We start from the raw sequence: 106,386 nt of genomic DNA on the forward strand, positions 1-106,386 counted from the left end.
GTTTGTGTAGCTTTAAGATAGCCCACTTAGCACTGGCCTATACAGAGTTACTGTTGTTTGTGTATATTTACTATAGACCACTTAGCACTGGCCTATGAGAATTACTGTTGTTTGTGTACCATTAAGATAGCCCATTACTGGCCTATACCGAATTACTGTACTTTAACGATAACCCACTCAGCACTGGCCTATACAGAGTTACTGTTGTCTGTGTACCTTTACTATAGACCACTTAGCACTGGCCTATGAGAATTACTGTTGTTTGTGTACCATTAAGATAGCCCATTACTGGCCTGTACCGAATTACTGTACTTTAACGATGACCCACTCAGCACTGGCCTATGAGAATTACTGTTGTTTGTGTACCTTTACGATAACCCACTCAGCACAGCCTTTACATAATTACTGTTGTTTGTGTACTTTTACGATAGCCCACTCAGCACTGGTCTACACAGAATTACTGTTGTTTGTGTAGTTTTAAGATAGCTCACTTAGCACTCGCCTATACAGAGTTACTGTTGTTGGTGTACCTTTACGTTAGCCCACTCAGCTCAGGCCTTTACAGAATTACTGTTGTATGTGTACTTTTACGATTGCCCACTCATCACTGGCCTATACGGAATTACTGCTGTTCCTGTACCTTTAAGATAGCCCATTACTGGCCTTTACAAAATTGCTGTTGTTTGTGTACCTTTAAGATAGCCCATTACTGGCCTATACCGAATTACTGTTGTTTGTGTACCTTTACGATTGCCCGCTCAGCACTGGCCTATACAGAGTCACTGTTCTGTGTGTACCTTTACGATAGCCCACTTAGCACTGGCCTATACAGAATTACTGTTGTTTGTGTACCTTTACGATAGTCCACTTAGCACTGGCCTATACAGAATTACTGTTGTTTGTGTACCTTTACGATTGCCCGCTCAACACTGGCCTATACAGAGTCACTGTTCTGTGTGTACCTTTACGATAGCCCACATAGCACTGGCCTATACACAATTAATGTTGTTTGTGTACCTTTATGATAGCCCACTTAGCACTGGGCTATATGTATACAGAATTACTGTTGTTTGTGTACCTTTACGATAGCCCACTCAGCACTGGTCTATACAGAATCACTGTTGTTTTTGTATCTCACAATAACCCAATTACCGCTGGCCTATACAGAATTACTGTTGTTTGTGTACCTTTACGATAGCCCACTTAGCACTGGCCTATACAGAATTACTGTTGTTTGTGTACCTTTACGATAGTCCACTTAGCACTGGCCTATACAGAATTACTGTTGTTTGTGTACCTTTACGATTGCCCGCTCAACACTGGCCTATACAGAGTCACTGTTCTGTGTGTACCTTTACGATAGCCCACTTAGCACTGGCCTATACAGAATTAATGTGTGTTTGAGTACCTTTGCGATAGCCCACTCAGCACTGGCCTATACAGAATTGCTGTTGTTTGTGTACCTTTACGATAGCCCACATAGCGCTGGCCTATACACAATTAATGTTGTTTGTATAGCTTTACGATAGCCCACTTAGCACTGGTCTATACAGAATTACTGTTGTTTGTGTACTTTTACGATAGCCCACTTAGCACTGGCCTATACAGAATTACTGTTGTTTGTGTACCTTTACGATTGCCCGCTCAACACTGGCCTATACAGAGTCACTGTTCTGTGTGTACCTTTACGATAGCCCACTTAGCACTGGCCTATACAGAATTAATGTGTGTTTGAGTACCTTTGCGATAGCCCACTTAGCACTGGCCTATACAGAATTAATGTGTGTTTGAGTACCTTTACGATAGCCCACTCAGCACTGGCCTATACAGAATTAATGTGTGTTTGAGTACCTTTACGATAGCCCACTCAGCACTGGCCTATACAGAATTAATGTGTGTTTGAGTACCTTTACGATAGCCCACTCAGCACTGGCCTATACAGAATTAATGTGTGTTTGTGTACCTTTACGATAGCCCACTCAGCACTGGCCTATACAGAATTGCTGTTGTTTGTGTACCTTTACGATAGCCCACATAGCGCTGGCCTATACACAATTAATGTTGTTTGTATAGCTTTACGATCGCCCACTCTGCACTGGTCTACACAGAATTAATGTGTGTTTGTGTACCTTTACGATAGCCCACTCAGCACTGGCCTATACAGAATTGCTGTTGTTTGTGTACCTTTACGATAGCCCACATAGCGCTGGCCTATACACAATTAATGTTGTTTGTATAGCTTTACGATCGCCCACTCTGCACTGGTCTACACAGAATTAATGTGTGTTTGTGTACCTTTACGATAGCCCACTCAGCACTGGCCTATACAGAATTGCTGTTGTCTGTGTACCTTTATGATAGCCCACTTAGCACTGGGCTATATGTATACAGAATTACTGTTGTTTGTGTACCTTTACGATAGCCCACTCAGCACTGGTCTATACAGAATCACTGTTGTTTTTGTATCTCACAATAACCCAATTACCGCTGGCCTATACAGAATTACTGCTGTTTGTGTACCTTTACGATAGCCCACTTAGCACTGGCCTATACAGAATTACTGTTGTTTGTGTACCTTTACGATAGTCCACTTAGCACTGGCCTATACAGAATTACTGTTGTTTGTGTACCTTTACGATTGCCCGCTCAACACTGGCCTATACAGAGTCACTGTTCTGTGTGTACCTTTACGATAGCCCACTTAGCACTGGCCTATACAGAATTAATGTGTGTTTGAGTACCTTTGCGATAGCCCACTCAGCACTGGCCTATACAGAGTCACTGTTCTGTGTGTACCTTTACGATAGCCCACATAGCGCTGGCCTATACACAATTAATGTTGTTTGTATAGCTTTACGATAGCCCACTCAGCACTGGTCTATACAGAATTACTGTTGTTTGTGTACTTTTACGATAGCCCACTTAGCACTGGCCTATACAGAATTACTGTTGTTTGTGTACCTTTACGATTGCCCGCTCAACACTGGCCTATACAGAGTCACTGTTCTGTGTGTACCTTTACGATAGCCCACTTAGCACTGGCCTATACAGAATTAATGTGTGTTTGTGTACCTTTACGATAGCCCACTCAGCACTGGCCTATACATAGTTACTATTGTTTGTGTACATTAACGATAGCCCACTCAGCACTGGTAAACACAGAATTACTGTTGTTTGTGTACCTTTACGATAGCCCACTTAGCACTGGCCTATGAGAATTACTGTTGTTTGTGTACCATTAAGATAGCCCATTACTGGCCTATACCGAATTACTGTACTTTAACGATAGCCCACTTAGCACTGGCCTATACAGAGTTACTTTTGTTTGTGTACCTTTACGATAGCCCACATAGCACTGGCCTATACACAATTAATGTTGATTGTGTACCTTTATGATAGCCCACTTAGCACTGGGCTACATGTATACAGAATTACTGTTGTTTGTGTACCTTTACGATAGCCCACTTTGCACTGGCCCATACAGAATTAATGTTGTTTGTGTGCCTTTACGATAGCCCACTCAGCACTGGTCTATACAGAATCACTGGTGTTTTTGTATCTCACAATAACCCAATTACCGCTGGCCTATACAGAATTACTGCTGTTTGTGTACCTTTACGATAGCCCTCTCAGCACTGGCCTGTACAGAATTAATGTTGTTTGTGTACCTTTACGATTGCACACTCAGCACTGGGCTATACAGATTTACTGTTGTTTGTGTACCTTTATGATATCCCACTCATCACTGACCAGGTCTGAATTACTGTTTTTTGTGTACCTTTAAGATAACCCACTTAGCACTGGCCTATACAGAGTTACTGTTGTTTGTGTACTTTTACGATAGCCCACTCAGCACTGGCCTATACAGAGTTACTGTTGTTTGTGTATCTTTACGATACCCGACTCAGCACTGGCCTATACAGAATTACTATTGTTTTTGTACCTTCACGATATCCAAATTACCACTAGCATATACAGAATTACTGTTGTTTGTGTGCCTTTAAGATAGCTCATTACTGGCCTATACCGAATTACTGTTGTTTGTGTATCTTTACGATTGCCCGCTCAGCACTGGCCTATACAGAATTACTGTTGTTTGTGTACCTTTACGATAGTCCACTTAGCACTGACCTATACAGAGTTACTGTTGTTTGTGTACCTTTACGATTGCCCGCTCAGCACTGGCCTATACAAAGTCACTGTTCTGTGTGTACCTTTACGATAGCCCACTCAGCACTGGCCTATAAGAATTACTGTTGTTTGTGTACCTTTACGATAGCCCACTTAGCACTGGTCTATACAGATTTACTGTTTGTGTACCTTTGCGATAGCCCACTTAGCACTGGCCTATACAGAATTAATGTTGTTTGTGTACCTTTACGATAGTTCGCTTAGCACTGGCCTATACAGAGTTACTGTTGTTTGTGTACCTTTACGATTGCCCGCTCAGCACTGGCCTGTACAGAGTTACTGTTGTTTGTGTACCTTTACGATAGCCCACTCAGCACTGGGTTATACAGAGTTACTGTTGTTTGTGTATCTTTACGATATCCCACTTAGCACTGGCCTATACTGAATTATTGTTTTTTGTGTACCTTTAAGATAGCCCACTTAGCACTGGCTATACGGAATTACTGTTGTTTGTGTACATTTACGAAAGCCCACTCTGTACTGGGCTATATATTACGTAAAACATCTCATTTCGTGGCTTGTAGTGTTGAGTTTTTTTCGAAGCAAAATTAGAATTCTTCGCTATCCGTTGAGTTGCTACAAAGCATTTATAGTGAACACCATAATTACTGTCTTCGTTTCATGGCACAATTTACTACATTTGTTTATTTATGAATTTTCATTCCTATTTTAGGTTAGTGTTATTGTTGATTGTTCCTAACTATCGATCATATTTCTAATTTCGTGTTACATAAGAGCTTCGTTATATATAGTGACACAATCAATCCTTTTAATGCGATATTAAGGTAATCATGGTGGAGTATAAATCGTGGCTTATTTACATATTATATATATATGTGTAAATATAAATCTACAGCAGTTCTTGAATTAATGTAATTCATTTACTCACATATATTCGACCACATTTTATAAAATATCACTTTATGCTGAAACCCAATGTAAATTTATTCACATGGAGGCAATGAAATTATTGTTATTTGTATATTATGTAATAAATAGCCTATGGTTACCTCGGTCCAACAAACACTCGGATTATCGAACCCTTAGATCAACGAACCAACAGACTATCAAACGCTTGGGCAAACGACCCTTCGGTCCAATGAACTCTCGGACTATCGAAACATGGACTATCAAAACCTTTGGTCAACAAACCCATAGACTATCAAACCATCAAACAATCAAACCCTTGGACTATCGAACCTTCAGACTATCAAGCCCTCAGACCAACAAACCCTCAGACTATCGAGCCCTCGGCCTATCAAACCCTCGGACTATCAAACCATAGGGCCAATGATCCCGTGTACCAACAAACCTTCTGACTATCGAGCCCTTGAACTATCAAGTCGTTGGCCTATCAAACCCTCGGACTATCGAACCATAGGGCCAATGATCCTGTGTACCAACGAACTTTCTGACTATCGAGCCCTCGAACTATCAAGTCGTTGGCCTATCAAACCCTCGGACTATCGAACCATAGGGCCAATGATCCTGTGTACCAACGAACTTTCTGACTATCGAGCCCTCGAACTATCAAGTCGTTGGCCTATCAAACCCTCGGACTATCGAACCATAGGGCCAATGATCCTGTGTACCAACGAACTTTCTGACTATCGAGCCCTCGAACTATCAAGTCGTTGGCCTATCAAACCCTTGGACTATCGAACCATAGGGCCAATGATCCTGTGTACCAACAAACCTTCTGACTATCGACCCTCGAACATTCAAATCTTTGGCCTATCAAACCCTTGGACTATCAAAGTTTGGAGTCTTTGGACTTCCAACACCCATAAATGTTATTCTCCGAGAAATTATAGTTCTGGTTAGTGATTTACAGTTTTATTATTTCGTCCTAAGATAATGGGCTTTAAAAAAGTGCTGTTCAGCACATCGCCCCTTTCATCTCTGACCACACTAGAAGATTTTTCATAAATACCTCAAATTCAAGCTATAACACCCATAAAAATGTATTTGTATCGCTCCAAATATTATAATTAGTTAAATCTAATATAAAAACCAGCCCAGATACCGACCTGCTATATATGCTATATATACAAACGAGCCCTTAGACTATCGAAACCTTGGGCCATCAGACTATCAAACCTGTTGGTCAAAAACTCTCAGACTATAGAACCCTCAGACTATTTATAAGTTTTTGGTTAACAAACCCTTGGACTATCCAACCCTTGGGTCAACGTATCCTCGGGCCATCGAACCCAACGTCAGTTTACACGTCCTCATACAAAAACACTGAATAATATTAAGTATACAATCGCATTGACTAATTGTCAGTGTCGACATTTATTGTACTTTATAACACATAATGTAACTACTTCTAAATCTAAGCCATATTAAAGTATGGCTATCGTCGTAAACCACTAGACAACCATGGCTACCAGGTTCCAGTTTGGATTATAGCCGAGCATATGATTGACATTTGTTGTAATCTTGCTGAATACCAGTATAGTGACCGGATATAAGAGTCACATGCATATAATTATCAGACACGTAGATTAATTTGAATAATTATTACTACTCCCTATCAATGCAATGATTGTAACTAAGTGAAACAATCAAAATCAGGTATACACAATGACAATCTCCAATATGTAGAATCAATATTATTGAATGTACACTCACTAGTCCAAAGCACGCGTGTGATGGGTTTACGCTTTGGCTACATGATAGACTGCTGCCCACCCTCTCCCGAAAATTCCAAAGATTTCAAATCTTCATCGTTGAAAGCTGAAAATTTAACTGACAGAACCTCTTTTTCGTGGAATGTGTCAAGTATGGTAATTTATATGGCTTACGTAATTGCGCTTGAGATAACAACACCATATATATATATATATATATATATATATATATAGGAAGGTAGTATATTATTCCAGGTGAGAGTGCTCGATACTAAACGATAAGTTTGTAGAGCAGATTTACATACGTGGACAGAGAAATTAAGACACGACTACATGAGTAAAGTTCACTCTACAGTACTGTTTCGTAAGGTACATGGAGTACCTCACTCATCAGGAGTTAAGACTTTATTAAATAAACCACCGAAACAGACTACGTTATAAGCGCTACAGATTTGCATAACAATGGAGTGTGTTTACGATATTAAAACTAGTTGTTGCATAGCAACGATTTGGCTCTGTGTCTACAAGAAGAAAAAAGCTCATTTCTTTTATTTAAACTACAGTAATGTGGTTTACAATACTTCAAGCAAACGTTGCAACTTATGTATTAGAGAGAAATATATTATAATTTTCCAACCACATTACTGTAGTTTAAATAAAAGAAATGAGCTTTTTTTCTTCCTGTAGACACAGAGCCAAATCGTTGCTATGCAACAACTAGTTTTAATATCGTAAACACACTCCATTGTTATGCAAATCTGTAGCGCTTATAACGTAGTCTGTTTCGGTGGTTTATTTAATAAAGTCTTAACTCCTGATGAGTGAGGTACTCCATGTACCTTACGAAACAGTACTGTAGAGTGAACTTTACTCATGTAGTCGTGTCTTAATTTCTCTGTCCACGTATATATATATATATATATATATATATATATATATATATATATATATATATATATATATGTATGAGATATGCAACATGCATAATGGAACATTTGGTAGATATTTTTTGTATAGTTATATATATATGCCGATCATTCATTGACATTACAGATGATCAGTGTTTACAGTGCGTTAAATTTATTTCGTCTTGTTGCTGTATTCAATTTTGCCAATGCGCATGACATTAGCAAACAAGACGTCATGACGCTCTACATCCATGACCTTGGTAAACACATGAGACCGACACGTTGTAAAGCACTGGGATAGTGGCATTGATAAACAAAATAACAACATGCTCACTTATCCACATTGTATCTACAAGTAAATTTCATTTTATGAAAATTAAAAAATAAAATCTATATATGCATTGATGAACAAATTTAAGTCTGACTTCATAATTTGAAATTTCTAAACAAGACATGATATGTGATGAAAATGATGAACATAAAAATGATCTATTTTTACTCTGCCAATTCCTAAACAACAAAAACAAACACGTGACGACAATTGTACACTTCAGCGGTCACTCAAATCTGTACTCTTCTATTTAACAAAAACTTCAATATAAAAATAAATTGTTTTCTCCGCATATTTCCAGTTCCGGTTATTTGGAGGTCACACTGCATTGTTTCAAGGTGATTGAGATTGGTGGCACTAATCTTTGGTCTGTTGAGATACATTATCTGGTACGTGATATCAGTAAAGGCACTGCAAGTAGAGATAAATAACTCGGTGAGCAATTTACACAAATGCAGACAACTAAGGTAGCAACAGCACAGTTAAACATTGATATATGATTCCGATTTTTTTCAAAATGTCACTAAGCGTGCTACTGTAACACCCTACACATCACCTGAAAGCTTAATATAAGTGAAAACTAGTACGTTAGTGCATATGCCTGTTAATGTTTGTCTACACGATTACCAAATCTATCAAATCAATCTAAATGTTACGTTTTGCGAGATTTCATTTTCATACCTTTCTCAAGCCGTGTCAATTTTGGAAAATGTGGCTTTGCCCAGAAAACAACGACACAGCGCATGCGTACCTTTATTATGCTTTCGCTTGAAAGCCTCCACGTAACCTTTCTCTGAGAATCTAGTTTTCAATAAATCCACAAGACATTTTCCAAGGTGTTTTAGTCGCACACTCTGTTTTTTCTTTAAATCGCAAAACGTCCTATATGTGTTGTCGTCTGAGCCACATAGAAAAGAATCTTCGTTGTCAGCACACTGCAACATTTGTGTGCACTCCGCTTGCCCGGTAATCGTGGAAACACGACATATTTCGTCATCCTCACATTTAAAGTTGGAACACAAATCTATAAATAGAGAATATAAATATTAAACTTGTCTCATTGGCTAATTTGGGATTCAGATGAACTGATTTTGGAACGTTCCCTTTTCTTAATTTCCATTGTTTTGGAAAGATTTGTTTCGAACTCAAGTTTAGTGAACTAAGTTTATATTATTTTGGTTTACATATAGTAAATCTGAATTCAATGGACTGATTTGGTATCGCGATAATAAACTGAAATTCACTGGTCGTACGAACAACAACAAACAGCACAATCTGTGACAGTTGATACATCTAAATGTGTGCATTTAATATCGATATATTTTGAAGCCATACCACTAATATTCAGATACGTTCGAATTCATGAATATACTAGATCGTAGCTTAGTAAGTTGTAGATATTAGCTTACTCACTCAGGGATAACATTTAGATAAATGCATGTATGTGTGTGTCAAACAGGTTAACATTTACAAATTGATTTGAAATAATTCAATATTCATCTCCTCTGCATTCAAACAAACATACATGTGTGGGTATCCATGACATCACGTACGGATCATTAATCACCAGTAATGGTATAAAAGTAGTGGGAAACACTCACGTGTTCTTTGTGCTCCTTTGTCTATTTCACCAATTGTGACATCCGTATCTCTTTTTACACGAACCATGTTCTGAGTACCAGTCGTGAAAACATTTGTAACTACAGTGACAGCAGCAGACGGAACAGCCGGTAGGCATCTATTGCCACCAACGGTCGGACAACATTTCTCACTATGTGGGCACACGTGATCGTGTCTACATAAATGCCTTACATATACAGCTTGCAAGTGTTGAGTATTGTGTGGACATTCACCAGGCTTAGGGGGCGCTGTTGGAGAAAAATATAATACAACATTTTAGTGCAACATTTTGCTTGTTTTTATGTATATTTTTATTTTTTTTATAATTTTGGGTCAATAACCTCAATTTGACTAAAAAATTCATATAAATAATTATAAATAATTATAAATTAAAATTTGAGAATAGTGATAAAAGTTCACTTTAGTGCTCAAAGAATTTAGTTTATTTGTATGAAAAACAATAAAGAAACAGTTAGAATAGAATAGAATAGAATAGAATAGAATAGAATAGAATAGAATAGAATAGAATAGAATAGAATATTTGTGTCAATCTATATCCCTTGGCTTCAGCATGTTGATAATGCATCATTTTGTGTCTGCCTTTCTTGTATATAACGTTTACATTCTGTGATGTATTCTATTGTATCAATATAGAGTTATGGCAACTTTGTATATCTCCTTGTATCAATATGGAGTTATGGGAACTTTGTATATCTCCTTGTATCAATATGGAGTTATGGGAACTTTGTATATCTCCTTGTATCAATATAGAGTTATGGGAACTTTGTATATCTCCTTGTATCAATATAGAGTTATGGCAACTTTGTATATCTCCTTGTATCAATATAGAGTTATGGGAACTTTGAATATCTCCTTGTATCAATATGGAGTTATGGCAACTTTGTATATCTCCTTGTATCAATATGGAGTTATGGGAACTTTGTATATCTCCTTGTATCAATATAGAGTTATGGGAACTTTGTATATCTCCTTGTATCAATATAGAGTTATGGGAACTTTGTATATCTCCTTGTATCAATATAGAGTTATGTGAACTTTGTATATCTGCTTGTATCAATATAGAGTTGTGGGAACTTTGTATATCTCCTTGTATCAATATGGAGTTATGGGAACTTTGTATATCTCCTTGTATCAATATAGAGTTATGGGAACTTTGTATATCTCCTTGTATCAATATAGAGTTATGGGAACTTTGTATATCTGCTTGTATAAATATAGAGTTATGGGAACTTTGTATATCTCCTTGTATCAATATAGAGTTATGGGAACTTTGTATATCTCCTTGTATCAATATAGAGTTATGGGAACTTTGTATATCTCCTTGTATCAATATAGAGTTATGGGAACTTTGTATATCTCCTTGTATCAATATAGAGTTATGGGAACTTTGTATATCTGCTTGTATCAATATAGAGTTGTGAGAACTTTGTATATCTCCTTGTATCAATATGGAGTTATGGCAACTTTGTATATTTCCTTGTATCAATATAGAGTTATGGGAACTTTGTATATCTTCTTGTATCAATATAGAGTTATGGCAACTTTGTATATCTCCTTGTATCAATATGGAGTTATGGCAACTTTGTATATCTTCTTGTATCAATATAGAGTTATGGGAACTTTGTATATCTCCTTGTATCAATATGGAGTTATGGGAACTTTGTATATATACCTTGTATAAATTTGGAGTTATGGCAACTTAGTATATCTCCTTGTATCAATATAGAGTTATGGCAACTTTGTATATTGCCTTGTATCAATATAGAGTTATGGCAACTTTGTATATATATCTTGTATACATTTGGAGTTATGGGAACTTTGTATATCTCCTTGTATCAATATAGAGTTATGGGAACTTTGTATATCTCCTTGTATCAATATGGAGTTATGGGAACTTTGTATATATATCTTGTATAAATTTGGAGTTATGGGAACTTTGTATATCTCCTTGTATCAATATAGAGTTATGTGAACTTTGTATATCTGCTTGTATCAATATAGAGTTGTGGGAACTTTGTATATCTCCTTGTATCAATATGGAGTTGTGGGAACTTTGTATATCTCCTTGTATCAATATAGAGTTATGGCAACTTTGTATATCTCCTTGTATCAATATAGAGTTGTGGGAACTTTGTATATCTCCTTGTATCAATATAGAGTTATGGCAACTTTGTATATCTCCTTGTATCAATATAGTGTTATGGGAACTTTGTATATCTCCTTGTATCAATTTTGAGTTATGGGAACTTTGTATATCTCCTTGTATCAATATAGAGTTATGTGAACTTTGTATATCTGCTTGTATCAATATAGAGTTGTGGGAACTTTGTATATCTCCTTGTATCAATATGGAGTTATGGGAACTTTGTATATCTCCTTGTATCAATATAGAGTTATGGGAACTTTGTATATCTCCTTGTATCAATATAGAGTTATGGGAACTTTGTATATCTCCTTGTATCAATATAGAGTTGTGGGAACTTTGTATATCTCCTTGTATCAATATAGAGTTATGGCAACTTTGTATATCTCCTTGTATCAATATAGAGTTGTGGGAACTTTGTATATCTCCTTGTATCAATATAGAGTTATGGCAACTTTGTATATCTCCTTGTATCAATATAGTGTTATGGGAACTTTGTATATCTCCTTGTATCAATTTTGAGTTATGGGAACTTTGTATATCTCCTTGTATCAATATAGAGTTATGTGAACTTTGTATATCTGCTTGTATCAATATAGAGTTGTGGGAACTTTGTATATCTCCTTGTATCAATATGGAGTTATGGGAACTTTGTATATCTCCTTGTATCAATATAGAGTTATGGGAACTTTGTATATCTCCTTGTATCAATATAGAGTTATGGGAACTTTGTATATCTGCTTGTATAAATATAGAGTTATGGGAACTTTGTATATCTCCTTGTATCAATATAGAGTTATGGGAACTTTGTATATCTCCTTGTATCAATATAGAGTTATGGGAACTTTGTATATCTGCTTGTATCAATATAGAGTTATGGGAACTTTGTATATCTCCTTGTATCAATATAGAGTTATGGGAACTTTGTATATCTGCTTGTATCAATATAGAGTTGTGAGAACTTTGTATATCTCCTTGTATCAATATGCAGTTATGGCAACTTTGTATATCTCCTTGTATCAATATAGAGTTATGGGAACTTTGTATATCTTCTTGTATCAATATAGAGTTATGGCAACTTTGTATATCTCCTTGTATCAATATGGAGTTATGGCAACTTTGTATATCTTCTTGTATCAATATAGAGTTATGGGAACTTTGTATATCTCCTTGTATCAATATGGAGTTATGGGAACTTTGTATATATATCTTGTATAAATTTGGAGTTATGGCAACTTAGTATATCTCCTTGTATCAATATAGAGTTATGGCAACTTTGTATATTGCCTTGTATCAATATATAGTTATGGGAACTTTGTATATCTCCTTGTATCAATATGGAGTTATGGGAACTTTGTATATCTCCTTGTATCGATATGAAGTTATGGCAACTTTGTATATCTCCCTGTATCGATATGAAGTTATGGGAACTTTGTATATCTCCTTGTATCGATATGAAGTTTTGGGAACTTTGTATATCTCCTTGTATCAATATAGAGTTGTGGGAACTTTGTATATCTCCTTGTATCAATATAGAGTTATGGGAACTTTGTATATCTCCTTGTATCAATATAGAGTTATGGGAACTTTGTATATCTCCTTGTATCAATATAGAGTTATGGGAACTTTGTATATCTCCTTGTATCGATATGAAGTTTTGGGAACTTTGTATATCTCCTTGTATCAATATGGAGTTATGGCAACTTTGTATATCTCCCTGTATCGATATGAAGTTATGGGAACTTTGTATATCTCCTTGTATCGATATGAAGTTTTGGGAACTTTGTATATCTCCTTGTATCAATATGGAGTTATGGGAACTTTGTATATCTCCTTGTATCGATATGAAGTTTTGGGAACTTTGTATATCTCCTTGTATCAATATGGAGTTATGGCAACTTTGTATATCTCCTTGTATCAATATAGTGTTATGGGAACTTTGTATATCTCCTTGTATCAATTTTGAGTTATGGGAACTTTGTATATCTCCTTGTATCAATATAGAGTTATGTGAACTTTGTATATCTGCTTGTATCAATATAGAGTTGTGGGAACTTTGTATATCTCCTTGTATCAATATGGAGTTATGGGAACTTTGTATATCTCCTTGTATCAATATAGAGTTATGGGAACTTTGTATATCTCCTTGTATCAATATAGAGTTATGGGAACTTTGTATATCTGCTTGTATAAATATAGAGTTATGGGAACTTTGTATATCTCCTTGTATCAATATAGAGTTATGGGAACTTTGTATATCTCCTTGTATCAATATAGAGTTATGGGAACTTTGTATATCTGCTTGTATCAATATAGAGTTATGGGAACTTTGTATATCTCCTTGTATCAATATAGAGTTATGGGAACTTTGTATATCTGCTTGTATCAATATAGAGTTGTGAGAACTTTGTATATCTCCTTGTATCAATATGGAGTTATGGCAACTTTGTATATCTCCTTGTATCAATATAGAGTTATGGGAACTTTGTATATCTTCTTGTATCAATATAGAGTTATGGCAACTTTGTATATCTCCTTGTATCAATATGGAGTTATGGCAACTTTGTATATCTTCTTGTATCAATATAGAGTTATGGGAACTTTGTATATCTCCTTGTATCAATATGGAGTTATGGGAACTTTGTATATATATCTTGTATAAATTTGGAGTTATGGCAACTTAGTATATCTCCTTGTATCAATATAGAGTTATGGCAACTTTGTATATTGCCTTGTATCAATATATAGTTATGGGAACTTTGTATATCTCCTTGTATCAATATGGAGTTATGGGAACTTTGTATATCTCCTTGTATCGATATGAAGTTATGGCAACTTTGTATATCTCCCTGTATCGATATGAAGTTATGGGAACTTTGTATATCTCCTTGTATCGATATGAAGTTTTGGGAACTTTGTATATCTCCTTGTATCAATATAGAGTTGTGGGAACTTTGTATATCTCCTTGTATCAATATAGAGTTATGGGAACTTTGTATATCTCCTTGTATCAATATAGAGTTATGGGAACTTTGTATATCTCCTTGTATCAATATAGAGTTATGGGAACTTTGTATATCTTCTTGTATCAATATAGAGTTATGGCAACTTTGTATATCTCCTTGTATCAATATGGAGTTATGGCAACTTTGTATATCTTCTTGTATCAATATAGAGTTATGGGAACTTTGTATATCTCCTTGTATCAATATGGAGTTATGGGAACTTTGTATATATATCTTGTATAAATTTGGAGTTATGGCAACTTAGTATATCTCCTTGTATCAATATAGAGTTATGGGAACTTTGTATATTGCCTTGTATCAATATATAGTTATGGGAACTTTGTATATCTCCTTGTATCAATATGGAGTTATGGGAACTTTGTATATCTCCTTGTATCGATATGAAGTTTTGGGAACTTTGTATATCTCCTTGTATCAATATGGAGTTATGGCAACTTTGTATATCTCCTTGTATCAATATAGTGTTATGGGAACTTTGTATATCTCCTTGTATCAATTTTGAGTTATGGGAACTTTGTATATCTCCTTGTATCAATATAGAGTTATGTGAACTTTGTATATCTGCTTGTATCAATATAGAGTTGTGGGAACTTTGTATATCTCCTTGTATCAATATGGAGTTATGGGAACTTTGTATATCTCCTTGTATCAATATAGAGTTATGGGAACTTTGTATATCTCCTTGTATCAATATAGAGTTATGGGAACTTTGTATATCTGCTTGTATAAATATAGAGTTATGGGAACTTTGTATATCTCCTTGTATCAATATAGAGTTATGGGAACTTTGTATATCTCCTTGTATCAATATAGAGTTATGGGAACTTTGTATATCTGCTTGTATCAATATAGAGTTATGGGAACTTTGTATATCTCCTTGTATCAATATAGAGTTATGGGAACTTTGTATATCTGCTTGTATCAATATAGAGTTGTGAGAACTTTGTATATCTCCTTGTATCAATATGGAGTTATGGCAACTTTGTATATCTCCTTGTATCAATATAGAGTTATGGGAACTTTGTATATCTTCTTGTATCAATATAGAGTTATGGCAACTTTGTATATCTCCTTGTATCAATATGGAGTTATGGCAACTTTGTATATCTTCTTGTATCAATATAGAGTTATGGGAACTTTGTATATCTCCTTGTATCAATATGGAGTTATGGGAACTTTGTATATATATCTTGTATAAATTTGGAGTTATGGCAACTTAGTATATCTCCTTGTATCAATATAGAGTTATGGCAACTTTGTATATTGCCTTGTATCAATATATAGTTATGGGAACTTTGTATATCTCCTTGTATCAATATGGAGTTATGGGAACTTTGTATATCTCCTTGTATCGATATGAAGTTATGGCAACTTTGTATATCTCCCTGTATCGATATGAAGTTATGGGAACTTTGTATATCTCCTTGTATCGATATGAAGTTTTGGGAACTTTGTATATCTCCTTGTATCAATATAGAGTTGTGGGAACTTTGTATATCTCCTTGTATCAATATAGAGTTATGGGAACTTTGTATATCTCCTTGTATCAATATAGAGTTATGGGAACTTTGTATATCTCCTTGTATCAATATAGAGTTATGGGAACTTTGTATATCTTCTTGTATCAATATAGAGTTATGGCAACTTTGTATATCTCCTTGTATCAATATGGAGTTATGGCAACTTTGTATATCTTCTTGTATCAATATAGAGTTATGGGAACTTTGTATATCTCCTTGTATCAATATGGAGTTATGGGAACTTTGTATATATATCTTGTATAAATTTGGAGTTATGGCAACTTAGTATATCTCCTTGTATCAATATAGAGTTATGGCAACTTTGTATATTGCCTTGTATCAATATATAGTTATGGGAACTTTGTATATCTCCTTGTATCAATATGGAGTTATGGGAACTTTGTATATCTCCTTGTATCGATATGAAGTTATGGCAACTTTGTATATCTCCCTGTATCGATATGAAGTTATGGGAACTTTGTATATCTCCTTGTATCGATATGAAGTTTTGGGAACTTTGTATATCTCCTTGTATCAATATATAGTTGTGGGAACTTTGTATATCTCCTTGTATCAATATAGAGTTATGGGAACTTTGTATATCTCCTTGTATCAATATAGAGTTATGGGAACTTTGTATATCTCCTTGTATCAATATAGAGTTATGGGAACTTTGTATATCTCCTTTTATCGATATGAAGTTTTGGGAACTTTGTATATCTCCTTGTATCAATATGGAGTTATGGCAACTTTGTATATCTCCCTGTATCGATATGAAGTTATGGGAACTTTGTATATCTCCTTGTATCGATATGAAGTTTTGGGAACTTTGTATATCTCCTTGTATCAATATGGAGTTATGGCAACTTTGTATATCTCCTTGTATCGATATGAAGTTTTGGGAACTTTGTATATCTCCTTGTATCAATATGGAGTTATGGCAACTTTGTATATCTCCTTGTATCAATATAGTGTTATGGGAACTTTGTATATCTCCTTGTATCAATTTTGAGTTATGGGAACTTTGTATATCTCCTTGTATCAATATAGAGTTATGTGAACTTTGTATATCTGCTTGTATCAATATAGAGTTGTGGGAACTTTGTATATCTCCTTGTATCAATATGGAGTTATGGGAACTTTGTATATCTCCTTGTATCAATATAGAGTTATGGGAACTTTGTATATCTCCTTGTATCAATATAGAGTTATGGGAACTTTGTATATCTGCTTGTATAAATATAGAGTTATGGGAACTTTGTATATCTCCTTGTATCAATATAGAGTTATGGGAACTTTGTATATCTCCTTGTATCAATATAGAGTTATGGGAACTTTGTATATCTGCTTGTATCAATATAGAGTTATGGGAACTTTGTATATCTCCTTGTATCAATATAGAGTTATGGGAACTTTGTATATCTGCTTGTATCAATATAGAGTTGTGAGAACTTTGTATATCTCCTTGTATCAATATGGAGTTATGGCAACTTTGTATATCTCCTTGTATCAATATAGAGTTATGGGAACTTTGTATATCTTCTTGTATCAATATAGAGTTATGGCAACTTTGTATATCTCCTTGTATCAATATGGAGTTATGGCAACTTTGTATATCTTCTTGTATCAATATAGAGTTATGGGAACTTTGTATATCTCCTTGTATCAATATGGAGTTATGGGAACTTTGTATATATATCTTGTATAAATTTGGAGTTATGGCAACTTAGTATATCTCCTTGTATCAATATAGAGTTATGGCAACTTTGTATATTGCCTTGTATCAATATATAGTTATGGGAACTTTGTATATCTCCTTGTATCAATATGGAGTTATGGCAACTTTGTATATCTCCCTGTATCGATATGAAGTTATGGGAACTTTGTATATCTCCTTGTATCGATATGAAGTTTTGGGAACTTTGTATATCTCCTTGTATCGATATGAAGTTATGGCAACTTTGTATATCTCCCTGTATCGATATGAAGTTATGGGAACTTTGTATATCTCCTTGTATCGATATGAAGTTTTGGGAACTTTGTATATCTCCTTGTATCAATATAGAGTTGTGGGAACTTTGTATATCTCCTTGTATCAATATAGAGTTATGGGAACTTTGTATATCTCCTTGTATCAATATAGAGTTATGGGAACTTTGTATATCTCCTTGTATCAATATAGAGTTATGGGAACTTTGTATATCTCCTTGTATCGATATGAAGTTTTGGGAACTTTGTATATCTCCTTGTATCAATATGGAGTTATGGCAACTTTGTATATCTCCCTGTATCGATATGAAGTTATGGGAACTTTGTATATCTCCTTGTATCGATATGAAGTTTTGGGAACTTTGTATATCTCCTTGTATCAATATGGAGTTATGGCAACTTTGTATATCTCCTTGTATCGATATGAAGTTTTGGGAACTTTGTATATCTCCTTGTATCAATATGGAGTTATGGCAACTTTGTATATCTCCTTGTATCGATATGAAGTTATGGGAACTTTGTATATCTCCTTGTATCGATATGAAGTTTTGGGAACTTTGTATATCTCCTTGTATCAATATGGAGTTATGGCAACTTTGTATATCTCCTTGTATCGATATGAAGTTATGGGAACTTTGTATATCTCCCTGTATCGATATGAAGTTATGGGAACTTTGTATATCTCCTTGTATCGATATGAAGTTTTGGGAACTTTGTATATCTCCTTGTATCAATATGGAGTTATGGCAACTTTGTATATCTCCCTGTATCGATATGAAATTATGGGAACTTTGTATATCTCCTTGTATCGATATGAAGTTTTGGGAACTTTGTATATCTCCTTGTATCAATATGGAGTTATGGCAACTTTGTATATCTCCCTGTATCGATATGAAGTTATGGGAACTTTGTATATCTCCTTGTATCGATATGAAGTTTTGGGAACTTTGTATATTTCCTTGTATCAATATGGAGTTATGGCAACTTTGTATATCTCCCTGTATCGATATGAAGTTTTGGGAACTTTGTATATCTCCTTTCCACTTATTTTGGTAGTGTTTTGTAGTTTTTATCATGTCATGTCTGGTAATTTTTGAATTACTGTGATACTCCCTCTTAAGCCAAAATAAACAGTGATCATTTTGTGGATGTTGTTTCCCATCTCATTTAATACATGATAGGCTATATGATTATCTTAAAAGAAAAATAAATTTAAAAAAATTGAAATGAAGCATATATTGTAGTGGTTAATACCATGTGTTCATTTGTACTGCGATATTAGTTGTATTGTTATTGGCAGTAGTCAAGTATCTATTTAGACATATGTACATAAACATATGTTTGACAAAGGTGTCGTTATGGTGATTATTTTCAACTGTTTTCGCGATTGTAAACCACACGTAATGATGTGGAGAGTTGAAATGGTATCAACACCATTTATACGGTGCATGCATACAACATGTATATTGCATCAGCTGTCCTATATATGAATCACGTGAACATCTAGGCTAATCAAGTTCATACGAGAAGTCGGTCAGCTACCAATTTCACCATCCGTTGAAACAATGACACACTGCCACATGGTTTATCTGGTGTTGGGTTACTGAATAAGTAATGTGTATTGATAGCTACAATGTATATTTTCACTAATATAACTATGCTACATACTAATTTAAAGTATAACAAATAGTCGTATAATATTTTAACGTTATACTAATTCAGACTTTGAGTGTAATTTCATGCATTGGCTTGATTTATTTGGCTTCAGAAAAGAGTAACCTCCTATTCTGCTGTGTGAAGCGTAACCAGTGTTTCATGGCGTGGCTAATACAACTAATATTCTTCTAACCACATCATGAATAATGTGACAATTTCATCCATGACCCAAGTCCTATGTTATGGGATCATTATATGTGCAATCAATGAGAATACTTAGAGATGACATACCAGAATGCTTAGAGGTGACATACTAGAATGCTTAAAAGTTACATAATAGGATGCTTAGAGATGACATACTAGAATGCTTAGAGGTGACATACTAGAATGCTTAGAGATGACATACTAAAATGCTTAGAAGTGACGTACTAGGATGCTTAGAAGTGACATACTAGAATGCTTAGAAGTGACATACTAGATTGCCTAGAGGTGACATACTATAATGCTTAGAGGTGACATACTAGAATGCCTAGAGGTGACATACTAGAATGCTTAGAAGTGACATACTAGAATGCCTAGAGGTGACATACTAGAATGCTTAGAAGTGTCATACTATAATGCTTAGAGGTAACATACTAGAATGCTTAGAGGTGACATACTAGAATGCTTAGAAGTGACATACTAGAATGCTTAGAGGTGACATGCTAGAATGCTTAGAGGTGACATACTAGAATGCTTAAAGGTGACATACTAGAATGCTCAGAGGTGACATACTAGAATGCTCAGAGGTGACGTACTAGAATGCTTAGAGGTGACATACTAGTATGCTTGGAGGTGACATGCTAGAATGCTGAGAGGTGACATGCTAGAATGCTGGGAAGTGGCATACTAGAATGCTTAGAGGTGACATACTAAAATGCTTAAAGGTGACATACTAGAATGCTTAAAGGCGACATACCAGAATGCTTAGAAGTGACATACTAGAATGCTTTGAGGTGACATACTAGAATGCTGAGAGGTGACATGCTAGAATGCTGAGAGGTGACATGCTAGAATGCTGAGAGGTAGCATACTAGAATGCTTAGAGGTGGCATACTAGAATGCTTAGAGGTGACATACTAGAATGCTTAGAGGTGACATACCAGAAAGCTTAGAAGTGACATACTAGAATGCTTAGAGGTGACATACTAGAATGCTTAGAAGTGACATACTAGAATGCTTAGAGGTGACATACTAGAATGCTTAGAGGTGACATACTAGAATGCTTAAAGGTGACATACTAGAATGCTCAGAGGTGACATACTAGAATGCTCAGAAGTGACGTACTAGAATGCTTAGAGGTGACATACTAGAATGCTCAGAGGTGACATACTAGAATGCTTAAAGGTGACATACTAGAATGCTTAGAGGTGACATACTAGAATGCTGAGAGGTGACATACTAGAATGCTTAGAGGTGACATGCTAGAATGCTGAGAGGTGGCATACTAGAATGCTTAGAGGTGACATAATAGAATGAACGGAGGTGCCATACTAGAATGCTTAGAGGTGACATACCAGAATGCTTAGAGGTGGCGTACTAGAATGCTCACAGGTGACATACTAGAATGTTCAGACATGACATACTAGAATGCATAGAGGTGACATACTAGAATGCTTAGAGGTGAAATACGAGAATACTCAGTGGTGACATACTAGATTCCTTAGAGGTGACATACTAGAATGCTTAGAGGTGACATAATAGAATACTTAACGGAGACATACTAGAATGCTTAGAGGTGACATACTAGAATGCTTAGAGGTGACATAATAGAATGCTTAACGGTGACATACTAGAATGCTTAGAGGTGACATGCTAGAATGCATAATGTGTTACTTTATTATTGAATAGCACTAAAGATATTCAGTGGCAATCATACAGATCATTAAGGTCATGCATATCATGTAGAGTTCATAGTTCGGCGGTGTCTTGAGGGTCAAGCTCCCTGCATCGATTAGATAGCGTATGGGACGATTAATACGTTACGTTGTAATGACTAGGCTCCGAGTAGAGGTCGAGTTGTTTGTGTACATGTATTGTATATGCTATCTAATATTAATTTATTGTGCCACTTAAAAACGCGGCGAGTCAACAGTATCGTACGAACAACTAATAGTTTTTCATTGACAGTGTACGCCAGATTAGTTCAATTAGCTATAAATGGTCACCGTACTAGCAATTCAAACGAAGCTCTATCGAATTTTTGATATCGCCTGATTTTACTTCATCTCACAAAAAGACATTAGTATATCATTTTCACGGCGGTCAGACTACTTGTCGGGTTTCGTGGATAGAACCGCATGATCCCGGGACACAAGCGGAAATAGGGATGAGACTATTTCAGTATTTCTCTCCATATAGCGGACAACACAATTAGGTCTGCGATTTTAATTACAGGTATGTAAATTTAATTCCAAATTCATGAACCAAACATTTCGCTTAATTCCGCCAATCGTACTTTGGGATTTTTTTGTATGATAACTTATGTCACAGCGAGGGTATTTAAATATGAAAGATGAAAAATGACAAAATAAAATAATATTTTAAACATGGTGACTTACATAGCGTTGGCGTAGGTCTTATAGCACACACTTTTCCGCATGATGTGGTGCATTTACAATATTCAAGCTCTCCACATTGATCATCAGACGTACAGACGTATGTCTCCTTGATATTGCATAGTTGATCGATATAACTAAGTTGTAAAAGCACCAATCGCCTTCGTGGAATAGGACAGTCATCTAAAACAGCTACAATACAGAATAAAACATTATGAATAACGTACACCTTGATGGAATAGGGTAGTCATTCAAATAAGCTACAATACAGAATAGAACATTATGAACAACGTACACCTTTATGGAATAGGGTAGTCATTCAAATGAGCTACAATTTAGAATAGAACATTATGAACAACTTACACCTTGATGGAATAGGGTAGTCATTCAAATGAGCTACAATACAGAATAGGACATTATAAACAACGTACATCTTGATGGAATAGGGTTGTCATTCAAATGCGCTACATTACAGAATAAAACATTATGAACAACGTACACCTTGATGGAATAGGGTAGTCATTCAAATAAGCTACAATACAGAATAGAACATTATGAACAACGTACACCTTGATGGAATAGGATAGTCATTCAAATAAGCTACAATACAGAATAGAACATTATGAACAACGTACACCTTGATGGAAGAGGGTAGTCATTCAAATAAGCTACAATACAGAATAGAACATTATAAACAACGTACATCTTAATGGAATAGGCTAGTCATTCAAATCAGCTACAATACTACAGAAGAGCTACAGACTAGAACATTATAAACAACGTACACCTTGATGGAATAGGGTAGTCATTCAAATGAGCTATAATACAGAATAGAACATAATGAACAACGTACACCTTGATGGAATAGGGTAGTCATTCAATAAGCTACAATACAGAATAGAACATTATGCACAACGTACACCTTGATGGAATAGGGTAGTCATTCAAAGAAGCTACAATACAGAATAGGACATTATAAACAACGTACATCTTAATGGAACAGGGTAGTCATTCAAATCAGCTACAATACAGAATAGGACATTATGAACAACGTACACCTTGGTGAAATAAGGTAGTCATTCAAATGATCTACAGTACAGAATAGAACTGTATAAACAACGTACACCTTGATGGAATAGGGTAGTCATTCAAATGAGTTACAATACAGAATAGAACATTATGAATAACGTACACCAGATGGAATAAGGTAGTCATTCAAATGAACTACAGTACAGAATAGGACATTATGAACAACGTACACCTTGATGGAATAGAGTAGTCATTCAAATGAGCTACAATACAGAATAGAACATTATGAACAACGTACACCTTGATGAAATAGGGTAGTTATTCGAATGAGCTACAATACAGAAAAGGACATTATGAACAACGTACACCTTGATGGAATATGCTAGTCATTCGAATGAGCTACAATACAGAATAGAACATTATGAACAACATACACCTTGATGGAATAGGATAGTCATTCAAATGAGCTACAGTACAGATAGAACATAATGAACAACATTCACCTTGATGGAATAGGGTCGTCATTCAAATGAGCTACAGTACAGATAGAACATTATGAACAACGTACACCTTGATGGAATAGGATATTCATTCAAATGAGCTACAGTACAGCGTAGGACATTCTAAACAACGTACACCTTGATGGAATAGGGTAGTCATTCAAATGAGCTACAATACAGAATAGAACATTATGAACAACGTACATCTTGGTGGAATAGGCTTGTCATTCAAATGAGCTATAATACAGAATAGAACATTATGAACAACGTACACCTTGATGGAATAGGGTAGTCATTCAATAAGCTACAATACAGAATAGAATATTATGAACAACGTACACCTTGATGGAATAGGGTAGACATTCAAATGAGCTACAATACAGAATAGAACATTATGAACAACGTACACCTTGCTGCAATAGGGTAGTATTTCAAATAAGCTACAATACAGAATAGAACATTATGACAACGTACATCTTGGTGGAATAGGATAGTCATTCAAATAAGCTACAATACAGAATAGAACATTATGAACAACGTACACATTATTGGAATAGGGTAGTCATTCAAATAAGCTACAATACAGAATAGGACATTATGAACAACGTACACCTTGATGGAATAGGGTAGTCATTCAAATGAGCTACAATACAGAATAGAACAGTATGAAAAACGTACACCTTGATGGAATAGGGTAGTCGTTCAAATAAGCTACAATACAGAATAGAACACTATGAACAACGTACACCATGATGGAATAGGGTAGTCATTCAAATAAGCTACAATACAGAATAGAACATTATGAACAACGTACACCTTGATGGAATAGGGTAGTCATTCAAATGAGCTACAATACAGAATATAACATTATGAACAACGTACACCTTGATGGAATATGATAGTCATTCAAATGAGCTACAATACAGAATAGAACATTTTGAACAACGTACACCAGATGGAATAAGGTAGTCATTCAAAAGAACTACAGTACAGAATAGGACATTATGAACAATGTACACCTTGATGGAATAGGGTAGTCATTCAAATAAGCTACAATACAGAATAGGACATTATGAACAACGTGCATCACAGAATAGAACATTATGAACAACGTACACCATACTGGAATAGGGTAGTCATTCAAATAAGCTACAAAACATAATAGAACATTATGAGCATAGTACACCTTGGTGGAATAGGGTAGTCAGTCAAATAAGCTACAATACAGAATAGAACATTATGAACAACGAACACCTTGATGGAATACGGTAGTCATTCAAATAAGCTACAATACAGAATAAGAAATTATGAACAACTTACACCTTGATGGAATAGGGTAGTCATTCAAATAAGCTACAATACAGAATAGAACATTATGAACAACGTACACCTTGATGGAATAGGGTAGTCATTCAAATAAGTTACAATGCAGAATAGGACATTTTGAACAACGTACACCTTGATGGAATAGGGTAGTCATTCAAATGAGCTACAATACAGAATAGAACATTATGAACAACGTACACCTTGATGGAATTGGGTAGTCATTCAAATAAGCTACAATACAGAATAAGAAATTATGAACAACTTACACCTTGATGGAATAGGGTAGTCATTCAAATAAGCTACAATACAGAATAGAACATTATGAACAACGTACACCTTGATGGAATTGGGTAGTCATTCAAATAAGCTACAATACAGAATAGAACATTATGAACAATGTACACCTTGATAGAATAGGGTAGTCATTCAAATAAGCTACAATACAGAATAAGAAATTATGAACAACTTACACCTTGATGGAATAGGGTAGTCATTCAAATAAGCTACAATACAGAATAGAACATTATGAACAACGTACACCTTGATGGAATTGGGTAGTCATTCAAATAAGCTACAATACAGAATAGAACATTATGAACAACGTACACCTTGATGGAATAGGGTAGTCATTCAATAAGCTGCAATACAGAATAGAACATTATGAACAACGTACACCTTGATGGAATAGGGTAGTCATTCAAATAAGCTACAATACAGAATAGAACATTATAAACAACGTACATCTTAATGGAATAGGCTAGTCATTCAAATCAGCTACAAAACTACAGAAGAGCTACAGACTAGAACATTATAAACAACGTACACCTTGATGGAATAGGGTAGTCATTCAAATGAGCTATAATACAGAATAGAACATTATGAACAACGTACACCTTGATGGAATAGGGTAGTCATTCAATAAGCTACAATATAGAATAGAACATGATGAACAACGTACACGTTGATGGAATAGGGTAGTCATTCAAAGAAGCTACAATACAGAATAGGACATTATAAACAACGTACATCTTAATGGAACAGGCTAGTCATTCAAATCAGCTACAATACAGAATAGGACATTATGAACAACGTACACCTTGGTGAAACAAGGTAGTCATTCAAATGATCTACAGTACAGAATAGAACTGCATACACAACGTACACCTTGATGGAATAGGGTAGTCATTCAAATGAGTTACAATACAGAATAGAACATTATGAATAACGTACACCAGATGGAATAAGGTAGTCATTCAAATGAACTACAGTACAGAATAGGACATTATGAACAACGTACACCTTGATGGAATAGAGTAGTCATTCAAATGAGCTACAATACAGAATAGAACATTATGAACAACGTACACCTTGATGAAATAGGGTAGTTATTCGAATGAGCTACAATACAGAAAAGGACATTATGAACAACGTACACCTTGATGGAATATGCTACTCATTCGAATGAGCTACAATACAGAATAGAACATTATGAACAACATACACCTTGATGGAATAGGATAGTCATTCAAATGAGCTACAGTACAGATAGAACATTATGAACAACATTCACCTTGATGGAATAGGGTCGTCATTCAAATGAGCTACAGTACAGATAGAACATTATGAACAATGTACACCTTGATGGAATAGGGTAGTCATTCAAATGAGCTACAATACAGAATAGAACATTATGAACAACGTACACCTTGATGGAATAGGATAGTCATTCAAATGAGCTACAGTACAGCGTAGGACATTCTAAACAACGTACACCTTGATGGAATAGGGTAGTCATTCAAATGAGCTACAATACAGAATAGAACATTATGAACAACGTACATCTTGGTGGAATAGGCTTGTCATTCAAATGAGCTACAATACAGAATAGAACATTATGAAAAACGTACACCTTGAGGGAATAGGGTAGTCATTCAAATGAGCTACATTACAGAATAGGACATTATAAACAACGTACACCTTGATGGAATAGGGTAGTCATTCAAATGAGCTACAATACAGAATAGGACATTATGTACACCGTACACCTTGATGGAATAGGGTAGTAATTCAAATGAGCTACAATACAGAATAGGACATTATAAACAACGTACACCTTGATGGAATAGGGTAGTCATTCAAATGAGCTACAATACAGAATAGGACATTATAAACAACGTAAACCTTGATGGAATACGGTAGTCATTCAAATGAGCTACAATACAGAATAGGACATTATGAACAACGTACACCTTGAAGGAATAGGGTAGTCATTCAAATGAGCTACAGTACAGAATAGAACATTATAAACAACGTACACCTTGATGGAATAGGGTAGTCATTCAAATGAGCTACAATACAAAATAGAACATAGCGAACAACGTACATCTTGGTGGAATAGGCTTGTCATTCAAATGAGCTACAATACAGAATAGAACATTATGAACAACGTACACATTATTGGAATAGGGTAGTCATTCAAAGAAGCTACAATACAGAATAGGACATTATGAACAACGTACACCTTGATGGAAAAGGGTAGTCATTCAAATGAGCTACAATACAGAATAGAACATTATGAACAACGTACACCTTGATGGAATAGGGTAGTCGTTCAAATAAGCTACAATACAGAATAAAACATTATGAACAACGTACACCATGATGGAATAGGGTAGTCATTCAAATAAGCTACAATACAGAATAGAACATTATGAACAACGTACACCTTATTGGAATAGGGTAGTCATTCAAATAAGCTAAAATACAGAATATAACATTATGAACAACGTACACCTTGATGGAATAGGGTAGTATTTCAAATAAGCTACAATACAGAATAGAACATTATGACAACGTACATCTTGGTGGAATAGGGTAGTCATTCAAATAAGCTACAATACAGAATAGAACATTATGAACAACGTACACATTATTGGAATAGGGTAGTCATTCAAATAAGCTACAATACAGAATAGGACATTATGAACAACGTACACCTTGATGGAATAGGGTAGTCATTCAAATGAGCTACAATACAGAATAGAACAGTATGAACAACGTACACCTTGATGGAATAGGATGGTCATTCAAAAGAGCTACAATACAGAATAGGGCATTATGAACAACGTACACCTTATTGGAATAGGGTAGTCAATCAAATAAGCTACAATACAGAAAAGAACTTTATGAACAACGTACACCTTGGTGGAATAGGGTAGTCATTCAAATAAGCTACAATACAGAATAGAACATTATGAACAACGTACACCTTGATCGAATAGGGTAGTCATTTGAATGCGCGACAGTACAGAATAGAACATTATGAACAACGTACACCTTGATGGAATAGGGTAGTCATTCAAATGAGCTACAATACAGAATAGGACATTATAAACAACGTACACATTGATGGAATAGGGTAGTCATTCAAATGAGCTACAATACAGAATAGGACATTATAAACAACGTACACCTTGATGGAATACGGTAGTCATTCAAATGAGCTACAATACAGAATAGGACATTATGAACAACGTACACCTTGAAGGAATAGGGTAGTCATTCAAATGAGCTACAGTACAGAATAGAACATTATAAACAACGTACACCTTGATGGAATAGGGTAGTCATTCAAATGAGCTACAATACAAAATAGAACATAGCGAACAACGTACATCTTGGTGGAATAGGCTTGTCATTCAAATGAGCTACAATACAGAATAGAACATTATGAACAACGTACACCTTGATGGAATACGGTAGTCATTCAAATGAGCTACAATACAGAATAGGACTTTATAAACAACGTACACTTTGATGGAATAGGGTAGTCATTCAAATGAGCTACAATACAGAATAGGACATTATAAACAACGTACACCTTGATGGAACAGCGTAGTCATTCAAATGAGCTACAATACAGAATAGGACATTATGAACAACGTACACCTTGATGGAATAGGGTAGTCATTCAAATGAGCTACAATACAGAATAGGACATTATGAGCAACGTACACCTTGATGGAATAGGGTAGTCATTCAAATGAGCTACAGTACAGAATAGAACATTATAAACAACGTACACCTTGGTGGATAGGGTAGTCATTCAAATAATCTACGATACAGAATAGAACATTATGAACAACGTACACCTTGATGGAATATGCTAGTCATTCAAATGAGCTACAATGCAGAATAGGACATTATAAACAACGTACACCTTGATGGAATAGGGTAGTCATTCAAATGAGCTACAATACAGAATAGAACATTATGAACAACGTACACCTTGATGGAATAGGGTAGTCATTCAATTAAGGTACAATACAGAATTGAACATTATGAATAACGTACACCTTGGTGGAATAGGGTAGTTATTCAAATAAGCTACAATACAGAATTGAACATTATGAACAACGTACACCATGATGGAATAGGGTAGTCATTCAAATAAGCTACAATACAGAATAGAACATTATGAACAACGTACACATTATTGAAATAGGGTAGTCATTCAAAGAAGCTACAATACAGAATAGGACATTATGAACAACGTACACCTTGATGGAATAGGGTAGTCATTCAAATAAGCTACAATACAGAATAGAACATTATGAACAACGTACACCTTGATCGAATAGGGTAGTCATTCGAATGCGCGACAGTACAGAACAGAACATGATGAACAACGTACACCTTGATGGAATAGGGTAGTCATTCAAAACAGCTATAATACAGAATAGAACATTACGAACAACGTACACCTTGATGGAATAGGGTAGTCATTCAAAACAGCTATAACACAGAATAGAACATTATGAACAACGTATACCTTGATGGAATAGGGCAGTCATTCAAATGAGCTACAATACAGAATAGAGCATTATGAACAACGTATACCTTGATGGAATAAGGTAGTCATTCAAATGAGCTACAATACACAATAGAACATTATGAACAACGTACACCTTGATGGAATAGGCTAGTCATTCAATTGAGCTACAATACAGAATAGAACATTATGAACAACGTACACCTTGATGGAATAGGGTAGTCATTCAAAACAGCTACAATACAGAATAGAACATTATGAACAACGTATACCTTGATGGAATAGGGTAGTCATTCACATGAGCTACAATACAGAATAGAACATTATGAACAACGTACACCTTGCTGGAATAGGGTAGTTATTCAATTAAGGTACAATACAGAATTGAACATTATGAACAACGTACACATTATTGGAATAGGGTAGTCATTCAAATAAGCTACAATACAGAATAGAACATTATGAACAACGTACACCTTGATGGAATAGGGTAGTCATTCAAATGAGCTACAATACAGAATAGAACATTATGAACAACGTACACCTTGATGGAATAGGGTAGTCGTTCAAATAAGCTACAATACAGAATAAAACATTATGAACAACGTACACCATGATGTAATAGGGTAGTCATTCAAATAAGCTACAATACAGAATAGAACAATATGAACAACGTACACCTTATTGGAATAGGGTAGTCATTCAATTAAGGTACAATACAGAATTGAACATTATGAATAACGTACACCTTGGTGGAATAGGGTAGTTATTCAAATAAGCTACAATACAGAATTGAACATTATGAACAACGTACACCATGATGGAATAGGGTAGTCATTCAAATAAGCTACAATACAGAATAGAACATTATGAACAACGTACACATTATTGAAATAGGGTAGTCATTCAAAGAAGCTACAATACAGAATAGGACATTATGAACAACGTACACCTTGATGGAATAGGGTAGTCATTCAAATAAGCTACAATACAGAATAGAACATTATGAACAACGTACACCTTGATCGAATAGGGTAGTCATTCGAATGCGCGACAGTACAGAACAGAACATGATGAACAACGTACACCTTGATGGAATAGGGTAGTCATTCAAAACAGCTATAATACAGAATAGAACATTACGAACAACGTACACCTTGATGGAATAGGGTAGTCATTCAAAACAGCTATAACACAGAATAGAACATTATGAACAACGTATACCTTGATGGAATAGGGCAGTCATTCAAATGAGCTACAATACAGAATAGAGCATTATGAACAACGTATACCTTGATGGAATAAGGTAGTCATTCAAATGAGCTACAATACACAATAGAACATTATGAACAACGTACACCTTGATGGAATAGGCTAGTCATTCAATTGAGCTACAATACAGAATAGAACATTATGAACAACGTACACCTTGATGGAATAGGGTAGTCATTCAAAACAGCTACAATACAGAATAGAACATTATGAACAACGTATACCTTGATGGAATAGGGTAGTCATTCACATGAGCTACAATACAGAATAGAACATTATGAACAACGTACACCTTGCTGGAATAGGGTAGTTATTCAATTAAGGTACAATACAGAATTGAACATTATGAACAACGTACACATTATTGGAATAGGGTAGTCATTCAAATAAGCTACAATACAGAATAGAACATTATGAACAACGTACACCTTGATGGAATAGGGTAGTCATTCAAATGAGCTACAATACAGAATAGAACATTATGAACAACGTACACCTTGATGGAATAGGGTAGTCGTTCAAATAAGCTACATTACAGAATAAAACATTATGAACAACGTACACCATGATGTAATAGGGTAGTCATTCAAATAAGCTACAATACAGAATAGAACAATATGAACAACGTACACCTTATTGGAATAGGGTAGTCATTCAAATAAGCTAAAATACAGAATATAACATTATGAACAACGTACACCTTGATGGAATAGGTTAGTCATTCAAATGAGCTACAATACAGAATAGAACATTATGAACAACGTACACCTTGCTGGAATAGGGTAGTATTTCAAATAAGCTACAATACAGAATAGAACATTATGAACAACGTACACATTATTGGAATAGGGTAGTCATTCAAATAAGCTACAATACAGAATAGAACATTATGAACAACGTACACATTATTGGAATAGGGTAGTCATTCAAATAAGCTACAATACAGAATAGGACATTATGACAACGTATATCTTGGTGGAATAGGGTAGTCATTCAAATAAGCTACAATACAGAATAGAACATTATGAACAACGTACACATTATTGGAATAGGGTAGTCATTCAAATAAGCTACAATACAGAATAGGACATTATGAACAACGTACACCTTGATGGAATAGGGTAGTCATTCAAATGAGCTACAATACAGAATAGAACAGTATGAACAACGTACACCTTGATGGAATAGGATGGTCATTCAAAAGAGCTACAATACAGAATAGGACATTATAAACAACGTACACCTTATTGGAATAGGGTAGTCAATCAAATAAGCTACAATACAGAAAAGAACTTTATGAACAACATACACCTTGGTGGAATAGGGTAGTCATTCAAATAAGCTACAATACAGAATAGAACATTATGAACAACGTACACCTTGATCGAATAGGGTAGTCATTCGAATGCGCGACAGTACAGAATAGAACATTATGAACAACGTACACCTTGATGGAATAGGGTAGTCATTCAAAACAGCTATAATACAGAATAGAACATTACGAACAACGTATACCTTGATGGAATAGGGTAGTCATTCAAAACAGCTATAATACAGAATAGAACATTATGAACAACGTATACCTTGATGGAATAGGGCAGTCATTCAAATGAGCTACAATACAGAATGGAGCATTATGAACAACGTATACCTTGATGGAATAGGGTAGTCATTCAAATGAGCTACAATACACAATAGAACATTATGAACAACGTACACCTTGATGGAATAGGCTAGTCATTCAATTGAGCTACAATACAGAATAGAACATTATGAACAACGTACACCTTGATGGAATAGGGTAGTCATTCAAAACAGCTACAATACAGAATAGAACATTATGAACAACGTATACCTTGATGGAATAGGGTAGTCATTCAAATGAGCTACAATACAGAATAGAACATTATGAACAACGTATACCTTGATGGAATAGGTTAGTCATTCAATTGAGCTGCAATACAGAATAGAACATTATGAACAACGTACACCTTATTGGAATAGGGTAATCATTCAAATGAGCTACAATACAGAATAGGACATTGTGAACAACGTACACCTTGGTGGATAGGGTAATCATGCAAATAAGCTAAAATACAGAATAGAACATTATGAACAACGTACACCTTGATGGAATAGGGTAGTCATTCAATTGAGATACAATACAGAATAGAACATTATGAACAACGTACATCTTGGTGGAATAGGGTAGTCATTCAAATAAGCTACAATACAGAATAGGACATTATGAACAACGTACACCTTGGTGGATAGGGTAGTCATGCAAATAAGCTACGATACAGAATAGGACATTATAAACAACGTACACCTTGATGGAATAGGGTAGTCATTCAAATGAGCTACAATACAGAATAGAACATTATGAACAACGTACACCTTGATGGAATAGGGTAGTCATTCAAATGAGCTAAAATACAGAATAGAACATTATGAACAACGTACACCTTGATGGAATAGGGTAGTCATTCAAATGAGCTACAATACAGAATAGAACATTATGAACAACGTATACCTTGATGGAATAGGGTAGTCATTCAAATGAGCTACAATACAGAATAGGACATTATAAACAACGTACACCTTGATGGAATACGGTAGTCATTCAAATGAGCTACAATACAGAATAGGACATTATGAACAACGTACACCTTGATGGAATAGGGTAGTCGTTCAAATAAGCTACAATACAGAATAAAACATTATGAACAACGTACGCCATGATGGAATAGGGTAGTCATTCAATTAAGCTACAATACAGAATAGGACATTATGAACAACGTACACCTTGATGGAATAGGGTAGTCATTCAAATGAGCTACAGTACAGAATAGAACATTATAAACAACGTACACCTTGGTGGATAGGGTAGTCATGCAAATAAGCTACGATACAGAATAGAACATTATGAACAACGTACACCTTGATGGAATATGCTAGTCATTCAAATGAGCTACAATGAAGAATAGGACATTATAAACAACGTACACCTTGATGGAATAGGGTAGTCATTCAAATGAGCTACAATACAGAATAGAACATTATGAACAACGTACACCTTGATGGAATAGGGTAGTCATTCAAATGAGCTACAATACAGAATAGAACATTATGAACAACGTACACCTTGCTGGAATAGGGTAGTTATTCAATTAAGGTACAATACAGAATTGAACATTATGAATAACGTACACCTTGGTGGAATAGGGTAGTCATTCAAGTAAGCTACAATACAGAATAGAACATTATGAACAACGTACACATTATTGGAATACGGTAGTCATTCAAAGAAGCTACAATACAGAATAGGACATTATAAACAACGTACATCTTAATGGAACAGGCTAGTCATTCAAATCAGCTAAATACAGAATAGGACATTATGAACAACGTACACCTTGGTGAAACAAGGTAGTCATTCAAATGATCTACAGTACAGAATAGAACTGTATAAACAACGTACACCTTGATGGAATAGGGTAGTCATTCAAATGAGTTACAATACAGAATAGAACATTATGAATAACGTACACCAGATGGAATAAGGTAGTCATTCAAATGAACTACAGTACAGAATACGACATTATGAACAACGTACACCTTGATGGAATAGAGTAGTCATTCAAATGAGCTACAATACAGAATAGAACATTATGAACAACGTACACCTTGATGAAATAGGGTAGTTATTCGAATGAGCTACAATACAGAAAAGGACATTATGAACAACGTACACCTTAATGGAATATGCTAGTCATTCGAATGAGCTACAATACAGAATAGAACATTATGAACAACATACACCTTGATGGAATAGGATAGTCATTCAAATGAGCTACAGTACAGATAGAACATTATGAACAACATTCACCTTGATGGAATAGGGTCGTCATTCAAATGAGCTACAGTACAGATAGAACATTATGAACAACGTACACCTTGATGGAATAGGATAGTCATTCAAATGAGCTACAGTACAGCGTAGGACATTCTAAACAACGTACACCATGATGGAATAGGGTAGTCATTCAAATGAGCTACAATACAGAATAGAACATTATGAACAACGTACATCTTGGTGGAATAGGCTTGTCATTCAAATGAGCTACAATACAGAATAGAACATTATGAAAAACGTACACCTTGAGGGAATAGGGTAGTCATTCAAATGAGCTACATTACAGAATAGGACATTATAAACAACGTACACCTTGATGGAATAGGGTAGTCATTCAAATGAGCTACAATACAGAATAGGACATTATGTACACCGTACACCTTGATGGAATAGGGTAGTAATTCAAATGAGCTACAATACAGAATAGGACATTATAAACAACGTACACCTTGATGGAATAGGGTAGTCATTCAAATGAGCTACAATACAGAATAGGACATTATAAACAACGTACACCTTGATGGAATACGGTAGTCATTCAAACGAGCTACAATACAGAATAGGACATTATGAACAACGTACACCTTGAAGGAATAGGGTAGTCATTCAAATGAGCTACAGTACAGAATAGAACATTATAAACAACGTACACCTTGATGGAATAGGATAGTCATTCAAATGAGCTACAATACAAAATAGAACATAGCGAACAACGTACATCTTGGTGGAATAGGCTTGTCATTCAAATGAGCTACAATACAGAATAGAACATTATGAACAACGTACACATTATTGGAATAGGGTAGTCATTCAAAGAAGCTACAATACAGAATAGGACATTATGAACAACGTACACCTTGATGGAAAAGGGTAGTCATTCAAATGAGCTACAATACAGAATAGAACATTATGAACAACGTACACCTTGATGGAATAGGGTAGTCGTTCAAATAAGCTACAATACAGAATAAAACATTATGAACAACGTACACCATGATGGAATAGGGTAGTCATTCAAATAAGCTACAATACAGAATAGAACATTATGAACAACGTACACCTTATTGGAATAGGGTAGTCATTCAAATAAGCTAAAATACAGAATATAACATTATGAACAACGTACACCTTGATGGAATAGGGTAGTATTTCAAATAAGCTACAATACAGAATAGAACATTATGACAACGTACATCTTGGTGGAATAGGGTAGTCATTCAAATAAGCTACAATACAGAATAGAACATTATGAACAACGTACACATTATTGGAATAGGGTAGTCATTCAAATAAGCTACAATACAGAATAGGACATTATGAACAACGTACACCTTGATGGAATAGGGTAGTCATTCAAATGAGCTACAATACAGAATAGAACAGTATGAACAACGTACACCTTGATGGAATAGGATGGTCATTTAAAAGAGCTACAATACAGAATAGGGCATTATGAACAACGTACACCTTATTGGAATAGGGTAGTCAATCAAATAAGCTACAATACAGAAAAGAACTTTATGAACAACGTACCCCTTGGTGGAATAGGGTAGTCATTCAAATAAGCTACAATACAGAATAGAACATTATGAACAACGTACACCTTGATCGAATAGGGTAGTCATTTGAATGCGCGACAGTACAGAATAGAACATTATGAACAACGTACACCTTGATGGAATAGGGTAGTCATTCAAATGAGCTACAATACAGAATAGGACATTATAAACAACGTACACATTGATGGAATAGGGTAGTCATTCAAATGAGCTACAATACAGAATAGGACATTATAAACAACGTACACCTTGATGGAATACGGTAGTCATTCAAATGAGCTACAATACAGAATAGGACATTATGAACAACGTACACCTTGAAGGAATAGGGTAGTCATTCAAATGAGCTACAGTACAGAATAGAACATTATAAACAACGTACACCTTGATGGAATAGGGTAGTCATTCAAATGAGCTACAATACAAAATAGAACATAGCGAACAACGTACATCTTGGTGGAATAGGCTTGTCATTCAAATGAGCTACAGTACAGAATAGAACATTATAAACAACGTACACCTTGATGGAATACGGTAGTCATTCAAATGAGCTACAATACAGAATAGGACATTATAAACAACGTACACTTTGATGGAATAGGGTAGTCATTCAAATGAGCTACAATACAGAATAGGACATTATAAACAACGTACACCTTGATGGAACAGCGTAGTCATTCAAATAAGCTACAATACAGAATAGAACATTATGAACAACGTACACCTTATTGGAATAGGGTAGTCATTCAAATAAGCTAAAATACAGAATATAACATTATGAACAACGTACACCTTGATGGAATAGGGTAGTATTTCAAATAAGCTACAATACAGAATAGAACATTATGACAACGTACATCTTGGTGGAATAGGGTAGTCATTCAAATAAGCTACAATACAGAATAGAACATTATGAACAACGTACACATTATTGGAATAGGGTAGTCATTCAAATAAGCTACAATACAGAATAGGACATTATGAACAACGTACACCTTGATGGAATAGGGTAGTCATTCAAATGAGCTACAATACAGAATAGAACAGTATGAACAACGTACACCTTGATGGAATAGGATGGTCATTTAAAAGAGCTACAATACAGAATAGGGCATTATGAACAACGTACACCTTATTGGAATAGGGTAGTCAATCAAATAAGCTACAATACAGAAAAGAACTTTATGAACAACGTACCCCTTGGTGGAATAGGGTAGTCATTCAAATAAGCTACAATACAGAATAGAACATTATGAACAACGTACACCTTGATCGAATAGGGTAGTCATTTGAATGCGCGACAGTACAGAATAGAACATTATGAACAACGTACACCTTGATGGAATAGGGTAGTCATTCAAATGAGCTACAATACAGAATAGGACATTATAAACAACGTACACATTGATGGAATAGGGTAGTCATTCAAATGAGCTACAATACAGAATAGGACATTATAAACAACGTACACCTTGATGGAATACGGTAGTCATTCAAATGAGCTACAATACAGAATAGGACATTATGAACAACGTACACCTTGAAGGAATAGGGTAGTCATTCAAATGAGCTACAGTACAGAATAGAACATTATAAACAACGTACACCTTGATGGAATAGGGTAGTCATTCAAATGAGCTACAATACAAAATAGAACATAGCGAACAACGTACATCTTGGTGGAATAGGCTTGTCATTCAAATGAGCTACAGTACAGAATAGAACATTATAAACAACGTACACCTTGATGGAATACGGTAGTCATTCAAATGAGCTACAATACAGAATAGGACATTATAAACAACGTACACTTTGATGGAATAGGGTAGTCATTCAAATGAGCTACAATACAGAATAGGACATTATAAACAACGTACACCTTGATGGAACAGCGTAGTCATTCAAATGAGCTACAATACAGAATAGGACTTTATAAACAACGTACACCTTGATGGAACAGCGTAGTCATTCAAATGAGCTACAATACAGAATAGGACATTATGAACAACGTACACCTTGATGGAATAGGGTAGTCATTCAAATGAGCTACAATACAGAATAGGACATTATGAGCAACGTACACCTTGATGGAATAGGGTAGTCATTCAAATGAGCTACAGTACAGAATAGAACATTATAAACAACGTACACCTTGGTGGATAGGGTAGTCATTCAAATAATCTACGATACAGAATAGAACATTATGAACAACGTACACCTTGATGGAATATGCTAGTCATTCAAATGAGCTACAATGCAGAATAGGACATTATAAACAACGTACACCTTGATGGAATAGGGTAGTCATTCAAATGAGCTACAATACAGAATAGAACATTATGAACAACGTACACCTTGATGGAATAGGGTAGTCATACAATTAAGGTACAATACAGAATTGAACATTATGAATAACGTACACCTTGGTGGAATAGGGTAGTTATTCAAATAAGCTACAATACAGAATTGAACATTATGAACAACGTACCCCATGATGGAATAGGGTAGTCATTCAAATAAGCTACAATACAGAATAGAACATTATGAACAACGTACACATTATTGGAATAGGGTAGTCATTCAAAGAAGCTACAATACAGAATAGGACATTATGAACAACGTACACCTTGATGGAATAGGGTAGTCATTCAAATAAGCTACAATACAGAATAGAACATTATGAACAACGTACACCTTGATCGAATAGGGTAGTCATTCGAATGCGCGACAGTACAGAACAGAACATGATGAACAACGTACACCTTGATGGAATAGGGTAGTCATTCAAAACAGCTATAATACAGAATAGAACATTACGAACAACGTATACCTTGATGGAATAGGGTAGTCATTCAAAACAGCTATAACACAGAATAGAACATTATGAACAACGTATACCTTGATGGAATAGGGCAGTCATTCAAATGAGCTACAATACAGAATAGAGCATTATGAACAACGTATACCTTGATGGAATAAGGTAGTCATTCAAATGAGCTACAATACACAATAGAACATTATGAACAACGTACACCTTGATGGAATAGGCTAGTCATTCAATTGAGCTACAATACAGAATAGAACATTATGAACAACGTACACCTTGATGGAATAGGGTAGTCATTCAAAACAGCTACAATACAGAATAGAACATTATGAACAACGTATACCTTGATGGAATAGGGTAGTCATTCACATGAGCTACAATACAGAATAGAACATTATGAACAACGTACACCTTGCTGGAAAAGGGTAGTTATTCAATTAAGGTACAATACATAATTGAACATTATGAACAACGTACACATTATTGGAATAGGGTAGTCATTCAAATAAGCTACAATACAGAATAGAACATTATGAACAACGTACACCTTGATGGAATAGGGTAGTCATTCAAATGAGCTACAATACAGAATAGAACATTATGAACAACGTACACCTTGATGGAATAGGGTAGTCGTTCAAATAAGCTACAATACAGAATAAAACATTATGAAAAACGTACACCATGATGTAATAGGGTAGTCATTCAAATAAGCTACAATACAGAATAGAACATTATGAACAACGTACACCTTATTGGAATAGGGTAGTCATTCAAATAAGCTAAAATACAGAATATAACATTATGAACAACGTACACCTTGATGGAATAGGGTAGTCTATCAAATGAGCTACAATACAGAATAGAACATTATGAACAACGTACACCTTGCTGGAATAGGGTAGTATTTCAAATAAGCTACAATACAGAATAGAACATTATGAACAACGTACACCTTATTGGAATAGGGTAGTCATTCAAATAAGCTAAAATACAGAATATAACATTATGAACAACGTACACCTTGATGGAATAGGGTAGTCTATCAAATGAGCTACAATACAGAATAGAACATTATGAACAACGTACACCTTGCTGGAATAGGGTAGTATTTCAAATAAGCTACAATACAGAATAGGACATTATGAACAACGTACACATTGATGGAATAGGGTAGTCATTCAAATGAGCTACAGTACAGAATAGAACATTATAAACAACGTACACCTTGGTGGATAGGGTAGTCATGCAAATAAGCTACGATACAGAATAGAACATTATGAACAACGTACACCTTGATGGAATATGCTAGTCATTCAAATGAGCTACAATGAAGAATAGGACATTATAAACAACGTACACCTTGATGGAATAGGGTAGTCATTCAAATGAGCTACAATACAGAATAGAACATTATGAACAACGTACACCTTGATGGAATAGGGTAGTCATTCAAATGAGCTACAATACAGAATAGAACATTATGAACAACGTACACCTTGCTGGAATAGGGTAGTTATTCAATTAAGGTACAATACAGAATTGAACATTATGAATAACGTACACCTTGGTGGAATAGGGTAGTCATTCAAATAAGCTACAATACAGAATAGAACATTATGAACAACGTACACATTATTGGAATACGGTAGTCATTCAAAGAAGCTACAATACAGAATAGGACATTATAAACAACGTACATCTTAATGGAACAGGCTAGTCATTCAAATCAGCTAAATACAGAATAGGACATTATGAACAACGTACACCTTGGTGAAACAAGGTAGTCATTCAAATGATCTACAGTACAGAATAGAACTGTATAAACAACGTACACCTTGATGGAATAGGGTAGTCATTCAAATGAGTTACAATACAGAATAGAACATTATGAATAACGTACACCAGATGGAATAAGGTAGTCATTCAAATGAACTACAGTACAGAATAGGACATTATGAACAACGTACACCTTGATGGAATAGAGTAGTCATTCAAATGAGCTACAATACAGAATAGAACATTATGAACAACGTACACCTTGATGAAATAGGGTAGTTATTCGAATGAGCTACAATACAGAAAAGGACATTATGAACAACGTACACCTTAATGGAATATGCTAGTCATTCGAATGAGCTACAATACAGAATAGAACATTATGAACAACATACACCTTGATGGAATAGGATAGTCATTCAAATGAGCTACAGTACAGATAGAACATTATGAACAACATTCACCTTGATGGAATAGGGTCGTCATTCAAATGAACTACAGTACAGATAGAACATTATGAACAACGTACACCTTGATGGAATAGGATAGTCATTCAAATGAGCTACAGTACAGCGTAGGACATTCTAAACAACGTACACCTTGATGGAATAGGGTAGTCATTCAAATGAGCTACAATACAGAATAGAACATTATGAACAACGTACATCTTGGTGGAATAGGCTTGTCATTCAAATGAGCTACAATACAGAATAGAACATTATGAAAAACGTACACCTTGAGGGAATAGGGTAGTCATTCAAATGAGCTACATTACAGAATAGGACATTATAAACAACGTACACCTTGATGGAATAGGGTAGTCATTCAAATGAGCTACAATACAGAATAGGACATTATGTACACCGTACACCTTGATGGAATAGGGTAGTAATTCAAATGAGCTACAATACAGAATAGGACATTATAAACAACGTACACCTTGATGGAATAGGGTAGTCATTCAAATGAGCTACAATACAGAATAGGACATTATAAACAACGTACACCTTGATGGAATACGGTAGTCATTCAAACGAGCTACAATACAGAATAGGACATTATGAACAACGTACACCTTGAAGGAATAGGGTAGTCATTCAAATGAGCTACAGTACAGAATAGAACATTATAAACAACGTACACCTTGATGGAATAGGGTAGTCATTCAAATGAGCTACAATACAAAATAGAACATAGCGAACAACGTACATCTTGGTGGAATAGGCTTGTCATTCAAATGAGCTACAATACAGAATAGAACATTATGAACAACGTACACATTATTGGAATAGGGTAGTCATTCAAAGAAGCTACAATACAGAATAGGACATTATGAACAACGTACACCTTGATGGAAAAGGGTAGTCATTCAAATGAGCTACAATACAGAATAGAACATTATGAACAACGTACACCTTGATGGAATAGGGTAGTCGTTCAAATAAGCTACAATACAGAATAAAACATTATGAACAACGTACACCATGATGGAATAGGGTAGTCATTCAAATAAGCTACAATACAGAATAGAACATTATGACAACGTACATCTTGGTGGAATAGGGTAGTCATTCAAATAAGCTACAATACAGAATAGAACATTATGAACAACGTACACATTATTGGAATAGGGTAGTCATTCAAATAAGCTACAATACAGAATAGGACATTATGAACAACGTACACCTTGATGGAATAGGGTAGTCATTCAAATGAGCTACAATACAGAATAGAACAGTATGAACAACGTACACCTTGATGGAATAGGATGGTCATTCAAAAGAGCTACAATACAGAATAGGGCATTATGAACAACGTACACCTTATTGGAATAGGGTAGTCAATCAAATAAGCTACAATACAGAAAAGAACTTTATGAACAACGTACACCTTGGTGGAATAGGGTAGTCATTCAAATAAGCTACAATACAGAATAGAACATTATGAACAACGTACACCTTGATCGAATAGGGTAGTCATTTGAATGCGCGACAGTACAGAATAGAACATTATGAACAACGTACACCTTGATGGAATAGGGTAGTCATTCAAATGAGCTACAATACAGAATAGGACATTATAAACAACGTACACATTGATGGAATAGGGTAGTCATTCAAATGAGCTACAATACAGAATAGGACATTATAAACAACGTACACCTTGATGGAATACGGTAGTCATTCAAATGAGCTACAATACAGAATAGGACATTATGAACAACGTACACCTTGAAGGAATAGGGTAGTCATTCAAATGAGCTACAGTACAGAATAGAACATTATAAACAACGTACACCTTGATGGAATAGGGTAGTCATTCAAATGAGCTACAATACAAAATAGAACATAGCGAACAACGTACATCTTGGTGGAATAGGCTTGTCATTCAAATGAGCTACAGTACAGAATAGAACATTATGAACAACGTACACCTTGATGGAATACGGTAGTCATTCAAATGAGCTACAATACAGAATAGGACTTTATAAACAACGTACACTTTGATGGAATAGGGTAGTCATTCAAATGAGCTACAATACAGAATAGGACATTATAAACAACGTACACCTTGATGGAACAGCGTAGTCATTCAAATGAGCTACAATACAGAATAGGACTTTATAAACAACGTACACCTTGATGGAACAGCGTAGTCATTCAAATGAGCTACAATACAGAATAGGACATTATGAACAACGTACACCTTGATGGAATAGGGTAGTCATTCAAATGAGCTACAATACAGAATAGGACATTATGAGCAACGTACACCTTGATGGAATAGGGTAGTCATTCAAATGAGCTACAGTACAGAATAGAACATTATAAACAACGTACACCTTGGTGGATAGGGTAGTCATTCAAATAATCTACGATACAGAATAGAACATTATGAACAACGTACACCTTGATGGAATATGCTAGTCATTCAAATGAGCTACAATGCAGAATAGGACATTATAAACAACGTACACCTTGATGGAATAGGGTAGTCATTCAAATGAGCTACAATACAGAATAGAACATTATGAACAACGTACACCTTGATGGAATAGGGTAGTCATACAATTAAGGTACAATACAGAATTGAACATTATGAATAACGTACACCTTGGTGGAATAGGGTAGTTATTCAAATAAGCTACAATACAGAATTGAACATTATGAACAACGTACACCATGATGGAATAGGGTAGTCATTCAAATAAGCTACAATACAGAATAGAACATTATGAACAACGTACACATTATTGGAATAGGGTAGTCATTCAAAGAAGCTACAATACAGAATAGGACATTATGAACAACGTACACCTTGATGGAATAGGGTAGTCATTCAAATAAGCTACAATACAGAATAGAACATTATGAACAACGTACACCTTGATCGAATAGGGTAGTCATTCGAATGCGCGACAGTACAGAACAGAACATGATGAACAACGTACACCTTGATGGAATAGGGTAGTCATTCAAAACAGCTATAATACAGAATAGAACATTACGAACAACGTATACCTTGATGGAATAGGGTAGTCATTCAAAACAGCTATAACACAGAATAGAACATTATGAACAACGTATACCTTGATGGAATAGGGCAGTCATTCAAATGAGCTACAATACAGAATAGAGCATTATGAACAACGTATACCTTGATGGAATAAGGTAGTCATTCAAATGAGCTACAATACACAATAGAACATTATGAACAACGTACACCTTGATGGAATAGGCTAGTCATTCAATTGAGCTACAATACAGAATAGAACATTATGAACAACGTACACCTTGATGGAATAGGGTAGTCATTCAAAACAGCTACAATACAGAATAGAACATTATGAACAACGTATACCTTGATGGAATAGGGTAGTCATTCACATGAGCTACAATACAGAATAGAACATTATGAACAACGTACACCTTGCTGGAATAGGGTAGTTATTCAATTAAGGTACAATACATAATTGAACATTATGAACAACGTACACATTATTGGAATAGGGTAGTCATTCAAATAAGCTACAATACAGAATAGAACATTATGAACAACGTACACCTTGATGGAATAGGGTAGTCATTCAAATGAGCTACAATACAGAATAGAACATTATGAACAACGTACACCTTGATGGAATAGGGTAGTCGTTCAAATAAGCTACAATACAGAATAAAACATTATGAACAACGTACACCATGATGTAATAGGGTAGTCATTCAAATAAGCTACAATACAGAATAGAACATTATGAACAACGTACACCTTATTGGAATAGGGTAGTCATTCAAATAAGCTAAAATACAGAATATAACATTATGAACAACGTACACCTTGATGGAATAGGGTAGTCTATCAAATGAGCTACAATACAGAATAGAACATTATGAACAACGTACACCTTGCTGGAATAGGGTAGTATTTCAAATAAGCTACAATACAGAATAGAACATTATGAACAACGTACACATTATTGGAATAGGGTAGTCATTCAAATAAGCTACAATACAGAATAGAACATTATGAACAACGTACACATTATTGGAATAGGGTAGTCATTCAAATAAGCTACAATACAGAATAGGACATTATGACAACGTACATCTTGGTGGAATAGGGTAGTCATTCAAATAAGCTACAATACAGAATAGAACATTATGAACAACGTACACATTATTGGAATAGGGTAGTCATTCAAATAAGCTACAATACAGAATAGGACATTATGAGCAACGTACACCTTGATGGAATAGGGTAGTCATTCAAATGAGCTACAATACAGAATAGAACAGTATGAACAACGTACACCTTGATGGAATAGGATGGTCATTCAAAAGAGCTACAATACAGAATAGGACATTATATACAACGTACACCTTATTGGAATAGGGTAGACAATCAAATAAGCTACAATACAGAAAAGAACTTTATGAACAACGTACACCTTGGTGGAATAGGGTAGTCATTCAAATAAGCTACAATACAGAATAGAACATTATGAACAACGTACACCTTGATCGAATAGGGTAGTCATTCGAATGCGCGACAGTACAGAATAGAACATTATGAACAACGTACACCTTGATGGAATAGGGTAGTCATTCAAAACAGCTATAATACAGAATAGAACATTACGAACAACGTATACCTTGATGGAATAGGGTAGTCATTCAAAACAGCTATAATACAGAATAGAACATTATGAACAACGTATACCTTGATGGAATAGGGCAGTCATTCAAATGAGCTACAATACAGAATGGAGCATTATGAACAACGTATACCTTGATGGAATAGGGTAGTCATTCAAATGAGCTACAATACACAATAGAACATTATGAACAACGTACACCTTGATGGAATAGGCTAGTCATTCAATTGAGCTACAATACAGAATAGAATATTATGAACAACGTACACCTTGATGGAATAGGGTAGTCATTCAAAACAGCTACAATACAGAATAGAACATTATGAACAACGTATACCTTGATGGAATAGGGTAGTCATTCAAATGAGCTACAATACAGAATAGAACATTATGAACAACGTATACCTTGATGGAATAGGGTAGTCATTCAATTGAGCTGCAATACAGAATAGAACATTATGAACAACGTACACCTTATTGGAATAGGGTAATCATTCAAATGAGCTACAATACAGAATAGGACATTGTGAACAACGTACACCTTGGTGGATAGGGTAATCATGCAAATAAGCTAAAATACAGAATAGAACATTATGAACAACGTACACCTTGATGGAATAGGGTAGTCATTCAATTGAGCTACAATACAGAATAGAACATTATGAACAACGTACACCTTGATGGAATAGGGTAGTCATTCAAATTAGCTACAATACATAATAGAACATTATGAACAACGTACACATTATTGGAATAGGGTAGTCATTCAAATGAGCTACAATACAGAATAGGACATTATGAACAACGTACACCTTGATGGAATAGGGTAGTCATTCAAATGAGCTACAATACAGAATAGAACATTATGAACAACGTACACCTTGATGGAATAGGGTAGTCATTCAAATGAGCTACAATACAGAATAGAACATTATGAACAACGTACACCTTGGTGGAATAGGGTAGTCATTCAAATAAGCTACAATACAGAATAGAACATTATGAACAACGTACACATTATTGGAATAGGGTAGTCATTCAAATGAGCTACAATACAGAATAGGACATTATGAACAACGTACACCTTGATGGAATAGGGTAGTCATTCAAATGAGCTACAATACAGAATAGAACATTATGAACAACGTACACCTTGATGGAATAGGGTAGTCGTTCAAATAAGCTACAATACAGAATAAAACATTATGAACAACGTACACCATGATGGAATAGGGTAGTCATTCAAATAAGCTACAATACAGAATAGAACATTATGAACAACGTACACCTTATTGGAATAGGGTAGTCATTCAAATAAGCTAAAATACAGAATATAACATTATGAACAACGTACACCTTGATGGAATAGGGTAGTCATTCAAATGAGCTACAATACAGAATAGAACATTATGAACAACGTACACCTTGCTGGAATAGGTTAGTTATTCAATTAAAGTACAATACAGAATTGAACATTATGAACAACGTACACCTTGCTGCAATAGGGTAGTATTTCAAATAAGCTACAATACAGAATAGAACATTATGACAACGTACATCTTGGTGGAATAGGGTAGTCATTCAAATAAGCTACAATACAGAATAGAATATTATGAACAACGTACACATTATTGGAATAGGGTAGTCATTCAAATAAGCTACAATACAGAATAGGACATTATGAACAACGTACACCTTGATGGAATAGGGTAGTCATTCAAATGAGCTACAATACAGAATAGAACAGTATGAACAACGTACACCTTGATGGAATAGGATGGTCATTCAAAAGAGCTACAATACAGAATAGGACATTATGAACAACGTACACCTTATTGGAATAGGGTAGTCAATCAAATAAGCTACAATACAGAAAAGAACTTTATGAACAACGTACACCTTGGTGGAATAGGGTAGTCATTCAAATAAGCTACAATACAGAATAGAACATTATGAACAACGTACACCTTGATCGAATAGGGTAGTCATTCGAATGCGCGACAGTACAGAATAGAACATTATGAACAACGTACACCTTGATGGAATAGGGTAGTCATTCAAAACAGCTATAATACAGAATAGAACATTACGAACAACGTATACCTTGATGGAATAGGGTAGTCATTCAAAACAGCTATAATACAGAATAGAACATTATGAACAACGTATACCTTGATGGAATAGGGCAGTCATTCAAATGAGCTACAATACAGAATAGAGCATTATGAACAACGTATACTTTGATGGAATAGGGTAGTCATTCAAATGAGCTACAATACACAATAGAACATTATGAACAACGTACACCTTGATGGAATAGGCTAGTCATTCAATTGAGCTACAATACAGAATAGAACATTATGAACAACGTACACCTTGATGGAATAGGGTAGTCATTCAAAACAGCTACAATACAGAATAGAACATTATGAACAACGTATACCTTGATGGAATAGGGTAGTCATTCAAATGAGCTACAATACAGAATAGAACATTATGAACAACGTATACCTTGATGGAATAGGGTAGTCATTCAATTAAGCTGCAATACAGAATAGAACATTATGAACAACGTACACCTTATTGGAATAGGGTAATCATTCAAATGAGCTACAATACAGAATAGGACATTGTGAACAACGTACACCTTGGTGGATAGGGTAATCATGCAAATAAGCTAAAATACAGAATAGAACATTATGAACAACGTACACCTTGATGGAATAGGGTAGTCATTCAATTAAGCTACAATACAGAATAGAACATTATGAACAACGTACATCTTGGTGGAATATGGTAGTCATTCAAATAAGTTACAATACAGAATAGTAGAACATTATGAACAACGTACATCTTGGTGGAATAGGGTAGTCATTCAAATAAGCTACAATACAGAATAGGACATTATGAACAACTTACACCTTGGTGGATAGGGTAGTCATGCAAATAAGCTACGATACAGAATAGAACATTATGAACAACGTACACCTTGATGGAATATGCTAGTCATTCAAATGAGCTACAATACAGAATAGGACATTATAAACAACGTACACCTTGATGGAATAGGGTAGTCATTCAAATGAGCTACAATACAGAATAGAACATTATGAACAACATACACCTTGATGGAATAGGGTAGTCATTCAAATGAGCTAAATACAGAATAGAACATTATGAACAACGTACACCTTGATGGAATAGGGTAGTCATTCAAATGAGCTACAATACAGAATAGAACATTATGAACAACGTATACCTTGATGGAATAGGGTAGTCATTCAAATGAGCTACAATACAGAATAGGACATTATAAACAACGTACACCTTGATGGAATACGGTAGTCATTCAAATGAGCTACAATACAGAATAGGACATTATGAACAACGTACACCTTGATGGAATAGGGTAGTCGTTCAAATAAGCTACAATACAGAATAAAACATTATGAACAACGTACGCCATGATGGAATAGGGTAGTCATTCAATTAAGCTACAATACAGAATAGGACATTATGAACAACGTACACCTTGATGGAATAGGGTAGTCATTCAAATGAGCTACAGTACAGAATAGAACATTATAAACAACGTACACCTTGGTGTATAGGGTAGTCATGCAAATAAGCTACGATACAGAATAGAACATTATGAACAACGTACACCTTGATGGAATATGCTAGTCATTCAAATGAGCTACAATGCAGAATAGGACATTATAAACAACGTACACCTTGATGGAATAGGGTAGTCATTCAAATGAGCTACAATACAGAATAGAACATTATGAACAACGTACACCTTGATGGAATAGGGTAGTCATTCAAATGAGCTACAATACAGAATAGAACATTATGAACAACGTACACCTTGCTGGAATAGGGTAGTTATTCAATTAAGGTACAATACAGAATTGAACATTATGAATAACGTACACCTTTGGTGGAATAGGGTAGTCATTCAAATAAGATACAATACAGAATAGAACATTATGAACAACGTACACATTATTGGAATACGGTAGTCATTCAAAGAAGCTACAATACAGAATAGGACATTATGAACAACGTACACCTTGATGGAATAGGGTAGTCATTCAAATGAGCTACAATACAGAATAGAACATTATGAACAACGTACACCTTGATGGAATAGGGTAGTCGTTCAAATAAGCTACAATACAGAATAAAACATTATGAACAACGTACACCATGATGGAATAGGGTAGTCATTCAAATAAGCTACAATACAGAATAGAACATTATGAACAACGTACACCTTGATGGAATAGGGTAGTCATTCAAATGAGCTACAATACAGAATAGAACATTATGAACAACGTACACCTTGATGGAATAGGGTAGTCAATCAAATAAGCTACAATACAGAAAAGAACTTTATGAACAACGTACACCTTGGTGGAATAGGGTAGTCATTCAAATAAGCTACAATACAGAATAGAACATTATGAACAACGTACACCTTGATCGAATAGGGTAGTCATTCGAATGCGCGACAGTACAGAATAGAACATTATGAACAACGTACACCTTGATGGAATATGCTAGTCATTCAAATGAGCTACAATGCAGAATAGGACATTATAAACAACGTACACCTTGATGGAATAGGGTAGTCATTCAAATGAGCTACAATACAGAATAGAACATTATGAACAACGTACACCTTGATGGAATAGGGTAGTCATTCAAATGAGCTACAATACAGAATAGAACATTATGAACAACGTACACCTTGCTGGAATAGGGTAGTTATTCAATTAAGGTACAATACAGAATTGAACATTATGAATAACGTACACCTTGGTGGAATAGGGTAGTCATTCAAATAAGCTACAATACAGAATAGAACATTATGAACAACGTACACATTATTGGAATACGGTAGTCATTCAAAGAAGCTACAATACAGAATAGGACATTATGAACAACGTACACCTTGATGGAATAGGGTAGTCATTCAAATGAGCTACAATACAGAATAGAACATTATGAACAACGTACACCTTGATGGAATAGGGTAGTCGTTCAAATAAGCTACAATACAGAATAAAACATTATGAACAACGTACACCATGATGGAATAGGGTAGTCATTCAAATAAGCTACAATACAGAATAGAACATTATGAACAACGTACACCTTGATGGAATAGGGTAGTCATTCAAATGAGCTACAATACAGAATAGAACATTATGAACAACGTACACCTTGATGGAATAGGGTAGTCAATCAAATAAGCTACAATACAGAAAAGAACTTTATGAACAACGTACACCTTGGTGGAATAGGGTAGTCATTCAAATAAGCTACAATACAGAATAGAACATTATGAACAACGTACACCTTGATCGAATAGGGTAGTCATTCGAATGCGCGACAGTACAGAATAGAACATTATGAACAACGTACACCTTGATGGAATAGGGTAGTCATTCAAAACAGCTATAATACAGAATAGAACATTACGAACAACGTATACCTTGATGGAATAGGGTAGTCATTCAAAACAGCTATAATACAGAATAGAACATTATGAACAACGTATACCTTGATGGAATAGGGCAGTCATTCAAATGAGCTACAATACAGAATAGAGCATTATGAACAACGTATACTTTGATGGAATAGGGTAGTCATTCAAATGAGCTACAATACACAATAGAACATTATGAACAACGTACACCTTGATGGAATAGGCTAGTCATTCAATTGAGCTACAATACAGAATAGAACATTATGAACAACGTACACCTTGATGGAATAGGGTAGTCATTCAAAACAGCTACAATACAGAATAGAACATTATGAACAACGTATACCTTGATGGAATAGGGTAGTCATTCAAATGAGCTACAATACAGAATAGAACATTATGAACAACGTATACCTTGATGGAATAGGGTAGTCATTCAATTAAGCTGCAATACAGAATAGAACATTATGAACAACGTACACCTTATTGGAATAGGGTAATCATTCAAATGAGCTACAATACAGAATAGGACATTGTGAACAACGTACACCTTGATGGATAGGGTAATCATGCAAATAAGCTAAAATACAGAATAGAACATTATGAACAACGTACACCTTGATGGAATAGGGTAGTCATTCAATTAAGCTACAATACAGAATAGAACATTATGAACAACGTACATCTTGGTGGAATATGGTAGTCATTCAAATAAGTTACAATACAGAATAGTAGAACATTATGAACAACGTACATCTTGGTGGAATAGGGTAGTCATTCAAATAAGCTACAATACAGAATAGGACATTATGAACAACGTACACCTTGGTGGATAGGGTAGTCATGCAAATAAGCTACGATACAGAATAGAACATTATGAACAACGTACACCTTGATGGAATATGCTAGTCATTCAAATGAGCTACAATACAGAATAGGACATTATAAACAACGTACACCTTGATGGAATAGGGTAGTCATTCAAATGAGCTAAAATACAGAATAGAACATTATGAACAACGTACACCTTGATGGAATAGGGTAGTCATTCAAATGAGCTACAATACAGAATAGAACATTATGAACAACATATACCTTGATGGAATAGGGTAGTCATTCAAATGAGCTACAATACAGAATAGGACATTATAAACAACGTACACCTTGATGGAATACGGTAGTCATTCAAATGAGCTACAATACAGAATAGGACATTATGAACAACGTAGGCCATGATGGAATAGGGTAGTCATTCAATTAAGCTACAATACAGAATAGGACATTATGAACAACGTACACCTTGATGGAATAGGGTAGTCATTCAAATGAGCTACAGTACAGAATAGAACATTATAAACAACGTACACCTTGGTGGATAGGGTAGTCATGCAAATAAGCTACGATACAGAATAGAACATTATGAACAACGTACACCTTGATGGAATATGCTAGTCATTCAAATGAGCTACAATGCAGAATAGGACATTATAAACAACGTACACCTTGATGGAATAGGGTAGTCATTCAAATGAGCTACAATACAGAATAGAACATTATGAACAACGTACACCTTGATGGAATAGGGTAGTCATTCAAATGAGCTACAATACAGAATAGAACATTATGAACAACGTACACCTTGCTGGAATAGGGTAGTTATTCAATTAAGGTACAATACAGAATTGAACATTATGAATAACGTACACCTTGGTGGAATAGGGTAGTCATTCAAATAAGCTACAATACAGAATAGAACATTATGAACAACGTACACATTATTGGAATACGGTAGTCATTCAAAGTAGCTACAATACAGAATAGGACATTATGAACAACGTACACCTTGATGGAATAGGGTAGTCATTCAAATGAGCTACAATACAGAATAGAACATTATGAACAACGTACACCTTGATGGAATAGGGTAGTCGTTCAAATAAGCTACAATACAGAATAAAACATTATGAACAACGTACACCATGATGGAATAGGGTAGTCATTCAAATAAGCTACAATACAGAATAGAACATTATGAACAACGTACACCTTGATGGAATAGGGTAGTCATTCAAATGAGCTACAATACAGAATAGAACATTATGAACAACGTACACCTTGATGGAATAGGGTAGTCATTCAAATGAGCTACAATACAGAATAGAACATTATGAACAACGTACACCTTGATGGAATAGGGTAGTCATTCAAATAAGCTACAATACAGAATAGAACATTATGAACAACGTACACCTTGATGGAATAGGGTAGTCATTCAAATGAGCTACATTACAGAATAGGACATTATAAACAACGTACACCTTGATGGAATAGGGTAGTCATTCAAATGAGCTACAATACAGAATAGGGCATTATAAACAACGTACACCTTGATGGAATACGGTAGTCATTCAAATGAGCTACAATACAGAATAGGACATTATGAACAACGTACACCTTGATGGAATAGGGTAGTCGTTCAAATAAGCTACAATACAGAATAAAACATTATGAACAACGTACACCATGATGGAATAGGGTAGTCATTCAAATAAGCTACAATACAGAATAGGACATTATGAACAACGTACACCTTGATGGAATAGGGTAGTCATTCAAATGAGCTACAGTAGAGAATAGAACATTATAAACAACGTACACCTTGGTGGATAGGGTAGTCATGCAAATAAGCTACGATACAGAATAGAACATTATGAACAACGTACACCTTGATGGAATATGCTAGTCATTCAAATGAGCTACAATGCAGAATAGGACATTATAAACAACGTACACCTTGATGGAATAGGGTAGTCATTCAAATGAGCTACAATAAAGAATAGAACATTATGAACAACGTACACCTTGGTGGATAGGGTAGTCATGCAAATAAGCTACGATACAGAATAGAACATTATGAACAACGTACACCTTGATGGAATATGCTAGTCATTCAAATGAGCTACAATACAGAATAGGACATTATAAACAACGTACACCTTGATGGAATAGGGTAGTCATTCAAATGAGCTACAATACAGAATAGAACATTATGAACAACGTACACCTTGATGGAATAGGGTAGTCATTCAAATGAGCTAAAATACAGAATAGAACATTATGAACAACGTACACCTTGATGGAATAGGGTAGTCATTCAAATGAGCTACAATACAGAATAGAACATTATGAACAACGTATACCTTGATGGAATAGGGTAGTCATTCAAATGAGCTACAATACAGAATAGGACATTATAAACAACGTACACCTTGATGGAATAGGGTAGTCATTCAAATGAGCTACAATACAGAATAGAACATTATGAACAACGTACACCTTGATGGAATAGGGTAGTCATTCAAAACAGCTACAATACAGAATAGAACATTATGAACAACGTATACCTTGATGGAATAGGGTAGTCATTCAAATGAGCTACAATACAGAATAGAACATTATGAACAACGTATACCTTGATGGAATAGGGTAGTCATTCAATTAAGCTGCAATACAGAATAGAACATTATGAACAACGTACACCTTATTGGAATAGGGTAATCATTCAAATGAGCTACAATACAGAATAGGACATTGTGAACAACGTACACCTTGGTGGATAGGGTAATCATGCAAATAAGCTAAAATACAGAATAGAACATTATGAACAACGTACACCTTGATGGAATAGGGTAGTCATTCAATTAAGCTACAATACAGAATAGAACATTATGAACAACGTACATCTTGGTGGAATATGGTAGTCATTCAAATAAGTTACAATACAGAATAGTAGAACATTATGAACAACGTACATCTTGGTGGAATAGGGTAGTCATTCAAATAAGCTACAATACAGAATAGGACATTATGAACAACTTACACCTTGGTGGATAGGGTAGTCATGCAAATAAGCTACGATACAGAATAGAACATTATGAACAACGTACACCTTGATGGAATATGCTAGTCATTCAAATGAGCTACAATACAGAATAGGACATTATAAACAACGTACACCTTGATGGAATAGGGTAGTCATTCAAATGAGCTACAATACAGAATAGAACATTATGAACAACATACACCTTGATGGAATAGGGTAGTCATTCAAATGAGCTAAATACAGAATAGAACATTATGAACAACGTACACCTTGATGGAATAGGGTAGTCATTCAAATGAGCTACAATACAGAATAGAACATTATGAACAACGTATACCTTGATGGAATAGGGTAGTCATTCAAATGAGCTACAATACAGAATAGGACATTATAAACAACGTACACCTTGATGGAATACGGTAGTCATTCAAATGAGCTACAATACAGAATAGGACATTATGAACAACGTACACCTTGATGGAATAGGGTAGTCGTTCAAATAAGCTACAATACAGAATAAAACATTATGAACAACGTACGCCATGATGGAATAGGGTAGTCATTCAATTAAGCTACAATACAGAATAGGACATTATGAACAACGTACACCTTGATGGAATAGGGTAGTCATTCAAATGAGCTACAGTACAGAATAGAACATTATAAACAACGTACACCTTGGTGTATAGGGTAGTCATGCAAATAAGCTACGATACAGAATAGAACATTATGAACAACGTACACCTTGATGGAATATGCTAGTCATTCAAATGAGCTACAATGCAGAATAGGACATTATAAACAACGTACACCTTGATGGAATAGGGTAGTCATTCAAATGAGCTACAATACAGAATAGAACATTATGAACAACGTACACCTTGATGGAATAGGGTAGTCATTCAAATGAGCTACAATACAGAATAGAACATTATGAACAACGTACACCTTGCTGGAATAGGGTAGTTATTCAATTAAGGTACAATACAGAATTGAACATTATGAATAACGTACACCTTTGGTGGAATAGGGTAGTCATTCAAATAAGATACAATACAGAATAGAACATTATGAACAACGTACACATTATTGGAATACGGTAGTCATTCAAAGAAGCTACAATACAGAATAGGACATTATGAACAACGTACACCTTGATGGAATAGGGTAGTCATTCAAATGAGCTACAATACAGAATAGAACATTATGAACAACGTACACCTTGATGGAATAGGGTAGTCGTTCAAATAAGCTACAATACAGAATAAAACATTATGAACAACGTACACCATGATGGAATAGGGTAGTCATTCAAATAAGCTACAATACAGAATAGAACATTATGAACAACGTACACCTTGATGGAATAGGGTAGTCATTCAAATGAGCTACAATACAGAATAGAACATTATGAACAACGTACACCTTGATGGAATAGGGTAGTCAATCAAATAAGCTACAATACAGAAAAGAACTTTATGAACAACGTACACCTTGGTGGAATAGGGTAGTCATTCAAATAAGCTACAATACAGAATAGAACATTATGAACAACGTACACCTTGATCGAATAGGGTAGTCATTCGAATGCGCGACAGTACAGAATAGAACATTATGAACAACGTACACCTTGATGGAATATGCTAGTCATTCAAATGAGCTACAATGCAGAATAGGACATTATAAACAACGTACACCTTGATGGAATAGGGTAGTCATTCAAATGAGCTACAATACAGAATAGAACATTATGAACAACGTACACCTTGATGGAATAGGGTAGTCATTCAAATGAGCTACAATACAGAATAGAACATTATGAACAACGTACACCTTGCTGGAATAGGGTAGTTATTCAATTAAGGTACAATACAGAATTGAACATTATGAATAACGTACACCTTGGTGGAATAGGGTAGTCATTCAAATAAGCTACAATACAGAATAGAACATTATGAACAACGTACACATTATTGGAATACGGTAGTCATTCAAAGAAGCTACAATACAGAATAGGACATTATGAACAACGTACACCTTGATGGAATAGGGTAGTCATTCAAATGAGCTACAATACAGAATAGAACATTATGAACAACGTACACCTTGATGGAATAGGGTAGTCGTTCAAATAAGCTACAATACAGAATAAAACATTATGAACAACGTACACCATGATGGAATAGGGTAGTCATTCAAATAAGCTACAATACAGAATAGAACATTATGAACAACGTACACCTTGATGGAATAGGGTAGTCATTCAAATGAGCTACAATACAGAATAGAACATTATGAACAACGTACACCTTGATGGAATAGGGTAGTCAATCAAATAAGCTACAATACAGAAAAGAACTTTATGAACAACGTACACCTTGGTGGAATAGGGTAGTCATTCAAATAAGCTACAATACAGAATAGAACATTATGAACAACGTACACCTTGATCGAATAGGGTAGTCATTCGAATGCGCGACAGTACAGAATAGAACATTATGAACAACGTACACCTTGATGGAATAGGGTAGTCATTCAAAACAGCTATAATACAGAATAGAACATTACGAACAACGTATACCTTGATGGAATAGGGTAGTCATTCAAAACAGCTATAATACAGAATAGAACATTATGAACAACGTATACCTTGATGGAATAGGGCAGTCATTCAAATGAGCTACAATACAGAATAGAGCATTATGAACAACGTATACTTTGATGGAATAGGGTAGTCATTCAAATGAGCTACAATACACAATAGAACATTATGAACAACGTACACCTTGATGGAATAGGCTAGTCATTCAATTGAGCTACAATACAGAATAGAACATTATGAACAACGTACACCTTGATGGAATAGGGTAGTCATTCAAAACAGCTACAATACAGAATAGAACATTATGAACAACGTATACCTTGATGGAATAGGGTAGTCATTCAAATGAGCTACAATACAGAATAGAACATTATGAACAACGTATACCTTGATGGAATAGGGTAGTCATTCAATTAAGCTGCAATACAGAATAGAACATTATGAACAACGTACACCTTATTGGAATAGGGTAATCATTCAAATGAGCTACAATACAGAATAGGACATTGTGAACAACGTACACCTTGATGGATAGGGTAATCATGCAAATAAGCTAAAATACAGAATAGAACATTATGAACAACGTACACCTTGATGGAATAGGGTAGTCATTCAATTAAGCTACAATACAGAATAGAACATTATGAACAACGTACATCTTGGTGGAATATGGTAGTCATTCAAATAAGTTACAATACAGAATAGTAGAACATTATGAACAACGTACATCTTGGTGGAATAGGGTAGTCATTCAAATAAGCTACAATACAGAATAGGACATTATGAACAACGTACACCTTGGTGGATAGGGTAGTCATGCAAATAAGCTACGATACAGAATAGAACATTATGAACAACGTACACCTTGATGGAATATGCTAGTCATTCAAATGAGCTACAATACAGAATAGGACATTATAAACAACGTACACCTTGATGGAATAGGGTAGTCATTCAAATGAGCTAAAATACAGAATAGAACATTATGAACAACGTACACCTTGATGGAATAGGGTAGTCATTCAAATGAGCTACAATACAGAATAGAACATTATGAACAACATATACCTTGATGGAATAGGGTAGTCATTCAAATGAGCTACAATACAGAATAGGACATTATAAACAACGTACACCTTGATGGAATACGGTAGTCATTCAAATGAGCTACAATACAGAATAGGACATTATGAACAACGTAGGCCATGATGGAATAGGGTAGTCATTCAATTAAGCTACAATACAGAATAGGACATTATGAACAACGTACACCTTGATGGAATAGGGTAGTCATTCAAATGAGCTACAGTACAGAATAGAACATTATAAACAACGTACACCTTGGTGGATAGGGTAGTCATGCAAATAAGCTACGATACAGAATAGAACATTATGAACAACGTACACCTTGATGGAATATGCTAGTCATTCAAATGAGCTACAATGCAGAATAGGACATTATAAACAACGTACACCTTGATGGAATAGGGTAGTCATTCAAATGAGCTACAATACAGAATAGAACATTATGAACAACGTACACCTTGATGGAATAGGGTAGTCATTCAAATGAGCTACAATACAGAATAGAACATTATGAACAACGTACACCTTGCTGGAATAGGGTAGTTATTCAATTAAGGTACAATACAGAATTGAACATTATGAATAACGTACACCTTGGTGGAATAGGGTAGTCATTCAAATAAGCTACAATACAGAATAGAACATTATGAACAACGTACACATTATTGGAATACGGTAGTCATTCAAAGTAGCTACAATACAGAATAGGACATTATGAACAACGTACACCTTGATGGAATAGGGTAGTCATTCAAATGAGCTACAATTCAGAATAGAACATTATGAACAACGTACACCTTGATGGAATAGGGTAGTCGTTCAAATAAGCTACAATACAGAATAAAACATTATGAACAACGTACACCATGATGGAATAGGGTAGTCATTCAAATAAGCTACAATACAGAATAGAACATTATGAACAACGTACACCTTGATGGAATAGGGTAGTCATTCAAATGAGCTACAATACAGAATAGAACATTATGAACAACGTACACCTTGATGGAATAGGGTAGTCATTCAAATGAGCTACAATACAGAATAGAACATTATGAACAACGTACACCTTGATGGAATAGGGTAGTCATTCAAATAAGCTACAATACAGAATAGAACATTATGAACAACGTACACCTTGATGGAATAGGGTAGTCATTCAAATGAGCTACATTACAGAATAGGACATTATAAACAACGTACACCTTGATGGAATAGGGTAGTCATTCAAATGAGCTACAATACAGAATAGGGCATTATAAACAACGTACACCTTGATGGAATACGGTAGTCATTCAAATGAGCTACAATACAGAATAGGACATTATGAACAACGTACACCTTGATGGAATAGGGTAGTCGTTCAAATAAGCTACAATACAGAATAAAACATTATGAACAACGTACACCATGATGGAATAGGGTAGTCATTCAAATAAGCTACAATACAGAATAGGACATTATGAACAACGTACACCTTGATGGAATAGGGTAGTCATTCAAATGAGCTACAGTAGAGAATAGAACATTATAAACAACGTACACCTTGGTGGATAGGGTAGTCATGCAAATAAGCTACGATACAGAATAGAACATTATGAACAACGTACACCTTGATGGAATATGCTAGTCATTCAAATGAGCTACAATGCAGAATAGGACATTATAAACAACGTACACCTTGATGGAATAGGGTAGTCATTCAAATGAGCTACAATAAAGAATAGAACATTATGAACAACGTACACCTTGGTGGATAGGGTAGTCATGCAAATAAGCTACGATACAGAATAGAACATTATGAACAACGTACACCTTGATGGAATATGCTAGTCATTCAAATGAGCTACAATACAGAATAGGACATTATAAACAACGTACACCTTGATGGAATAGGGTAGTCATTCAAATGAGCTACAATACAGAATAGAACATTATGAACAACGTACACCTTGATGGAATAGGGTAGTCATTCAAATGAGCTAAAATACAGAATAGAACATTATGAACAACGTACACCTTGATGGAATAGGGTAGTCATTCAAATGAGCTACAATACAGAATAGAACATTATGAACAACATATACCTTGATGGAATAGGGTAGTCATTCAAATGAGCTACAATACAGAATAGGACATTATAAACAACGTACACCTTGATGGAATACGGTAGTCATTCAAATGAGCTACAATACAGAATAGGACATTATGAACAACGTAGGCCATGATGGAATAGGGTAGTCATTCAATTAAGCTACAATACAGAATAGGACATTATGAACAACGTACACCTTGATGGAATAGGGTAGTCATTCAAATGAGCTACAGTACAGAATAGAACATTATAAACAACGTACACCTTGGTGGATAGGGTAGTCATGCAAATAAGCTACGATACAGAATAGAACATTATGAACAACGTACACCTTGATGGAATATGCTAGTCATTCAAATGAGCTACAATGCAGAATAGGACATTATAAACAACGTACACCTTGATGGAATAGGGTAGTCATTCAAATGAGCTACAATACAGAATAGAACATTATGAACAACGTACACCTTGATGGAATAGGGTAGTCATTCAAATGAGCTACAATACAGAATAGAACATTATGAACAACGTACACCTTGCTGGAATAGGGTAGTTATTCAATTAAGGTACAATACAGAATTGAACATTATGAATAACGTACACCTTGGTGGAATAGGGTAGTCATTCAAATAAGCTACAATACAGAATAGAACATTATGAACAACGTACACATTATTGGAATACGGTAGTCATTCAAAGAAGCTACAATACAGAATAGGACATTATGAACAACGTACACCTTGATGGAATAGGGTAGTCATTCAAATGAGCTACAATACAGAATAGAACATTATGAACAACGTACACCTTGATGGAATAGGGTAGTCGTTCAAATAAGCTACAATACAGAATAAAACATTATGAACAACGTACACCATGATGGAATAGGGTAGTCATTCAAATAAGCTACAATACAGAATAGAACATTATGAACAACGTACACCTTGATGGAATAGGGTAGTCATTCAAATGAGCTACAATACAGAATAGAACATTATGAACAACGTACACCTTGATGGAATAGGGTAGTCATTCAAATGAGCTACAATACAGAATAGAACATTATGAACAACGTACACCTTGATGGAATAGGGTAGTCATTCAAATAAGCTACAATACAGAATAGAACATTATGAACAACGTACACCTTGATGGAATAGGGTAGTCATTCAAATGAGCTACAATACAGAATAGAACATTATGAACAACGTATAACTTGATGGAATAGGGTAGTCATTCAAATGAGCTACAATACAGAATAGGGCATTATAAACAACGTACACCTTGATGGAATACGGTAGTCATTCAAATGAGCTACAATACAGAATAGAACATTATGAACAACGTACACCTTGATGGAATAGGGTAGTCATTCAAATGAGCTAAAATACAGAATAGAACATTATGAACAACGTACACCTTGATGGAATAGGGTAGTCATTCAAATGAGCTACAATACAGAATAGAACATTATGAACAACATATACCTTGATGGAATAGGGTAGTAATTCAAATGAGCTACAATACAGAATAGGACATTATAAACAACGTACACCTTGATGGAATACGGTAGTCATTCAAATGAGCTACAATACAGAATAGGACATTATGAACAACGTAGGCCATGATGGAATAGGGTAGTCATTCAATTAAGCTACAATACAGAATAGGACATTATGAACAACGTACACCTTGATGGAATAGGGTAGTCATTCAAATGAGCTACAGTACAGAATAGAACATTATAAACAACGTACACCTTGGTGGATAGGGTAGTCATGCAAATAAGCTACGATACAGAATAGAACATTATGAACAACGTACACCTTGATGGAATATGCTAGTCATTCAAATGAGCTACAATGCAGAATAGGACATTATGAACAACGTACACCTTGATGGAATAGGGTAGTCATTCAAATGAGCTACAGTACAGAATAGAACATTATGAACAACGTACACCTTGATGGAATAGGGTAGTCATTCAAATGAGCTACAATACAGAATAGAACATTATGAACAACGTACACCTTGCTGGAATAGGGTAGTTATTCAATTAAGGTACAATACAGAATTGAACATTATGAATAACGTACACCTTGGTGGAATAGGGTAGTCATTCAAATAAGCTACAATACAGAATAGAACATTATGAACAACGTACACATTATTGGAATACGGTAGTCATTCAAAGAAGCTACAATACAGAATAGGACATTATGAACAACGTACACCTTGATGGAATAGGGTAGTCATTCAAATGAGCTACAATACAGAATAGAACATTATGAACAACGTACACCTTGATGGAATAGGGTAGTCGTTCAAATAAGCTACAATACAGAATAAAACATTATGAACAACGTACACCATGATGGAATAGGGTAGTCATTCAAATAAGCTACAATACAGAATAGAACATTATGAACAACGTACACCTTGATGGAATAGGGTAGTCATTCAAATGAGCTACAATACAGAATAGAACATTATGAACAACGTACACCTTGATGGAATAGGGTAGTCATTCAAATGAGCTACAATACAGAATAGAACATTATGAACAACGTACACCTTGATGGAATAGGGTAGTCATTCAAATAAGCTACAATACAGAATAGAACATTATGAACAACGTACACCTTGATGGAATAGGGTAGTCATTCAAATGAGCTACAATACAGAATAGAACATTATGAACAACGTATAACTTGATGGAATAGGGTAGTCATTCAAATGAGCTACAATACAGAATAGGGCATTATAAACAACGTACACCTTGATGGAATACGGTAGTCATTCAAATGAGCTACAATACAGAATAGGACATTATGAACAACGTACACCTTGATGGAATAGGGTAGTCGTTCAAATAAGCTACAATACAGAATAAAACATTATGAACAACGTACACCATGATGGAATAGGGTAGTCATTCAAATAAGCTACAATACAGAATAGGACATTATGAACAACGTACACCTTGATGGAATAGGGTAGTCATTCAAATGAGCTACAGTAGAGAATAGAACATTATAAACAACGTACACCTTGGTGGATAGGGTAGTCATGCAAATAAGCTACGATACAGAATAGAACATTATGAACAACGAACACCTTGATGGAATATGCTAGTCATTCAATTGAGCTACAATGCAGAATAGGACATTATAAACAACGTACACCTTGATGGAATAGGGTAGTCATTCAAATGAGCTACAATACAGAATAGAACATTATGAACAACGTACACCTTGCTGGAATAGGGTAGTTATTCAATTAAGGTACAATACAGAATTGAACATTATGAATAACGTACACCTTGGTGGAATAGGGTAGTCATTCAAATAAGCTACAATACAGAATAGAACATTATGAACAACGTACACATTATTGGAATAGGGTAGTCATTCAAAGAAGCTACAATACAGAATAGGACATTATGAACAACGTACACCTTGATGGAATAGGGTAGTCATTCAAATGAGCTACAATACAGAATAGAACATTATGAACAACGTACACCTTGATGGAATAGGGTAGTCGTTCAAATAAGCTACAATACAGAATAAAACATTATGAACAACGTACACCATGATGGAATAGGGTAGTCATTCAAATAAGCTACAATACAGAATAGAACATTATGAACAACGTACACCTTGATGGAATAGGGTAGTCATTCAAATGAGCTACAATACAGAATAGAACATTATGAACAACGTACACCTTGATGGAATAGGGTAGTCATTCAAATGAGCTACAATACAGAATAGAACATTATGAACAACGTATACCTTGATGGAATAGGATAGTCATTCAATTGAGCTACAATACAGAATAGAACATTATGAACAACGTACACCTTATTGGAATAGGGTAGTCATTCAAATAAGCTAAAATACAGAATAGAACATTATGAACAACGTACACCTTGATGGAATAGGGTAGTCATTCAATTGAGCTACAATATAGAATAGAACATTATGAACAACGTACATCTTGGTGGAATAGGGTAGTCATTCAAATAAGCTACAATAGAGAATAGAACATTATGAACAACGTACACCTTGATGGAATATGCTAGTCATTCAAATGAGCTACAATACAGAATAGAACATTATGAACAACGTACACCTTGATGGAATAGGGTAGTCATTCAAATAAGCTACAATACAGAATAGAACATTATGAACAACGTACACCTTGATGGAATAGGGTAGTCATTCAAATAAGCTACAATACAGAATAGAACATTATGAACAACGTACACCTTGATGGAATAGGGTAGTCATTCAAATGAGCTACAATACAGAATAGAACATTATGAACAACGTACACCTTGATGGAATAGGGTAGTCATTCAAATGAGCTACAATACATAATAGAACATTATGAACAACGTACACCTTGATGGAATAGGGTAGTCATTCAAATGAGCTACAGTACAGAATAGAACATTATAAACAACGTACACCTTGGTGGATAGGGTAGTCATGCAAATAAGCTACGATACAGAATAGAACATTATGAACAACGTACACCTTGATGGAATATGCTAGTCATTCAAATGAGCTACAATACAGAATAGGACATTATAAACAACGTACACCTTGATGGAATAGGGTAGTCATTCAAATGAGCTACAATACAGAATAGTACATTATGAACAACGTACACCTTGATGGAATAGGGTAGTCATTCAAATGAGCTACAATACAGAATAGAACATTATGAACAACGTACACCTTGCTGGAATAGGGTAGTTATTCAATTAAGGTACAATACAGAATTGAACATTATGTATAACGTACACCTTGGTGGAATAGGGTAGTCATTCAAATAAGCTACAATACAGAATAGAACATTATGAACAACGTACACATTATTGGAATAGGGTAGTCATTCAAAGAAGCTACAATACAGAATAGGACATTATGAACAACGTACACCTTGATGGAATAGGGTAGTCATTCAAATGAGCTACAATACAGAATAGAACATTATGAACAACGTACACCTTGATGGAATAGGGTAGTCATTCAAATGAGCTACAGTACAGAATAGAACATTATAAACAACGTACACCTTGGTGGATAGGGTAGTCATGCAAATAAGCTACGATACAGAATAGAACATTATGAACAACGTACACCTTGATGGAATATGCTAGTCATTCAAATGAGCTACAATACAGAATAGGACATTATAAACAACGTACACCTTGATGGAATAGGGTAGTCATTCAAATGAGCTACAATACAGAATAGTACATTATGAACAACGTACACCTTGATGGAATAGGGTAGTCATTCAAATGAGCTACAATACAGAATAGAACATTATGAACAACGTACACCTTGCTGGAATAGGGTAGTTATTCAATTAAGGTACAATACAGAATTGAACATTATGTATAACGTACACCTTGGTGGAATAGGGTAGTCATTCAAATAAGCTACAATACAGAATAGAACATTATGAACAACGTACACATTATTGGAATAGGGTAGTCATTCAAAGAAGCTACAATACAGAATAGGACATTATGAACAACGTACACCTTGATGGAATAGGGTAGTCATTCAAATGAGCTACAATACAGAATAGAACATTATGAACAACGTACACCTTGATGGAATAGGGTAGTCGTTCAAATAAGCTACAATACAGAATAAAACATTATGAACAACGTACACCATGATGGAATAGGGTAGTCATTCAAATAAGCTACAATACAGAATAGAACATTATGAACAACGTACACCTTGATGGAATAGGGTAGTCATTCAAATGAGCTACAATACAGAATAGAACATTATGAACAACGTACACCTTGATGGAATAGGGTAGTCATTCAAATGTGCTACAATACAGAATAGAACATTATGAACAACGTATACCTTGATGGAATAGGATAGTCATTCAATTGAGCTACAATACAGAATAGAACATTATGAACAACGTACACCTTATTGGAATAGGGTAGTCATTCAAATAAGCTACAATACAGAATAGAACATTATGAACAACGTACACCTTGATGGAATAGGGTAGTCATTCAATTGAGCTACAATATAGAATAGAACATTATGAACAACGTACATCTTGGTGGAATAATGTAGTCATTTAATTGAGCTACAATACAGAATAGAACATTATGAACAACGTACATCTTGGTGGAATAGGGTAGTCATTGAAGTAAGCTACAATACAGAATAGAACACAATGAACAACGTACACCTTATTGGAATAGGATAATCATTCAATTGAGCTAAAATACAGAATAGTAGAACATTATGAACAACGTACATCTTGGTGGAATAGTGTAGTCATTCAAATAGGCTACAATACAGAATAGGACATTATGAACAACGTACACCTTGGTGGATAGGGTAGTCATGCAAAGAAGCTATGTACAGAATAGAACATTATGAACAACGTACACCTTGATGGAATATGCTAGTCATTCAAATGAGCTACAATACAGAATAGGACATTATAAACAACGTACACCTTGATGGAATAGGGTAGTCATTCAAATAAGCTACAATACAGAATAGAACATTATGAACAACGTACACCTTGATGGAATAGGGTAGTCATTCAAATGAGCTACAATACAGAATAGAACATTATGAACAACGTACACCTTGATGGAATAGGGTAGTCATTCAAATGAGCTACAATACAGAATAGAACATTATGAACAACGTACAACTTGATGGAATAGGGTAGTCATTCAAATGAGCTACAATACAGAATAGGACATTATGAACAACCTACACCTTGAATGATCACAAATCACATTATTCTTACCTGCTGACGTTATTACTTTAGGATGACATGTGTTTTGTCCAGTTTCTGAACATTTGCAGTATTCAGTTGTTTTACAGTCTTTGTCACTCATGCAAGACTCAACAGTATAAGTTGACAAAGGGTAATGACCAATTGTACTGTATTTCGGTGTACAATTTCCACTATTAACACCTGTAATTGAATAAAAACAAACGTCAACCTATCAGAGGTCGCCATAAAACTCCTTACGAAATCACTTTGTCTCTCTGGCTACTTTTGGTCACGTAGGTGTCTCGTGGGAAATGGGAACCCAAATTCGTTGCTGCAATCGCTGTCGGCTTTTAATAATTTGAAAATGGAATAAGTAATTTCGTCAGCTTGGTTTAAAATTCGCGTCACAAATGTCGCACACAGTGTGTTACATAATGATTGTAAATAACGTAATAATGTAACAAGGCAGTGAGATAATTGCGTGTATTCCACATGTTCTTCGATTTGTACCATTGTACACCCCATTGTGTCGTTATGCAGTGGCGGCAGCACGGGAGGGGTCGCCCTCAAAAACATATTGGGGAGGGGGTCGCGTTCGAACACATATTCCTCATGTCCGTCGTTTTGTAGTGCTGTACACCCAAATCAACACGTTCTTACACGTACTCCCCAAGTCTGCCGTTTTGTACTACTGTACACCAAAGTTGTCACTTTCGAACACATATTTCCCAAGTCTGCCGTTTTGTACAACTGTACACCAAAGTTGTCACTTTGGAACACATACTTCCCAAGTCTGCCGTTTTGTACCACTGTACACCCAAGTTGTCACTTTCGAACACAAACTTCCCAAGTCTGCCGTTTTGTACCACTGTACACCAAAGTTGTCACTTTCGAACACATACTTCCCAAGTCTGCCGTTTTGTACCACTGTACACCCAAGTTGTCACTTTCGAACACAAACTTCCCAAGTCTGCCGTTTTGTACCACTGTACACCCAAGTTGTCACTTTCGAACACATACTTCCCAAGTCTGCCGTTTTGTACTACTGTACTCCCCAAGTCTGCCGTTGTGTACAACTGTACACCCAAGTTGTCACTTTCGAACACATATTTCCCAAGTCTGCCGTTTTGTACAACTGTACACCAAAGTTGTCACTTTGGAACACATACTTCCCAAGTCTGCCGTTTTGTACCACTGTACACCCAAGTTGTCACTTTCGAACACAAACTTCCCAAGTCTGCCGTTTTGTACCACTGTACACCCAAGTTGTCACTTTCGAACACATACTCCCCAAGTCTGCCGTTTTGTACTACTGTACTCCCCAAGTCTGCCGTTTTGTACCACTGTACACCCAAGTTGTCACTTTGGAACACATACTCCCCAAGTCTGCCGTTTTGTACTACTGTACTCCCCAAGTCTGCCGTTTTGTACAACTGTACACCCAAGTTGTCACTTTCGAACACAAACTTCCCAAGTTTGCCGTTTTGTACTACTGTACTCCCCAAGTCTGCCGTTGTGTACAACTGTACACCCAAGTTGTCACTTTCGAACACATATTTCCCAAGTCTGCCGTTTTGTACCACTGTACACCAAAGTTGTCACTTTGGAACACATATTTCCCAAGTCTGCCGTTTTGTACTACTGTACTCCCCAAGTCTGCCGTTTTGTACTACTGTACACCCCAAGTCTGCCGTTTTGTACTACTGTACTCCCCAAGTCTGCCGTTTTGTACTACTGTACACCCAAGTTGTCACTTTCGAACACAAACTTCCCAAGTCTGCCGTTTTGTACTACTGTACTCCCCAAGTCTGCCGTTGTGTACAACTGTACACCCAAGTTGTCACTTTCGAACACATATTTCCCAAGTCTGCCGTTTTGTACCACTGTACACCAAAGTTGTCACTTTGGAACACATATTTCCCAAGTCTGCCGTTTTGTACTACTGTACTCCCCAAGTCTGCCGTTTTGTACTACTGTACACCCCAAGTCTGCCGTTTTGTACTACTGTACACCCAAGTTGTCACTTTCGAACACATACTCCCCAAGTCTGCCGTTTTGTACTACTGTACTCCCCAAGTCTGCCGTTTTGTACTACTGTACACCCAAGTTGTCACTTTCGAACACATATTTCCCAAGTCTGCCGTTTTGTACTACTGTACACCCAAGTTGTCACTTTCGAACACATACTTCCCAAGTCTGCCGTTTTGTACCACTGTACACCAAAGTTGTCACTTTCGAACACATATTTCCCAAGTCTGCCGTTTTGTACTACTGTACACCCAAGTTGTCACTTTCGAACACATACTTCCCAAGTCCGTCGTTTTATACTTCTGTTCACACAAGTCATCACGTTGTAACAGATACTCCCTAAGTCCAACGTTTTAACGTAGCAGTATTTAATAAAGTCATCAGTTGGTTGTTTCCATTCATGTCCCGTATGATGCACTCAATGTCATATACGTCAGCGGTAACATAGAATGAAGGTCATATACAATCACGTCTGCGTGAATGCTGAACTCATTATCGGTAAATGGTGTTTATCTGATGTTATCGCAAGATTCGTCCATCTTCCTCCTGTAGTTGTTATCGCATTGTGGAATGCACGACGTTGTTTTCATAACACGATGATACAAATATCCCGTCGTGCAATGTGGGATAGTTTTCTGTATTTTCGTCCATCATGCATTGCTCGCTGTTGTACATATAAACGTGGTATATTTTATTCATTCAAAAAATGTATTATTTTGAGAGCTTCATATCGAGTGTCTTGGCGCAAAAATATCACTCGGACTAATGAATCTTTTTAGTTCATTCGGACGAGTTTTGAACCAAACAACATTATAAACATGTAAACGATTAATGAGGTAGATAAATTGTCGTACGATGAACAAATATAGTACACTGTTCGGGACAGGATGGTACGCTAATCGTTTGTGGTCTGCTCCGATAAATAACTTTTGACCAGGAGATGAGCTCTTTCATTACGCCCCCAACTAAACCAACAATCCGGTACTCGTATTTTAAAGTACGCATACAAACCTGACGTATGATCAGATTGTAACCATGGATACGAGATTACACTCTTATCACCTATAAGTTAGTGAACTTCGTGGAAAAAACAATCAACATATACAATACTAGTACACTTTAAAAAAGTGTCTACATATTGCAATTATTTGTAAAACTTTGTGGAAACACGAATACTAACAAGTCAGTTTGGACAACAGATAACAGATTCGAGACATTAGGCCAAAATATCAATTGAACGGAAAGCGAAGATCATGATAGATATTCTCATCATAGTTATCAAATAACTGCCTGATCATGAAATTTTGTTTATGATTTCGTGAATAGAGGTCATGTTGCCTTATTCACATAATTTGATTGTATAATATTACGATATTAAATGTCAACAAACAATGTTTTCAACTCCAATTTACCCCGATGACCGCATCGTTGTTTTTACCGCAGCACTGCAGCACGTAACGCATCATGCAACTCCATTGCGTTCCGCCATTGCAGCAGGTAACGCATCCTGCAACTCCATTGCGTTCCGTCACTACAGCAGGTAACGCATCCTGTAACTCCATTGCGTTCTGTCACTGCAGCAGGTAACGCATCCTGCAACTCCATTGCGCTTCGTCACTGCAGCAGGTAACGCATCTTGCAACTCCATTGCATTCCGTCACAGCAGCAGGTAACGCATCCTGCAACTCCATTGCGCTCCGTCACTGCAGCGGGTAACGCATCTTGCAACTCCATTGCATTCCGTCACAGCAGCAGGTAACGCATCCTGCAACTCCATTGCGCTTCGCCACTGCAGCAGGTAACGCATCCTGCAACTCCATTGCGCTCCGTCACTGCAGCAGGTAACGCATCCTGCAACTCCATTGCGCTTCGCCACTGCAGCAGGTAACGCATCCTGCAACTCCATTGCGCTTCGCCACTGCAGCAGGTAACGCATCTTGCAACTCCATTGCGTCCCGTCACTGCAGCAGGTAACGCATCCTGCAACTCCATTGCGTTCCGTCACTGCAACAGGTAACGCATTCTTCAACTCCATTTCGTTCTGTCACTGCAACAGGTAACGCATCCTGCAACTCCATTGTGTTCCGTCACTGCAGTATGACATTACGTTGAAAAACACTTTAAAAATAAGTCTGCCATATTGTTTGCCACTTTCCTCAAAGCACTGTTTGACCATTTATCGTATATATTGGGTTTCACTGTTTGGTTGCTGACTTTAATAACACATCGTTGAATATCGTTGTTTGTTTATGAAAAACAAACAACGATATTCCTCCGTACTGTTTTATCAACGGGGTATTATTTCACATTGTTTACAAGAACCGATCGAATTTTATGAAAAAGTGTGTTGTTTATTTTCTGAAAAGTGACAATTGTTGACTTTAGCCTTCAAGTGGTTAAAACGTAATTTAATATCATTGTAACGACACGGAAACAGTCCTTTCTAATTTTATGGAAAGAACTGATGCTGTAAGGATGCACTCAGCAACTATAACGCACACCCATGGAATTGGCAACGCCACAGCGAGATGATAAAATGAAAAGAACACTGGTTTGGACTTTGCACAATATCAGTAATGTTCACTGAAATATGCGAATCGAGACCCACATTAATATACAAGTACAAAGATGAAAGTTTCCTCTTACCCGTAGGTTTAACCACTAGTAGACAAATTATATTGATTAAAAAGCGGACCTTCCGTGTAAACTTCATTGTGACGATTTATTAGTTGGTATCTAATATAGTGCATGTAGTCTTCACTGATGACAACGTTGTGATTTCATCCGTGGATAATCGCAGTCTTTGGATGCACACAGATGACGGTAACCTTGTAAATGAAGCGTTCCTCGTGATGTGAATGAAGCGACTCCGTATATGTGTCCTCTCGTGATATAAATGAAGCGATCCCGTTGGTGACTTTTATATACAGCAAGTCCATGTTGTTTTATCTTATCTAGTCATAATGATAAGCTAATAACATCGTAACGCATTCCAGCTTGTTGTCCAATCAGAGTATCAGTGCCCAGCCATAAGTCATCATCAACTTTTTTATTTACTTGTTCGTCGACGCTAGAGTATTTTATTGACAACAAACTTTTCATAATATCGGGAGAAAACTTGTATTTCATCCCAATTATGGAGGCGTTATATGTTCTCCTTCCTACCCTAGTGACGTCACGCTAAATGACGTATTGGGTGGTTGTTAGCCAATTGAATCGATCTGCTGATTGGACATAAAACCATATTCACATGAACACGTTATACAAAATAAAAACACCACAAGACAAGGTTGGATAAGTACTGAGTAAAAGTCGACAGAATTGTGCTCAGACACACTGTGTACTTGTGTACACAGACAACGGGCCATTGTATTAAACGGTGAGCAAAATGTTTTCCCGAAACAGATTAATCGTTAACCACTTGGAATCGGCACGCATGCATGCAGAACTATGTTTAATATAAAAGTATAATTATTTCACGAATCGTTTTAAAAAACTCAATGGCATTTAAATAGAAATATTAAATAGTAGTTGACTCCACTCCCATTTAGTTTTATGTGTGGGCCCTAATAAGTTTATAGCGGAAATTGTGCACACGGTTTACAAGGATAGCTTATCTGATTTAGTAGTGAGCTATATTTGCTTTATTTGCAAATTGGTGCTCACCGAATTTTGTTCGTTACTTACCTACTCTTTGTATTGTATTTAGTCGTGTATCAGAAAATTGTATGTAGAGGACGTCTTAGACGACGGCGATGCGAGACGATTCATGTGGAAAATAACGGGTACATGAACAAACTAACTATGGCGAAAGACTTACTACTTGCATACAAAATCGACATGATTTATCTCGACGACGCGGTTATATCGCCCACACGACGCAAATCGCGTAAAACTCTGTCTCCACAGACAACAAAATAATTATCATCATCGCATACATGGTCAGCGCTATCTTGCTAAAAACGATGGGTATAGGAAAAACTGATATTTGCAGATCATAAATCGATCCTCCTAAATTTTATGACCCAGTCTCATCGACTCCAGTAAGTAGCATTTATTGGCCACGTTTAATAGGATGGCTCCCGAAATCTTAGACCAGGGATAATAACATTTGCGTGACCTTCGGTTTTTATTTCAGACATAATGTGTTAGTTCCAAGGACACTTTGATGACGTTCTTGCGTGTTTTCGTCGTGTTTATGTTGAAATGGGAGATGCAAAGTTTATTGGAAAGTAGAGGAATACATAGCTATTATTATCATTTTATGAAGTGCGTCTAGGTTGTATGTACACATTGGGCCAAAAGTGATATAAAGCAAAAATGTGTTAATTTATGAAGTCAAAATATGATGGAAAAAACTAATGTAACATTTCAAAGAAACTACGACGTGGAATACCTCCTAGTGCTTTCTCTTGTCACAATATTTTTACTAACTTTAATTCATATATACATAGTGTATCTACGGCCAAGTTGAAAAAAAAGGCATACTAAGCCAAAAAATACACATCAGAAGACGGACGTTGTTATCACTGATAACTTCAAGTAAATGATCAACACTTTGTTTAATGAAATACACCTATTTTATATCAAATATACGACATGGAGGTTTTCTATAGAAGTTAAAAACAATCTTCAAAAGAAATTCACAAAAGAAAATATTCAAAGAACTTTTTATATAGACAACACGTACACCTCTAATTATGATATTTGACATGTAATCTCGTGCAATTTACGCTAAATGTCACGTGCGTTTATTATAAAATTAACTCTGATTACGGTAATGTGAATTGAATAAGGTCATAGTAAAATTGTTGAAAACTATTCGTGTTCTATTGATAGTGGAGAAATATATTAGCCGGCAGCTCGAAAATATGTTAAACTCAAATTAAATGCGAGCAAATCTAGAGATACTATTCTCGAGAAAAAATGAAACGACGATGAGATGAGAGCTACATCCCATTATTCTGCAAATTGCACCTTTTGAACTTTTGAGTTTGCTTTGGTATTGTTTTATAACCATAGAACTATCATGTGTATATGAATGAATATATTTTCCGTTGCTGCTAAATATTGTTTGGTCCATTAGGAAAGTTATCTTTAAATTTTCCATTTTGTTCCATCTGAATTTTGAAAATAGCTCATATAAATATTTTCAACTTTTTGTTTGGAGATCAAAGCACATTTATTATGTCACAAATAACACATGTGCCGTATTGTGTTACAATGTTAGATTAAGGGTTGCTCGTTTTTTTAAATTATTTAACCCAAGTATTTGTTTCTAGAGAGGAGTTGCCAAGTACATACACAATTGCACGTTCCTTGTCAAGTTTCAAATTGTTTATCGAATGACAAAATTTGAATTTTTTTAAACCTAAATATCTGATTCTAGGGAAGAGTTTCCAAATGATACAGGAAGCTTTTTTTTGATGAACACATTGAAATATGAACCTGTGCCAAATTTCACTCAGTTATCGGATACTTAACAATACTGAAAAAATAGAGGGCGCTATGTGTCATTAAATAACGCTAATAAATTAACATTAAGAATATTAAGAATCAGTGTAACATTGAAAGTGTCTGCGATTTCAAAGATGTCGCTTCAAAAAGCACTACGGGGCTGTGTGTGTATTACGTATTTCATCTAGAGGGATGTGTGTGTATTACGTATATCATCGAGAGGCATGTGTGTGTATTACGTATATCATCGAGAGGCATATGTGTTATTACGTATCTCATCTAAGCCCATGTGTGTATTACGTATCTCATCTAGAGCCATGGGTGTATTACGTATCTAATATAGACGCATGTGTGTACTACGTATCTCATCTAGAGACATATGTGTTATTACGTATTTCATGCAGAAGCATGTGTGTATTACGTATTTCATGCAGAAGCATGTGTGTATTACGGACCTTATCTAGTGGCATATGTGTGTATTACGTATCTAATATAGAAGCATGTGTGTATTACGTATCTCATCTAGAGGTATGTGTGTGTATTACGTATCTCATCTAGAGCCATGTGTGTATTACGTATCTAATATAGAGGCATGTGTGTACTACGTATCTCATCTAGAGGCATATGTGTTATTACGTATCTCATCTAGAGCCATGTGTGTACTACATATCTCATCTGGAGGCATGTGTGTGTACTACGTATCTCACCTAGAGGCATATGTGTGTATCACGTATTTCATCCAGAAGCATGTGTGTATTACGGATCTTATCTAGAGGTATATGTGTGTATCACGTATCTCATCTAGAGGCATGTGTGTATTACGTATCTCATATAGAGGTATATGTGTATTACGTATCTCATCTAGAGGCATATGTGTATTACGCATCTCATCTAGAGGCATGTGTGTTTATTACGCATCTCATCTAAAGGCATGTGTGTGTATTACGCATTTCATCTGGAGGCATATGTGTATTACGTATCTCATCTAGATGCCTGTGTGTGTTACGTATCTCATATGGAGGCATATGTGTGTATTACGTCTCTCATCTAGAGGCATGTATGTGTATTAGACATCTCATCTGGAGGCATGTGCTTGTATTAAGTATCTCATCTGGAGGCATATGTGTATTACGTATCTCATCTAAAGGCATGTGTGTATATTACGTATCTCATCTGGAGGCACATGTGTGTATTACGTCTCTCATCTATAGGCATGTGTGTGTATTACGTATCTCATCTGGAGGCATGTATGAGTATTTCGCATCTCATCTGGAGGCATGTGCTTTTATTAAGTATTTCATCTGGAGGCATATGTGTATTACGTATCTCATCTAGATGCATGTGTATATTACGTATTTCATTTAGAGGCATGTGTGTGTATTACGTATCTCACCTGGAGGCATATGTGTGTATTACGTATCTTATCTGAAGGCATGTGTGTGTATTACGTATCTCATCTAGAGGCATATGTGTGTATTACGTATCTCATCTGGAGGCACATGTGTGTATTACGTATCTCATTTAGAGGCATGTGTGTGTATTACGTATCTCACTTGGAGGAATATGTGTGCATTACGTCTCTCATCTAGAGGCATGTGTGCGTATTACGTATCTCATCTGAATGCATGTGTGTGTATTACGTATCTCATCTAGAGGCATATGTGTGTATTACGTATCTCATCTGGAGGCACATGTGTGTATTACGTATCTCATTTAGAGGCATGTGTGTGTATTACGTATCTCACCTGGAGGCACATGTGTGTATTACGTATCTCATTTAGAGGCATGTGTGTGTATTACGTATCTCACTTGGAGGAATATGTGTGCATTACGTCTCTCATCTAGAGGCATGTGTGTGTATTACGTATCTCATCTGAATGCATGTGTGTGTATTACGTATCTCATCTAGAGGCATATGTGTGTATTACGTATCTCATCTGGAGGCACATGTGTGTATTACGTCTCTCATCTAGAGGCATGTGTGTGTATTACGTATCTTATCTAGTAGCCTGTGTGTATTACGTATCTCATCTGGAAGCATATGTGTGTAATACGTATCTCATCTGGAGGCATGTGTGTGTATTACGTATCTCATCTGGAAGCATATGTGTGTATACGTATCTCATCTGGAGGCATTTGTGTGTATTACGTATCTCATCTAGAGGCATATGTGTGTATTACGTATCTCATCTAGAGGCATGTGTGTGTATTACGTATCTTATCTAGAGGCATGTGTGTATTACGTATCTCATCTGGAGGCACATTTGTGTATTACGTCTCTCATCTAGAGGCATTTGTGTATATTACGTATCTCATCTGGAGGCATGCATGTGTATTACGCATCTCATCAGGAGGCATGTGCTTGTATTAAGTATTTCATCTGGAGGCATATGTGTATTACATATCTCATCTAGATGCATGTGTGTATTACGTTTTTCATCTAGAGCCATGTGTGTATTACGTATCTAATATAGAGGCACGTGTGTACTACGTATCTCACCTAGAGGCATATGTGTTATTGCGTATCTCATCTAGAGGCATGTGTGTATTACGTATTTCATCCAGAAGCATGTGTGTATTACGGATCTTATCTAGATGCATATGTGTGTATTACATATCTCATCTAGAGGCATGCGTGTGTATTACGTATCTCATCTAGAGGCATGTGTGTACTACGTATCTCATCTAGGTCATATGTGTTATTACGTATTTCATGCAGAAGCATGTGTGTATTACGTATTTCATGCAGAAGCATGTGTGTATTACAGACCTTATCTAGTGGCATATGTGTGTATTACGTATCTAATATAGAAACATGTGTGTATTACGTATCTCATCTAGAGCCATGTGTGTATTACGTATCTAATATAGAGGCATGTGTGTACTACGTATCTCATCTAGAGGCATATGTGTTATTACGTATCTCATCTAGAGGCATGTGTGTATTACGTCTCTCATCTAGAGGCATTTGTGTGTATTACGTATCTCATCTGGAGGAACATGTGTGCATTACGTATCTCATCTAGAGGCATTTGTGTGTTTTACGTATCTCATCTGGAGGCATGCATGTGTATTACGCATCTCATCAGGAGGCATGTGCTTGTATTAAGTATTTCATCTGGAAGCATATGTGTATTACGTATCTCATCTAGATGCATGTGTGTATTACGTTTTTCATCTAGAGCCATGTGTGTATTACGTATCTAATATAGAGGCATGTGTGTACTACGTATCTCACCTAGAGGCATATGTGTTATTGCGTATCTCATCTAGAGGCATGTGTGTATTACGTATCTAATATAGAGGCATGTGTGTGTATAACGTATCTCACCTAGAGGCATATGTGTGTATCACGTATTTCATCCAGAAGCATGTGTGTATTACGGATCTTATCTAGAGGTATATGTGTGTATTACGTATCTCATCTAGAGGCATGTGTGTATTAAGTATCTCATCTAGAGGCATGCGTGTGTATTACGTATCTCATCTAGAGGCATGCGTGTGTATTACGTATCTCATCTAGAGGCATGTTTTTGTACTACGTATCTCATCTGGAGGCATGTGTGTGTACTACGTATCTCACCTAGAGGCATATGTGTGTATCACGTATTTCATCCAGAAGCATGTGTGTATTACGGATCTTATCTAGAGGTATATGTGTGTATTACGTATCTCATCTAGAGGCATGTGTGTATTACGTATTTCATCTAGAGGCATGTTTGTGTATTACGCATCTCATCTAGAGGCATGTGTGTATATTACGCATCTCATCTAGAGGCATATGTGTATTACGCATCTCATCTAGAGGCATGTGTGTTTATTACGCATCTCATCTAGAGGCATATGTGTATTACGTATCTCATATAGAAGCATGTGTGTACTACGTATCTCACCTAGAGGCATATATGTTATTGCGTATCTCATCTAGAGGCATGTGTGTATTACGTATTTCATCCAGAAGCATGTGTGTATTACGGATCTTATCTAGATGCATATGTGTGTATTACATATCTCATCTAGAGGCATGTGTGTTTATTACGTATCTTATCTAGTTGCCTGTGTGTATTACGTATCTCATCTGAAAGCATATGTGTGTAATACGTATCTCATCTGGAGGCATGTGTGTGTATTACGTATCTCATCTGGAAGCTTATGTGTGTAATACGTATCTCATCTGGAGGCATGTGTGTGTATTACGTATCTCATCTAGAGGCATATGTGTGTATTACGTATCTCATCTAGAGCCATGTGTGTATTACGTATCTAATATAGAGGCATGTGTGTACTACGTTTCTCACCTAGAGGCATATGTGTTATTGCGTATCTCATCTAGAGGCATGTGTGTATTACGTATTTCATCCAGAAGCATGTGTGTATTACGGATCTTATCTAGAGGCATATGTGTGTATTACGTATCTCATCTGGAGGCACATGTGTGTATTACGTATCTCATCTAGAGGCATATGTGTTATTACGTATCTCATCTAGAGCCATGTGTGTATTACGTATCTAATATAGAGGCATATGTGTGTATTACGTATCTCACCTAGAGGCATATGTGTGTATCACGTATTTCATCCAGAAGCATGTGTGTATTACGGATCTTATCTAGAGGCATATGTGTATTAAGTATCTCATCTAGAGGCATGCATGTGTATTACGTATCTCATCTAGAGGCATGCGTGTGTATTACGTATCTCATCTAGAGGCATGTTTATGTACTACGTATCTCATCTAAAGGCATGTGTGTGTATTACGTATCTCATCTAGAGGCATGTGTGTATTACGTGTCTCATCTAGAGGCATGCGTGTGTATTACGTATCTCATCTAGAGGCATGTTTGTGTACTACGTATCTTATCTGGAGGTATGTGTGTGTACTACGTATCTCACCTAGAGGCATATGTGTGTATCACGTATTTCATCCAGAAGCATGTGTGTATTACGGATCTTATCTAGAGGTATATGTGTGTATTACGTATCTCATCTAGAGGCATGTGTGTACTACGTATCTCATGTAGGTCATATGTGTTATTACGTATTTCATGCAGAAGCATGTGTGTATTACGTATTTCATGCAGAAGCATGTGTGTATTACGGACCTTATCTAGTGGCATATGTGTGTATTACGTATCTAATATAGAAGCATGTGTGTATTACGTATCTCATCTAGAGGTATGTGTGTGTATTACGTATCTCATCTAGAGCCATGTGTGTATTACGTATCTAATATAGAGGCATGTGTGTACTACGTATCTCATTTAGAGGCATATGTGTTATTACGTATCTCATCTAGAGGCATGTGTGTATTACGTCTCTCATCTAGAGGCATTTGTGTGTATTACGTATCTCATCTGGAGGAACATGTGTGTATTACGTATCTCATCTAGAGGCATTTGTGTGTATTACGTATCTCATCTGGAGGCATGCATGTGTATTACGCATCTCATCAGGAGGCATGTGCTTGTATTAAGTATTTCATCAGGAAGCATATGTGTATTACGTATCTCATCTAGATGCATGTGTGTATTACGTTTTTCATCTAGAGCCATGTGTGTATTACGTATCTAATATAGAGGCATGTGTGTACTACGTATCTCACCTAGAGGCATATGTGTTATTGCGTATCTCATCTAGAGGCATGTGTGTATTACGTATCTAATATAGAGGCATGTGTGTGTATAACGTATCTCACCTAGAGGCATATGTGTGTATCACGTATTTCATCCAGAAGCATGTGTGTATTACGGATCTTATCTAGAGGTATATGTGTGTATTACGTATCTCATCTAGAGGCATGTGTGTATTAAGTATCTCATCTAGAGGCATGCGTGTGTATTACGTATCTCATCTAGAGGCATGCGTGTGTATTACGTATCTCATCTAGAGGCATGTTTTTGTACTACGTATCTCATCTGGAGGCATGTGTGTGTACTACGTATCTCACCTAGAGGCATATGTGTGTATCACGTATTTCACCCAGAATCATGTGTGTATTACGGATCTTATCTAGAGGTATATGTGTGTATTACGTATCTCATCTAGAGGCATGTGTGTATTACGTATTTTATCTAGAGGCATGTTTGTGTATTACGCATCTCATCTAGCGGCATGTGTGTTTATTACGCATCTCATCTAGAGGCATATGTGTATTACGCATCTCATCTAGAGGCATATGTGTATTACGTATCTCATATAGAAGCATGTGTGTATTACGTATCTTATCTAGAGGCATATGTGTGTATTACGTATCTCACCTAGAGTCATGTGTGTGTACTACGTATCTCATCTAAAGGCATGTGTGTGTATTACGCATTTCATCTGGAGGCATATGTGTATTACGTATCTCATCTAGATGCCTGTGTGTGTTACGTATCTCATATGGAGGCATATGTGTGTATTACGTCTCTCATCTAGAGGCATGTGTATGTATTACGTATCTAATTGGGAGGCATGTATGTGTATTAGACATCTCATCTGGAGGCATGTGCTTGTATTAAGTATCTCATCTGGAGGCATATGTGTATTACGTATCTCATCTAAAGGCATGTGTGTATATTACGTATCTCATCTGGAGGCACATGTGTGTATTACGTATCTCATCTGGAGGCATGTATGTGTATTACGCATCTCATCTGGAGGCATGTGCTTGTATTAAGTATCTCATCTGGAGGCATATGTGTATTACGTATCTCATCTAGAGGCATGTGTGTATATTACATATCTCATCTGGAGGAACATGTGTGTATTACGTCTCTCATCTACAGACATGTGTGTGTATTACGTATCTCATCTGGAGGCATGTATGTGTATTACGCATCTCATCTGGAGGCATGTGCTTGTATTACGTATTTCATCTGGAGGCATATGTGTATTACGTATCTCATCTAGATGCATGTGTGTATTACGTATCTCACCTAGAGACATATGTGTGTATTACGTATCTTATCTGAAGGCATGTGTGTGTATTACGTATCTCATCTAGAGGCATATGTGTAGTACGTATCTCATCTGGAGGCACATGTGTGTATTACGTATCTCATTTAGAGGCATGTGTGTATTACGTATCTCACCTGGAGGAATATGTGTGTATTACGTCTCTCATCTAGAGGCATGAGTGTGTATTACGTATCTCATCTGAATGCATGTGTGTGTATTACGTATCTCATCTAGAGGCATATGTGTGTATTACGTATCTCATCTGGAGGCACATGTGTGTATTACGTATCTCATTTAGAGGCATGTGTGTATTACGTATCTCACCTGGAGGCACATGTGTGTATTACGTCTCTCATCTAGAGGCATGTGTGTGTATTACGTATCTTATCTAGTAGACTGTGTGTATTACGTATCTCATCTGGAAGCATATGTGTGTAATACGTATCTCATCTGGAGGTATGTGTGTGTATTACGTATCTCATCTAGAGCCATGTGTGTATTACGTATCTAATATAGAGGCATGTGTGTGTATTACGTATCTCACCAAGAGGCATATGTGCGTATCACGTATTTCATCCAGAAGCATGTGTGTTTTACGAATCTTATCTAGAGGTATATGTGTGTATTACGTATGTCATCTAGAGGCATGTGTGTATTACGTATCTCATCTAGAGGCATGTTTGTGTACTACGTATCTCATCTGGAGGCATGTGTGTGTACTACGTATCTCACCTAGAGGCATATGTGTGTATCACGTATTTCATCCAGCAGCATGTGTGTATTACGAATCTTATCTAGAGGTATATGTGTGTATTACGTATGTCATCTAGAGGCATGTGTGTATTACGTATCTCATCTAGAGGCATGTTTGTGTATTACGCATGTCATCTAGAGGCATGTGTGTTTATTACGCATCTCATCTAGAGGCATATGTGTATTACCCATCTCATCTAGCGGCATGTGTGTTTATTACGCATCTCATATAGAGGTATATGTGTATTACGTATCTAATCTAGAGGCATATGTGTATTACGTATCTCATATAGAGGCATGTGTGTGTATTACGTATCTCATCTAGAGGCATGTGGGTTTATTACGTATCTCATCTAGAGGCATGTGTGTATATTACGTATCTCATCTAGAGGCGTGTGTGTTTATTACGTATCTCATGTAGAGGTATATGTGTATTACGTATCTAATCTAGAGGCATATGTGTATTACGTATCTCATATAGAGGCATGTGTGTGTATTACGTATCTCATCTAGAGGCATGTGGGTTTATTACGCATCTCATCTAGAGGCATGTGTGTGTATTACGTATCTCATCTAGAGGCATGTTTGTTTATTACGCATCTCATCTAGAGGCGTGTGTGTGTATTACGTATCTTATCTAGAGGCATATGTGTGTATTACGTATCTCACCTAGAGTCATGTGTGTGTACTACGTATCTCATCTGAAGGCATGTGTGTGTATTACGCATTTCATCTGGAGGCATATGTGTATTACGTATCTCATCTAGATGCCTGTGTGTGTTACGTATCTCATATGGAGGCATATGTGTGTATTACGTCTCTCATCTAGAGGCATGTGTATGTATTACGTATCTCATTTGGAGGCATGTATGTGTATTAGACATCTCATCTGGAGGCATGTGCTTGTATTAAGTATCTCATCTGGAGGCATATGTGTATTACGTATCTCATCTAAAGGCATGTGTGTATATTACCTATCTCATCTGGAGGCACATGTGTGTATTACGTCTCTCATCTATAGGCATATGTGTGTATTACGTATCTCATCTGGAGGCATGTATGTGTATTACGCATCTCATCTGGAGGCATGTGCTTGTATTAAGTATCTCATCTGGAGGCATATGTGTATTACGTATCTCATCTAGAGGCATGTGTGTATATTACATATCTCATCTGGAGGAACATGTGTGTATTACGTCTCTCATCTACAGACATGTGTGTGTATTACGTATCTCATCTGGAGGCATGTATGTGTATTACGCATCTCATCTGGAGGCATGTGCTTGTATTAAGTATTTCATCTGGAGGCATATGTGTATTACGTATCTCATCTAGATGCATGTGTGTATTACGTATTTCATTTAGAGGCATGTGTGTGTATTACGTATCTCACCTAGAGGCATATGTGTGTATTACGTATCTTATCTGAAGGCATGTGTGTGTATTACGTATCTTATCTAGTAGCCTGTGTGTATTACGTATCTCATCTGGAAGCATATGTGTGTAATACGTATCTCATCTGGAGGCATGTGTGTGTATTACGTATCTCATCTGGAAGCTAATGTGTGTATTACGTATCTCATCTGGAGGCACATGTGTGTATTACGTATCTCATTTAGAGGCATGTGTGTGTATTACGTATCTCACTTGGAGGAATATGTGTGTATTACGTCTCTCATCTAAAGGCATATGTGTGTATTACGTATCTCATCTGAATGCATGTGTGTGTATTACGTATCTCATCTAGAGGCATATGTGTGTATTACGTATCTCATCTGGAGGCACATGTGTGTATTACGTATCTCATTTAGAGGCATGTGTGTATTACGTATCTCACCTGGAGGCACATGTGTGTATTACGTCTCTCATCTAGAGGCATGTGTGTGTATTACGTATCTTATCTAGTAGCCTGTGTGTATTACGTATCTCATCTGGAAGCATATGTGTGTAATACGTATCTCATCTGGAGGCATGTGTGTGTATTACGTATCTCATCTGGAAGCTAATGTGTGTAATACGTGTCTCATCTGGAGGCATGTGTGTGTATTATGTATCTCATCTAGAGGCATATGTGTGTATTACGTATCTCATCTAGAGGCATGTGTGTGTATGACGTATCTTATCTAGAGGCATGTGTGTATTACGTATCTCACCTGGAGGCACATGTGTGTATTACGTCTCTCATCTAGAGGCATTTGTGTGTATTACGTATCTCATCTGGAAGCATGCATGTGTATTACGCATCTCATCAGGAGGCATGTGCTTGTATTAAGTATTTCATCTGGAGGCATATGTGTATTACGTATCTCATCTAGATGCATGTGTGTATTACGTTTTTCATCTAGAGCCATGTGTGTATTACGTATCTAATATAGAGGCATGTGTGTACTACGTATCTCACCTAGAGGCATATGTGTTATTGCGTATCTCATCTAGAGGCATGTGTGTATTACGTATTTCATCCAGAAGCATGTGTGTATTACGGATCTTATCTAGATGCATATGTGTGTATTACATATCTCATCTAGAGGCATGTGTGTGTATTATGTATCTTATCTAGTTGCCTGTGTGTATTATGTATCTCATCTGGAAGCATATGTGTGTAATACGTATCTCATCTGGAGGCATGTGTGTGTATTACGTATCTCATCTAGAGACATATGTGTGTATTACGTATTTCATCCTGAAGCATGTGTGTATTACGGATCTTATCTAGAGGCATATGTGTGTATTACGTATCTCATCTGGAGGCACATGTGTGTATTACGTATCTCATCTAGAGGCATATGTGTTATTACGTATCTTATCTATAGCCATGTGTGTATTACGTATCTAATATAGAGGCATGTGTGTGTATTCCGTATCTCACCTAGAGGCATATGTGTGTATCACGTATTTCATCCAGAAGCATTGTGTATTACGGATCTTATCTAGAGGTATATGTGTGTATCACGTATCTCATCTAGAGGCATGTGTGTATTAAGTATCTCATCTAGAGGCATGCGTGTGTATTACGTATCTCATCTAGAGGCATGCGTGTGTATTACGTATCTCATCTAGAGGCATGTTTGTGTACTACGTATCTCATCTAAAGGCATGTGTGTATTACGTATCTCATCTAGAAGCATGTGTGTATTACGTATCTCATCTAGAGGCATGTGTGTATTAAGTAACTCATCTAGAGGCATGCGTGTGTATTACGTATCTCATCTAGAGGCATGCGTGTGTATTACGTATCTCATCTAGAGGCATGTTTGTGTGCTACGTATCTCATCTAAAGGCATGTGTGTGTATTACGTATCTCATCTAGAGGCATGTGTGTATTACGTATCTCATCTAGAGGCATGCGTGTGTATTACGTATCTCATCTAGAGGCATGTTTGTGTACTACGTATCTCATCTGGAGGCATGTGTGTGTACTACGTATCTCACCTAGAGGCATATGTGTGTATCACGTATTTCATCCAGAAGCATGTGTGTATTACGGATCTTATCTAGAGGTATATGTGTGTATTACGTATCTGATCTAGAGGCATGTGTGTACTACGTATCTCATCTTGAGGCATATGTGTTATTACGTATTTCATGCAGAAGCATGTGTGTATTACGTATTTCATGCAGAAGCATGTGTGTATTACGGACCTTATCTAGTGGCACATGTGTGTATTACGTATCTAATATAGAAGCATGTGTGTATTACGTATCTCATCTAGAGGTATGTGTGTGTATTACGTATCTCATCTAGAGCCATGTGTGAATTACGTATCTAATATAGAGGCATGTGTGTACTACGTATCTCATCTTGAGGCATATGTGTTATTACGTATTTCATGCAGAAGCATGTGTGTATTACGTATTTCATGCAGAAGCATGTGTGTATTACGGACCTTATCTAGTGGCACATGTGTGTATTACGTATCTAATATAGAAGCATGTGTGTATTACGTGTCTCATCTAGAGGTATGTGTGTGTATTACGTATCTCATCTAGAGCCATGTGTGTATTACGTATTTAATATAGAGGCATGTGTGTGTATTACGTATCTCACCTAGAGGCATATGTGTGTGTCACGTATTTCATCCAGAAGCATGTGTGTATTACGGATCTTATCTAGAGGTATATGTGTGTATTACGTATCTCATCTAGAGGCATGTGTGTATTAAGTATCTCATCTAGAGGCATGCATGTGTATTACGTATCTTATCTAGAGGCATGTGTGTATTACGTATCTCATCTGGAGGCACATGTGTGTATTATGTCTCTCATCTAGAGGCATTTGTGTGTATTACGTATCTCATCTAGAGGCATGCATGTGTATTACGCATCTCATCAGGAGGCATGTGCTTGTATTAAGTATTTCATCTGGAGGCATATGTGTATTACGTATCTCATCTAGATGCATGTGTGTATTACGTTTTTCATCTAGAGCCATGTGTGTATTACGTATCTAATATAGAGGCATGTGTGTACTACGTATCTCACGTAGAGGCATATGTGTTATTGCGTATCTCATCCATAGGCCTGTGTGTATTACGTATCTTATCTGGAGGCATAAGCGTGTAATACGTATCTCATCTAGAGGCATGTGTGTGTATTACGTATTTCATCCAGAAGCATGTGTGTATTACGGATCTTATCTAGAGGCATGTGTGTGTATTACGTATCTCATCCATAGGCCTGTGTGTATTACGTATCTCATCTGGAAGCATATGTGTGTAATACGTATCTCATCTAGAGGCATATGTGTGTATTACATATCTCATCTAGAGGCATATGTGTGTATTACGTATCTCATCTGGAGGCACATGTGTGTATTACGTATCTCATCTAGAGGCATATGTGTTATCAAGTATCTCATCTAGAGCCATGTGTGTATTACGTATCTAATATAGAGGCATGTGTGTGTATTACGTATCTCACCTAGAAGCATATGTGTGTATCACGTATTTCATCTAGAAGCATGTGTGTATTACGGATCTTATCTAGAGGTATATGTGTGTATTACGTATCTCATCTAGAGGCATGCGTGTGTACTACGTATCTCATCTAGAGGCATGTTTGTGTACAACGTATCTCATCTAGAGGCATGCGTGTGTATTACGTATCTCATCTAGAGGCATGTTTGTGTACTACGTATCTCATCTGGAGGCATGTGTGTGTACTACGTATCTCACCTAGAGGCATATGTGTGTATCACGTATTTCATCCAGAAGCATGTGTGTATTACGGATCTTATCTAGAGGTATATGTGTGTATTACGTATCTCATCTATAGGCATGTGTGTACTATGTATCTCACTCAGAGGCATATGTGTTATTACGTATTTCATGCAGAAGCATGTGTGTATTACGTATTTCATGCAGAAACATGTGTGTATTTCGGACCTTATCTAGTGGCATATGTGTGTATTACGTATCTAATATAGAAGCATGTGTGTATTACGTATCTCATCTAGAGGTATATGTGTGTATTACGTATCTCATCTAGAGCCATGTGTGTATTACGTATCTAATATAGAGGCATGTGTGTACTACGTATCTCATCTAGAGGCATATGTGTTATTACGTATCTCATCTAGAGCCATGTGTGTATTACGTATTTAATATAGAGGCATGCGTGTGTATTACGTATCTCACCTAGAGGCATATGTGTGTATCACGTATTTCATCCAGAAGCATGTGTGTATTACGGATCTTATCTAGAGGTATATGTGTGTATTACGTATCTCATCTAGAGGCATGCGTGTGTATTAAGTATCTCATCTAGAGGCATGCGTGTGTATTACGTATCTTATCTAGAGGCATGTGTGTATTACGTATCTAATATAGAGGCATGTGTGTGTACTACGTATCTCACCTAGAGGCATATGTGTGTATCACGTATTTCATCCAGAAGTATGTGTGTATTACGGATCTTATCTAGATGCATATGTGTGTATTACAAATCTCATCTAGAGGCATGTGTGTGTATTACGTATCTTATCTAGTTGCCTGTGTGTATTACGTATCTCATCTGGAAGCATATGTGTGTAATACGTATCTCATCTGGAGGCATGTGTGTGTATTACGTATCTCATCTAGAGGCATATGTGTGTATTACGTATCTCATCTAGAGGCATGTGTGTGTATTATGTATCTTATCTAGAGGCAAGTGCGTATTACGTCTCTCATCTAGAGGCTTTTGTGTGTATTACGTTTCTCATCTGGAGGCATGCATGTGTATTACGCATCTCATCAGGAGGCATGTGCTTGTATTAAGTATTTCATCTGGAGGCATGTGTGTATTACGTTTTTCATCTAGAGCCATGTGTGTATTACGTATCTAATATAGAAGAATGTGTGTACTACGTATCTCACTCAGAGGCATATGTGTTATTGCGTATCTCATCTAAGGCCATGTGTGTATTATGTATCTAATATAGAGGCATGTGTGTACTACGTATCTCATCTAGAGGCATATGTGTTATTATGTATTTCATGCAGAAGCATGTGTGTATTACGTATTTCATGCAGAAGCATGTGTGTATTACGGACCTTATCTAGTGGCATATGTGTGTATTACGTATTTAATATAGAAGCATGTGTGTATTACGTATCTCATCTAGAGGTATGTGTATGTATTACGTATCTCATCTAGAGCCATGTGTGTATTACGTATCTAATATAGAGGCATGTGTGTACTACGTATCTCATCTAGAGGCATATGTGTTATTACGTATCTCATCTAGAGCCATGTGTGTATTACGTATCTAATATAGAGGCATGTGTGTATTACGTATCTCAACTAGAGGCATATGTGAGTATCACGTATTTCATCCAGAAGCATGTGTGTATCACGGATCTTATCTAGAGGTATATGTGTGTATTACGTAACTCATCTAGAGGCATGTGTGTATTAAGTATCTCATCTAGAGGCATGCGTGTGTATTACGTATCACATCTAGAGGCATGCATGTGTATTATGTATCTCATCTAGAGGCATGTTTGTGTACTACGTATCTCATCTAAAGGCATGTGTGTGTATTACGTATCTCATCTAGAGGCATGTGTGTATTACGTATCTCATCAGGAGGCATGTGCTTGTATTAAGTATTTCATCTGGAGGCATATGTGTATTACGTATCTCATCTAGATGCATGTGTGTATTACGTTTTTCATCTAGAGCCATGTGTGTATTACGTATCTAATATAGAGGCATGTGTGTACTACGTATCTCACGTAGAGGCATATGTGTTATTGCGTATCTCATCCATAGGCCTGTGTGTATTACGTATCTCATCTGGAAGCATATGCGTGTAATACGTATCTCATCTAGAGGCATGTGTGTGTATTACGTATTTCATCCAGAAGCATGTGTGTATTACGGATCTTATCTAGAGGCATGTGTGTGTATTACGTATCTCATCCATAGGCCTGTGTGTATTACGTATCTCATCTGGAAGCATATGTGTGTAATACGTATCTCATCTAGAGGCATATGTGTGTATTACATATCTCATCTAGAGGCATATGTGTGTATTACGTATCTCATCTGGAGGCACATGTGTGTATTACGTATCTCATCTAGAGGCATATGTGTTATCAAGTATCTCATCTAGAGCCATGTGTGTATTACGTATCTAATATAGAGGCATGTGTGTGTATTACGTATCTCACCTAGAAGCATATTTGTGTATCACGTATTTCATCTAGAAGCATGTGTGTATTACGGATCTTATCTAGAGGTATATGTGTGTATTACGTATCTTATCTAGAGGCATGCGTGTGTACTACGTATCTCATCTAGAGGCATGTGTGTGTACTACGTATCTCATCTAGAGGCATGCGTTTGTATTACGTATCTCATCTAGAGGTATATGTGTGTATTACGTATCTCATCTAGAGCCATGTGTGTATTACGTATCTAATATAGAGGCATGTGTGTACTACGTATCTCATCTAGAGGCATATGTGTTATTACGTATCTCATCTAGAGCCATGTGTGTATTACGTATTTAATATAGAGGCATGTGTGTGTATTACGTATCTCATCTAGAGGCATATGTGTGTATCACGTATTTCATCCAGAAGAATGTGTGTATTACGGATCTTATCTAGAGGTATATGTGTGTATTACGTATCTCATCTAGAGGCATGCGTGTGTATTAAGTATCTCATCGAGAGGCATGCGTGTGTATTACGTATCTTATCTAGAGGCATGTGTGTATTACGTATCTAATATAGAGGCATGTGTGTGTATTACGTATCTCACCTAGAGGCATATGTGTGTATCACGTATTTCATCCAGAAGTATGTGTGTATTACGGATCTTATCTAGATGCATATGTGTGTATTACAAATCTCATCTAGAGGCATGTGTGTGTATTACGTATCTTATCTAGTTGCCTGTGTGTATTACGTATCTCATCTGGAAGCATATGTGTGTAATACGTATCTCATCTGGAGGCATGTGTGTGTATTACGTATCTCATCTGGAAGCTTATGTGTGTAATACGTATCTCATCTGGAGGCATGTGTGTGTATTACGTATCTCATCTAGAGGCATATGTGTGTATTACGTATCTCATCTAGAGGCATGTGTGTGTATTATGTATCTTATCTAGAGGCATGTGTGTATTACGTATCTCATCTGGAGGCACATGTGTGTATTACGTCTCTCATCTAGAGGCTTTTGTGTGTATTACGTTTCTCATCTGGAGGCATGCATGTGTATTACGCATCTCATCAGGAGGCATGTGCTTGTATTAAGTATTTCATCTGGAGGCATGTGTGTATTACGTTTTTCATCTAGAGCCATGTGTGTATTACGTATCTAATATAGAAGAATGTGTGTACTACGTATCTCACTCAGAGGCATATGTGTTATTGCGTATCTCATCTAAGGCCATGTGTGTATTACGTATCTAATATAGAGGCATGTGTGTACTACGTATCTCATCTAGAGGCATATGTGTTATTACGTATTTCATGCAGAAGCATGTGTGTATTACGTATTTCATGCAGAAGCATGTGTGTATTACGGACCTTATCTAGTGGCATATGTGTGTATTACGTATTTAATATAGAAGCATGTGTGTATTACGTATCTCATCTAGAGGTATGTGTATGTATTACGTATCTCATCTAGAGCCATGTGTGTATTATGTATCTAATATAGAGGCATGTGTGTACTACGTATCTCATCTAGAGGCATATGTGTTATTACGTATCTCATCTAGAGCCATGTGTGTATTACGTATCTAATATAGAGGCATGTGTGTATTACGTATCTCAACTAGAGGCATATGTGTGTATCACGTATTTCATCCAGAAGCATGTGTGTATTACGGATCTTATCTAGAGGTATATGTGTGTATTACGTAACTCATCTAGAGGCATGTGTGTATTAAGTATCTCATCTAGAGGCATGCGTGTGTATTACGTATCACATCTAGAGGCATGCATGTGTATTATGTATCTCATCTAGAGGCATGTTTGTGTACTACGTATCTCATCTAAAGGCATGTGTGTGTATTACGTATCTCATCTAGAGGCATGTGTGTATTACGTATCTCATCAGGAGGCATGTTCTTGTATTAAGTATTTCATCTGGAGGCATATGTGTATTACGTATCTCATCTAGATGCATGTGTGTATTACGTTTTTCATCTAGAGCCTTGTGTGTATTACGTATCTAATATAGAGGCATGTGTGTACTACGTATCTCACTTAGAGGCATATGTGTTATTGCATATCTCATCTAGAGGCATGTGTGTATTACGTATTTCATCCAGAAGCATGTGTGTATTACGGATCTTATCTAGAGGCATATGTGTGTATTACATATCTTATCTAGAGGCATGTGTGTATTACGTTTCTCATCTAGAGCCATGTGTGTATTACGTATCTCATCTGGAAGCATATGTGTGTATCACGTATTTCATCCAGAAGCATGTGTGTATTACGGATCTTATCTAGAGGTATATGTGTGTATTACGTATCTCATCTATAGGCATGTGTGTACTATGTATCTCACTCAGAGGCATATGTGTTATTACGTATTTCATGCAGAAGCATGTGTGTATTACGTATTTCATGCAGAAACATGTGTGTATTACGGACCTTATCTAGTGGCATATGTGTGTATTACGTATCTAATATAGAAGCATGTGTGTATTACGTATCTCATCTAGAGGTATATGTGTGTATTACGTATCTCATCTAGAGCCATGTGTGTATTACGTATCTAATATAGAGGCATGTGTGTACTACGTATCTCATCTAGAGGCATATGTGTTATTACGTATCTCATCTAGAGCCATGTGTGTATTACGTATTTAATATAGAGGCATGCGTGTGTATTACGTATCTCACCTAGAGGCATATGTGTGTATCACGTATTTCATCCAGAAGCATGTGTGTATTACGGATCTTATCTAGAGGTATATGTGTGTATTACGTATCTCATCTAGAGGCATGCGTGTGTATTAAGTATCTCATCTAGAGGCATGCGTGTGTATTACGTATCTTATCTAGAGGCATGTGTGTATTACGTATCTAATATAGAGGCATGTGTGTGTACTACGTATTTCACCTAGAGGCATATGTGTGTATCACGTATTTCATCCAGAAGTATGTGTGTATTACGGATCTTATCTAGATGCATATGTGTGTATTACAAATCTCATCTAGAGGCATGTGTGTGTATTACGTATCTTATCTAGTTGCCTGTGTGTATTACGTATCTCATCTGGAAGCATATGTGTGTAATACGTATCTCATCTGGAGGCATGTGTGTGTATTACGTATCTCATCTAGAGGCATATGTGTGTATTACGTATCTCATCTAGAGGCATGTGTGTGTATTATGTATCTTATCTAGAGGCAAGTGCGTATTACGTCTCTCATCTAGAGGCTTTTGTGTGTATTACGTTTCTCATCTGGAGGCATGCATGTGTATTACGCATCTCATCAGGAGGCATGTGCTTGTATTAAGTATTTCATCTGGAGGCATGTGTGTATTACGTTTTTCATCTAGAGCCATGTGTGTATTACGTATCTAATATAGAAGAATGTGTGTACTACGTATCTCACTCAGAGGCATATGTGTTATTGCGTATCTCATCTAAGGCCATGTGTGTATTACGTATCTAATATAGAGGCATGTGTGTACTACGTATCTCATCTAGAGGCATATGTGTTATTACGTATTTCATGCAGAAGCATGTGTGTATTACGTATTTCATGCAGAAGCATGTGTGTATTACGGACCTTATCTAGTGGCATATGTGTGTATTACGTATTTAATATAGAAGCATGTGTGTATTACGTATCTCATCTAGAGGTATGTGTATGTATTACGTATCTCATCTAGAGCCATGTGTGTATTACGTATCTAATATAGAGGCATGTGTGTACTACGTATCTCATCTAGAGGCATATGTGTTATTACGTATCTCATCTAGAGCCATGTGTGTATTACGTATCTAATATAGAGGCATGTGTGTATTACGTATCTCAACTAGAGGCATATGTGTGTATCACGTATTTCATCCAGAAGCATGTGTGTATCACGGATCTTATCTAGAGGTATATGTGTGTATTACGTAACTCATCTAGAGGCATGTGTGTATTAAGTATCTCATCTAGAGGCATGCGTGTGTATTACGTATCACATCTAGAGGCATGCATGTGTATTATGTATCTCATCTAGAGGCATGTTTGTGTACTACGTATCTCATCTAAAGGCATGTGTGTGTATTACGTATCTCATCTAGAGGCATGTGTGTATTACGTATCTCATCAGGAGGCATGTGCTTGTATTAAGTATTTCATCTGGAGGCATATGTGTATTACGTATCTCATCTAGATGCATGTGTGTATTACGTTTTTCATCTAGAGCCATGTGTGTATTACGTATCTAATATAGAGGCATGTGTGTACTACGTATCTCACGTAGAGGCATATGTGTTATTGCGTATCTCATCCATAGGCCTGTGTGTATTACGTATCTCATCTGGAAGAATATGCGTGTAATACGTATCTCATCTAGAGGCATGTGTGTGTATTACGTATTTCATCCAGAAGCATGTGTGTATTACGGATCTTATCTAGAGGCATGTGTGTGTATTACGTATCTCATCCATAGGCCTGTGTGTATTACGTATCTCATCTGGAAGCATATGTGTGTAATACGTATCTCATCTAGAGGCATATGTGTGTATTACATATCTCATCTAGAGGCATATGTGTGTATTACGTATCTCATCTGGAGGCACATGTGTGTATTACGTATCTCATCTAGAGGCATATGTGTTATCAAGTATCTCATCTAGAGCCATGTGTGTATTACGTATCTAATATAGAGGCATGTGTGTGTATTACGTATCTCACCTAGAAGCATATTTGTGTATCACGTATTTCATCTAGAAGCATGTGTGTATTACGGATCTTATCTAGAGGTATATGTGTGTATTACGTATCTCATCTAGAGGCATGCGTGTGTACTACGTATCTCATCTAGAGGCATGTTTGTGTACTACGTATCTCATCTAGAGGCATGCGTGTGTATTACGTATCTCATCTAGAGGTATATGTGTGTATTACGTATCTCATCTAGAGCCATGTGTGTATTACGTATCTAATATAGAGGCATGTGTGTACTACGTATCTCATCTAGAGGCATATGTGTTATTACGTATCTCATCTAGAGCCATGTGTGTATTACGTATTTAATATAGAGGCATGTGTGTGTATTACGTATCTCATCTAGAGGCATATGTGTGTATCACGTATTTCATCCAGAAGAATGTGTGTATTACGGATCTTATCTAGAGGTATATGTGTGTATTACGTATCTCATCTAGAGGCATGCGTGTGTATTAAGTATCTCATCGAGAGGCATGCGTGTGTATTACGTATCTTATCTAGAGGCATGTGTGTATTACGTATCTAATATAGAGGCATGTGTGTGTACTACGTATCTCACCTAGAGGCATATGTGTGTATCACGTATTTCATCCAGAAGTATGTGTGTATTACGGATCTTATCTAGATGCATATGTGTGTATTACAAATCTCATCTAGAGGCATGTGTGTGTATTACGTATCTTATCTAGTTGCCTGTGTGTATTACGTATCTCATCTGGAAGCATATGTGTGTAATACGTATCTCATCTGGAGGCATGTGTGTGTATTACGTATCTCATCTGGAAGCTTATGTGTGTAATACGTATCTCATCTGGAGGCATGTGTGTGTATTACGTATCTCATCTAGAGGCATATGTGTGTATTACGTATCTCATCTAGAGGCATGTGTGTGTATTATGTATCTTATCTAGAGGCATGTGTGTATTACGTATCTCATCTGGAGGCACATGTGTGTATTACGTCTCTCATCTAGAGGCTTTTGTGTGTATTACGTTTCTCATCTGGAGGCATGCATGTGTATTACGCATCTCATCAGGAGGCATGTGCTTGTATTAAGTATTTCATCTGGAGGCATGTGTGTATTACGTTTTTCATCTAGAGCCATGTGTGTATTACGTATCTAATATAGAAGAATGTGTATACTACGTATCTCACTCAGAGGCATATGTGTTATTGCGTATCTCATCTAAGGCCATGTGTGTATTACGTATCTAATATAGAGGCATGTGTGTACTACGTATCTCATCTAGAGGCATATGTGTTATTACGTATTTCATGCAGAAGCATGTGTGTATTACGTATTTCATGCAGAAGCATGTGTGTATTACGGACCTTATCTAGTGGCATATGTGTGTATTACGTATTTAATATAGAAGCATGTGTGTATTACGTATCTCATCTAGAGGTATGTGTATGTATTACGTATCTCATCTAGAGCCATGTGTGTATTATGTATCTAATATAGAGGCATGTGTGTACTACGTATCTCATCTAGAGGCATATGTGTTATTACGTATCTCATCTAGAGCCATGTGTGTATTACGTATCTAATATAGAGGCATGTGTGTATTACGTATCTCAACTAGAGGCATATGTGTGTATCACGTATTTCATCCAGAAGCATGTGTGTATTACGGATCTTATCTAGAGGTATATGTGTGTATTACGTAACTCATCTAGAGGCATGTGTGTATTAAGTATCTCATCTAGAGGCATGCGTGTGTATTACGTATCACATCTAGAGGCATGCATGTGTATTATGTATCTCATCTAGAGGCATGTTTGTGTACTACGTATCTCATCTAAAGGCATGTGTGTGTATTACGTATCTCATCTAGAGGCATGTGTGTATTACGTATCTCATCAGGAGGCATGTTCTTGTATTAAGTATTTCATCTGGAGGCATATGTGTATTACGTATCTCATCTAGATGCATGTGTGTATTACGTTTTTCATCTAGAGCCTTGTGTGTATTACGTATCTAATATAGAGGCATGTGTGTACTACGTATCTCACTTAGAGGCATATGTGTTATTGCATATCTCATCTAGAGGCATGTGTGTATTACGTATTTCATCCAGAAGCATGTGTGTATTACGGATCTTATCTAGAGGCATATGTGTGTATTACATATCTTATCTAGAGGCATGTGTGTATTACGTTTCTCATCTAGAGCCATGTGTGTATTACGTATCTCATCTGGAAGCATATGTGTGTAATACGTATCTCATCTAGAGGCATGTGTGCGTATTACGTATCTCATCTAGAGGCATGTGTGTGTATTACGTATCTTATCTGGAGGCATGTGCTTGTATTACGTATTTCATCTGGAGGCATATATGTATTACGTATCTCATCTAGATGCATGTGTGTGTATTACGTATCTCATCTAGAGGCATGTGTGTGTATTACGTATCTCATTTAGAGGCATGTGTGTGTATTACGTATCTCATATAGAGGCATGTGTGTGTGTGTTACGTATCTCGTATGGAGGCATGTGTGTGTATTACGTATCCCATCTGGAGGCATGTGTGTGTACTACGTATCTTATCTAGAAGCATGTATGTATTACCTATCTCATCTGGAGGCATGTGTGTATTACGTATCTCATCTAGAGGCATGTGTGTGTATTTCGTATCTCATCTAGAGGCATGCGTGCGTATTACGTATCTCATCTAGAGGCATGTGTGTGTATTACTTATCTCATCTGAAGGCATGTGTGTGTATTACGTATCTCATCTAGAGGCATATGTGTATTACGTATTTTATCTAGATGCATGTGTGTAACGTATCTCATTTAGAGGCATGTGTGTGTATTACGTATCTTATCTGGAGGCATGTGTGTCTATTACGTCTCTCATCTAGAGGCATGTGTGTATTACGTATCTCATCTAGAGGCATGTGTGTGTATTACGTATCTCATCTAGAGGCATGCGTGCGTATTACGTATCTCATCTAGAGGCATGTGTGTGTATTACTTATCTCATCTGAAGGCATGTGTGTGTATTACGTATCTCATCTAGAGGCATATGTGTATTACGTATTTTATCTAGATGCATGTGTGTAACGTATCTCATTTAGAGGCATGTGTGTGTATTACATATCTTATCTGGAGGCATGTGTGTCTATTACGTCTCTCATCTAGAGGCATGTGTGTATTACGTATCTCATCTAGAGGCATGCGTGTGTATTACGTATCTCATCTAGAGGCATGTTTGTGTACTACGTATCTCATCTGGAGGCATGTGTGTGTACTACGTATCTCACCTAGAGGCATGTGTGTGTATTACGTATCTTATCTAGAGGCATGTGTGTACTACGTATCTCACTCAGAGGCATATGTGTTATTACGTATTTCATGCAGAAGCATGTGTGTATTACGTATTTCATGCAGAAACATGTGTGTATTACGGACCTTATCTAGTGGCATATGTGTGTATTACGTATCTAATATAGAAGCATGTGTGTATTACGTATCTCATCTAGAGGTATATGTGTGTATTACGTATCTCATCTAGAGCCATGTGTGTATTACGTATCTTATATAGAGGCATGTGTGTACTACGTATCTCATCTAGAGACATATGTGTTATTACGTATCTCATCTAGAGCCATGTGTGTATTACGTATTTAATATAGAGGCATGTGTGTGTATTACGTATCTCACCTAGAGGCATATGTGTGTATCACGTATTTCATCCAGAAGCATGTGTGTATTACGGATCTTATCTAGAGGTATATGTGTGTATTATGTATCTCATCTAGAGGCATGCGTGTGTATTAAGTATCTCATCTAGAGGCATGCGTGTGTATTACGTATCTTATCTAGAGGCATGTGTGTATTACGTATCTAATATAGAGGCATGTGTGTGTACTACGTATCTCACCTAGAGGCATATGTGTGTATCACGTATTTCATCCAGAAGTATGTGTGTATTACGGATCTTATCTAGATGCATATGTGTGTATTACAAATCTCATCTAGAGGCATGTGTGTGTATTACGTATCTTATCTAGTTGCCTGTGTGTATTACGTATCTCATCTGGAAGCATATGTGTGTAATACGTATCTCATCTGGAGGCATGTGTGTGTATTACGTATCTCATCTGGAAGCTTATGTGTGTAATACGTATCTCATCTGGAGGCATGTGTGTGTATTACGTATCTCATCTAGAGGCATATGTGTGTATTACGTATCTCATCTAGAGGCATGTGTGTGTATTATGTATCTTATCTAGAGGCATGTGTGTATTACGTATCTCATCTGGATGCACATGTGTGTATTACGTCTCTCATCTAGAGGCTTTTGTGTGTATTACGTTTCTCATCTGGAGGCATGCATGTGTATTACGCATCTCATAAGGAGGCATGTGCTTGTATTAAGTATTTCATCTGGAGGCATGTGTGTATTACGTTTTTCATCTAGAGCCATGTGTGTATTACGTATCTAATATAGAAGAATGTGTGTACTACGTATCTCACTCAGAGGCATATGTGTTATTGCGTATCTCATCTAAGGCCATGTGTGTATTACGTATCTAATATAGAGGCATGTGTGTACTACGTATCTCATCTAGAGGCATATGTGTTATTACGTATTTCATGCAGAAGCATGTGTGTATTACGTATTTCATGCAGAAGCACTACGTATCTTATCTAGAAGCATGTGTGTATTACCTATCTCATCAGGAGGCATGTGTGTATTACGTATCTCATCTAGAGGCATGTGTGTGTATTTCGTATCTCATCTAGAGGCATGCGTGCGTATTACGTATCTCATCTAGAGGCATGTGTGTGTATTACTTATCTCATCTGAAGGCATGTGTGTGTATTACGTATCTCATCTAGAGGCATATGTGTATTACGTATTTTATCTAGATGCATGTGTGTAACGTATCTCATTTAGAGGCATGTGTGTGTATTACGTATCTTATCTGGAGGCATGTGTGTCTATTACGTCTCTCATCTAGAGGCATGTGTGTATTACGTATCTCATCTAGAGGCATGTGTGTGTATTACGTATCTCATCTAGAGGCATGCGTGCGTATTACGTATCTCATCTAGAGGCATGTGTGTGTATTACTTATCTCATCTGAAGGCATGTGTGTATATTACGTATCTCATCTAGAGGCATATGTGTATTACGTATTTTATCTAGATGCATGTGTGTAACGTATCTCATTTAGAGGCATGTGTGTGTATTACGTATCTTATCTGGAGGCATGTGTGTCTATTACGTCTCTCATCTAGAGGCATGTGTGTATTACGTATCTCATCTAGAGGCATCCGTGTGTATTACGTATCTCATCTAGAGGCATGTTTGTGTACTACGTATCTCATCTGGAGGCACGTGTGTGTACTACGTATCTCACCTAGAGGCATGTGTGTGTATTACGTATCTTATCTAGAGGCATGTGTGTATTACGTATCTCATCTGGAGACACATGTGTGTATTACGTCTCTCATCTAGAGGCATTTGTGTGTATTACGTATCTCATCTGGAGGCATGTATGTGTATTACGCATCTCATCTTAGGCATGTGCATGTATTACGTATTTCATCTGGAGGCATATATGTATTACGTATCTCATCTAGATGCATGTGTGTATTACGTATTTTATTTAGAGGCATGTGTGTGTATTACGTATCTCATCTAGAGGCATGTGTGTGTATTACGTATCTTATCTAGATGCATGTGTGTATTACGTATCTCATCTGGAGGCATGTGGTTGTATTAAGTATCTCATCAGGAGGCATGTGTGTGTATTACGTATCTTATCTACATGCATGTGTGTATTACGTATCTCATCTGCAGGCATATGTGTGTATTACGTCTCTCATCTAGAGGCATGTGTATGTATTACGTATCTCATCTGGAGGCATGTATGTGTTTTAGACATCTCATCTGGAGGCATGTGCTTGTATTAAGTATCTCATCTGGAGGCATTTGTGTATTACGTATCTCATCTAGATGCATGTGTGTGTATAACGTCTCTCATCTAGAGGCATGTGTGTGTATTACGTATCTCATCCATAGGCCTGTGTGTATTACGTATCTCATCTGGAAGCATATGTGTGTAATATGTATCTCATCTAGAGGCATGTGTGTGTATTACGTATTTCATCTAGAGGCATGCGTGTGCAATACGTATCTCATTTAGAGGCATGTGTGTATTACGTATCTCACCTGGAGGCATATGTGTGTATTACGTCTCTCATCTAGAGGCATGTGTGTGTATTACGTCTCTCATCTAGAGGCATGTGTGTGTATTACGTATCTCATCCACAGGCCTGTGTGTATTACGTATCTCATCTGGAAGCATATGTGTGTAATACGTATCTCATCTAGAGGCATGTGTGTGTATTACGTATCTCATCTAGAGGCATGTGTGTGCATTACGTATCTCATTTAGAGGCATGTGTGTATTACGAATCTCATCTGGAGGCATATGTGTGTATTACGTCTCTCATCTAGAGGTATGTGTGTTTATTACGTATTTCATCTAGAGGCTTGTGTGTATTACGTATCTCAACTAGAGGCATGTGTGTGTGTTACGTATCTCATCTACAGGCATGTGTGTGTATTACGTATCTCATTTATAGGCATGTGTGTGTATTACGTATCTCATATAGAGGCATGTGTGTGTATTACGTATCTCGTCTGGAGGCATGTGTGTGTATTACGTATCCTATCTGGAGGCATGTGTGTGTACTACGTATCTTATCTAAAAGCATGTGTGTATTACCTATCTCATCTGGAGGCATGTGTGTATTACGTATCTCATCTAGAGGCGTGTGTGTGTATTATGTATCTCATCTAGAGGCATGTGTGCGTATTACGTATCTTATCTAGTTGCCTGTGTGTATTACGTATCTCATCTGGAAGCATATGTGTGTAATACGTATCTCATCTGGAGGCATGTGTGTGTATTACGTATCTCATCTGGAAGCTTATGTGTGTAATACGTATCTCATCTGGAGGCATGTGTGTGTATTACGTATCTCATCTAGAGGCATATGTGTGTATTACGTATCTCATCTAGAGGCATGTGTGTGTATTATGTATCTTATCTAGAGGCATGTTTGTATTACGTATCTCATCTGGAGGCACATGTGTGTATTACGTCTCTCATCTAGAGGCTTTTGTGTGTATTACGTTTCTCATCTGGAGGCATGCATGTGTATTACGCATCTCATCAGGAGGCATGTGCTTGTATTAAGTATTTCATCTGGAGGCATGTGTGTATTACGTTTTTCATCTAGAGCCATGTGTGTATTACGTATCTAATATAGAAGAATGTGTATACTACGTATCTCACTCAGAGGCATATGTGTTATTGCGTATCTCATCTAAGGCCATGTGTGTATTACGTATCTAATATAGAGGCATGTGTGTACTACGTATCTCATCTAGAGGCATATGTGTTATTACGTATTTCATGCAGAAGCATGTGTGTATTACGTATTTCATGCAGAAGCATGTGTGTATTACGGACCTTATCTAGTGGCATATGTGTGTATTACGTATTTAATATAGAAGCATGTGTGTATTACGTATCTCATCTAGAGGTATGTGTATGTATTACGTATCTCATCTAGAGCCATGTGTGTATTATGTATCTAATATAGAGGCATGTGTGTACTACGTATCTCATCTAGAGGCATATGTGTTATTACGTATCTCATCTAGAGCCATGTGTGTATTACGTATCTAATATAGAGGCATGTGTGTATTACGTATCTCAACTAGAGGCATATGTGTGTATCACGTATTTCATCCAGAAGCATGTGTGTATTACGGATCTTATCTAGAGGTATATGTGTGTATTACGTAACTCATCTAGAGGCATGTGTGTATTAAGTATCTCATCTAGAGGCATGCGTGTGTATTACGTATCACATCTAGAGGCATGCATGTGTATTATGTATCTCATCTAGAGGCATGTTTGTGTACTACGTATCTCATCTAAAGGCATGTGTGTGTATTACGTATCTCATCTAGAGGCATGTGTGTATTACGTATCTCATCAGGAGGCATGTTCTTGTATTAAGTATTTCATCTGGAGGCATATGTGTATTACGTATCTCATCTAGATGCATGTGTGTATTACGTTTTTCATCTAGAGCCTTGTGTGTATTACGTATCTAATATAGAGGCATGTGTGTACTACGTATCTCACTTAGAGGCATATGTGTTATTGCATATCTCATCTAGAGGCATGTGTGTATTACGTATTTCATCCAGAAGCATGTGTGTATTACGGATCTTATCTAGAGGCATATGTGTGTATTACATATCTTATCTAGAGGCATGTGTGTATTACGTTTCTCATCTAGAGCCATGTGTGTATTACGTATCTCATCTGGAAGCATATGTGTGTAATACGTATCTCATCTAGAGGCATGTGTGCGTATTACGTATCTCATCTAGAGGCATGTGTGTGTATTACGTATCTTATCTGGAGGCATGTGCTTGTATTACGTATTTCATCTGGAGGCATATATGTATTACGTATCTCATCTAGATGCATGTGTGTGTATTACGTATCTCATCTAGAGGCATGTGTGTGTATTACGTATCTCATTTAGAGGCATGTGTGTGTATTACGTATCTCATATAGAGGCATGTGTGTGTGTGTTACGTATCTCGTATGGAGGCATGTGTGTGTATTACGTATCCCATCTGGAGGCATGTGTGTGTACTACGTATCTTATCTAGAAGCATGTATGTATTACCTATCTCATCTGGAGGCATGTGTGTATTACGTATCTCATCTAGAGGCATGTGTGTGTATTTCGTATCTCATCTAGAGGCATGCGTGCGTATTACGTATCTCATCTAGAGGCATGTGTGTGTATTACTTATCTCATCTGAAGGCATGTGTGTGTATTACGTATCTCATCTAGAGGCATATGTGTATTACGTATTTTATCTAGATGCATGTGTGTAACGTATCTCATTTAGAGGCATGTGTGTGTATTACGTATCTTATCTGGAGGCATGTGTGTCTATTACGTCTCTCATCTAGAGGCATGTGTGTATTACGTATCTCATCTAGAGGCATGTGTGTGTATTACGTATCTCATCTAGAGGCATGCGTGCGTATTACGTATCTCATCTAGAGGCATGTGTGTGTATTACTTATCTCATCTGAAGGCATGTGTGTGTATTACGTATCTCATCTAGAGGCATATGTGTATTACGTATTTTATCTAGATGCATGTGTGTAACGTATCTCATTTAGAGGCATGTGTGTGTATTACATATCTTATCTGGAGGCATGTGTGTCTATTACGTCTCTCATCTAGAGGCATGTGTGTATTACGTATCTCATCTAGAGGCATGCGTGTGTATTACGTATCTCATCTAGAGGCATGTTTGTGTACTACGTATCTCATCTGGAGGCATGTGTGTGTACTACGTATCTCACCTAGAGGCATGTGTGTGTATTACGTATCTTATCTAGAGGCATGTGTGTACTACGTATCTCACTCAGAGGCATATGTGTTATTACGTATTTCATGCAGAAGCATGTGTGTATTACGTATTTCATGCAGAAACATGTGTGTATTACGGACCTTATCTAGTGGCATATGTGTGTATTACGTATCTAATATAGAAGCATGTGTGTATTACGTATCTCATCTAGAGGTATATGTGTGTATTACGTATCTCATCTAGAGCCATGTGTGTATTACGTATCTTATATAGAGGCATGTGTGTACTACGTATCTCATCTAGAGGCATATGTGTTATTACGTATCTCATCTAGAGCCATGTGTGTATTACGTATTTAATATAGAGGCATGTGTGTGTATTACGTATCTCACCTAGAGGCATATGTGTGTATCACGTATTTCATCCAGAAGCATGTGTGTATTACGGATCTTATCTAGAGGTATATGTGTGTATTACGTATCTCATCTAGAGGCATGCGTGTGTATTAAGTATCTCATCTAGAGGCATGCGTGTGTATTACGTATCTTATCTAGAGGCATGTGTGTATTACGTATCTAA

General features: G+C 36.4%; 1 protein-coding gene across 1 annotated transcript; it reads right to left on the bottom strand.

Moving 5' to 3' along the window:
- Positions 1 to 8,752: 8,752 nt before the first annotated feature.
- Positions 8,753 to 72,374, bottom strand: LOC144343271 (uncharacterized). Its single transcript, XM_085504820.1, has 5 exons — positions 72,251 to 72,374; positions 68,815 to 68,985; positions 22,642 to 22,830; positions 9,668 to 9,934; positions 8,753 to 9,090 (listed from the first exon to the last, which is right to left on the bottom strand). Exons 1-5 carry the CDS (start codon positions 72,372 to 72,374, stop codon positions 8,753 to 8,755), a joined length of 1,089 nt encoding a protein of 362 aa, XP_085360946.1.
- Between the last annotated feature and the right edge of the window lie 34,012 nt (positions 72,375 to 106,386).

Source organism: Saccoglossus kowalevskii, chromosome 10 (genome assembly GCF_978046115.1).
Source record: "Saccoglossus kowalevskii chromosome 10, keSacKowa6.1, whole genome shotgun sequence".
In the NCBI taxonomy this organism is placed as follows: Eukaryota; Metazoa; Hemichordata; class Enteropneusta; family Harrimaniidae; genus Saccoglossus; species Saccoglossus kowalevskii.

Coding starts and splice junctions, on each gene's coding strand:
- LOC144343271 (XM_085504820.1), bottom strand. CDS start 72,374: ATGGAGTTACAGGATGCGTTACCTGCTGTAGTGACGGAACGCAATGGA. Junction 68,986..72,250: donor TTACGTGCTGCAGTGCTGCG/GTAAAAACAACG, acceptor ATTCAATTACAG/GTGTTAATAGTGGAAATTGT. Junction 9,091..9,667: donor CAAAGGAGCACAAAGAACAC/GTGAGTGTTTCC, acceptor CTCTATTTATAG/ATTTGTGTTCCAACTTTAAA.